At 42.0% G+C, this 128469-nt stretch overlaps 5 protein-coding genes across 5 annotated transcripts; 2 read left to right on the plus strand and 3 right to left on the minus strand.

Moving 5' to 3' along the window:
• Window positions 1-25459: 25459 nt before the first annotated feature.
• On the minus strand, window positions 25460-42431 carry LOC138599786 (cAMP-regulated D2 protein). The gene is made up of 8 exons (XM_069671542.1): window positions 41946-42431; window positions 40610-40811; window positions 40112-40245; window positions 39236-39363; window positions 38917-39035; window positions 38236-38376; window positions 35828-36000; window positions 25460-25912 (listed from the first exon to the last, which is right to left on the minus strand). The coding sequence occupies exons 1-8, from the start codon at window positions 42429-42431 to the stop codon at window positions 25460-25462; spliced, it is 1836 nt and encodes a 611-aa protein (XP_069527643.1).
• Window positions 42432-60827: 18396 nt separating this feature from the next.
• krr1 (KRR1 small subunit processome component homolog) lies at window positions 60828-68574 on the plus strand. The gene is made up of 10 exons (XM_069671197.1): window positions 60828-60921; window positions 61526-61701; window positions 62352-62486; window positions 62689-62814; window positions 64645-64728; window positions 65052-65108; window positions 65814-65984; window positions 66168-66245; window positions 67892-67988; window positions 68081-68574. The coding sequence occupies exons 1-10, from the start codon at window positions 60846-60848 to the stop codon at window positions 68215-68217; spliced, it is 1137 nt and encodes a 378-aa protein (XP_069527298.1). The 5' UTR covers window positions 60828-60845; the 3' UTR covers window positions 68218-68574.
• Window positions 68575-70410: 1836 nt separating this feature from the next.
• glipr1a (GLI pathogenesis-related 1a) lies at window positions 70411-77371 on the minus strand. Its single transcript, XM_069671144.1, has 6 exons — window positions 77142-77371; window positions 75886-76119; window positions 75688-75806; window positions 75187-75272; window positions 73363-73389; window positions 70411-71734 (listed from the first exon to the last, which is right to left on the minus strand). Exons 1-6 carry the CDS (start codon window positions 77310-77312, stop codon window positions 71607-71609), a joined length of 765 nt encoding a protein of 254 aa, XP_069527245.1. The 5' UTR covers window positions 77313-77371; the 3' UTR covers window positions 70411-71606.
• A 924-nt stretch (window positions 77372-78295) lies between these two features.
• cmah (cytidine monophospho-N-acetylneuraminic acid hydroxylase) lies at window positions 78296-101597 on the minus strand. Its single transcript, XM_069671308.1, has 15 exons — window positions 101584-101597; window positions 96403-96613; window positions 94796-94887; window positions 92751-92860; window positions 92393-92583; window positions 90549-90629; window positions 90062-90128; window positions 88709-88790; window positions 88258-88395; window positions 87366-87501; window positions 87017-87160; window positions 85246-85420; window positions 83326-83442; window positions 81588-81703; window positions 78296-79195 (listed from the first exon to the last, which is right to left on the minus strand). The coding sequence occupies exons 2-15, from the start codon at window positions 96606-96608 to the stop codon at window positions 79063-79065; spliced, it is 1788 nt and encodes a 595-aa protein (XP_069527409.1). The 5' UTR covers window positions 96609-96613; window positions 101584-101597; the 3' UTR covers window positions 78296-79062.
• Window positions 101598-108075: 6478 nt separating this feature from the next.
• Window positions 108076-117668, plus strand: LOC138599860 (protein RIC-3). Its single transcript, XM_069671614.1, has 6 exons — window positions 108076-108366; window positions 113317-113543; window positions 113632-113701; window positions 113826-113916; window positions 115149-115258; window positions 116713-117668. Exons 1-6 carry the CDS (start codon window positions 108225-108227, stop codon window positions 117099-117101), a joined length of 1029 nt encoding a protein of 342 aa, XP_069527715.1. The 5' UTR covers window positions 108076-108224; the 3' UTR covers window positions 117102-117668.
• The last annotated feature ends 10801 nt before the right edge of the window (window positions 117669-128469 follow it).

Here is a 128469-nt window from a genome sequence, read left to right on the forward strand (position 1 = left end):
TATTCAAATCATGCTTAAAAGGGTAATTTTTAAAGAACATTTGAGATCCACTTATCAATCTTTCATTTTCGCTGTCACTTTAAATGACGCGTCTCTCAGCTCTCTGGGGATCTGCTCTGCTAACGTTGTATGACAAACCTCTATGAAACTTGCATGAAAACTCTGTCAAATCTCCATCAAACCTCCATCAAACTTACATCAGACCTTTTTCCAATCTCCATTAGACCTCTTTCAAGCCTCCATCAAACCTCCATCTAAACCACATCGAAACCTTCTTCGAACCTCATCTTAACCTTCATCAAACCTCCGTCAAAGCTCCACCAAACGTCCATCTAACCCCATCGAACCTCCACTGACTCTCTTTACCTCCATCAAACCTATGTCAAACCTCCACCAAACCTCAATCAAACCTCCACCAAACCTCCATCAAAACTACGTCAACCTTCCACCAAACCTACGTCAAACCTCCACCAAACCTCCATCAAATTTACATCAGACCTTTTTCCAATCTCAATCAATTAAACCTTTCAAACCTTCATCAAACCTCCATCTAAACCACATCGAAACCTTCATCGAACCTCATCTTAACCTTCATCAAACCTCCAACCATCCTCTGTCAAAGCTCCACCACACGTCCATCTAACCCCATCGAACCTCGAATGAATCTCTTTAATACCTCCATCAAACCTCCACCAAACCTCGTCAAACCTCCATCAAACCTTCGTCAAACTTCCACCAAACCTCCATCAAACCTCAATCAAACCTCATCTTAACCTTCACCAAACGTCCATCTAACCCCATCGAACCTCAACTGACTCTCTTTACCTCCATCAAACCTCCACCAAACCTCCATCAAACCTACGTCAACCTTCCACCAAACCTAAGTCAAACCTCCACCAAACCTCCGTCAAACCTCAATCAAACCTTAATCAAACCTTAATCAAACCTCCATCAAACCTCCACTAAACCTCAATCAAACCTCCACTAAACCTCCATCAAACCTCAATCAAACCTCCACCAGACCTCAATCAAACCTCCACCAAATCGCCATCGAACCTCCATCAAATTTCCACCAAAACCTTCATCCAATATCAAGCCTCCATCAAACCTCCAACAAATCTCCACCAAACCTCTGTCAAACCTCAATCAAACCTCAATTAAACCTCCAACAAACCTCCAACAAACCTTCATCGAACCTCCCAAAAACTTTCATGTAAGCTCCAAGAAACCTCCAAGAAACCTCCAAGAAACCTCCATCAAAACTCCATTGAACCCTCATGAAACCTCCTTCAAACCTCCATCAAACCAACACCCAACCTTCATCTAATCTCCTTTAAACAAATATCAAACCTCAATCAAACCTTTATCCATCTCATTAAAGTCAGCCGGCATCGGACAGTCACTCCACGGGGTAACGTCTCCTCTGAGCCTCGGCGTCCCCACACCTGCTAACCTCTGCTTAGACGTTGCTATGGAAACTGTTTGATAGGCGGGGGCATTGGAGGCTGCCCTTCTAACACACACTCACACACACACACACACACACACACATGCGGCACGTCACTCAATCCCAGGAGAGGTGCGAGGGGATTACATGCAGGAGGAAACTTTCCGAGCTGAATCCAATATCTGCAGGCAGAGCGGAGGGAGGAGGAAGAGGAGGAGAAGGAAGAAGAGGCAGGCAGCGGGTGTGTTTCTATCTTGCCTCCTCCTCCCAATTTCACACAATCTGAGGTGTGAACGCACTTGGAAACGGACTGAGCCGAGGCAGCTGCCAAAGGCTCCCGCCATTTTATTTCTCCACCCCCCTCTCTCTCTGTCCCTCTTTCTCTCTCCACCTCTCTCTCTCCACCTCTCTTTTTCTCTCTCTGTGTGAAAGTGGAAACCAGCCAAGGTGAGAGAGAAAAGTGGATAATGAGGAGGTGGGAAGTGGAAATAGCCTGTTAACGTCCATTTGGGAAACTGAGAAAGAGTGATAGTAAGGAGAGGAGACTTGCGGAGAGAAAGCCAGAGTGAGAAAAGCCCATTTACGTCTGACATTAGATTGGACTGCAAAGATTTGTTGTATTTATCATGTTAGCATCGAATTACACTTACACGTCTGTCACACTGCTGTCTGCTTTCTTTTATTCACAATAAACACCCTCCTTCCTTTTCTCTTAATCACCAGAATCCTGACAGTCCATCTTTGCCAAGTATGTCACTATCTGAGCTGTCTGTTCCTTGTTTACTCTGTTTACACCTCGTTCTTAAAGCTTCAATATTCAACACTGTGCCCAGATTGGAAAGCTGTCAGATGACTGTGCACCTGCTGAACCATTCCACTCCTGCAATATTCACGTACTCAAGTGTAACAGTGTTGAGTAGTAGTAAATCCTCAGATTTTGTCTTCATGCATTCCTCTTCCTAGTCAAATCCCGCTGTCTCCCTATCGGCTCATTATTTCATGTTTTTCCCAAAACAATCCTCTCATTACTGTGTGGACACTGAACAACACAAGGGCAGGAGTAAAAAGCTGGGGTTATTGGTTGGGTGAAGAGCAGTGTTGGGTAACATTACTTTTTAAAGTAACTCGTTACGTTACTGCGTTACTTCTAAACCCCCTTTGCGACTCATTACACGTGTGTTATATCGTCAGGACGGCGTGTAGCCTACTGTATGCCTACCTTTTAACTCTACCGTCATTGCATAGCCTCGTTTACGGCCCATAATCTGTAACTCTGCAGCCTGATAACAGGAATGACAGACACAGTATAACCTTAACAGCTCTTAATTATGCTAATAATCTGACAGTGAATGGCAACAATACAACACAGGCTCTTAGTCCCACCAGTGTTGTGGAGCTGCAGATGCTTCTTCACATTTGAAGTCGAGCACTTATCCTCCAGACACAGCTTACATTTCACCGTCATGTTGTTCTCGTCCCTTTCACCCAAACATTTAAAATTATGCGAATATTTCCATGAAGTAAACTCTGTCCTCTCTGACGTCTAGTTAGTTGAATTAGCTAGCTACACATGCGCACTGACACAGCTGTAGCTCTGCTGGTATGCAGCTACCTGCCAAGAAGGAGGAGAGAAACAGAAACAGAGCTTCAGGGATTTTCTGTTTTTGTGATGACAAAAGGAAAAGAGAAATACGGCAATGTTATTCCAGTAACAAACAACGCTTTATAAAAAATCAATAAATAAATGAATAAATAACGGATTACTTGAATTGCAGAACTAACGTGTTCCCCCACACAGTTTGTTATGTGGTACTTGGACCAAATCAGAGGCCCGGCAGGTCAAAGGTGTGGCTGATTGACCTATCTTGTCAAATTTGTAGGAAAATTAAAGTGCAAATCTCAAAGATCTTCGATCTCTTTGGCGCCACCTGTGGCGATAAACGGTAATTGTGGGAGCACACTTCCCAGATATCCAGACAGTGCTGCATGTGTGACGTCCACGGTTGGCTCCGGTTGTAACTCTTGATTTTCCTGGCTGACGGTCACTTTCCTCTTTAGACTGTTTGCTTCATCTGAGCGTCAAATTTGTTTCTTCTTCTTTGGATTTTCACTTATTTTTGAAGTTGTATCTGTAGTCATCCATCTTTTCTTTGTTTGTTCAGCCATAGTAGATTTCCAGTAGAGACCGGAAAAGCAGCCGCTTAGCTCCGCCTACCCTCTCTGGCAGACCAACCACTGCTGGCCGATGGAAAATGCGTCACTAACTGGGCGCCGCTTGTGATTTTGTTCCGCCAATGTCGCCACAGACGCCCAGTCTGTAATACTGCAAATGCAAAGGCTTTCATCAGTGGGCCATAGGCTCAATCACCATTGTGTTACCTCATTCAGCGATAGATAGCGACTTAACAGACATTTATTTACATGAAAATCTTCGAGATGATGTCTTTTAAAATCATTTTTGTACCTAATACTTCAAGGCTGAGTCGAAAAACAAAGTTTCATCATCCTATTTGACATTTTTGGTGTGTAACTTGTGTAAAGAATTTACCAAAGGCTTGTACTGTGTGTAGGTTCCTCTCTTGTCTTACTGGTTTTCCCACCAGTATAATGTTCCCAGCAACATGTGTGGGGGTGGAGGTATTGAGTAACAAGGTAATTGAGTGGGTGGAGAGTAAAGAAGTGCAGGTGACTTTACCTGAAATCATTATCCTCTGCGTTTGTGCAGTAGTACAGTAGGCCTTATAACTGAGAAGATTAAGGTCAACTAACATTAGATTTCCATCAGAGACGCAGCTGTTTGTGTCTGAGTCTGAAACTTTATGAAAATATAATGTGAAAGACACCTCGGGTACATTTTACAGACAGGAAATGACACATAAAAGTGAGTAAAAGCTGCAGTGAATGTCATCAGTTTAGCATATCGTGTGGGTGTCCATTCATGTGAGGAAAGAAAGGGTCTGAATCACAGTAATGGGCGCTTTCTAAAGTGCTGTAAATGACGGGCCGATCAGGTAGCGGGGATGTAAGCAGGATGTAAAGACGGTGGCGTGCAGCTGTCGGCTTCCTGTTTCCCCCGGGGGACGCTCCTCTGTGAGTCAGGAGGTGGAGGCTGGAGATATGGGACACTGAGAGGGGAGACACTTTTGTTGACATGAAAGGAAACGTAATACTTTCTCTAGTGCAGTTTTTCACCAGTATTGAACTTGACAGAGTTTGGGCCTGCAGCAACACAGTGCAGAGGACTATTTCTTGGTACATTTGTATGTCAAATAAGCATTAGTTGTTGATATATTTTTGATGTTTAAGATTGAAGAAGTTTTGAAATAAGGTGATAATGCTGCCGATTATTTTGGCAAGCTCCAGCAAAAACACTTGTTTTGACATTTTGTTTCCCAGAACTGAATATGACAGTTCAACTCAACAGCAGCATAAAGTGTCGGGCGCCGGTTTGGCTCAGCAGTTAAATCGCGCGTCCTATATATGGAGGCTAAAGTCCTCGATGCGGCGGCCCTGGGTTCGATTCCCACCCTCGGCCCTTTGCCGCGTGTCATCCCCTCTCTCTCTCTGAATAAAGGTATAAAAGTCCGGAATAAAAATAAAATTTAAACAGCAGCTGAAAGTCTTTCCTTTTTACTTATTTTTAATTCTCTTTCTGTGTTTATTGTTCTGCACCTAAACACCAAGGCAAATTCTTTGTATGTGCAAACCTACTTGGCAATAAACTTGATTGAAAGACGACTGATTCTTCCACTGAGCCACAGCCGCTCCTTTAAACCAGAAACAGCTGGTACAACACGCTCTTGAAAAGCAAAAGCCACCAAATTCCATTGACAGAAACAGCCTTTTTCTCTTGCAAAATATGTGAGTTGCTGGTGGATTGCTGCCTAGATCGATATGTTTCTTTGTCCTATTGTGTGACTTTGTTTTGAATGGTAAGTTCGGATTGAACACAATATTTGTCACACACAATTTGACAAAAAAAAACAGCCAGTAGAACATGAATAGACGACCAACTTGTGTTCTGCTGAGTAAAATGTTTTTTATAAAGGAGTCTGGTGCCTTTGGAGAGAGTGATGTAACGGTTTCAAAACAGCATCTTACTCTTAAACAAAACATCTATCTCTGTAGGGGACTTTTGTTCGACCTACTTGACTGGGCGTTTATCCCAGTGACTGTATATGTAGATGGACAACGCGTCTCCATCTGCTCCCAAGTGATGCCAAAACAGTCCCCGTGATAGGCGCTGCCATCTTGCGATGGTGACGTCATTTGGAGCCAGAGTCTGCGCAGTAGAGATCGGCGGGTGGAGCCGCTGTAGCCACTTTCGCTAACCAAAACACACACTTAACTTACCGAAAAAACATCTCGCTCGCTGGCATGTTTAACAGCAAAACAGCTTCTCTGTGTTGGTCTGAGGTTAACGTTCACAGGTATGGAAACTTCACTGACTGTAGTAATTGTTTTAGTTACATTTCCTCTTGCGGTTCGTCCTCCAGTCTGCTAATCCGGAACAGATCGTCTGCAGAAGCCGTATTGGTCAACAGAGCTGTCAATCATCATTTTGAAAGCATCAAATAACCAATTAAAAATAAACCTGTCAGAAAAATGAACACTTGAACATAAATCAGCATGATAAGAACTAACTATAATGACAGAAACCATGTCCGAGAAACATTTATGCGGCGGGTATTTTGATTTTATAGTTTGACTCATGTCCCATCTGTTAACATGGAGGAGGCGGGCTTTATGACCTATACTGCAGCCAGTCAGCAGGGGGCGATAGAGAGGGTTTGGCTTCACTTTTAAGGAGCTGTCATGTCGTCGATCTTTTTATACAGTCTGTGGTTTATCCCTGCAGGTCTTACTTTAAAGCCATCACAGCCTGTTGTGTGGCTGCTGGCTGAAGCAATCTACTGGTTCAATTCTAAAACGATTGTAGCTATTATTCATCTAGATGCCAAAAATATGTAAAGTATCGTCAGGGTTACAGTACACCAGAATTCCCTCTTTAAGTTGCTGGTAAATTAGAGGCATATAGAAAATAACCACCCAAGAGAAACAGTTTTTTCTTCCATGCGACATGTCGATGGAGAGCTTTGCATGAATTTCATCAGGCTTGCTCATCAAGAAGACAAATGACATTCTCACTGACTATAAAGGAAATCCCCTTAATGATCATTCCTCCATTATAATTAAAAACCTCTGATCAAAGCAATTATTTAAAAATGTGAGTCCCTTTTAATAACATTAAAATTAACGAGGTCATGATTTATTGATGATACGGTGCAGCATGTAACTGCTGGAAGGGAGACTCTGAGACTCATTAGAAGTGGAGGAAATCTAGTAACAGATATTTATCAGTGAGTTCAAGTAAGGTTTAAAAACTGAAACAGAATCTGGGAGGATGTTAAAAAGGTTCGCTGGTGAATTCCCCTGTCAGCCTGCAGCTTTACAGCTCAGATATATTACACACCTGAAGTGTAAAAACGCTACATAATACACTGTGTGACCTTGAAAATGGAAGCCCTCACATGCACTAAATTAGTGCGTGCATCTAGAGGAAACTGTCAGCTAACATGTAAATCATGTCAGCTCTGTCATGTTTGTTTGGTGGCTCTGTGGAAGATTAAGGAACAGGGGAGAGATAGTGACGGCCTGTCTTCTTTAAATGTGTGTGTCTGTTTGAGAGTGTCACAAACAAGTCGACTTTAAAAGCTTCTGAAAGTGAACAAGGTGAGCCCTTCATCCCTTATTTTCTCTTTTTGTCCTCCTGGAAACACAAATTAAAATTGAAGGGAGAAATGCATGACAACAAAAACATTTTTGAACAGAGCAAGAACGCTTTTTTGTTTCATATATCAATCAAAAGGTTCTGCACGGTGGTGCAGTGGTTAGCGCAGTCGCCTCACAGCAAGAAGGTTCCAGGTTCTGACATTGGGGCCTTTCTGTGTGGAGTTTGCATGTTCTCCCTCCAGGTACACCAGCTTCCTCCCACAGTCCGAAGGCATTCTGGTTAGGTTTATAGGTGACTCTTAAATTGCCCGTAGGTGTGAATGTGAGCGTGAAAGGTTGTCTGTCTCTATAGCTGCTTTCCCACTGGTCGAAAAACCCGCCAACACCCGCTAACACCTGGCTTTTTTGCTCAACGGGAAAGGTTCCAATCGGCCTTCAGACCCGGCTCTGCAGTAGACCCTGTAATTATCACCTCTGCTCCAATCGACATTGATGAGAACACCAAACCTGTGTCGACACGTTAATCTCTGCCCCCTTCCGGCGCGGCGCAATGCTATGCTCCGTCGGTAACTTCTGCGACTCCTCGTCATCTCAGCTACAAATTCCGTCCGTCTCCGTCCGAGCAGCGCTCGAACGTCGTTCCAAATTTGTCGGCGGCGAGTTTGATAAACAGACTGACTGAGTGATTGATACAATAAAGACCTAACCACTGTAACACCTTCACTGTTTACTAACCCTGTCTGTCTCCGGCGTTTGTGACATCAAACGACACAGCAGAAAAGAGACCGAAAGGAGTATACTTCACTGGCAATGGGAAAAGAGACAATCGCCATCTAGCGGGTCTTCCCGGGTCTGCAAAAAAAATCGGCATTAACGCGTTAAATTCGGTGGGAAATATGTGTCAGCCCGGTGATTGACTGGCGACCAGTCCAGGTGTAACCCCGCCTCTCGCCCAATGACAGCAGGGATAGGCTCCGGCCCCCGCGACCCTTACCAGGAGCTTTAGGTTGACCCCATCTTCTCCTCAGTGCTTCTTTAACATACCGAACATGTTGCGCTGCTCTTTCTTGCATTTGCTGTAAAATCTTTGAAAGCAAATGCGCAATTTGTGGCACCTCTTTAGGCAGCCTGGCAGGGAACTGTTGCTGAACAAGGAAGTACGTGAACACAGGTTCACATAGGTTCACACAGGTGAACAAACGTGCCAGCCCGTCCTCGAAATTGAATAAATTATCAGGGCCTTATACTAACAAAAACAATGAAACAGTCATTATAATCCTCCTCTCCATCTTCCAAAATCCGAATGCAGTCAATTTTTGAGTCCAAGACCGAGTCATCAAGCCGAGTAACAAGTCCGAAAAATCAGGACGGGAGTCGGACTTGAGTCTCAGTCCTGGACGTGAAATATTTTCAGGTTTTGTTTATTCTTGAAATGATTTGAGTGATATATGTATGTGCACAAATACCATTTATAGGACCAAACATCAACTGAATTCTAAAACTCAGAAGGGGTACTGAATGAAATGCCGTTGCAGAATCGAGCTAAATTGTCTGACTCACAGAAAAGTGCCACACTTCCCATCACCAGTGTGTGTCCAGTACAGAGAGAGTGTGTGTGGTGTCAGGTCAACAGCCCTAAAGGTCTGCTGGTTGCAGCCATCGCTCACAGAGTCTTTCAGAGTCTGAACAAACTTAGACCCACCCTGAGGGGACACACACACACTTGTACACACACAGTGTACACAGACGCACATGATGCCCAGAGTAAGGGCACCACAACAGACAGACTGTGGAGGGCAGACGCAGGCAGGCTGTGGCAGCACTGACACAGGAGAAAGTGATGTGTTCTGAAAGACGCTGAGGGCTGAACAGGAAAGAAAGGCGAGCTGTGGGTGGGAAACGCTGAGTCTGTTGGCTGGTTTCAGGAGAACAGCTGTCGATTTGGCCTTTCGTCAATTTCAGCGAGCTCGCACGCACCCCAGCGGTCTGATTTCAGGAGTTACACAGCTGAAAGCACCGTGAGGTATTTACTGACCTGCAACTCAGAATGGCAATAATATATCTTGCAGGAGGGTGACAGGATTAATAATCAATACTTCACCACCGGGAGGCAAATAATTTATGTGTGCTGGTGAGAAACGGCACAAACCAATGCTCAGGAGTGAGCACCAAACAGGGACCTTTAAAGACAGGAGGAAATTAATATTCTTTAATAGCATCTATGCTTGATTTTCCAATCATCTCATTAATTCAAAGCCAGATCTTAAATCTCAGATGTCTGAGCAGCATCTGAACACATCATAGAAGCACTCATTTGAATCGGTCCATATTTTCAACCTAACAAAGACTCGAAGATGTTCACTTCAAGATGTCTGTTTTCAGCGAGTTGCTTCAAGTGGATTCTTGCTGTAATGAAGTGAATGTGGAGCAGTGGCTGCCTGGACAGTATAGAGGAATCAAATATTAAAACAGAACATCCGCGCGTCGAACAGAAACATCAAACTGACTCACATGAAGCATTTTTTAGAGACACGCAGTCGGGAGAGAAAAAAGCTCAGAAGTTGCTGCAGGAAAGGTTTTTGAGTTTGTGTGTTCAGTACCTTTAAAGGCAACTTGAACCTTAAATAATGAGATAGTTAAACACTAATAAAATTTTAGTTTTAAAGCAGGGGTTCCCAACCTTTTTGACTACACAGACCAGACAGTAGCAATAATATTTTTCATGGACGTGGGGGTGATACGCGACGAGCCGTCGAGAGGGACGGCGTGGGTCAGAGACAGATCATCCATAATGTGATCCTAGCAGTTTATCTGAATTTATAATGTGATCCAGCAGTGAGCAGTTTGTAATCATGCAGCGCAGTGAGGACACCGATCTGTGTGCGTTTCTCTGGCTCTACCCCTGACTTCATAGCATTGCGATCGCTTATAAAATACGTCTTCACACGTTGTGATTGAGATGAGCCAGAGGTGATCCACGTGTGGTTTATCAGTTGTCATTGCCGAGCGGGGAGGAGGCCGACGTGAGGAGAGGAGCAGAGATGAGACAGAGCTGTGTGTGTTTTGATGCTCATACCTGAATCAATAACGTTGTGATCCGTCCGTATTTCTGCACACAGTTAAAGTATAAACTTCGTCTCCACAGGCTGTCATACACCCATATGCTGTGTGGTTCATATATTTCACTGACAAACACAGAGCTTTAGAGGGGCATCAGGCTTCATGATCAAAGTTTCATGGGATGCAAAGCCAGGGTTGCCAGGTCTGCGCTTTTTCCAGCTTAATTGGGCGACTTTTTTGTCTTTAGCGGAGCGAGGTCCTGTGCACAATTTACAGTCCAACAGTTCTGACACCCCGAATGTTTGGAATGTCACAGACATCTGTTAGGTTTTGCGGCCCGGTAATAAAACGACCTACGGCCCGGTACCGGTCCGTGGAACCCCTGTTCTAAAGGATACACACTCGTCATCCGAAGTGACCATATTTGGAAAATAAGGTGGAGCAAGGAAGTGCTAAGCTATCTGCTCATGCTAGCACTAGCTTGGTTGAAGAGATGCTTCTGTAATTGATGTACCTATGATATTAATCAGGAAGCTGATTTTGACAACACAGAACAGCTTGTTTTACGTAGTCTGGCGGAGGTCTTCCAGGGCCCATTGGAGAAGCAGATAGCATCCTCCAAAGGCACAGAGAGAAACTGATTTCTTCCCACCATAATGGCATTAGCTCCGCATAATAGCATGAAAGGACTGAGGGTGAAAATCGGTGTACTGGCCCTTTAAGTTTTTAAAACTGATCCCCTGAAAGTACCATTGTTGTATGTCTTCATTTGAATTGAACAGAAGCACTGATAACAAAGCAGGAGAAGCCTCAGTGGTAAATACAGTGCATTTCCTAATATTGCTCGACAGTAAAAGGCTCCTGTTAGACCTAAATGTGCTTTAGGGGGCGATCAGAACACACTTAGATGAAACTGAGAAAGTGGAGCAAAACTCTAAACCAGACATTAATAGGAAGCTACAAACAGCTGACAGCTGAACATGGAGAAAAATAGTGCAATGTCGCTGCAACCAGGCACTGACAACATCTCTGCTCACTCCCAGTTTGACTTTGTTCCCTGAAACACCAGGATTGTGGGATGAGCCCAGAAGAGCTCTCCCTTTCCCTCTTTGCCTCTCTCTCACACACACACACGCTTCCTCCTGGGAGTGACGACAGTCTCATCTCCGGCACACAGCAGCGCCCCTCCTGCTGTGATGCAAGTAATTAGACGACCTTCCCCAAGGCCGGAGCTGTTAAAGTGAAACATGAAAACAACTGCCAGTGTGAAAGCAGCGTGAGTGGATCTTACAGTGAAGAATTGTTACTGTTGCTTCAGCATATAGAGTCAGACAATCTCACTTTCTTATCATCAGACAAAGTTAAGACCCTACCTCAGCTGAATCAACAGCTTCCGCTTATTGCACACTTGTTTGAGCTCGACTGAGATCGTTTGTGTTTTTAAAGGATCAGTCAAAATGAAACTGTTGGATTTACTCACACCAACTAGACGACACTACAGTCTCGGCACGTATCTCGTCTTGCCTTGCCGATATCTCTAAATGGATGAAAGAACGCCACCTTCAGCTCAACCTATCCAAGACTGAGCTCCTTGTCATCCCAGCCAGTCCCTCTATGCAACCACAGATCAATATCCAGCTTGGACAAACTGAACTCATGCCCACTAAGTCTGCCAGGAACCTGGGCGTCGCAACTGACGACCAGCTAACCTTTAAAGTTCATGTCATGTCGATTTGCCCTGTGCAACATCAGGAAGATCAGACTCTACCTTTCAGAGCATTCAACACAACTGCTGGTTCAGGGTCTCGTGATATCACGCGTTGATTACTGCAGCTCCCTACTGGCAGGCCTTCCTGCATGCACATTCAAACCTCTGCAGATGATCCGGAACGCAGCAGCGCGACTGGTCGCCAGTCAACTGGTCGCCAGTCAACCCAAAACGGCATGTCACTCCACTGCTCTTATCCCTCCACTGGCTCTCAGTCGCCACTCGCATCAAATTCAAACCCTGTCGCTCACTTACAAAACAGCAACAAAAACGGCTCCTGCCTACCTGAACGCCCTCATCCAGGTCTACACTCCCTCCTGCCCACTACGCTCTGCCAATAAGGTGCCTGGTGCTCCTATCACAACAGGGCCCTAAGTCTCTAACTAGACTCTTCTCCTCAGTAGTCCCCCGGTGGTGGAACAAGCTACCAAACTCCATTCGGTACACAGATTCTAAATTCCTTACTTTGATAGTGACCGGCCTTTGTAAGTAGTTTCAGACATAGCCTGAATATAAATGTGTAAAACCATGTACACTTCGCAGCTCTGCCGACTTCAGCTCACTTGATGAGTCACTCCTCTTCTCCGGGAGGAAGGCTCGGTGTGGCCTACAGGATGATGAGCTAACGCTCTCTGACAGATCGGAACGTTCGCAGGTCAATTCCATTCAACCTCAAGGAGCAGGCTGCAGCTGTCAGGAACCATGTATTAAAATTCTGTGCTGCTGCGAGTGCTTACTGACACGATTATTCCACATAAAGAGGAAACGGCCTCATAAACTAACTTTATTTCAGGCTCCATAAAGGCGCTGGCCTGTGGGACTGTGCCTGATGAGCAGAGCAGTTAACTCACGGAGCAGCCAGGTGCACCTTGAACTGTCTCGGTCATCATCGGAGCCGCTCGCAGCTCACGGACGGGGCGATAAATTTAACCAACACAGCCGACTCAGTGGCTGTGGACGTCACCTGGAGGGTGAGACTGTGTCCTGTTAGTCCTGCACTGTAGTTTAATTAGCCGCTAATGACGGCAATTGAAACAAAGCTAACCTCTGAGCCACGTTAAAGACCTGAACACCTTGTCCTTACATCTTTGTCTGACGGCAACACATTATTCTCACAGCTTCTGTTCTTGTACTGCATTTAGCCATATCCCTCTGACCGTACTCACAAAGCTACAGGTAGCAGGTTTATCTGCATGAATCAGAGCGGCCTAATTGCTTAGTACAGTGACGTCTCTCCTGGCTCCTCATCTTGTCAAGGTTGATTAAGGGGTTGGAAGATCCTCCTTGATGGTAGAGAGGGAATTATTTCCGGGAGGAGAGAGGAGGAAGCATTAGCATCATCTGTATCTTTTTCATCTTTTTCTTTGCAAGCGATGTATTGATCCCTGTAGCAAATGATGTCACACACCTCTCCGGTCAAGGCATTTAAGGACTTTTTGACTGATGAAAGAGTTTTTGGATTTCTCTGTAGATTGATTCAGCCAGCAGCCAAAAGACTGTAAAGGCTGCAATGTCATCCTTTGAGGCAAATAAGGCCAAAGAAAGTAGTCCACTAAAAGTGCTTCTTATTAACACTAACATGCTCCGATTGTTACTCCAAGTGTCTGAACCACCTCAGACAGTTTTGTTCAGGAGTATCCGTGTCCGACGCGTTCCGTCTGTGCCGCGATTCTTGTCAGCGCAGCGGAGCGCTGGCCCAAGCAGCTGGATTCGCGAGATCACAAGATCGCGGGAGAACTACATTACTGCGCGAGAATAGCGAAATCACGCGATAACATCAACATTAAAACTGAGCAACACACAAACAACAGTTCAGTTTGCACCTCCGAGGTTGATTATCTGCTCATTTGGAGATCATTCTGTGATTTTTGTGCTCCTACCATGGCTGAGGACACTACTTAATTAAAAGTGTTCTTTTTTTCAAGAATTCAGTCTGTTGTTGTGAAAATGGAAAAAAAACGTTCACTCTTGCCGCTTTCATCAGCCTAGTTTCGTGCAGCAGCCTGATCTCAATCTACAGCTTTCTCATCTTTTTTTAAAATCTCCTCTTACTGTCCATATTTCTTCAAACACAGCTGCTCCCATCGGTTCAAACAGGGTCAAGAATGCTTTAAGGCTGTGATACACCGGGGAACTTTCCAGTCGTATCCTGAGCACTGTGTTGATGCTGGAGGTGTTTGGCTCAGTTCAGTTAAAATGCCCTCTCAAGTATTATTGTTACAGTAAACTGAAGCAAACTGCAGCCTGAACGCTCGCCTAGTTCTCCGCTCCCACCCACACATTCCCCCAACATAAGCCTCGGCTCAGAATTACAGCGCTTTTTGTGATTTATGAGCAAACTGCGCCGTGGTCTACCTTCTGAGTTTACGCTGATAGCTCATGGGACCAATTCCATTCAGGTCTGGGAGGGGAACAAAAAGCCCCGCTGCTGCTTTCCCATTACATGGTAAATCTCCGGAGAATGAGACAGAGGCGTGCGAGTCAGCAGAAGCAGAGTTCCTCTGAAAGCAGCAATTTATATGCACATGGTTTCTGTATCATGGAGTCATAAAACAGCTGATTAAGGGACTTTTTCACTTTTAATTGCCACTTGAATGGGTCTGCGTGCCTGCAGGCCTGCTGTGCATGTGCCACTGTTGTTCAGACCGCATGGAGGGGCACGACTTTGATGATATGGACGTATATTGAATCTGATTGTCCCTATGGGGTGAAAGCGTAATGGGGAAACTGAGGCTAAAAGCAGAATAACTGTGTCATAAGAAATGATGTGATGAAAAGATTCCAAAGTTTATGTCGGCTCCTCCTTTGTCTCGGTATTTGTTTCACTGATTAGCAGCGATTAGCTTTGATTAACTTTGTGATTCTTAATAATAACAAAACAGCACAGTCACTCTCTCCCATCAAGCTGAATGTTAAACGTCATGTCACTCATCAAAATGTTTCTTTGAAATCATCATTTCTGCAGGATACAATCCATACACCAAAGTGTTTGTTAAAATCTGCTACCTACATTTTCCATGGTGAGCTTAGCTTCCTAAAGCGTTTGCTGTTTACAGACCTTAAAGATTCAATCACGAATATTTCAGTTCAGAGCTCTTGAGCACCACCCACTGGCAATAATCGGTAATTATGGGAGCACACTTCCCAATGTAACCAGACATCCACGGTCGGCTCCAGTTGTAACTTGATTTTCCTGGCTGACGGTCGCTTTCCTCTTTAGACTGTTTGCTTCACCTGAGCATCGAGTTTGTTTCTTTTTCTTTGGATTTTCACTTATTGTTGAAGTTGTATCTGTAGTCATCCATCTTTTCTTTGTTTGTTCAGCCATAGTAGATTACTGTTTACTCGCAACACTTGCAGAGAGCGGAAAAGCAGCCGCTTAGCTCGGCCTACCCTCTCTAGCCGACCAACCACTGCTGGCTGATGGAGAACGCGTCACTAACTGGGCGCCGCTTGTGACTTTTTCCTTGAAAGTCGCCACAGACAGCCTGTCTGTAATAATACTATATACTGCAAATGCAAAGGCTTTCATCAGTGGGCCATAGGCTCAATCACCATTGTGTTACCTCATTCAGTGATACAGACATTTATTTAAATGAAAAAGTTTGAGATTATTACTTTAAACAATAAGGGAGTATCTGTGAAATGACTGTATTTATGCTGCTTTAGCCAACTCATAAGTTTCCAATTGCATGCTGATGATCGTTGGCGGCAACTCTCTGCAGGGGAAGAGAAACCAAATACATCTTCAAGTTGCACAGATATGAATGAAAGCCCAGTTCTCAGAGAAGATTATATCTGTAATCAGTGAGGGAGACACATGCTATTCAGACACAAGAAATTGTGTAGCACATTGTGACGTCATTTGGAGCCAGATTTGCGCAGTAGAGGTCGGCGGGTGGAGCCGTCATAGCCACTCCCGCTAACCAAAACACACACACTTGAATTACCGGGAAAAAAACAGCAAGGATCCCGCACGTCAGTGTGTTTAAAAGCAGAACAGCTTTATTGTGTTGGTCTGTAGTTAACATTAACAGATATGGAAAGTTCAATGACTGTAGTGATTGTTTTAGTTACGTCTCCTCTCGCCGTTCCTCCTCTACTCTGCTAATCCAGAACAGATCAGTTGCAGGAGCCGTATATGTCAACGGAGCTGTCAATCATCCTTTTGACAGCATCTCATTAAAAATGTATTTTTCAGAAAAATGAACACTGAAAATGTATTTGGCGTGTATTTAGATTTTATACTTTGACTCATGTCCCATCTGTTAACATGGAGGAGGCGGGCTTTATGACCTATACTGCAGCCTGTCAGCAGGGGGCGATAGAGAGGGTTTGGCTTCACTTTTAGGGAGCTGTCATGTCGTCCATCTTTTTATACAGTCTATGGCTGCAACAATGAAAAATAAAAATTTTAATTCCATCTATCGTGTTTGTACCTGCTTTGCGTTGAACCTGGGTGAGCAAGTTTGGAGAAAGGTAAGGTAGACGAAAAAGTCTTATGTTGGAGATATTCTTGCATTTTAACTTCACGTACACAACCGTCTGCGTCATGGCCGTTAATGTTCACATACTTGTCTATGCACTATGCATGTTACTGGAGGATACCTCTAGAAGGCACACCAGAGAGCTCAGGCCATATGCAACTACCATATGTGCAGGATGTGAACAGCAGACATGGCGACACTCGAGGAGGTTAATGTTATGTTCATTCTGATATCACAGCAGAAAAAGAGATGGAGTTTGGTGGACAGAACATACCATCAGCACCGTCCCCACTCGTCTCTCCAACCTGTTAGTCGGTGCGTCATGGTCCCGGATTTGTTCCCATTTAGTTTTGCAGGTTTCCACATCGACTTCTAAAACAGAACTTATCTGTCTGCAATTGTTTGACAGCATGTTTGTCTCTGTGCAGTGACAATGACACATCGTACAGATGTGGATATTGTAGACTTGGTCTATCAGCTTGTCTTCAGAGCTTTGTTGTCCCTGCTGCTGTGTTGACCCTGTCACATCCCCTCTGCCTCTACACTGCCCATACTGTTCATGTGCATACTGCATCTCGCTTTCACGTTGCGTGAATGTTTGAGGACATGCACAGCCGACACTCCAAACAGACCTTGGCACATGGGGCAGCCATCATGTGCACGCTAACATGCAGTTAAAAGCAAGTATATCTCCAGCCTAAGACTTAAAACATCCATAATAAACCCCACCTTCCCGAACGTACCAACATGCACAGCCTCACTACTGGTGCAGGACGAATTCACAAGATATCTTAGGTGAGAGGGGCACAGAGGATCGTTGCCATTGCTGACCATGGAAACAACCTTTCTCTGGTTTTACTGTGCTACTAGCTTGTTAGCATTAGCTTGTGAAAGACTGCGCTAATGCTCAACAATGAGTGCACAGAGGGATTGCATCTCAGGTACGTAGACAGGCACAAAAGCCGTCTAATCATTACGTTCCGTGCCAAATAAATGATTTGATAAGCCTCTCTACCTTAGCTTACAGTCCTTACCAAGCTAGGCTAACAACTTCTAACTCTATGACATTGATATTGATCCCATAAGAGAGCAAATGATGATTCCTTTCTATCATTAGATCAGTTCAATCAGTTGTTTACATCATCACTGTATTACAGAATGAAAAGTTTGCACTTGTTAACTTGTTTCCTTCTGTTTGCTAAATCTGCATTCCCACAGAAAGACGGATCAAACTGTGCAGCTAAAGATCAAGCAGCTGTGTTCAGAGCACAGTAAATGGCATGTCTTTAAGCAGGAGTCTGTCCTCAATGGTATCTGCCTGCAGCACTGAAATGTAATATGAGAGAGAATCCTGCGTTAGGCACATTTACAGATTTACAAAACTGTAACTGAAGACATAATGTGATGTTTCTGCCAACGGCCCTTCAGCTCCGTTTTTAAGCTCGGAAATAAACAACAGCAACCCTAATCTCATCTCAGCTCTCATATCTGCCCCTGAGCCCTCACCGTGTTGAGACAAATCTCAGCATATGTGCTGGTGCTGCTTTGCATTCATGCAGCCAAGAGCAAAGGCAGGGAGGAGAACAGGCCGGGAACACAGAGCGCTTCATTAGAAGCAAAAACAGCTTCGCTTCTTTTAACGCTGATCAGGCTGACTCCTTTCCCTTTAAAACCTACCGTTGAAACGACGTTCAAACATTTTTTTCACCGACTATTTGAAGAAGTGATTAAACGTTTATGTTTAGAGCAGATTTCACCTGCTTCTGTCACAAGATTCATCACACATTCACACACAGATTAACAGCAATTTTCAAACCTCACAGCAGCTAAAATGATTGAATAAGTGAGCAGTGCATCAGTGTCGCCAACGACATCTTTTGTGCAAAATGGGTTGAGCTGGATTCGAGCCTACGACAGCTGCAGGCAAGCGAAGCACTCAACGCGGTCGGCCACTGAATTCTCTTGTGAAACTCATGTCCATCAGGTGGTAATGTACGACGGAGTATGAGGGCCTAGTATGAAAAAAAAAAAGATTACGAGAAGAAAGTCGTAATTTTAGACTATTGTTAGCCTAAATATTATAAATATGAGAAGAGCAGCCGCCTTCACTAAAATGAGGAACGTGTGAACTTCACAGTGAACATCTAGTGATGTTATGCTCGCAAATGATGCACAGGAGGCTTCGCACAGCTTGAGCCGGAGCTGTATTTATTGAACACACTCGGTAGCATTGAAGCATAGCATACACGTACCTCGCGAGGACATGCGAGATCTCCTGCATAGTAATGCGCAAGCACACTAAACAGTTATGTATCAATACATTAGTATAGGTTTCACAAATACGAAATAATTAATCTTTCGGAACATCAGCACCACTTTGTCAGAACTGTCAGGAGTCTGAAAAGTGATTTTATCTGAAAATGACTCGTGATCTTTGAGTCTCTGCACATGCTCAGTCTGCTTTTTTCTTCTTCTGTGGTAAATGTTTCAGATGACAATACAGTGGTTAGTGCCGTCACCTCACAGTTCCTGGTTTGAATCCCGTTTTGGACGTAGTGGGCCTTTCTGTGCAGAGTTTGGGTTCCCTCCGGGTACTCCAGCTTCCTCCCACAGTCCAAAGACATGCTCGTTAGGTGACTTGGTGACTCTAAAATTGCCCGTAGGTGTGAATGTGAAAGGTCGTCTGTCTCTATGATTGACTGGTGATCCGACTCTTGATTGGCCCCGACCCCGAACAGGATAAGCAGTATAGACAATTCGAAGAGTCTGGCTCGAATCCTCAAACTCTGCCGCTTTTTTGTTGAAATGCATGCAGAGACACTCCACACTCCGCATGCTACTTCAACTCCACACAAGTAAGACTTTGAATTGGACCAGTACTTTGAATTGAACACAAGATCAGACAAGAATGCAGATTGAGAAAGACCCTATTCCTCGCCCAGAAGCAGGAACATCCTTGAGTTCCAAGTTCTTGCTTCTGAAATAGTCCCCTCCTTCCGTTTGTTTGAATTGTTTGAAGTTGTATAAGGTACTTATCAATGTCCCACCTAAAAATCAATAGTGATATCGATTGTACGCTACATTTGAATAATTCACCGCATTTCAGTTTTCAGTAATAACGCCTCTTTATTTGGCACTACTTTGTGTGGACCGCAACACATACGTGTTACAACGCCTGCAGCGTACGGTGTTGGATCAGCAGTTTGTAGAAGAGACAACAAACTAAAGAAAATAGAATATTATGGAAACGACAAAGTGCCGTTCACGGTGGGGACCAGAGGACATTGTTCTCCTTCGTGCCGTGAAGTGTTTATGCCGTATGTCGGCTGTTTGTGTCAGAAAGTGCTGCGGCTACACAGATTGAAAACAAGCCTCACTTTTCTGAAGATTTCACAGGTGGTGCTTGCTTGTCTTTTTTCCCAGACTGTTCATACAAAGAGCATCCTGATTACGTTATAGAATACACCGAGTTCTGCTGACTGATAATGGTGTTAGATAGCGGTGGCTAGCTGCGCTAAATGTGGACAACCACACTCAAGGCACAAGGCTGACCCTCAAATTCCACAGGATCCATCTCCGGTGCGTTCCATGTGCGCGGCGACCCCCGGAGTCGATCGCGCCCATTCAAGTCAATGCTCGTGATGCCACAGACGCTTCTGGGACGTGCCGCGTTCTGTCTCCTGCGTCTCTCCGCTCTGCTCCGCTAAAGATACACGCCGGGTCTTTTTTTGACAGCGGCCACTTCAGTCCAGCTGCTTGGGCCAGCGCTCCACTGCGCTGTGAATCAGACACCAACGCCGAATGATCCAGCTGGCCAGTTTCTAAACACCGGTGCCGTGCTGACCGGCATCCACTGTATGTCGTACACTTACTATTGACAAGTATCTCACACAACCCTACTTTAAACAAACCGAAATATTCCTTTAAAACCATAGCTTGTCCTTACACTTTGGTTTATGTGTGGATAAAATGCGGGATAATGTGTTGTGTGGCTTTAAAAGTGCTGGTAGGGGGGCTGAGCCAGACTAGCTATTTAATGCTAAGCTAGGCTAAGGAATAAGGGTATTTATAAATTGTCAAACTCTATCTGTGAGTAGAAAGAGGCCTATTTAGAAGAGAAAGATGTTGTGCTGTCCAAAACTGCAGTCCCCCCCGCAGTATTCATGCTGGCCTGAGCAGCGTGCCGGCAACAGAGAGCTGTCATCTGATTTTTAATTGCAGCCGCAGTGTCTATAATCAGATTTTATTGGAATGCACCCATGCAAAGCCAGCAGCCGTGATTCAGAGCCCGAGAGTGACGGCCAGACATTGATTCCATAACCTTTCCTAAATTATCCAGGCAGCAGCAGTGAGGATTGTGTCTCTCTTGTCTCGCTCTCACTCAGTCTCCCTCTTATCAGTTGTCACTATAACGAGCAGCAGGATTTCGGGTGGGGGGAGGGGGGACCTCCCTGTGAGAGTCCAGCAGCGGGTTGGAGTTGGGATGAGCAGAAATTGATTAGCTGTGCGGCCCTCTCAGACAGCTCGGTCACAGCGCGGGCCAGGCTTTGATACCAGATGACAGCAAAGTAAATGTCTGCAGAGATAATGATGTGGCCTCATCACGCCCTACATGTCAGACTCCACCAATCAATGCGTGTGTGTAAACAGCCAATAAAGCTGGACTTGTGTGCGTGCATGCATGTGGCATATTTTAACCTGCCAACAGAAACAGGGCAGATCACAGTGGCCTTTGTTTCAGTGGGTAGTGAGGCTTCTGCAGATGGCCCGGGAGGCTGCTGGGCGCCTGGAGGTTACAGAAACAGGCTCGTGACTGGAGCCATGCCAGTGTAGCTCCCAGTTCAACTAGAAAACTCCAGATAACTGAGGAAACTAGCCCCACAGCTTCTGTTGAGTCATCCGTAAAATAAACAGTGCTACTTTTTTATGGAAAATACTGTCTGCTTTGCTCCTAATGATATAACACAACTCAGCTTTTATTTTTCATTCAACGGCAGGAAATCTCCCACACAGGAAATTATGCCATTTCCTTGTGATAGGAACTTGACCAACACTTAAGCCAGATTTTTACAAAGTCTACTCTGTTGTGAGCATTTATACTTGTGTGCCGGTGTGTCTGCTTCCATCACGATTACATCGCCTGTTTTTGTACTTCAAAGTTGCTCATATGTTTGGAGTTGGAGCTAACAGCTGTTGAACAACTGTTTTTTTTTTACTGAAATTACTTTCACTCTGACAACATGGAAGAACAAAATGCTTTGACTTTGAGTGACAATTTAATTTTTAAAGGTTTATGTGTCAAGCACAGTGTCTACCGTCTACTGCATAGATTCAACCCCAAAGCACAGATCTGCCTTATACGACACCATATTAGGGCCATTGTAAAAAAGAAAAAAAGACAAAACCGCGCCGGAGGAGAAGAGTAATATTCGGAGAAAAAACCTTGAAGTTGTAAATTTGCCAGATAAAAATGGCCAATTTGGGAGAAAATAACATGCAAATTTACGAGATTATAAAGTCAGAAATTTGCGAAAAACAAAAACTAGTAAAAAAAAAAAAAAGGATGGGTTCACAGCCCCCTTTCTCTTCGGCTCTCTGCCCTGTTGGCACTGCTGCTCACACAGGCGTGCATGGCACGGAGCGCGGTGCGTATTTCGCCTATTTTCTCTGCGCACAATAAGCAGACTTCATCGAGGAGAGACTGAGCGACCATCTGCTGCAAAAACACTCTCTATGCTCCCCATTTGCCCCAGGGGTTACCATCGCACATGAAAGTTACCCTGCCCACTCATGACGGCTGCTACAAGTAAACGAACCTGCATTTCGGACAACAAATAAACAAAACTACCTGAAAGCAGTGGTTTCAGTCGTTCTTGTTGTTTGGATGGAGGCTTATACAACAAACAACCACCTAATGGTTGTGGCTGACAATCCTGTTAAGCAAAATTGCCGCTTTTTTTCTGGCAAATTTACGACTTTAATCTCTGAATTTTTGAGTATTTTCCCTCTGAAAATGACTCCTCTCCTCCAGCTCTGTTTTTCCTTTTTGTTCTTCCTTTTATTTTTAAATGGCCCTAACACACCGTCATAGCATTAAGAGTCTAGAGCCATACCAAGAGTTCTCTGTGGTCCCAATCAGACAGAGTGCGTTTTGCAGGCTGTAAAACGCGAGGTGCACCGCACTGCCTTTTCTGTTGAAGCCTACAGTTGTTTTTTTGCTGTTGTCAAGGCAACCACCGAATTATTAGCAGTCATTAACAAAACCGTTATGTTGTAAACTGACAGAAGGCTCGCCTTTACATTCGTCCGATTGGACAATGAGAAAAATGCCGATGACGTTGGGCGCTTTTCGATGCACTCAGAGCGGGAAGACGCGAGGCGCTCTGCAACGCAAAAGCAGCGCGTGAAAAGCGTCCCTCTCATTGAAAACGACCTCCCCCAGCTGCTGAAACGCGTTCTGTCTGATCGGGCCCATATTTGGACTAAACGCTTATGTCACAATGCTTACGTGCCTGCTTTTAGATAAAGCTTGATGCAAAGTACCGCTGATGCAGTAAACTTTGAGCTGAGGATGATGTGACATGAACCAAATCTACTAAAAAATGATCGCCATAGTAGCATGACTGTCTTTCCCAGTGTTATTAAGACATTTATTTTCTTAAATATGAACAAGAGGAGAAGTCAGGGGGTTAAAGTCAGTAAGCTTCCTCCTCTGGGGACCATCAACATCTGTAATACATTTCACAACAATCCTTCCAATGACTGTTTGTTTAGATATTTCAGTCTGGGCCAGAGTGGTTGACCGCGACACCAACATTAGCATCCACAGATGTCAGTAGCATCTGTTTAGCTCTCAGATGGTAAAACAAACTCTGTCTGTTTTGTGTTTATTTCTGCATTCGGTTGGAAAAAGCTTCTCCAGCACAGGAAATGATGTGGTTTATGTGTGTATAAGAAAATAAAGGAACAGTTGGCATGAACAGCATGGCAAACTTCATCAACAGAAAACAGACCCAGCTCAGTGACTCAGAGGGAGACGTCTTCAAGCTAAACACGACGATCTGCCGGGTGAAACTAAAGCTGAAAACTATTTATTCAACATCACAAACAGGAGACGAGATGAGACTTAAGAGCAGTGCATTCTCCTGCATTGAAACGTCTTATATTTATTATCCTTGTGGACGATTCTTTAGCTTGAGTGCTCCAGAAGGGCCAGCTATACAAAACAACACATATCCACATTATTCCTCCTTATATAACACAACTATTACCACAGTCTCTCTATTCAATGCCATGGAGATAATTTAAAGGCTAAATGTTCTGCATTAATTACAGCAGCTGCAGAGACGGTAAGATATTACATTTTGATTATAAAAGACCAAGAACATTAGCCCTCTCCTTTTTCAGGGTTAATATTCCTTGAGGGGGGGAAATATTTCATAGTTACATCATTTTGTTTATTTTTCCTTTCTTCCCTTAATATAGCTGCAAGGTAACAAAATGAAAAGGCCTTTGAAGACTGAAGTGTTTTGTACCATTTTAACCTGGACCTTCAAACACAGTATTAGTTAAAGGACACGTTAAATAAGGTCCTTTATAGTTGTATGATGTAAGCTGCCTGAAGGGAGGACTGCAGATTGTATTCATATGAAACCGAGCCTCCAACTGACGGATCAATACAGTGTGGCTTTTGTAAATGATGGTTAATCAGTCTCTCCCGCCTTAAATGCCTGATTTCGCAAGTTGCGATGCATGTTGCGATGTTTTGAGGCTTTTTGTGTGTGTGTGTGTGCAACATGTTACAAATCCTCTGTCAGTGACTGTTGGCTAAGCCAGGGGTTCCCAACCCCAGGTCCGCGGACTGGACCGCGACACCCAATAGGTGCCTGACATTCCAAACATAAACAGAGTCAGAATTGTCGCATGGGCTGTGTACAGTGTGCAAACACACAGGGCCTCGCGCCTGCAGCAACACTTCTAAAGTAGCCCAACTCAGTTGAAAAGAACGCGGACCTGGCAACCCGGGCTTCGCATCCCATGACGTGATATGAAACTATGTTTGATCATGAAGCCTGATGCCTCCATAGCTCTGTGCTATCAGTGAAATCTATGAACTACACAGCATGGACATATGACAGCGTGACAGACGATTGTCGTTCTGCCTTCGTAGTACCTGCACGTGTGTTCACGTTTATTCGATAGGACAGATGAAGTGAGACAGGAAATCTGGGGAGTAGAGAGTGGGGGTTGATATGCACCAAGTGGATCAGCAGGCCGGGAGTCAAGCCTGCGATCAGTGCGTTGAGGACCGTAGCCTCTGCATATGGGGCGCCTGCTCTACCTACTGAGCTGAACCAGCGCCCCCTGCTTTGCTTTTTTGAGCGAGCGTTGATTATGATGTGGTTTTGCACTTTTTTTGTTCATCAAAACGCTAGCAGCTAGCTAGCCGACAACAAACACAGACAGCTTGTGTTATCTGACAGGTCACAAAGATAAATCACTAACAATATATCAGACTTTTTCCTCTCTTTTTGTCGATGGATACGTCCATGATGTAGTGTTTTTATTGCCTCAGGATAAGAGTGAATCTTGGCTTCATATAAAATGTTTTGTTACTTTTATGAACTCATGAGCACACTTGGTTTTTCAAGCTTATGTACCTTTTAGAATTTAATCAATCCAAGAGAAACTGTAAGCTCTTGGCCTGAAAGGGTTACCTTTGACGTCCACAGTTGCTGGAGAAGGTCATTAAAATAAAAGAAAACTCATCGTTCTGAACAGCTTCACATTTATTAAAATATTTGCCGCAATTAATGAAAGGTCAAGTTTTATACTTATATTTTTGAGATGAACAGCGCAACTTTATGATGCAAGATTGACATACTCAAGGAAGAAAAGAACAGCATGTATGATGCTACTTCAAGCAAAGCAACCCATCACCTCCCTGCTCAGCCTGTCCCTTCACTAGTAGATGCCCAGCTGGTCCCAGAAGTCACACACATGGTTCCTGGTTCCCACTTGCGCGTGCGAACGAACTGTCAGGTTCATGACCAGCCAGCCGCTGGTGTCCGAATAGCGCGGCCAAACAGGAAGACGCTGCTCCCGGCAGAAAGTCGTCTGCTGGGCCCGAGAGGAAGGGTCACCAGTGTGGGCGAAGGCACCCCAGTAACACAGCATCCGATTGGACAGCAGCTTCTCTGGCGGTGACAGAGTGAAGTTGGTCACCGAGGCAGAGTCAAAGAGAAAGGGCAGCTCTGCACCGTGGCAGACATGATGGAAGCAGAAAGTCAGACCCGACCACACACGATGGTCTGACACCACGTGGTCAAACACGTACATCCACACCTCGCTGCCCGCTGCTGTGCCTGCACGCGCCGACCTCCTGGATGGACACAGGAAGACGTAGTCTGTGACGATCTGGGAAGAAAGAGAAAGTTAGGCAACAGCTGGTTCAGCTACGCTAACACGTTTTTCAGAAGTTCAATCAGTCCACCTATAATGGTCCAAACCATCGACTAGAAATTCTTAAACCTGCATTGTTTCTAATGGCCAGCAGGGGGCCACCTCACTTTATGCAGGGAGAATGAGCACCATTCACCTAGTGTCACCTAGCGTCATCTGTGCTTTTGAGTGAATATCTCAACTAGGGATACATGATATTGGATTTTTTGCTGATATTCGATATGCCGTTCATTTTCCACCTAATTGCAGAGAACATCAAGTCCCTCCTGTAGTGGAATTGGTATCATGCCTACTCTTATTGTAGTGGCCAAAAACTGCCAAACCGCAGACATCTCACACCCTTCTTCACGCTTGACGGAAGAGGCGTTGTGCAAAAGGTCACTATCTGATCACTCGCGTTTCTGAGCGCACCTGAATGCAGCATCCCCCCGAAACATGGCAGTAAGCGAGACATGCCCGTACTTGTTAACTGCACCTACTACGGAGACATCAGTGATCGCCGACAGACTTTTTATTGTGTGTGCGTCCATGAATATGTAAGTTAGTTTTGTACTGATGTTTATGTTGCTCTCTGTTAGCGTCGGCTTTGGCTGTGGGTGTATTTTCGACATGTTTGATACTGATTGTGCGCCGATAAATATCATGCATCCCTAATCTCAGCTACTGAATTGTTTTGTATGAAATTTGGTACAATTAGGGATATTTTGGTTCCTCTCACTTTTATTGTAACATTTATTTACTTACCTCAGTAATCTAACACCATCATCAGGTCTTTTATTTTGGGTTATGACAAAATATCTTCAAAACTAATGGTAGCCTTAGCGCTACTTACTATACTTTAGCATGCTCCCATGCATAACTAAACTTGTGACTATGTTTAACATTATCAGCTAATTATCAGCAGGTCAAAATTGCCACCGTAAGCCATAAGTAAAAGTAAATGTATATAGTGCTTTTCAGAGACATAAATCACAAAGTGCTTTACGGTGACATCTCATCCAGAAATGTAAAGCACATTTAACATATTGGTGTGCTTACATAATGCTCCAAACAGCCAACAGGCTTCATACGCCTGTGTTGTTATGTTTTTATCCGTGCCCTTCATAAACAGATGTGACTCACAGCACGCAAGCAGCAGTCGTGGCCTCACAAAGGATGTTCTTTTCTGCGCGCTGTTCTTCTTACAGATACATTTCCTCATCTCCTGACATCATTCACACGTTCCCTTTTCCAAATTAGGAAGAAAAGCACACAAAACCTCCTACGCTGCGTCGTTATTTTTGTGTCTGTCATGTGTTTCAGTCTTTTTTTTTTTAGAGTTCAAATAATGTAATTTGTTAGAGTCTTTGATTCTCTTAATAAAAATTCCCTTGGTTGCAAATCATCTTACTAAGACGTCACACTTCATATTAAATTACTCAAAAAAACAAACATGTTCTTTATTATTAAATAAACACAATTATACCCTAATAAGACGACATACCATGCTTCAATTAGAAACTGCATATAATGTATATAATGTATAATGTATAATTCAAAATATACAACACTTAGACAAGAACAAATGTACATATTAAGAACAGTATATTTAGAGTCAAATACAGCATTAAAGGAGCAGTTCTCCCCTGGAAAAAGCAGCTGTCAGTCAAAGCTGGTGTTCTCTGTAATCGATAGAAGCAATAATATCTGAAATTGGCGCCATAGCTGTGGAGAAAGTTGTACAAACAGCTCGTGGTTTCGCCCATTCTACATTCCTACAACACCCAGCGTGCATTGCGCCCTCCCTCTGAAAGGAACAGCACAGCGAGAGATGCTGGAGTGAAATACTACAGTTTCACTGCAGGCAACGGCGGTACAGAATCTGAAATACAACGTGAATATACCGGTGGATTGTCTAAAAAATCTTCAGGTCTGCAGTCTACATTTCAAACCTGACGATTTTAAATGAGACATGACAACGGAGGTGCAGTCCTAGATTTAGGAAGTGTACAGAGCGTTTTTTTCCTACCATAATGGCATTAGCTTCCCATAATAGCATGACAGGACTGAGGTTGAGAATCGGGGAACTGGCCCTTTAAATGCTGTTAGACATGCCTGTTATAATGGGGGCACTAAGTGTAAACAGCACTGGATTCAGATATTTTGTGGACGATGAAACCTGGAAAATAAACTATTAAAAAGTTGAAAATTGTTGGAGGTGCATGCTTCCCCCTGCATCCTCTATAGTCTGTGTTTTTGTGTGTTTAGTGTCTCTGAACAAAAGGAGAATGAATAAACCTAATTAGCGTGACATCTCCAAAGAGCCGGGCTGGGGCCGAGCAGTTACAAACTATTGTTCCCGCTCAGCTAAAGAGGAAGCAAAAAGAAAATGAAGCTGGAACGTCTTCTTCTGCCTGTTACCTGGAAACCAGCGTGTCTTTTTCAGCAGCACACAACCTGCGCCCACACAGCCGCACATCTGACACCTGAATACAAACAGGCTGACTGTAGGAAGCTGATGGACACACACACTCGCACACACTCACTTCCTCTTACCTTCACACACATATTTGTCTGTTTCATGCAGGAAATGTTTTAATCAACAGGCACATGCTGTCACCAAACACTGATAGTCCTGGCTCGTGCACACAAACACAAGTGGGTTGAAATGTAGTTATGTAATAAGCAGCATGTTTTTAGTGTTCTGAAATTAAACTTTTCCTCTGCTTCCTCCCTCATCACTGCATATTTTCAGCCTGTTTCCCCTTCACTATATTTACCCCCACTGACGCCTACTCTCTGTCTCCTCTCTTCTACATTACTTACAGTGGTAAAGTCAAGACTCTGAACGATGTAAGCTGCTAAGATAACAGTTCGACAATTATCTCCACTGAATGAAAGATGCAGTATATGTGTCACGTAAGTTTTTCGACCTAAAGTAACAGGAACCTTTAGTTCCAGGAACTAAATGGTTCCTGTGGCCCATTGTTGTCTGCGTTTCCACAGCCCAGGAAGATTATGCAAATCAGGCCATGGAGCAGCAATTAAAGTAACTGCACTACACCGCCAGTCCAGTAGGTGGCCGTAAGAAGAAGATGAAGGCCATACAACAAAGATGACGCCATAAAACGCAACGACCTGCCCGGTATTATCAGTTTTGCAACACTACAGTTAGCCTGTTAGCATGGAGGAGCTTTAACTTGTGCTGTTTGTGATCGAGCTCTTTCTTCTCTGACTCCATCTCAAAGCACGGTGATAAACAATCTCGAAAGCACGGTGATAACAGTGAGCTTGCAGCTGCAGTCTTTTAAACACGGCGGGTGAAATAAAACTCTGCGAGTACTCGACCAATCAGAAACGATCAGCAGTGCAGGCCCCGCCCTGAAAGCTCCTGAACCTTTGAAAAGTACGACCCCCCCCCCATAATTCATTCAACCTATCTAAAAAAAGCTGAGAGCTAAATAAGAGCCATTATGTCATTATTAGATTAGTCGACTAATCGTTTCAATAATCAAAGACTAGTCGACTATCAGAACTATCGTTAGTTGCAGCCCTACTCATAGACTTCTATACAATCTTCTTTTTGTAGCCAGTGGAGTCGCCCTCTTCTGGCCATTAGAGAGAATGACACCTTTTCTGCCTTTAGATTTCAATAAAGCAGATCCATATAATTGCAAGTAGTTTATCTCTGTGCTACGTAATAATGAAAGACATATTGGGTTTGTGTCATGTAAAGAACATACACACACACACACACACCACAGACCTATAAATGTTCCAAAAGGCTGGACACAGAGCTCTCCACATCAGCCTCCTCTCTGACGGACTGGTTGACCCCCCCAGTCCTCAAGAGAAATGCCCTTTATGAAGAGATTCAGGAGGTGTGTGTGTGTGCGTGTGTGTGTGTGTGTGTGTATGTGGGAGGTTGGGCTATGGTTGTGGCTCCACTGTCTCCCTTCTGCTCCATGAACTGTGTCTGAATACTAAATATGTCCAGCAGTGTCACCTCCTGACCCCCTGCAGCTCCCTGAGGCCTCCACCTCGCACTCTGCATCAACAATCCTGAGTAAAAAGCTGCCGGCGGGTTTCTTCTCCTTTTGTGTCATCATGAACTTTTCCACCTCTGTTTCCCGAGCTCCAAAATAAGATATAAACAGTTATTGGTTGGTGCTGTTGCTGTGTCAGTTAAGTTTGATTCGTCCATTAAAGGGCCAGTACGCTGATTTTCAACCTCAGTCCTATCATGCTATTATGGGGAGCTAATGCCATAATGGTAGGAAAAAAGTACAATTTGGCTCTGTACCTTTGGAGGACGCTATCCACTTCTCCATTGGGCCCTGGAAAACCTCTGCCAGACTACGTTAAATGCGTCATCTGGTCGCTAAACTACGCTTCCTCAATCTAGGATGCCCGCCCCCGATGTCGTGTCTCATTTAAAATCGTCATGTTTGAAATGTAGACTGCAGACCTGAAGATACCACCGGTATGTTCTCGTCGTATTTCGGATTCTGTCCCGCTCTGAGACATTGCCTGCAGCGAAACAATGGCCGTTTCTTTCAGAGGGAGAGGCGCAATGCACGCTGGGTGTTGTAGGAATGTAGAATGGCCAAAATCACAAGCTGTTTGTACAACTTTCTCCACAGCTGTGGCGCCAATTTCAGATATTATTGCTTCTATCGATTACAGAGAACACCAGCTTTGACTGACGGGGGGAACTGCTCCTTTAACATGGAGGAGGCGGGCTTTATCACCTATACTGCAGCCAGTCAGCAGGGGGCGATAGAGAGGGTTTGGCTTCACATTTAGGGAGCTGTCATGTCGTCAATCTTTTAATACAGTCTAAAGAGGAGACTTGGTAATCATCATTAATCAACACAAACAGCCCATGTATACTCAACATAAACTGCATGAGTAACTTCTGTCACCATGCCGACACTAATACAAGACACACAGCATCCTCGCTGTTGCTGCTGTATTATTTTGCCATGCAGTTCTAAAATAAGAACATAATCCAGACAATTTTCCTGATTGAGATGCTCATCTCACTCTGTCTCGCTCTTAACCGTCTAGACGGTGAAGAGCTTCATGATTTTGTGTCGACGTTAAATCAGTTTAAATCGAAGCAAAGGGAACGGGGCGGATACATCTATGAGCAGAAGCGAATGTGTCACATCACATTTCAAATAGTTTTGAATGCAATGAAAGTATTCAGAAATCACATCAGAAAAGTTAGTCTGTTAGCGTGATGGATATGACAAAGCAGGGAGTTTAACTTTTTACAAATCTCCATCGCGATGAAATTAATTTGATATGACTTTACACTTTGTTGCTGTTAAATCACATTCAATTCTGTTTATTCGGGTTCAAGTAGGCCGTGTTTCTACTGATGCTGACTTCTACTGGTATCATGAACAAAGACACGTTGTTTGCTTTTCCGACATACCTGAAAGGGTGAATATTTGTGGCTTATGTTAAACTAACGTCAATCAAGGAACCCAGTGGCTATCATCTGACGACGATTTAGCCTCGGGGATTGACGACAAACATCTTGGGCATTTCAGTTTATCCAGCAATTAGCGATAAGGACTTCCAGCAAAGACTTCCTTCTCCGTGCGCTGCATTGTTTACAGTCCAGTTAGCAGCTTGAGAAGCGACCGTGTGTTCAGATCAAACTGAAGTGAAATTCTCCCCTCACTGTCATCTCTCGGTTCGTTCCATCCCCCGGAGGAGCGCCCGTTCTTCTGTTTGTCTCAGTTTCACTGTAAACAGTAAGTTACACAGAGGCTGCACTCTGGCTTACTGCAGCGGGATGAAGCCCAAACAGAAACAGATTTTCTTGTGATCGACTTTAATTATCGGCTCTTCAGTTTGCTGAAATAACAACATCATGATGCAGATTAGGAACAAGTCAGCATGAAGCTTTGTCAGGTCTGTCCTCAAGAGGAGAAGAAAACTACTTTAACATGAGACGTTTGTTGAATGGAGGTCGGACCCATAATTTATGATGCATTTGAGGAAGTCGGGAAATCTAAATGCTGAACAGCTTTCGTGACAGCGCATCAGGGAATTTATTTCAAGTTGAATTTTAGATGTAGAACAGATTGTTAGCTGTTAGCATCTGTTTATAGAGATTAATAAGAAGGTAAATTGTTGTCAGATGACGCTGATGAGATGTCAATACGTTGTCATTGTTTTTCCTGCATACGCCGCAGCCTGCTGATACGTGATTGGTACAAACAGTAACCAGAACACTTCCTTTACAATAATCCAGTTGCAAGCCTACAGATTCTACATTTGTGTGCAGAATCTGTAAATAGAGATTCAACTAACATCAATGAACACAAATGATTTGCTTATAAGACTTGCATGTGTGCACAATTAGCTTCCTTTCTGGTTTGAACGAGGCCTCACACAGCCTCAGATATAACATTCATCCTCTGTAGACCTGAGAGAAACTGCAGAATCGAAGGACGAGTAATACGAGTAACATAATTTTAATTACAAATAGTCATTAAATCTAACTGTTAAAATGTTAATAATGTTTTATATTATATTTGGTTGCCAGTTCATTAGGTGTACTAAGCTAAAATTCGACCTTCATGGAGGCAGCCTGCGCTCTCTCTCTCTCTCTCTCTCTGTCTCTTCCTCCTGCAAAGGCTGCATCCCAATCAGACAAGCTCTCTGACTCCTGTTGGTCCACATACTACACAAATATAAATGATGGAGGAGAAATGAAAAACTGTGGATTGTGTTGAAGTCTTTGTAGAATAACTGGAGTTGGAGCTCCCTCTGTAGGCGTATGGAAGGAGATGAGATTGAGGAGCAAAGGAGCGACTTTAAAGCCTGCTGACTGACGGTAATAAAAAGTCTGTCCTTAAATGCTCTGATCATCAGGAAGTGGGATTTATTTTTTATTCTTTTGCAGCAGAGAACAATCATTGGGCTGGTTGGATGTGTGGAGGCAGGAGGGAGCACAGGAGACAGCAGGGTCCTGGTTTCACGCTGAGCTCCGGCTGGGTGGGACATCGATCCGTGCACGCCTGCCCGCCTCGCTAAGCTAAGCGAATGGGCGGTTATTGATGCATGTGTGTGTGTGTTTGAGTGTGGGAGGCTGCGTGTGTCCCCTTTCATTCAGAGCGTGAGAATAATATAGAACATAATTTATTTTTTTAATTTTCAGACTTTGTTATTTAAACACAGACGGTTTCTCACGAGTTAGACGTCATTGTCTAGATTTAAGCCGTCTGCAGACTGTCTGACAGTTTCCTGACAGCCGACAGAGAGCGTATGATGAAGAGACAAAGCCACGTCGAATGAATGAATATTAATTATATACAATTTGCTGATCAAAATAGCTCACTTCACTTCCTTTTCCTCATATAGGCTGAATATTTCTCCATGAATTTAAGCGTCTCTAAGCTCTAATTAAAGTTTCCTGTTGCAGAGGAAATACAGGCTCTCGGGTGACTTCTGATAATTAGCACTGAGTCTGTTGAAAACAGTTTTTAGAATCATGTTTTAAGTCATAACTTTTCACTGTTTTAATCTGTTTTAACCGTGCAATGAATGCATCAGCTGTTCACAGCACAAGACTAAGAATTGACAACAAGGGAGGTCGACATTTGTGCTGACCTCACAGTCCTGTGGAGCAATGCCCTTTATGACGAGATGCACAAAGTGTGTGTGGAAGGTTAGCTTATTGCTGTGGCTCCACCGTCTCCCTTGTGCTCAGTAAACTCTGACTGAATACTAAATATGTCCGGCAGTGTCACCTCCTGACCCCCTGCAGCTCCCTGAGGCCTCCACATGCTCTTTGCATTTCTGCACTGTAACGCTAACATGCCCACAGTGACAATGATAACATGCTGATGCTTAAGAACAGTGAAAGCAATATTATGTTGCATGGGAATGATGTGAAAGTCTTGCAGTTTTTTGGGGCAGAAACTTAAAGAAGCCCTAAGCGGATGTGCATCCATTTATTTACTTATTTTTTCCCTTGATCAGAGCTGTCACGGCGGGGTGCGAGGCCCCGTGCGAACTTGGCGAGCATGTCCACTAGCTTCGCACACCTGCTCAGCCCCCACATCTCTGGAAATGTTTACAAATTTATCCAGCGATTCTTCTTTTTTTTTTTTATTTTCCTTTTCTCGGCAACCGACTCGTGTTAAAGAAATCTGTCACGCTCTCTTGTGGCTGACATCGTTTCTCCTTCTCCTTCGACCTTGCAGCGAGCAGCGAGATGGAACAGGAGCTACATAATGACGCAATATTGAAAATGAAAAAAAACCAGAATCATTTGTTAGGTTAGATTTTTGAGTAAGCATAATGGAATTGACAAACAGGAATTTAATTTCCGAATCATGGTGGGTCAACAACAGTCTTGAAAATGTCATATATAGTAAAGAACAGATGAAGGATGCAAAGCCTGCGTTGCCAGATCTGCGGTTTTCCCACGGAATTGGGCTACTTTTGAAGTGTTGCTGCGAACCCTGTGCGAGGCTCTGTGGGGTTGCACATTTCGCACAGCCTGTTCTGAATTATAGAAAAAAGAACATTTTGAACTTTGAAGTTAAGTTTTGTTTTTATACTGCCCCCTCCTGGTCGTTTTTAAGCACTAACTTTGAGGAGAGGATTTCACTCGGTATCAGTTCAGTGCGGTACAGGACGGGCTGCTTCTGCTTCTCCTGCTGCAGTTTGAGTTCTCCATTGTTGCCTTGGACACTATTTGTCCATAAGTAGTATGATTTTGATTTCTTTGATGTAAATAAGATTCGCTGAGTTGGTTATTGTGAACGTGGTCATTTAGTAGCAGGCAGAGCTGTAAGCTAGCAGTGTGACTCAGCATTTTTAGTTGTGAAGATCTGCGGCCTTACATTGTGCCTTATTGTTTGTAATCTTTACGTTTATTAATTAAGTATGCAATTTGTGTTTTGCTGCAGTTTTACAAAAGTGTGAATTCTTCATTAAAATATCAAGAAAAGTTACGCCTTGTGCTTTTTGGAGGACTCACAGCTGTTCAAACGCAAGGACAGAATACAGCCCATGCGACGGTTCTGTCCGTGATAGCAAGTAACCAACAGGCCGGTCACTTTAATATTACAGACCAAGACATGCCATGCTGCCATTGCCCACACTAATCAGGTCAGTTAAGCCTGTTTCTTTGTTTGTTTTGTGCTTTTGCAACTCTGGAGATACGAGTTGTGATCTAAAGTTACGGTGGTCTTAAGATAACGAGATTAATACGTTGGTATCTTGAAAAAAAACTACAGACATGATTCACTTTCACGGGAAAACGAAGTAAATAAAAAGCATGGATGCACGTCTGCTTAGGGCTTCCTTAGAAACCATAGACTGTGTATTCGTGAATGTAGCCACCTTGACGTCATCCATTGGTTGGTGGACTACCGTTTTGAAGCCTCAAGTTTGACGTCAATCTTGTTTTTGTGCAGCCACTTGTGACCGTACTTCAACAAGATGATGGATATGCATCGCTCCACCTCCTGGCTGATACGTTACTGTGGTAGCATCTTATGACTAAAGAAGGATCTAGGCCTGAAAGCACACCTTGCTTTAGCGTCTATTTTACTTTAAATGGGACAATGATTTACAACATGAACATCATGCTGTATTGAAGAAGACTTGAAACAAGTGATTGACGCTATAAACTCATTAGAAAAATAATTGCTGATGTAATAAATCAAGGGAGAAATACATTTCCAGTATACGTTATTTTGCAACACAAGGAGTCGCCCCCTGCTGGCCTTTAGAAAGAATGCAGGTTTAAGTAACTACGTCTTGCTAATGAATGGTAGACAAAGATTATTCTCTGCCCAAAGAAAGCTCTCTCTACAACGCTGAAACTGAAAAGACGGTGAATATAGCCCCTCTTACCTGAGCGAGCATGTCCCTGCGGTCAGCGTCCCTGTACAGAGGCAGGTACTTGTGCAGGATCCTCAGAGCGTGTTGTTTAAAGATGGCGGTGATGTACACTGTGCTCTCCACAGCAGACACCGGCTTGTTAAAGACTCCATACACGAAGATGACCCCTTCCTCTGAGGTCGTACCTGAGGGACAGAAAACAGTCAGCCTGAAGACGCAGGTAGACTCTAATGTTGCCTGCAGCCTTTTGTTCCACATTTACACAAAATCTCTGTTGTCTCATTGTCTTTAATTCCTCTTCAACATGTTTGCTTCTTGTTATGACTGCAGGCACTTTTACACCAACAACTAATTAGACTCCTGCTTTCACCTGGACTCATTAGGCTGCTTCGATTCCTAGAAAGATAGTTTTACTGAGAGTTTGTACCTTTGCCTTCAGCTTTATTCTGATGAATGTCTCCTGGTACAACTCAGTTTTAGAACATCCAATGAATATTAAAGTCTTTTTATTGACGCATTTAATGTATGAATGTAGTCTACATTTGTGGGATTTAATTGAATTCGTAGAGTTCAAACTATGCTGGCCGACAAGGGCAATGGCTCTGCAACAGCCCAAAAGATTTTCCATTACAAGAAACAGGCTGCAAATTCAGAAACGCATGCAAAAGCCCAAAACAAATTCAACAATGGAAACGTGCTGCGAAAAGGCAGAACAAATGCATTTACATCAAACACGCTGCAAATACAGAAACGATGCAAAGTCAGAAAGAGAAAACACATGCAAAAGAAAAACGCTGCAAATAAAGTTAACGCAACGGAAGTGCTCCAGGCCTGTAGGGGGCGCTTAGGGGTGACACATAGTTTTAAATGTATTTAATTTACATTTTTTATAGCAAGATTTGAAATATGATTATTCATTCTAGTTTCTAGTCTAGTCTCTAGTCTAGTCTCCACTCCCACTTGTGTAGAGGGTGTCGGGAAGGATGCGGCTGTTACCAGGAAAACAAAACAAACGAATGAATTTGAGTTATCGGTTACGTTTAGAGATTTTCCTGCTAATCACAGTAAAGGTGTGGACAAGTGAATCAGTGGTGGTCTCGACCGGTCTTGATTAAAAATCCGGAGTCCGCTTTGACCGAGACAATGCCGAATAAAAATGCGTTCAATTCCGAGACGAGACCAAGACCTTCAAAAAGTGGTCTCGAGACCAAGACCGATGTTGAGTACTACAACACAACTGCACTGCTAACTGAGATGCGTAGCTAACAGAAGCTACACTCTGTTCATCTGGAGCCATTTCTCAACTAAAGTTGTGTGATTTCTTTGCTCATTTTACACAGTTACATTATAAAAGTACACAGACAAGAGAGACAGTCTGTAACATCAGACGCCGCTGGAGCAAAGTCTGATTATTTATAACCTCACTGTCTCGTCTCCCTCTCTCTCTCCTGTTAATTATAAACCTGTTGCACCGAGCATGTTTCCATTGTTGCATTTCTTTTGGACTTTTGCATGTTTCTGAATTTGCAGCCTGTTTCTACTAACGGACACTATTTGTTTGTTGGTCACCGTATCAATCCCCAGGCCAAGCAGTGACTATTTTTTAATTTGTGATCTCAAATTGAAAATCTGATAAAAAATAAAAGATATTTATTGAGCAGTGATGGAAGAATTATTCAGATATTTTCAAAACAAAAACTATAAATCCATCAATGTAAAAGTACTGAATTCAAAATGTGAGTAAAGTACAGCTATAGCAAAGATCTATGTGTGTGCCTGCTCCTGGGCCCAATGCTAGTATAACTTTGGCTAATTTGCAATGCCCGTCCCTAGGTGTGCCTTTACAATGCATAAAATGAACAACAAATACACAGGAAACATTTTAAAACAGACTGAACAGATACAACAATACAGCAAACAATAAAAACAACTGTAAAACCAGGAACATGCATGACTACATGACTGAGCCGTGCAGAGCCTGATGCTCTAAGTGGAACCACAAGGCACCTGAGGAGCCTGATAATTCAAGCATCAAGAGGTTAAGATGAGCAAATTCAGTAAAAGGCTCAACATTAATCTATTTTTAGAACATCACAGTGATGTGATCTTATCGGCTTCCTGTGTAAAATCTTTATTGCTCTGTTGTATATCATCATCGTGGCTTTATGTTGGGAGGTTACACACAAACATATAGGCCTGAAAAACCAGTTTCTAATAAGCCTAAATGTACGTAAGTTTGCGATCCTGCTCACCATTTTCTCATGATGAGCTGACTGATAAAAGTCATGACATAAAAAGCATTTACTCTGCAATAAGGGAAGTACAAAGGGTATGTACTTTACCTACTGTCTGTCCTTATATACAGACATAAAGCATATGAGCTTTATAATGATACAGCAACAGTTTTCCGTGTTTCATACCCAGCAGCACTTTCTTCTCTTTCTGCCAGTGGCCCTTCAGGAAGGCGGTGACAGCTTGCTCTTTTATGAACTCCCCGTCGATATGCGGACCCCACGTCTCAAAAACCTCCAGGAAGCGGAACGGGTTCACGATCTTTGAACCTGAGATCAAATAACACATCGGATTGGATCGAAAATACAGTCTGATTTCAACAACAGGGAACTTTATCATTTAGACCAAAGCAGTAAAGAAAAAAGAAAAAGAAAAGTTGAACATGAAAATAATGCATGTTAAGTTCTGCTTCTGATCGAATTTATCTTTTTCTAAGCTGTTAGAAGTGAAATGTTTCGTCTCCAGCGTCTTCCAGATTTTGTGGCTGAGTTCAGGCAGGCAGAGAAGTGCAGCTGATGACGTAGTCATGAGTCAGTGATGCTGATCAACAACACTGTCAGCCCTGCAGATATATTACAGTCATTTTGAGCTGCGATGCAATAAAACCCTCTAATTACCCCCTCAGGACCACTGTTCCTCAGCTTCAGGATTTTGTGTTCCAATATGTCACAGCTCAGGATAAAAATACTGTTTTTCATCATCTCTTTCAGATAATCGTACTATATCCCGCTGTCTTATGTAAGTGTGTGGGCAGCCTTGAGCGCTGCTCTAAATTTGGGCAGTGTAGGCTGGTGTTTGCGGCGCCCCACTTGTTTTCATCTGGGCGGCCAGGACGGCCTGTGGAGTGAGAGACAGCAGGCAGATGATGTCGCTCACGGAGCAGTTGGTCTGTTTGGCGAAGTCTTTTCCCAGCTTCAGGGCGTCGTGTCTGGGACAGAGGCGGATAAAAAGAGAATTACAGTTCACACTGAGGTTGTCTGTAACTGTAAGCATGCCGGAGACACTCCCACGAGGTTTGAATACAGCAAGAGCTCAAGAAAACACATCTCGCTGCTTCTGTGTCTATCTTCTGTTCTTCAAGTTCAGCGAGGCCAAAATCAGCCACAGATCAGTTACCAGGTTGCTCACCTGGTCTTCAGAGGGATGGAGAAGGGCAGACTCTGCAGGACGGCCTGCTTAAACAGAGGCTTGCTGCTCTGGATCATCAGGTGAAGACTCACTGACTGAGCACCTGCACTCTCTCCAAATATTGTCACCTGAATAAGACGAATACAAGGGAGAGGCTTTGTATTAACACCACAAGCTTTATGTGTTAGCAATTAAAAGGTGATTCTCACTGTTAAAAGAAAAAGTGTGTGTGAAGGGCCGCCTAGGAAACACTTTAGTTTCATTCAGCTGCTGTTTTATGCATTAAAATTTAAAGACTTTATTGCGAGCGCTGACGTCTTCTGTGCATGTTATTATAATAACCCTGCCTTCATTCTCTGACATCTTTTCCTAAACAGCACTGTGGCACAACATTTGCCACCTGTTCCAAACTCTTTAAAGATCCTTTAAATAAGTGCATCCTAAAGTGTGGCCCGCAGCTCACTCATTGGCTGTGACGGTCCTGCAGGTGTGCAGGTGTGTAAAATACAGTTTTTATTTTTCAATTTGACAAATAACTATTCAATTCAATTCAATTTAACTTTATTAATCCCACTAGGGGCGATTGGTTTTGAGCAGCTGGTACATAAAAGACTGATTGGTACTTATTTCGTTGCTTTCCAAATTGTTGCATGTATGTGGAACTTTATGGCCATAGACCCACTTTACATAACTGTTTCTGAAATAAAAATACAATAGGAAATACTTCATCTTAATCTCAAGTGTTGATAAGAGCTGTGTAATAGAGGTTTAAGTGGGTTAGAGAGTCCTTTCAGATTCAATATAGGACGCTGCATTCTTACGTAGGGCGAATGGCTGCTCGAGATAAATAGCCTTATTATGCGTGTGCTTGCATACCTTGCTGGGATCACCTCCAAACACTGCAATGTTCTGTTGGACCCAGAGAAGAGCCGCCTGCTGGTCCAAGATCCCATAATTTCCAACAGCTGAGGTATGAGCGTCTTTCCCCGACACAAGGAATCCAAAGGCACCTTAAATCATGCACGAATTCACATGATCAGCAGAACGTAATTGACTCCGGCAAGACATTAATTTCCTCTGAGTTCCACGTATCTCCGCTCCCGTTTTCAGTGTTGCAGTCGAGCAGAGTAATTACCAACAGGCTCGGCCATTTAAAATGATGGCACGCACACATTATTCAGGCTCATGCACAGGTACAAATGCACAACAAGCACACCATTATTTTAACCAAGTGATTAATGTTCCACAAGTTGCCTGCTTGTTATCTTTACCAACTGCAATGCTTAAGTTCATCCTTCATTTCTCCCAGCAAACAGTACGGTTAGTGAAAGTTTTTACACTGGAATAAGTCCAGTAACTTACAAACTTTCTTACCCAGTCGGTACTCCAGGCTAACAACAACAGTGTGTGTGAAGTTACTGATGAAGCGCCCGTCATACAGCGGCTTGGAGGCAGAGCCGGCAATGAAATCCCCGCCATGGATCCACACCATGACAGGCAGTGTGCTCCGCAGAGGAGAGGTGAAGTCCACATCCAGAGGGACAAAGATGTTGAGATAGAGACAGTCCTCACTGACCTATCAGGGGACATAGTTACTCAATTTTTGTTCAAAATCAATATTTAATTTGGTTCAAGCTTTAAATTGCTATTTTATTAGGCCAACATCCCTAAATTATTACTTTATTTTTAGTTTCAGCACTTCTTTTTTAGGCTAGTAACGCTCAAGCTTGTTAGCAGTAGCCTGCATCTGGTAAGTTTGGTACTATGAGGTACTTAGCTAGCTTGCTATGCTAACATGATTAAATTAAAGGTTGTATACACATAGATTAGGATGTTGAGGCTTTTTGTGAATTTAGATAAAGTATTAATTTAATTTTTATTCATAAAAAATCGATATATTATTTGGAAGGTAAAAATAGCATATAAATGACTCGTTAGCTACTTTAGGCTACTTAGCTAGCTACTCGCTAACCAGTCATAATAAAGTATTAGTTTGGAAAAGAGCTGCTAGCCCCACTGCTAGCCTTATTGTCACACCATTTTAATAGCCCAAATTAGCTTCATATATTATAAGTGAAGGCGGGAGATATCTCAACAACAATAATCCAATTTTTTTTTTCACCCATGAACCTAACAATGTCTTTGGACTGTGGGAGGAAGCTGGAGTAGCCGGAGGGAACCCACGCAAGCACGGGGAGGACATGCAAACTCCACAGAGAAAGGCCCACTACATACGAACAGGGGTTTGAACTAGGAACCTTCTTACTGTGCTGTGACAGCGCTAACCACTGCACCACCATGCAGCCCTTTCTACTACAACATTTTTGTTATATTTTTATGGAGCCACAGATGACAGCACTGTCATGTCCCCTATATATTTCTCTTAAGATTTGAACATTTTCAGCAATGAGGAGAAAGTCCCATTATCTAAATAAAAAAACTTTTTTAACATTTAGTTTTAAACGTGACAATGTATAGTTTTGCATATTGGTGGCTATAGCTCCGTGTAATAATACTTCGATTTATGCATTCACAATATCTGCTATTGATAAAAGTTTCCATTACAAAATCTCTGAATTTTTTAAGTCACTAGTGCCCTTTTCTGTCATTATAAATGTGTGTGTGTTCTAGTAGGAAATGTTTTTTTGTTTAATACACAAACATGCGACATTCTTTAGTGGCAAATAAGTGAGAGTGTGTTGTTCCTTACTATCCGAGGACACTCTTCAGTGATGGGTCCACTGCAGGCCTGCATGCATGCTGCCCTGGGGAAGGAGGCATCATAAACCCCGGGCCAAGGACTCACAGGTCTGGGGGGCTTCCAGCGGTAAGCCCCAACAGGAGGGTCTGCATACCGTATCCCGTAGAATATATGGGCCTTATCCACTGTAAGCCCCTGAATCTGACCATCTTTGGTTAACACCACAGGTCCAGGAGCCACATTTGTATCCCGACTGACTGGTTTATCCTTGGTTTGCTCTGTGATGGAGGGGTCTGCAGGGCGTCCCAGCTCCTTGAGGGAGTTTATCTCAAAGCCTCTGTTGATGATGAACGGTTCGTCTCTCACCAGCAGCCCAGAGTAGATACTTCTCAGAAAGCTGACAAGGTCAGTGTCATCATCATTTTTCGTCACCTCTCCTGAGGCCGGCACTAAAGTTAGTGTGCACAGCAGCAGCAAACAGAGCCAGCTCTCCATATTGTGCTAGAACACTCCTAGACGTCCCCAGACTGCGGCTCAGATCATGATTCGACTGGAGGTAGAAAAGTTGCAGCCTGAAACTGTCCACAGACTGTGCATACTTGTGACTCCAATTGAGCTAGTTGGTTGTTAACATTTATCAGACAAAAGCTGCTCTGTGTGGTTGCTGAGAGCCGTCCAGTAGACCCTGAGATGCAGGACCACTAATAGAGGACAAGTCGTCCTTCCTTTCCGTAATGTAATCAGTCACACAGCCATGCAGCCAAATACAGCCATACAGCAAGCTTCATGAAGGAAGCTTCATTTCTTATACCATTTATTTTTTTATAAATTACCTATGTCTATTTAAAAGTAATACTACCGGGATTAAGTCACCAATAGGCTTTGAGAAAACACTCTTTAGTGGAAAGACTTGATTCATACTCAGTCTGTTCAGATAACCTGGGATACACCTGGGCCACACTGCACACCCGAGTAATGGCTCTGGGCCTAAAACTTCAAAGGTTAGAGCAGCCACACAGTCCATATTGCAGTTTTGTTGGGATTAGGAACAAAAAAGAAAATACTAGGTTAGGTTTTTTGGTTCAAATACAGTAATACTTTTAAACTTTTGTCCTCATAATTTCTGCAGTATACATATACAGTTTATATGGTGATGTAATAATGTGGTGTAAACATGCTTCAATTAAAACTTTTTTCTCTGGCTCGACATGGGGACCGATGGCGGACATGAGGTGCTGCATAGATATAACCAGATCATACAATATACTGTATTATAATTCTATGTTAAATGTTTTACATAATTATTACAACAATTGTAGCCTATTATTATGTAAGAATTTATGAAATTTAATTTTCCATGAAGCAAAATTTAATCTCCCTTATCCAGAGACGCCTGATCCAGAGAAGCCTGATCCAGAGAACAACTACTTTCAACAGTGACAAGAGTGAGAATCACAGGTTCTTTACTTCACTATTTTAACACCATCCTCTTGGTCACATTGCACTCCTGACAGAGAAGATGGCTGTTGTTTCAAAATGTTTGATAGATGTAGCTGTCAGAAATAAAAATATCTTGTATTCTGCATGTTCTCTCCTGCAGTACATCAAGCCGTTTCACTGACAACAAAAGTTCTTCCTCCAGGCGAGATGAGAAGGATGGCTGACTACAAGACGAGCTGGAGGACGATGGGGCAGCTTAGTTTTAGTCAACAAGTAAGTAAACCATCACTTAGACTACAGAAGTAGCACATAAAGTGTTTTAATGGCAAATGTTGACAGTTTTTATAGATATAAATATTTTTCTATTCATTTTGTTCAAAAATATTCAAAAATTGTTTTTTATTTTTCAGGGCCGCCGTCCAGGGTTTTTTTTTTTTTTTTTTTTTTTTACCCTTTTGTGATTGTGAAACATAGAACCTTAAAATAATACCCCACCACAAAACAAAACAGCATACCAAACTAAAGTACCATAGATATTATAAGAACTAGAAAACCCTCAAGTAATTACAGTTAAAACAAAACTTATTCGTACAACTAACAACAAACAGAAGTTGGGGAGTGCAGATGGTTAAACAAATAAAAGAGAAGAGAATGAAAATAATGAAATAAGATAAATAAATATGAATTTAATTTAAAAAATTGAATTATACAATTAAAATACCAATACAATATATTACAATAAAATAATTGAAAAATAGATTCTAAATAACTTAAAATAGATTAATAAAAAAAATCTTAATAAATAGATTTCATCCAAATAATACTAGAATTTAAATGAAATCAGAAAAAAATATTAAGATAACAAAATAATTAAATTAAATCAAATAAAGTCACTAAAATATGTAAATCTCTATTGTAGCAGCTTCGGCACCATTCTTGTCTTCAGAGTGGTTGCTGTGTGCTCCCAGGAAAAACATAGAATATAAGTAATGAGAAATAATTATTTTCAGTAAGTAAATTAAACATAAATTGTAAAGGACAGGAGAAAGAGAAAAAATATATATTTAGACAAGTCAGTATTCATTTTAATACAAATAGTATGTCAAATAATAGTCATGTAATCAGACTCCTAGCAAACTATATTAATAGTAAATAATAATACAAGACATAATAATAATACAAATAATAATAATAATAATAATAATGAATTTGATTTAGATAAATGAGTTAGTACACATATTAGTTTTAGTACAAAGTACCAGAAGATGACAGACTCCTGAATCATCTCTGGGACTGATATCCAGAACTGGTTTAATGTTAATATCAATAAATGAAGTTATTTTGTGTTATGTGATTTCTTTGACTTTCAGTGGTATAAGGTTACCATGAATATAAGTATATGGCATGTATATGGCATGGTAAACTGAAGTGTGCTAACATTAGCCCGCAGCAGTACAGTGCTGGCTGCGGCCTATTGCAGCTCGAGCAGTAAAATGCATTCTGCCTAGATGAGCCTGTGCAGGCCTACCAACCAATTTCCATTGTTTGCTCTGTTATAGTTACGTTCAATTGCTGCAAAGTAGAACATAACACTAATGTCTCTGAAACGGTACAGCAGAACAGGCCGGGCGTCAAAAGTAGCAGGTTGTAGGTTGGAGGAGGTGGCTGCTGTGTGGCGGAGGTGTGGCCATGCTGGTGCTCAAGTGCGACATCTACTGGGCATAAAAGTCGCTGATAAAGTCTATAAGAAAGGTATTGCATGATGGAATTTAATTCCCTTCTTTAGTCTCAGCTCAAGGATCGAATCCATTACTATGACTGTATTACCCAGACTTTTATATCTAGGGGTCAACCAAAACCAATTTAATGAATCAGATAAAATCTTATCAAGCTATATATGGGGGTAAAAGACAGAGTGTCCGTCTAAAAATTATGCAGTCAGCTTAAAAAGGGGGGTTGGGGTCTACCTTCCCTCAGAGATTATTATTTTGCAAAGTTCCATAAAAAACTATTGATAACCCACGGGTGAAACAGACTCTTAAAGTATGGAGAACTATCATAAGATGATATAAACTAGAGGGAGATCCTGTAATGCTGAATAAGATTCAGACTTAACACTGAATCAACTCGATATTAGATTTAAAGAGTTAACAACTAAAGGAACAACAGCTCTATGCAGCATGATGAAAGAAGGAACACTGGTCAGTTTCTAAAAACATGTATTATAGAACCAAGACTATTATTGTTAATGTGAAGGTGAGAAATGCATCCCAGACTAGAGTCTCATTATGATGATAACCTCCCTGTTCGCTGGAGAAACTGTGGAAACCACCACCGTATTTTCTGGGATTGTTCTGTTATTAAAGACTAGTGGACAGGGATACATGGAGCCTGTAATGTAAGATGACGTCAGAGTCAGGGGATAGCACATCTGTACATCTGTACATTAACAAACAAATTCTAATTTAAATAAAGCATTTTTTTCATACTATAGTATTCAGTGTTTTATATTTTATGTTCTTCACATGGCAGTAGCAACAGTACAGATGAAAATGTTGCTAGATACAAGAGACATGCTTTCGTCATCTGGAAGGTTGGTCGCTGACAATTCTGTTCTGTTGATTTGAGGTACGATGAAGCATTTTGGTCACAGCAAGGGTCATTTCGAAGACGGAAAGGTCATCTTGGGCTCAAATTGAAGTTTATAAACTTGGGCAGTTTTTTACAAACACGTGAGACAGTGAATTTTAACAAAATGTGCTGAGAAATCATCATTTTTGATGAGAAAATGTCAATTTGTCTTTTTTTTGTCTTTTGAAATGTGTTATTTTTTAAAAATATAATGGTAGCAAGCCCCATAATCTTATTTGACTTTCCCATAACTTTCAGGACACTCCATGCCAAATTTCATACTGCTATTTACAACACTATTTATAGGCTAACAGAAAATAATAGTGAAAAAAGGTAGCAAAAAACATCCTGAGGGCTGGGCCTGGCTCCTGGCCGACTTCAATATATTCTTCAAGAACTGCAGAAAAAAGATAAATACTTAATGAATGCATGGATGGAAATTACAGTGGACATTTACAAAATGGGGAGGATAACAGCATTAACATCAAAAATAGATAGAATAGAAAATAGATAGATAAACTACATCACTACATCACATGTATGTTTGATATGTAAAGTGACCAAGATGCACTTTATTAAGATGTCTGCCGAACGTCAGTAAAAAATAACAAAAAGAATGATTTAAAAAAAAGACCTTACCACCTGTCCAATATGTTTTTGCACAATTTATTAGGATCCCAATTAGCTATCCCCGCAGTAACAACTATTCTTCCTGGGGTCCATACAAAACAAGACAGGACAAAACATTGAAGATTACACAATAGCCAACCTGCAACACCAGAAAAATAAAATAAAGCACAAGTAATACAGCTACATTCATTGTGTCACCACAAGAGTAGGCGGTTATTTCAGCTTGACTTTATCCATCTTTAACCTAAACTGATTTCTTTTTTAATAATTGCGTTTCTTAATCTATTTTTAAAACTGATCTTATCTGTAATCTTGGTGTAATGTAGTGGTATTTTATTCCACTTCATCATAGCCCTGTACATGACAGTCCTCTTTAAGGCATTAGATATAGGCACCATAAAAGCATGTCTGGTGACATAATAATGTCTATTATTTGTGTGTGTCAGCCGTGAGTAGAGGTATGCAGGTTTTCTTTTGTTACAAACGGTTCTTATGAACTGGACCAGGATACATGCAAGTCTCTCTTCCACCCTGATCCATCACAGCCTTGCATGCATCCCGTCCACACTGTCCCTCATTGAGCATTGAAGAGCCAGGCGGGCCGCTCTGTTTTGGGTGAGCTGGATCTCATTAAGCTCTTGTTTTGAAGCACTGGCCCAGATTGCTGGACAGTAATCGAGATGTGATGACACTAATGATTAAGGATGTTTGCCAGGCCATTGGGGAATTTAACAACCCAAGAGCTAGTTAACGTTCTAAACTCACCCATAAATCACACTTGGTGGGTTTAAAGGTTCATTATTATATCAAAATGTTCTTTGTCTTCTTTTTAAGCACAAGTCTGGTATTTTTAAATGTAAAAGTTATCTAGTGGTTCGTCATCTCTCTCACATCATTAAATTGATGGTTACTTAAAGAGATTAACATTACATGAATGAAAAGTGTCTGGAGGCTACTGGTATTACGGACTAGAAAAGAAGACCTGGAACTTCCTGACTCTGAGCAGGTGCGTGAACGCAGCACACACCTGTCACTCATTAGGAGTTTGTCGCTTCCAGGCAAGCCTTCACTTGAATAAACACATGATTTCCTTTGCCGGAATTACAAAGAAAATGTAAGAAATCTTGATTTACAGTTGGTTTTAAATCACTTATTTGACGCGAATATAGCGGACTAATCAGCTTTATATTTTCAGGAACTCCTTAAAGTTTTCGTTCATCTTTTTTATACTGTTGCCTCATTTTATTTCGTTTGGTGAGTAGCACAAAGCATCCGACATTTTAGTCTACTGAAGATATATTTCACATCAAGAGATATTCACATGTATGTTCCTCCAGGACGTAGCGACGATATTTCCCACTCAATATGCTGGATGGCTAAGGCCAACCTTCTGGAAAGGTAAGCACGTAAAGGTACGATTTCAACACTGAAGTCTACAGTGTCACAAACAATTCTAAATTATGCCTGATAAAGTGCGTTATCTGTTCTGTGAAGAGAACCTCGCGCCAAACTCCATTAACAAATATACTTTTTATTGTTTATCTACTAATTGGAAAATCGTAACATGCGGTCAACATTGCTTACATAGAATTAATGACTCATTGAATATTCCTGCTAAATTCGGCATGCATAATTTCAATGTAATTTCAGTCTTTGCCAGTTCTTAACTCTACAACTCAGGCTAATATGCACTTGTTTATAATATTTAAGTATTAGATTTGACTGATCTTAGCTCACCCTTTTCTTATGTGTAGCATTAATATTTGCTCCATTCAAAATAAGGGACTCAGCTTAAACAGTCCCGGATCAAAAGCACAAATAGTGAATGGGGTGTCCATATACTTTAGGTCATGTAATGCACCTTGGACAAGCTGCCTTAGTGTATTAAGTGGGTATCAAATTGAAGAGAGGCAGGTGTTGATGTCTAGTTTACTAGGCTTGTGCAAATGCTGATAACCAGGGTATGATTTAACAGACAGGTTTATAGATATTATCTGGAATCACTTTCTCTTTAAGGGTGAAAATGGGGTAAACCAAGGCCTCCTTGTTTGATCTTTTCAGGCAAAATGTAAACATATGGCTCAACGATACAGCCGTGAAATCCCTCAACAAGGTGGGTAAATTGACTTCCCTGACGGTGTCCCCAGGTGTAGAAACTAAGCTAACACTGCAGTATGGAGGCTCTGTTAAGGCATGGACTTTCAGAATCACCCCAAGTAAGTCCTTAACTTCTGTGTATTTCTATCCGATAAGAACCAGTATGTTAGATAAACTGTGTTTATATTAATCTAAGGTACAAGGTTCACTAAAATCAGAGGCCTGCAGGAACCAGAGAGGGAACCATCAAGTTTCACTAAGGTACTTCTAATACGCATTTATTTCAAATGCAATTTAATACAGGTGGATGGTAATGCTAAGTTTTTCACGATGGTCTGCTTTTGACAATCCTTCATTCCCTCTCCAGGGCATCCTGAATTTGATGAGTTCAGTGGAGGCGTTTGCCTGTGAAAATGGAACAGTGTTCTTCCATCAGGATGAAGACTTAATGCTTGTCATTGGTAAGATTTAGTGTTGACCTGCCCTGATGTTTTTTAGGGAGGGAAACAACAGTAGCTCTCACAGCTCAACTTCTTGCATTGCAAGAAAACATGCAAATGCAAAAAACATAAGCAAAATGTTCATCAATTTGACATCACGTGGGCAGAAGTGGGGCGAATAGAGACAAAGCAACGTAATGCGGTCAACACAACCTAATACACAAACGCACTGCAGGTGGCTCAGATGACAACAAAAGGGCTCCTATTGTCAAACTATTCATTTAAAAGCCGTTTATGAACATGCAACCTGTAACATTATAAAAGGTGGCATTTGGTGCATCTAAAACTTTCCTTCAGAAGATATATCACCAGTTTCGTACCAGGCTGATGTTAAACTTCTCCTTTCTTTCTGGGGTTTTAATGTTTTTGAAACGGACACTCGGCAAAGGGCCAAGGGTGGGAGTCGAACCCAGGGCTACAGAGGACTATAGCGTCTGTACATGGGCTGCTGATTTAACCGCTGAGCTAAACCGGTGCCCCACAAGTAAATTGTTAAACTTTTAATTATTAAGGGCCTAAAATGCTTTGAACTGCTATTTTGGGCTGGTAACTGGAGAGGTGCCAGTTCCTTTCCTGGGCACTGTCAAGGTGTGCTTGAGCAAGGCACCGCATCACCAACTGCTCGGGGAGCATGTCCATGTGCAGCCCCCTCACTCTGACATCTCTCCATTAGTGCATGTCCACAGGGTCCTGTTTGTGCATGCCTGTATTTCTGCCCTGTGCGTGTGTGTAGCATTATTTCTTCTTCTTTTCTTCTTATGTCTTCTTCTTTCTTTGTTCTTCACGGACAATTTTAATGACCAAAACTACAACTTCCTAGGTCACACTAGGCGTCTCCCTGTCAAGCTTGAATCCAGGACCACCTCCATGTTGCTGGTCAACTGGGTGGAGAACCCTCGAGCTGTTAGCAACAGCTACACTGTGACCCTGTACCACGCTGACCGGGGCTCCTTTAAGGCTCTCAGCATGGACACAACAACCTACAACAACTACCACTTCACAGCTCTGGACTCCTGCAGCCCCTACATGGCCTGTGTGGAGAGAGCAGGCACTCTCTCCTTCACTTGCCTCTCTGCTATTACAGGTATGCATTAGAGCACGGACGATTTAGCAGACATCCTTAAAGGGCCAGTTCGGCAATTTTCTAACCTCAGTCCTATAATGCTATTATGGGGAGCTAATGCCATTATGGTAGAAAAAACTTGTATTTTCACTCTGTGTGCTATAAATGCGTCATCTGGCGGAGGCCAGGGGGCTCGCTAAACTACCACTTCCTCAATCAAGGACGCCCGCCTCCGATGTCATGTCTCATTCTGAATCGTCAGGTTTGAAATGTAGACTGCAGACCTGAAGATTTTTTAGACGATCCACCGGTATATTCTCGTCATATTTCGGATTCTGCACCGCTCTGAGCCGTTGCCTGCAGCGAAACTGTAGTATTTCACTGCCTCTCAAGCTGGGCCGTTCCTGTCAGAGGGAGGGTGCAATGCATGCTGGGTGTTGTAGGAATGTAGAATAAGGCGGAACCACGAGCTGTTTGTACAACTTTCTCCACAGCTATGGCGCCAATTTCAAATATTATTGCTTCTATTGATTACAGAGAACACCAGCTTTGACTGACAGCGGGAGAACTGCTCCTTTAAGTAAAAGACAGATTAGCTATCGTAAACAGCCAGCTGCAGAGATTCAGAAAAACATACCTCAAGTGGTTACTGCTCATGGAAGTCCTTTCAGTTTTATTTGTCTAAGTTTTGCTATTTCTATCTGTGACCTTCATCGCCACCTAAATATAATGAAGGGGAATTTGAATTTTGAGGAAGGGAAATTAAACTTTTAAAAAATTGCAGCAATGTGTCTCATGTAGCGCTTCTGCTTCTGATTAAGATAGTATTAAGAGAAAGGTTCCCAGAGCCAACGATTCTTTAAAATTCTTGTTGATGCAAAAAGCAATTCTTCAAAGTCAAAGATTTCCAGTTGATTATTATATGAGAAAGAGGATAGGAGATCTACACATAACTTTGCATTTCACGAAGATTTACTCTTTTGATTACTCACTGTTTTGGTTCGATGGCTTGCAGCCAGAGACACAACTCTAAATAACAGTTTGTGTTGCTTCACATTTTCTGTATGTGTGAATAAGCAAACGGTTTACCCACCAGATCCAGATATTCCCAAAGACTTTCAGATGACATCGTGGAACAGCAACAGCATAGCGTTGGCCTGGGACTACCCCGAGAACCGCAAGTTCTCCCTCTTCCTCCTCACCGCCTTCTTCCTCAACGGTACAGACAACATCATAGAGAAGGTGCCTCTGTGGCACAAAGAGCGAAAGTTTGTGTACATCTGGTCGGACCTGGAGCCCTGCAGCAGGGTTAAGTTTGGCCTGCAGACGGTTTGCCAGGCAGGGATGGAGTCCCGCTACAGCAAGATGGTTCTGAACGATGGAAACTCTGGTAAGTCCTGCTCGAATGATAAACCATCTCTCTGTTTGTCTATGTAAAGTCTTTATGGACCAGTAAGACTGAACTCAAATATTTTGTGCTAATTTGTTGATTTTACTTTGCTTTTAGTTACCCTTTTCCCCCTATTTTTTAGACGCAGAGCTTACATCCTGTTCATGATAGTTTCAGAGTTAGCTTGATCATTTGGTAAAAGAATAAAAGAATAACCTTAATTCTATGACCTGAGTTTGCTGATCTCTGACACGAAAGATTTCCGTGTTTGTAAATGTAAATGTTCCTTGAGAAAAGACTGAGGGCTTTAACGCGACCCCCCTCTTTGCTCCTCAGCTCACTCCAGCATCGAGGCCTTGCGTCAGACATCGTTTGGCCCCGACAACTACACCCTGAGCTGGCAGGTGAGAAACACCTCGTCCATCTCCATGTTCAGAGTTTACCACGAGGGGGCGCCGCAGGGCACCACGCTCCTCACCAGCTACACTGTGGGGAGGCTGTTTCCATGCCAACAGTACCAGGCCAAGGTGGATGCGCTGTGTGGAGACGGCGTCATCATGAGTACCAGAACTGTCACAACACACACAGGTAATGTGGACAACACGTGCTGATGTTTATATAACATCACTCTGATAGGAACAGTGGGCGACAATGACCTAATGACCTCCCCCTTGTTAAGCTGCCCTCTCCCCTCTCCATCCATTTGTTAGTGCAGTCTAAGCTATAAATATATATCTTTGTTGACATGTAGCCTGACATATCTGTTGCATATCCAGGACCTCAGGGCGTGTCTGAGCTCAGGTATCGCTCTAACAACTCCACGGCAGCGTGGGTATCCAGCATCCAGAACCAGCGAGCTGTGGCCTTCTTGTACGAACTGTCTCTGGAGAACGGCCCCACCATCCAGAGCAGCCGTGTGAGCGACACAGAGCTCCGTCTCTTGGGGCTGGAGGAAGGGAAGACCTACGTCCTGGACGTGTGGGAGGAATGTGACGGACAGTGGGAGTCTGAGCGCTCTCATGTGTGTTTTGAGGGCGGGAATTCATCCTCGGGGCTTCATGTGAGAGCTGCTGAATCTGCTCTGAACCCAGGTCAGTCTGAGGAACCATTACACTTCTGGTTTGACTGTCACTCGTTCTTTATACCTAGCCTACTGTGTTTCCATTTTGTGGCTTCTGTAGACCTGCAGATAGATATTTCTGGGATGGGTCTCACCATGGTCCTGCCCTGGTCCCTGCCTGAGTATCTTCAGGACGACGTGTCAGAACCGAGAGCTAAGATGGGAGAGATTTTCAAAGATAAGGTCGGTTATCACGGACTGAAGAGCTTAGTTTTATGCAGTGCTGAATATTATCTGAGATCTCGGCAATGATGCGTTTAATTTTGTTGACAAATAGAGGGGAAGTCCCAAATAATTTCCCTTATGTACATGTTTTCATCATTCACTGGTGTACGTTCATTAGAGTGAAACTGCCCTGACTTTCTGAATGACGACTTAAGTCAGTTTTGAAGCATCACATCTCTGTGTGTGTATAACCTCAGCTGCAGACGCTCTTGAAGGACTTCGATCAGCCAGCGCGCGTTGAGCTGGCCACCTTTGAACCTGCCGACGAGCCGGACAAAACGGAGATTCTGTTCATGTCTTTTGACGACTCAAAGGCAGAGGAAGAAGTGCCTCTGTCTGTCGATGATCAGCTGGATTACATTCGCTCTCTGAATACAACAGACATCACTGTCAAAGACGGGGTTATCTACTGGGATGGTAGGTGACGGTGAAAAACAATTCTAACTTACAAACTTGTTTTTCTTGATTTATCTTATTTGCTTTGATTGTTTTTCAGGTCCAGATCTGTGCGCCTCCTCCAAGCAAACTTTGTGTCCCCATAATTCTCTGTGTATCAACACTCTGGGCTCCCACACCTGTGTGTGCCAACATGGCTACTACGATGTGAGCTCTGTCGTGGAGCCTCGTGCAGCTTCACATCTACGCTGCAACGGTGAACTTCTTTAGTTACATATCTCATAAAAGACGTGGAACATTCTGTTTTAAAGACAACTGACAACTCCTTCCCTCACCCTCACCTTCCAAAGGTGTTGGAGAACCCGAAACTAAAATGGCTCTTAGTCCGAAAAGGTTCACCTTGTCTTCACTGAACTTATTAATACTGTTCTTATCAATAGATTGAAGGTATTTTTTACCTTGACGTGTTTCTTCCTCAGAAGAGTCGCGTGATGTCGCTGTGACGCGTCTTATTAGCTGTTGTTTATGCAGGTTTGTTCAACCACGCCCCCTGCTGTCCGACAGCTTCATGAGAACAGCATCCCAGGTGTGGGACAACAAGGCTGCTTCTCATGTCTCTTATTTGATATCTCCTCACTCCTCGCTCTAACCGGAAGTAGTTCCGGAGCAGCCATATTGAGGACCGTCTCAAAGCTCTTATCGCTGCTACATCACCAGAGTTTCATACCGCAGAGAGGAAGAAGCAGACCTTAAATCAGACTTTACAGGGCGCCTTGAAACCCACTATAAACAACGTTGGTATAATGAGTTCGTATTTGACTACCTGAGATCGTTAGAACTTGTCGTAAAATATATAAAATGCAGTGAATAACTGCAGTAAAAATAAGTAAAAAAAGATTAATTTCTATTTAATTTAAACCAAAAAAATACCTCTTGTCATGATCAGTTATTTCCCGTCTAACTTTTATTACAGATGAATGAATGAATTCAGAGGGAGCAGGAGAGTCTCTCTGTCAGCAGGTAACACTTTTTACGTGTGAGCGTGATCATCAGTGAGGTCGGGTTTGATCAGCGTGACGTGATTTCTATTTATCCTGAAACTTTGAGCCTAATCAATAATGTTCATAGTTCATGAACAGACAGTATTTGGGCTTATTAAATAATGAATTCAGATCAGATGATCAGTGATCGAAAATGTAAATAATGAACAAATAATATAAAGACACAGTCCTGGTAAGAAATGTCCGTATGGCTCTGCAGCAGGAACACAGACTGCAGCCTGTTCTTCATGTGCAGGTGTTTGTTACACAGGTAACAGGTTACAGAGAGGAAACACTGTTACTGTGTGTTTTATTAGAATGAATACAGAGCACATGTGTGCAGACACAAACAGCTGTTAAAGCAGACTGACAGCTGATCCAGCGGTGATCAGCTGACGCGATGATCACAGACGGACGTCGCAGCACGTGACCCTTCATCGGAAACGTCTCATGTCTCTCAAAAAACATTCCCTCGTCTCCTCTCTCCTCTCCTGGTTTCCTCGCGTCTCTCCATGCATCTCTGGTGGGAGGGACTAAGAGGCAAGTGAAAGATGCAAGTGAAGGAAGCATGGATGCAATTTAAGAGACATGAGAAGCAGCCCATGTGTGCCCCCTCCCTGTTCACTGTCCTTTGAGCCCGTTTCCGGATGTCACTGGCCTCCCTGATCGAACGGTGGTGCTTGTTGCGCTCTGACCGAATGGCCTTTTCCTAGTTCACGACATGATTTTCGTTCTGCTTTGTCTTTGTAAAAAAAACACCTTTAATCATTTGTCTATTGATAAGAAAAGTATTAACAAATTGACTCTTTGTTTGTGCTTGTTGGGTACTCTCTCTGTGTGACTGTGATTGGTTAAGACTAAGCATATATATATATAAACATTGTCATTGTAAAAGCCTTTATATCAAACCATGAAATATTTAAAAAATGACCACTAAGCAAGTGTGCTGCAGAATGTGATGAAAACAGCGCTCCTCATTTTCATCATTTTGATGGTGGCAGTCGAGATGGCATGAAATGTGAGGAGAGTGTTTCCCAGTCCAGTCGGACAGAGCAGCATCTAGTGGAGACTCGAGGAAGTGCATGTAGAGGTCTTTCTGCTGAGGCTTTACATATTTGGTTTGCAGGTTATCACAGTCAGAGTCACTCTTCTCTCTGCTTTGATTCTGACCCTTGTTTGGAAACAGAGAGGGGCCTTTTCAGCCAGTGTCTGGATAAAAAACTGACCGGTGGAATAGCAAAGCCCTACCTGACGTCTCACATGGGCGGAAAGGTTGATGTGAAGCTGAACGACGGGCGGTGCACTGTGGAGGAGAGCGAGATGTTCTACTACTTCCACACCTCGAGGAAATCCTCTGAATGTGGAACAGAGAGGCGGGTGAGTGACTGACTCAACACGGCATTATCAGAACCATTTAGTCTTTAGTCTAGACTACATATTGTGTTGATAAAAGTCTTCTTTTCCGACTGGCCATACTGACGTATATTGATCTCAGTCTATATGTGATGTATGAGTAAGCATATGTGTGTGTCCAGATGAACACAACCCACATCGAGTACCAAAACACTCTGGCTGTGTCCTTGAATAAAGAGCAAACCATAAGCCGGCGGGATCTAAAGGTCGTCTGGAAGTGTGTCTACCCTCGACATTATGTCCGCAACGCTCAAGTCGGCGTGGACATGGAGTGGTGAGACAAACATCTTCAAGTCATTTTCACATTTTGTCTTTTTGCTTGAATTAAAACAGAGAGCATTGCTAACAAATGAAAGACATTATTTCTTTCTTTGTAGGCTCTCGTCCCTCTCCCTGGTGGAGTTTAACTCATCGCTGCAGCTGGGCCTGACCATGAGCCTGTACACTGATCTGTCGTACACGCACAGCTACAGAGACGCCATCAGCCTGGAGCCTGAGGACACGCTGTTCTTCCAGGTGTCCCTGCAGACCAACAACTCTTTTGCTTCAGACGTGCTGCTGCAGGTGGACTCATGCTGGGCCACAGAGAGCACCGACCCGCAGGACGCAGTGCAGGGTCGTCTTCTTCAGGATGGGTAGGTGAAAGGGTTAAAAAAGTAAACATGGTGTTGGTGGGATGATGAGTGGTATCCTCTCTTGTCCCCAGCTGTCCCGTGGACCACACGCTCCACTGGCTCTCTGTTAACGGTCTGTTACAGCAGAGCAGATTCTCTGTTCAGATGTTCACCATGCCCCAACGGCTGCCTGTCTACATTCACTGCCTGGCCAACATATGTGGACATGATGAAGACTGCACAAAGGTAACCTGAAGGGTTGTTACAACATTTTAAAGGACCTAATCTTGGACCAATTACCTGTTGAAATATTTAAATTCAACTAACTATTATCTTCATTACCGATTAATCTGCTTATTATTTTTATGATTAATCTTTACGTCGATAAAATGCCAAAGAAAATGTGAATAAAAGCTTCACAATGTTGTTTTTTTGTCCAACCAACAGCTCAAAACCCAAAGACTCTTCACTGACTGCCGTAAATAACAAAGAAAAGCAGCAGATTGTCATATTTAAAAAGCTGGAACAAGCAAATGTTTGACATTTCTGCTGCAGAAACCAAAAATAGTTGCTATAATATATTGATTGATTGGTTAATCATTGCAGCTCGGGGCGCTGGTTTGGCTCGGTTGGTAGAGCAGGCGCCCCGTGTATAGAGGCTACAGTTCTCGTCGCACTGATCGCAGGTTCGACTCCCGGTCTGCCGATCCCTTTGGTGAATGTCATCCCCCACTCTCTGCTCCCCACATTTCCTGTCTCTCTTCGGCTGTCCTATGAATAAAGGCAAAAGAAAAGCCAAAAAAAACTCTGGGTTATGGCTACCTTGTGATTGTAAAGTCACAAACATTTTTATTTACCGTGAAATCCGGAATATAAGTCGCAGTCGCGAGATCCATCGCTGGCATCCCAGGAGGGATCTTTTATAGATATTTATTAATAAAAACATGCATACAAGTTATTTCAACACTATTTCAATTTATTTTCATTCAAAGCACGCACAAATTACAGCCTACCCTCTGTTTTCGCCATGTCGAGTTTGCAATCCTGCGAGCTACCGCTACTGTTGCTAGCGGCAGCTGGCAGTCTACGGTAACGTTGATTGTTGTGAGGGTGGCGGCTGCAGTGGCGATCATGACAGTGCGTGTCCGTGATGAAGCGTTTGCAGCGAGATCCTTTAAGTCCTGTAAGTTGCGAGGTGGGGCCTCCATGGTGCTCACATGCCCATTGTAGACGCTGCAGACCGGGAACACCCCACAAGAGCTGCGGTTTTAGAGTCGTCTAGCCATCACAAATTGGCCCTTGTCAAAGTCGCTCACATCCTTACACTTGCCCACTTTTCCTGCTTCTAACATGTCAACTTCGAAGACAAAATGTTACCTTGCTGCCCAACATATCCCACCCACACTGACAGGGGCCATTGTAACGAGATAATCAGTGTTATTCACTTAGCCTGTCAGTGGTCATAATGTTATGGCTGTTCAGTGTATACAGGAAGCTCATTATTTGTTTTGTAAAATCTAAAATAAAAGTACAGTTTTTAAATTTATGCAGATGATTTAAAATCACCATCTAAATAATCAATTAACCCTAATTATCTCTTAGAACTGCAGCAGGCAGCAGCGCACCAAGAGGTCAGCCAGCCTGATGGACGGAACGGGGCGACGAGCTGCTGTCGTGTCTGCTGGACCTCTGCTTATCAACAGGAGACTGAAGTCAGGTGTCACACTGTCTAACTGTGAGTTTATGTCAAGGAGAGTAAGCTGGAAACATACCTACTGTTGCATCTAAAGTGTATTTGGCATCTCCACGGGTCAGGTTTAAAATGGACTGAATCCCTCGCCATTACTGCATCTTAGCTACATTGGTTACGAGATGTATGCTTTAAAAAAAATACTATTTTTGTCACTTAAAGTTAGTAAAAGCATTTTTGTTGTGTCCATCTCTTCACAGGGGCAGAGCACATGACGATGATCTTCATTGTGGCTGGATCAATAGGCTTTTTGGGAGTAACCGTGCTCTCAGTGAGTGCAACCAAAGCAATAATGACTTACTATGAACAACTAAGACTGCAGTAAAATGTTTGGAACACTATCCGTCTCTGTGCTTTGTTTATTATGAATAGAACTGTAAAGATACAGAAAGGTATGTTTAAAAAGTGACTGAAATTAAAGGGGCCGGGTTTCACATTTTCGGGTGTTTATTGTTCAGTGAAAAAGTAAAAACTGTCTAACATCCGTATTTTTCCAGAATCACATTTTTAAAAAGGTCTCCTCTGAATCGGGCCGCTCAGAACAGCTGCAGGTTTCTACGTAGAACCTTGCTTTCGCTATAATCGACCAATCGTCATTCAGCGTCATTCACCTCAGGCTGCCTTCTAGCACTAGCTTGTAGTCAGGTTGTCGTCAAGATTTCAAATTACCATCCGGAAACCTCCTGCCGATTCTGGCTCGTACATATAAGGCCGAATAACTGATCCTAGAACAGCCATGTTTTCTACAACTTTGGAGTGACGGTGCAGTGCAGCCATGTGGGGGAGGGGCTACGTGGTCACTCCAAATACTGTAAGCCAATCGTGGCTAAGGTCTAACCTTTGACTGGCAGACAGCTTGTTCGTTTCAGGAGGAAGGAGAGGCTCTGAAAAATAATTAAATTTAAATATGTATACAATTTCTAAAACGTTGCTAAAATATGTCCCCCTTTAAAGCTTACCTCTGACACTTTTTACACATATAGCACAATACTTCATTTCAAATCGCTTTTTAAATGGATGCAGCGGGAGGAAAACCCCTGCAACAGAGAAGGAGAAAAGGTTTGAAAAAAGGAAATATTTCGTTAGAGAAAGAAGAACTTGAAAAGGTATTGAAGCTGGTATTATTTGCTGATGATATAACATTTTCTGTTCTGGGGAGAAATTAAAATAAATACTGGAGGAAGTCACTGAAGAAATTAGTAAACTGAAAATATGGTTTGACAGAAACAAATTATCATTAAACTAAAATAAAACAAAAATGTTATTTGGGAATTGCAGAATTAGTACAAATACAGATAGATGGAGTGCAGAGGGTTCATGAAAATAAAGTCCTTCAGGTAATAATAGATGACAAAATTAGTTGGAAACCACACATCAAACATGTTCAAAGTAAACTATCAAGAAGCATTTCAGTTCTAAATGAAGCAAAACAGTACTGTTCCATCGTCTTCCCATATTTCAATTACTGTGTAGAGATCTGGGGCAATTATTACATGAGTTCAATCAATTCACTAACTATTCTACAAAAAAGGGCAATACGGGTCATTCATAATGTCGGCCATCAGGATCATACTCACTCACTCTTCATTCAGTCAAAATTATTAAAATTTACAGACATACTGAAATTCCAAACAGCACAAATCATGTACAAAGCTAATAATAACTTTCTGCGACAAAATATACAAAAACTGTTTAAGAATCGAGAGGGGGGATATCAATTAAGAGGAAAATACAACTTCAAAATGAACAAAATCTGTACCAATAGAATAAGATTTTGCATTTTATTCTGTGGAGTGAGACTGTGGAACAGTATAGGTGAGGAGATCAAGCAATGTCCAAACATGCAACAGTAAAATATAAAGAAAATGTTTTCATGGGATACAGGGATGAAGTGGGGGTGTGACAGTCACTAGGCGTGCACAGGATACTGTTACTGATTATTTAGTTCTTTAATTATTGTTTTTTATACTTATTTATGTTCATTATTAGTTGGTTTGTTTCTTTTATGTTGTGTTTTGTTATTGATAGGTCCTTTTGTCTTAGTCTTTTCTTTAAATGTAGATGGATATACTGGTGTATATTTAGTGTAAATCATGTTCATTATTATTATTATTATTATTATTGTTGCTGTTGTTGTTGTTATTATGATTGTTATTAATGGTAGTATTTCTAAGGAAGGATAGATTTATAGATTTATAAATCATTGTGCAGGGAGAATGGGTGGGATTAGATAAGTTTCGACTTCTTCCCACTCCTTTTTGAACAAACTTTTCATTGTCTGTTGTTGTTTTGTTTTCTTTTTTTTTGTTGTTCAAAAGAAACTTTCAAATTCAATTAAAAGAAAAGTACAAAACAGGAGTGTAAAGATATAAAGACTTGTTAATTTGTCTAAGACTGTTTAATGCTCTTTTTTTAATGCAATTATTATTGCAATTAAAAATTATAATTATTATAATCCTTGCTTATATTTATTGTTTCATTGCTAGTACTCCCTATGTAAACCGTAATAATAATAAAGAATAAAAAAAAATAAAAAAAAATACATGAACCGGAAACTCGTGTGAAATCTAGACTTCCGTCACTTCCGCTTAGGTTCAGCGATGGCGTCCTCCGCGACGGGAGACGGCATGAGTGAAGCACAAACAGGAAAAAAATCGAAAAAGACTAAAAACCAAGGTGAGTTTTGGATGCTGTCGAGTTGATGGCTAATTATTGACACCCTTCAACCCGATTACTGTGAGGAATATTTAAATTTTGTTGGTTTATTGGCATGTTTACACGTCAGTAGCAAGGCACGCTTGAATTAGCTTTAAGCTAGCCAGTGAGCATTCATGTGTTGTGAGCATTTGTTGACTGTTTAGTTAGACATACTTTCCCCAGGTTTAATCTGTTCATATTGACAATAGGAAAACGCTTTAGTTTGTTTGTTTGCTCTTCGGTTGATATTAAAAAGTCATTAGTGTAATTTAAGAAGTTTATTTTTTAAGAAAAACATGCTCCTTAAATAGAACATTCGTACTGTAACCACCATCCGCTGCTGTTCCTGAAGCCCTTCATTTAACCTCAGCCGTATTTGGGTCCAACAAACTACTACTACTACTACTCAAACTACCAGAATACAAAACATGCTTATAAAGACCTTTACATTGGTTTATTGATCACGTGTAAAAACGGGTTCCTTCATATTAATACACCTGACATTTGTTACAGAGGAAAAAGTTTGCGAGTTGTAAGGTATGTCAAACATAGCATGATTCTTGTGTGTGTGTTTGTCATGCAGTGGATGAATCTGAACTTCTGACTGTTCCTGATGGATGGAAAGAGCCCTCGTTTACCAGAGATGACAACCCCCGCGGGCTGCTGGACGAGAGCAGCTTCGCCACCCTCTTCCCAAAATACAGAGAAGCCTACCTGAAAGAGTGCTGGCCGCTTGTGGAGAAGGCATTGGGAGAGGCAGTGAGTTCACTTATATGACAACTGTATTTTCCTTTTTAATGATTGTTAAACACACATTTATCTGGAGGCAACAGAAGCTTGCTGGAAACAAGCTGTGTGACAATTTACAAGACATGTGAAAAAAGTACAAAATAGTAACAGAGATTTACTTTTTCACTACAGTAAATGCTCATGCTGCTTAAACTAGGGATGCACGATATTGGATTTTTTTCCATCCCAATATATTTGGCACATAATTTCTTTCCACTTAACTGTAGAGAACATCAAGTCTCCCCTGTAGTGGAATTGATAGAAGAGCCGTGGTGCAGGCAGTTCGCGTCCAGACTCGCGCAGAGTTATGTATAATTAACAGAGAACAGGATTCATTTTGGAAACTAATTTTCACCCAGATGTTCATTAGTTTTAGTCACGATTTAGTTGTTTCATCATAGTTTAACCCATACATCATTAACAAATAAATGAAAAGAAAATAAACAAATTCATACCATGAATCGATCTGTGCGTATATATTTCAGATTTTTAAGTTAATTACTTTCCTACCTTCAGGTCTGGTCAGGCTGAATTGCTCCCCTGTACAGTGCAGTTTAATGTGTGATTACATCTTTGGTGAAGTTCCTGTCCTGTTGAACATGGATTTTTGGTCTTTTTAGCACGTCAAAGCCTCTCTGGACCTGATCGAGGGAAGCATCACTGTTTGCACCACTAAGAAAACTTTCGACCCGTACGCTATTGTCAGAGCCCGAGATCTCATCAAGCTGCTGGCCAGGAGTGTCCCATTCGAACAGGTACTCATCTCTTACAGGACACTTCTGTATAAAGGGTTGTGGTCTTTTGATCTGTCTTGTTTTTTTCTTTTTGCAAATCTGGATTTTATTTCTTGGAGGTAGCTTTGTTTTTTATCTTTGTAGATACGAGCGCAAATGTGATGCTCATTTTTGATTACTTGGTTGTTTGCTTCCCTGTTCATGCCGTTTCTTTTGGCTCCAGGCTGTGCGGATATTACAGGACGACATAGCGTGTGACATCATCAAAATTGGGACCCTGGTGAGGAACAGAGAGCGGTTTGTGAAGCGAAGGCAGCGACTAATTGGTCCCAAAGGCTCCACCCTAAAAGTGAGCAAAAATCACACACATCTCATACCTGCTGGGAAGTAGCACTTGCATCTCTTTCTTTTCAGCGTTGTAAATTGTTTAAACTTTTGACTGCGTCTATAACAAGGCTGATTTGGTTCCTAAATAACAAGTTCAGTGCAGGACACAACTTTGGGATGTAGCTTTTTGGCAAGGGTCTATCAAGATTATAACAGATAGAATAAGTACGACTTCCTGGAGTTTTCAACCGTTAACACTGGTTTGCTCGGACATTGCAAGAAGAAGAAGATTTAGTTTTTGGAGAAAGAAACAGCACAGCGTCTTTATTTTTATTCAATTATTTAAGGAACAAACAGCCAAGAGTGTCAAACAAAGCATGTTTGGAATTGCTGATTCTGAACATGCCAAACAAGATTGCTGTGCTTTATTTTTTATTCTTAATTTTTTTAAAATATATTTTTCATGTTAGTTTATTTCTACTGTTAAAATGTTTCTGTAAATGTGCCAGTTTAGCCATCGTGGTTTGTTTTTGAAAGGCAGTCCTTAAGGCAGGTTGATGGCAGCTCTAAATACAAATAAAATGCATGAAAACCCCAACGTCAATACTTTCATGTAGCAGATCACACTTCATAGGAACACAACAGGGACAACAACATATAAAACACAGGACAATACACACTTTTGTTTATTTGAATTATCTGTATACTTTGGTCAAAAACAAATATAATTTAAACTAAAAGATAATGATCGTAGTCTTACTGCTGCAAATGTGATGCAAACCAGACAACAGAAACATTCTGCTGACGTTTAAAGTTGTAATCTTGTAGATCTCAGTTTCGTTCTCTTTGGCGGCACCTATGGTGACAAACGGTAATTGTGGGAGCACACTTCCCAGATATCCAGACAGTGCTGCATGTGTGACGTCCACGGTCGGCTCCGGTTGTAACTCTTGATTTTCCTGGCTGACGGTCGCTTTCCTTTTCAGACTGTTTGCTTCATCTGAGCGTCGAGTTTGTTTCTTCTTCTTTGGATTTTCACTTATTTTTGAAGTTGTATCTGTAGTCATCCCATCGTTTGTTTGTTTATTCATTTATTTAATGTTTATTTGTATAAGGACAAGTATGTAGCAAATAAACTGATGCCACACACTGCAGCATTTATAGCCATGGCTAATTTGCCCGTCCCTAGATGGGCCTTTAAAATACATAAAATCAACGACAAATGCACAAGAGACAGTACAAAACGGACCATAAAACAGATACAACAGATGTTCAGCCATAGTAGATTATTGTTTACTCTGGCAGACCAACCTGGCTGATGGAAAACGCGTCATTAACTGGGCGCCACTTGTGTCACCCAGTCTGTAATACTGCAAATGCAAAGGCTTTCATCAATGTGCCATAGGCTCAATCACCTCATTCATGTTACCTCATTCTTTGATAGATAGTGACTTAACAGACATTTATTTAATTGACAATCTTCGAGATTATATCTTAAAGTTGAGCATCTTGACAGTACAAAATGGTAAAAATGTATATTTGGCGTCTGGCAGGGAAAAATCAGACATTCTGAGAATATTGCAATTTTCTTTCCAAACATTTTCCACTGTAAATTACACACAGATGACACACAGTATGTGGGGGTAAAGGTTTGAAGTGATGAGTTTCACTGAGCTACAGTGGGAACACAGCCTGTCTGTGGGGTCCTTTGGGATAAATGTCACTAGGTGGCAGCGTTGGCTCTAAACACCCACAATATGAGTGTCTGAGTCATTAGAACAACAAAGCAAAATACTGTTAACAGATCGGTTCTGTAGATGTCATAAGGTATTTTTTCTGTCTCTTTCTACAGGCGTTAGAGTTGTTGACCAGCTGCTATGTGATGGTTCAAGGCAACACCGTGTCTGCCCTTGGGCCCTACAACGGCCTCAAAGAGGTAAGGTGTACCTACCAGCATTCATGTGTGCCCTGCTGTCTGGGCTGCAATCAAAACAAACTCCAGTTGTGTGATTTGGTTCAGATGAAGTCCGGCGCATATCACTTTCATGATCTCTGATGGGAAGTCTGAGTGTGTGTGCAGCAGCAACGAAGCGCAGAATTGTGGGTGGAACAAACCAACATTGAGCCTTCACAGAGAAAGCTATCTGATTAACTTTTAAAAAACTGTTTGTTTAAACTCATTTCCCTATCATACATTTTTGTTTCATCATTATTTTCATTGGCTAGTTGTGACAGAGGCTTTCCCTTCCCTGTCGTCAGGTACGCAAAGTGGTGATGGACACGATGAAGAACATCCACCCCATCTACAACATCAAGGTACGCTCGAACTGCAGACAGAAACCTGTCTTCACTCTGCCCGTCCTCAGCTCTCATGTAAAAGTAATGAATAGTTTAAAATGTTAAAACATCATGGTGTCATGCCCAGTGACGATATTTTCCATCCTTGTTCTCGATCTTGTGACTGAAACAAATCTCTCTTGGTTTGAAGCCAAGGTTGGCTGAGCCTGGAGCTGAGGGCATGACAGGTGACGATGATTCATTTTAGCTTCATCAAACAACATTGTTCAGCAGCACTTTTTTATATTAGGTAGACATAATGTTGCGACAGATACTGATCTTGTATTTATACTGATACTGATCTAAGATTTTCACAATTTCCTTTCAAAGTAAAGGCTTAAGACATCGCTTTTCTGAGCAGGAACAGATGTGTTAGAACAAGTCGTAGCGTTGGCGTTAGCGGTGGAGACCTGGGGACTTGCTGGGAAAGTGTCTGCATCGGTTAACCGGTCGAAAAAGATTTCTAAATGCACAATCCTAGTGTAAACCGAGTCAGCTTCAATTGTTGTTGAAGACAAGGAGTTGGAAAGTGCTCTTACCAGACATCTATAAACCACTCCTTGCCTCTACTATTGCTGGTAGTTATCAACGTGAATCATTACTTCTAGACAACATCACCAAAGCATTAAACTTTTACTCCACCCAACCCCACCTTCCCATTTCAAATTCTCCGTCGGCCGTCAGACACTGATGATCAAACGGGAGCTGTCTAAAGACCCCGACCTGCGGGTGCAGAGCTGGGAACGTTTCCTGCCCAAGTTCCGCCACAAGAACCTGGCCAAGCGGCGGGAGCCCAAGAAGAAGAGCGTGAAGAAGGAGTACACACCGTTCCCTCCGACACAGCCTGAGAGCAAGGTCAGCTTGAAACCCAAACATTGAACTGTATCTAGTAGCATATCACATGTTTAAAGGTCATCTGATACAAAAAAGGTTGACCTCAAAGTGAACTAACAACAATACACATTTTTGTACCCTGCTATTGGCATTAATTTCTTCATTTTAACACAGATTTTAACTCTTGTTGATCATCTTTTAAAGGTTGACCAGGAGCTGGCCACGGGAGAATTCTTCCTGCGTGAAAGTGTGAAAAAGAGGAAGAAGATGGAAGAGATCAAGGTGAGCACGCCCACCCTGCCGAGCTAACATTCTCCCCTCATTGCTTACCCGGTGGTGTGTGGCACAGAAAGCAACAAGCATGATCGCCTTTTAAATCAGTCACAGGCCTACATGACACAGGGAGCTTACTGGGATAAAGTGTAGAAAAATGATAGGACTACAAAACGATTATCAATTTGATTGATTTTGTAACCGATTGATTGATTGATTTAGTGAGTACTTGTTTTCCCGAGTACTCGTTTGCACCCCGAGTTCGAACTATTAGAATATCTATTTTTGCACTCTATGTCCACATGAGGACATACCAACACACCGACAGACAAACTTACCTGCAAAGATATTTTCATTTTAACATAAACGAGGCTTTTAAAACAAAGGCTTTCTACAGCTTGTAAAATAAACAAAGTAATTCGGTCACGATAGAACGGACATTCAGCGTGCCAAGCCTGTGCAGGTGGTTTATTTAAACAAACATGTTTTTAAAAACATCACCACACCTACACTTGTTAGGCTGTCAGGCTTGGGTGAGAATCTCTCTCCCTCTCCCTCTCCGGCCGGGCTTGTTGTATTAGCTCGTTTCAGCTGGACTGAAGATAATTCTTAACATATAGAGTGACGAGAGAAGAGAGTGCACGCAAGGACAAGCTGCAGTGGTGCTGATTTTTTTCACATTGAATATTAATTCTAAGAATCCAATATCCGGTTTTTAATACAATTCTGTTCTATATTTGAATTTAGAAAATTAAATGACAGCTCTAATCCACACCTAGGCTGCGTTCGAAATGTCATTCTTTACTCGCAGTACGTACGGATGTGTTTAAAATGTGGTATGCAAATAAAAACAAAATGTGCAAATCTCCAGTCTGCCATGCATGCAATGCAAAGCGCTGGAACGTCACAACAGCAGTTGAAATGGCTGGTTACTTCTACTTTCCAAATCCAGAAACTGGCGCCTGCCGTTGCATGCTGCAAAATAAAGTTGAACAGCTCCGTACTAAATACTACAGTAGCACAGTATGTGGTCTACCAGTGGTTCTCAACTGGTGGGTCGGGACCCAAAAGTGGGTCGTGGAGCTGTTTTCAGTGGGTCAAGGATGTGTGCTTGGAAAAGAAAAAGTCTATGCTGCGATTATATTTTGAAGGCCACGGGTTTCCTGTGACGTGTGCTGAAGAAGTGTAGTTTTCTCACCCTCCAAGTGTCCACTGATCCCAGCTACAGTTACATTTACATTCTTGAAACTTGTTGAGCCCCGCAGTAGTTGCCTTGGGGCTGTTGGGGAAAAAGAGCCGTTAATTGAATGAATTGTAGAGGGAATATGTTCTTCTCATGCAAACTGCACAGATTTTAATTATATAAATTTGACTGGTTAAAAAAATGTGGGTCGCCATCGGTCACTGAGGAGGTGGTGGTGGGTCCTGAGGCGAGACCAGTAGAGACACACTGTAGTATATGGTATCTGATTTTGAACACGGCACTCGTATCCACACTACTGACTGTCACTTACAGGTGTCCTTCTGTTAATTAGTTAAAGGTTGATTGAAGAGCAGCTTTATTACTTATGATCTTATCCCAGATAGCATTACACAATTGGGAGAAGAAGAGGAGAAGTTGCAATCTACTCTGACAACTGGTTCCTCTTTTGTAGGTGAAACAAACAGAAGCTCTGACCAAGAAGCAGGAAGAGCGGAACAAAGCTTTCATTCCTCCGAAAGAGAAGCCGTTAATGAAGAAATCTATCAAAGGTGAGGATAAAGGAACAAGCCTGTTACGGTGCACGGTACACCACAGCTCATCCCTAGCCTAATGACTAATGTTCACCTTGTTTCTGTCACAGCTCCTTCAGAAGGCAAGCTGGACATCGAGGCCATTAAGGAGAAAGTGAAAAAAGCTAAAACCAGGAAATTGGGAGCTCCGCCGGTGAACGCAGCTCCTCCCAGCAGCGGCAACAAAAAGAAGAAGAACAAAGGCTAACAGACTCACACCGACTACGTGATATGGTGTTTATTGGACTGAGTGAGGACACAAGAAGATGGGACTTGTTTGATGCAAAAACTGTCATCGACTTTTTATTGAACAACTTGTGTTGTAAAGATTTCCCGTTCATGTTTAACCTTCACCTATCTGGAGACCAGTTTTCAGTGAAATGAGATGAACTCACTGACCGACATCGTACATTTTCCACTTTTACTAACTGTGGTGCAGATTTTGGATGGTCAGTATTTATATGCGTCAGAATATATTTTTCTCCCTCCTGAGAACAGATGCTTGTTCAGGAGCAGGCAAACTCGATCAGCTGAAAATGTGACATTAAAGGAAGATTTTTAACAACTTGGACCTTTTTATATTTGTAGGTTTCTCTTCATTCATTCAGGAAAACATTTTCCAAGCAGCTCAATTGTAGAGGATGAGGAACTGGGATTTTCACTTTCACTATGAGACAGGTTTATAGCTGCAGGTTAAACCAGTTTATGTGAAATTCTTTATCAAAGGTCGTGATCAAAATCAATGTTTATTATCTTATCTTCAGCGGTAGCTGTGCCTTGAAAATCCTACACGTGTTTGGTTCCGGTTTGTTCACCTGCTCAACAAGCTGTTGCGTATTTACTCATCCTGGCAGGATCCGCATTCATTTATAGCATAACTGTCCTTTTAAATTACAGTCTACAAAGAGGGAACAAATATTACACTTGGATAATGTTTTACTAATGCATGACTCGTGATGATTTGGTGCACGACTTGTAGCAGGAAGGAGATCAAGTCACTAAGACTGTGTTTCCTACTTGAAGGAGAAGTTTGGTATTTTTAAACCTGGGCCCTATTTTTACAAAAGTGTGTCGAAATGACTCAAAAACGGTCCAGGAGATGGCCTCCGCCGTAGCTGCGATACGGCTGCAGTGGCCGTATCATAATCCAGGGCAACTACGTCTGATCAAAGGACGTCCATCTAAAGAAATTAGATGCATGTAAATATGTTGGGTCTACTTATTCGATCGATAGTTGCCTGCTTGGTTCCTGTGGTCTCCTCTAGTTTATTTTGGGCACATGAAAGAATATCTGCAGCACAGCCTGTTGAACAGAGGGGAGTCCTCCGACGTGGTTACACAGCGTTCCACATCCCTGGACACGCCTGGCCATCAAATACAAATGCCTCATCTTCATCGTCGTGATCGGGTAAATATTCAGCCGGGGCTTTTGAAATATATTCCTGCTGGCAGACCTCTACGTAAACAAATCCTCTCTCCAACTCTAACTCGAGCTTCCACCGTCCTGTTCAGGTAACTTCTCACAACCTGAGGGATTTCAGAGCGAGACTAACTGAAATTACTCTGACTCTTATAGAATATTAGGACGAGGAAAACAGATGGGTGTTCAGGAGGAGACGGACTCGATCAGCTTAAAATACTGTCACAGTTTTATAGCTGCAGGTCATGCAGTTCAAACCTGCCTGACAAGGCAAACAATACCATCAGTGTCAGCATCAATTATCTCTTAATCCGTAACCGCAGCCAGGCGTCTGTGTCACACAGGGTGATTAACTTTCCTGTATTTATCACAGCGAGTGATGCTTTTGATCGCTATAAGAAAACAGGAGATTTTTTGTTAAAAACTCTTCATACACATGGACAGGATCAGCAAAGAGAGAAGATGCAGCACTTAGTCCACAGGGGTCGCCAAGATCAACACAAACTGAAAGTTCCTCATCAGAGCTTTAAAGGAGAAGTTTTTTTAAACCTGGGTCCTATTTGTACAAATGTACGTGTTGAAATTATACCGGCTATCTGATGGACCGTTTTTGTTCCTGTGAGTCATTTCGACACCTAAATTTGTACAAATAGGGCCCAGGTTTAAAAATACCGAACTTCTCCTTTAAAATATAACCTGAAAGCAGAACAGCACCTCACACTTCTCGTAGATTGTTTGAATGTAACTTGTCAGATACAAACATTTACAGCTCCAGAAAAATCAAGAGACCATTGCAAAAGCATGTTTTTATCTGGTTCTACTATCTATAGGTTTGTGTAGAAGAAACTTTTGTTTTATTGTAAACATTTCTCCTACTTGCAGATAAAATATCCTCATTGAGGTCTTTTATTTACAGAAAATGACTGGTTAATAAAAAGATGTTTTTCAGAGCTCGAATAATGCAAAGAAAACAAATTCATGTTCATTTTAAAGAAGAAGACATACTTTATTAATCCCCAGGGGGAGATTGAATGTTTTCACTGTTATTAGAAACATGCTACACACACACAAAGGCCTGAATACAGACATGCACAAACAGGACCCTGTGGACATACACTAATGGAGAGATGTTAGAGTGAGGGGGCGCTCCAGGCAGTTGGGGATTCGGTAGGTTGCTCAAGGGCACCTTGACAGTGCCCGGGAAATTACATGGCATCTCTACAGCTACAAGCACCAATACCATTCTGTACCGGGGCTTGACCTGGCCACCCTCTGGTTCCCAAGCCAAGTCTCTACAAACTGAGCTACCGTCTACCCCAAACAACAGAATACTAATGTTTTCACTTAGGAAGAGTTCACAAATCAACATCTGGTGGAATAACCTGGTTTTTAATTCCAGCTGTCATGCATCCCTGCACGCTCTCCACCAGTCTGTCACAGTGCTGCTGGGTGACGTTAGGCCGCTCTTGGAGCAGCTCGGCTTTGTTCAGCGGCTTGTGACCGTCCATCTTTCTCTTGATGGTAAATGGACTGCGCTTTTCTAGTCTTTTACGCATCATGTCACATTCACACATGAATGGCAAAGGCCTCGGTGCCAATCTCCAATCAGTATCTACGCACATTCATACCCGATGGCTATGCCTTTCAGGGTCTTGCCCAAGGACACCGATCAGATCTGGTTATTGGGCTGTTCATGGCACGTAGAGAGAGACGCTGATACGAGAACAATTTGAGAGGTCTCTTATTTTTTCTCCCCGAGCTCTTCATTTTAAATTGATCATGTTTGAAGTGTGAACTAATTATACACTCATAGTATCTTCACCATTTAATTGCCAAAGGAATTCATGTCCACCCTGCATTAACTCATTGAATCCCCATAGGTCATGCATGATGTAGGTATAAAATTTGCATCCTTCCTTGCTTAAAATATGTCTCCTCCAGCACCTAGCTATGAGCAGTAATCACAGCAGACATTTTTGGGAGAGTTCAGTCTAGTTTTCTGAAACCTGTGGTTTAGTTAGTTGCTTGTTTCAGGTCTGACCTCCGACGTTTTTTGGAATCAAGAAAAAGACGATGTGATTTTAAAGGAGTGTATAGACAGAAAAGAAAAGGTATCATAAAAACATTTCTTCATCATAGCAGTGGCTGAACAAGTCCTTCACATCACTGCGACTGGTCTATTCATAGCAGAAGATATCAGGGTAAAAGTGGTGGACTGCATACGCTGCGGCGAAGGTAAGGATGAGGGCGATGGGTCGGACAACCACAATAGCCACATAGTTTGATCCACGGGTCCAATAGTAGCCTGGAAAAACAAAGTCAGAGTGGGTTCTGTGCTGGTACCATGTGCAGCTTTAACTGTGATTTCTCCGGTGGACTGTGTTACCCACTTCTATATTAAAGGTGCAGGGCAGTGTTGTAGTCAAGTCAACAAACCTCGAGGTTTTAGTTTAAATGCTACTACGCTGAGCTTTAACTCTATCATCTGTGAGACCTCATGTTTATACTGTACGCAGGTCTTCGAGGCTGTGATATTATTAAAACACGGAGCCAAATGATCAATTGATGCTTATAAATGATGTTGAGCAGCTTTCAGGTGATTTCTTTATTGTGTCGTATTGATGTATGAATGTCTTCAACTATTTACTTTAAAAGACCAGAGAAGCTGTTTAATTAACATCACACATCCTCCCGATATTCTTTTTGTGCACTTGCACTCAAAAACTATCCAGGTAGCTTTCCGACATTTGCTGTAAAATCTTTGAAAACAAAACGCCTGATACGTGGCGCCTCTTTAGGCATCCTGGCAGGAACAAGACGGTGGGTGAATGAGCATGCAGGTGAACACACGTGCCAGTTCTCGTATGAAACTGAGTAAATTAATATTAAAAACAATAAAAAGGTCCAAGTCCTCTCCCTCTTCGGAGTCCGAATGCAGTCCATCTAAGAGTCTAAGTCGATTCACGAGTCCTTAAAATCAGGAGTCGAGTTGGACTCGAGTAATACAACACTGGTGCAGGGTGCTATTCTAACCCTATACCAATGACTGTATATATAGATGGACGACACCTCTCCATCTGCTTTCATTGTACGGAATTGAAGCCAAAATAGCCCCTGTGATCGGCGCTGCCATCTTGCAATGGTGACGTCATTTGGAGCCAGAGCCTGCGCAGTAGGGATCGGCGGGTGGCGCCGCCGTAGCCACTTCCGCTAACCAAAACACACACTTAACTTACAGAAATAACAGCAAGGATCAGAACAGCTTCTCTGTGTTGGTCTGAGGTTAACGTTCACAGGTATGTAAACTTCAATGACTGTTGTGATTGTTTTAGTTACGTCTCCTCTCGCCGTTCCTCCTCTATTCTGCTACTCAGGAACAGATCAGCTGTATTGGTCAACAGAGCTGTCGATCATCCTTTTTGTAGCATCAAATAACTCATTAAAAATAAACTTGTCCGGAAAATGAGCACTTGGACGTAAATCAGCATGATGAGAACTAACTATAAGGACAGAAACCATGTTTGAGAAAAATGTATCTGGCGTGTATTTTGATTTTACAGTTTGACCCATGTCCCATCTGTTAACATGTTTTTATGCAGTCTGTGCCCTATACATCTTTTTTTGTCACATTCAGACTGTATATTCTCACAGGAAGCTCTGTTTTCTGATCAACACCTGTGAGCATGTGTTGGCTGCCACACAGATCTAACTTACCCTCAGGCAAGTTCTCTGTGTTCCACCAAATGACTTTCATTTGTCAGAACTCTGTACTGTTTGTTCTTGTTAAGGTGTGAATAAATACAGGTGTTAAGTGTTGAATATAAAACATTCTCTATAATGCCCCACCTTAGTCACACTGATTCACCCTCTGTGTGTGTGCATGTGTGTGCGTGTTTATAATGGTAATTATACAGTGTATGTGCTGTCACTTACTTTCATCTGAATCTCGATCCGGGCTACCTGCAAAAGGGTTTAGAAACATTAGAAATGCCAGCTCTACCAGGTAATAAAGGTTATTTTCTTTCTTGTAGTGATGGCAATAACGGCTCCTTGAAGGGAGCTGTAGGTATGGCTCGCTTTCTTCTTTTTAGGAAGCGGTTAAAGGGGGCGCTGGTTTAGTGTACAGAGGCACGTCACACTGATCGCAGGCTCGACTCCCGGTCTGCCGATCATTTGGTGCATGTCATCCCCCCACTCTCTGTTCCCAACATTTCCTGTCTATCTTCAGCTGTCCTGTCAAATAAAGGCAAAAGCCAAAAAAATAATCTTAAGGAAGCGGTTAAAGATATATTTTCTCCATATAAGTCTCCGTCTATCCCCAAATGAGGTAACACAATGGTGATTGAGCCTATGGCCCTCTGATGAAAGCCTTTGCATTTGCAGAATTACGGATTGAGTGTCTGTGGCGACATTCGTGGAAAAAATCACAAGCGGCGCCCAGTTAGTGACGCGTTTTCCATCAGCCAGCAGTGGTTGGTCTGCCAGAGAGGGTAGGCGGAGCTAAGCGGCTGCTTTTCCACTCTCTGCAAGTGTTGCGAGTAAACAGTAATCTACTATGGCTGAACAAACAAAGAAAAGATGGATGACTACAGATACAACTTCAACAAGAAGTGAAAATCCGAAGAAAAAGAAACAAACTCGACGCTCAGAAAGGTAAATCAAGAGTTGCAACCGTAACAGAGGGAGCCGACCGTGGACGTCTGGTTATCTGCGACGTATGCGCCCATGTTGACGTTTATCACCATAGATGCCGCGAATAGAACGAAACTGAGAACTTAGAGATTATAACTTTAACATTGTGAAGCCTGAACATTAAGCAGGGCAATGTGATGCAAAGTTTGGTTAGTTTTTCTAGTATTATGTCAGTCTTTCTCACTGTAAACTCGAAGGACAAAGGAATTCTTCTTCTTGTAGAGGACTGGAGAGGAAAAATGTGACGATTAAGGACAGGGAGGAAATTTGGACACAATGTTTCTTTAAACGGCTCTTGACTACAAATTGGACCGTTTACAGCTATACATGTTTTTCTGTTAAAGAAGTGTCCGCGAAGGCTCTCAGTCATCCAGGTCATGGTAATTTGAAGCTTACAGCAAAAGGCAACTGGACTTGGTTGAAGTTCTTGAGGACATTTCACCTCTCATCCGAAATGCTTCTTCAGTTCTAATCTGACTGCAAGAAATCTAAGCCCCTGTAGGTCATTATTATGCTATTATTGATTTAACATACAATATAGAAGACAAGGACATACTTTATTGATCCACGAGGGGGAATTCAATTGTTTCAGTCTGCTTTAACAGAGCAGGACAACAGGAGCTTATGGACAAACACTAATGGAGCACCTCTCCAGCTCCCAGCCCCAATTCCATGCTTGTTCCGTACCGGGAACAAGCCAAGGCCCTACAGACTGAGCTACCGTCTACCCTCTATATATTGTATATTGAGTATTGATTACACATCTCTTAGCGTACTTATGACCTACAGAGGCTTAGATTTCCAGCTCTGTCCACCAGTCAGACGAGATCTGAAGAAGCCTTTCAGATGAGAGGTGAAACGTCTTCAACAAAGTCAAGTTGCCTTTTGGATTTCGAGATGAACAAGTGGCTTGTTTAACTGGAAAGCCTGCGAGGCACATTCTGTTCACTTGGCAAAGCCCCACGACTTCGTTTTATTTGTGGTTTGGAACCTGTTTTGGAATAACACATCAAAAGCAAATAACACACGATTTGTGCATCACCACAGAGAGGACAGAGTACTCACGACAGAGTTGGTCCACACAGGTGCCTTCACAGCCAGAGCAGGCGGCCCCTTTGGATTCATATGGTTTCCTTCCGTTCACATTACCCCTGCACAAAGAACCATCAGCCAAGTTATATCATTGTCCTCTCATGTTCAATGTCCACCACCCTTTTGTGTCCTCCCTATTCATTTTCTCTCTATATATTATTTAGGAGTCGTTTAAGACATACCTAGAATAAATATAGAGAATACTGCCAGTCTCTCTGAACTTGTACAGCGGTTGCGGTGAGTGTTGCTACTTGTTTTTTGTCACATGAAACCAGGACTTGCCTAACCTATAACCCAACCTTAGTCCTGAGGCAAGAAAAGAACATGTTAACATGCCTTTATCCAAAATATGATCCAACATTTATGGAGCCCTTCTGACCTTTCCAGTAATGACCCTAAATGTAAAGTCTTTTCTCAAATCATACTCAGATTTGTATATTTTATTAGTTATATTTGTAGACGTTTTAAACTTACGCTGGAGCATAGTTGCATACAAAGAGGACCCCTGCTGTAGGACCAAAGCCAGTTTTTTGGACACCATTTGGGCACAGATGAGCGGCACAACCAACCTTGTAGCTGTTTGCCCACACAACCTGGAAACAATGAAAGGGTTACTTAGTACAACAGAAAAAAAACACAAGCACATTGTCATAATATTTCCAGCGTGCCCACCTGTGTGTAGTGGCCGCAGACGCTTCTGCAGACTTGGCTGTCGTAGTCATACACTTGTTTTTCATCCACCCAACTCTTTATGGCTCCCGTCACATCAAAAGTTGAGGGTGGGTAGCCGGTCCATATGTTTTCTCCTACAGAGGAGAAGGTAGGGTGCCTGCGCTGGGGGTTGTGTTCAAACACACAGTGTCTTGCCCACGCTCTTGAAGTGATGGCCAAGTCCTCATCCCATGTCTGAACAAGCAGAGACAAGGAACCTGAGCTGTTCTGTTTTATAACAACCACCTCTTTAAAGTCAATTTTAACGGTGTCAAAAAAGTCTGATCACTTCCTTTTTGTGGTATTTCTGAGCTGTGAAAAATATAAAGAGTTGAACATTCATCTATCCATCCATAATCTATACCACTTGTCCCAGGGGTCTCCAACCCTGCTCCTGGAGAGCTACCTGAGCTTCGAATGTATTGCTCATTATCAATCCCAGTTGGTTGATAACAAGCACGTCATTCAAATCAGGTGTGTACGGAGAAACCTAAAACATGCAGGAAAGTAGCTCTCCAGGAGCAGGGTTGAAGACTCCGCGGGGGGGCTGGAGCCTATCCCAGCTGTCATTGGGTGAGAGGCGGGGTTACACCCTGGACTGATCACCAGTCCATCACAGGGCTGACACACAGAGACAGACAACCTTTCACGCTCACACTTACGGGCAATTTAGAGTCACCAGTAAGTACCTGGAGGGAACCCACGCATGCACGGGGAGAACATGCAAACTCCACACAGAAAGGAGCCATACGTCCTAACTAGGTACCTTCTAACTGTGAGGCAACAGTGCTAACCACTTCACCACCATGCAGCCCAAGACTTGAACAGAAGTGTATATTTTGTGTGCCTTTTGTTCCAGATCAGTCTCAGGGCAGATTGTGAAAAAGTTTGGCGTTAAAGCAGAAATCACTGAGATGGTTATTTCAAAACCAGGTGAGTGAGACTTGGTTAGAAACCATCAACCCTTCAGTCTCAATATGCTTCTACGTTACTCTAACCTAACAGAGGGCTGACAAAATAATCACTGACTGAGAAAGGAATTGTTTTCGCTCTGATCATTACTGACTAAAGCAGCATTTTCATAATGTGTCCACAGGGTTTCATATCCTTCATAGTTAGACGTAGTGTTGGCGAGGTCACGTAACCACTGCATATTTGTCATTTGTTACAATAGACAGAAATGTGACTTGACAAAGAGAAGTGCCGATAATTCCTACCATGTACAGCATGTTACTTGCAGGCGGACTGACAGATGACCGCGCCCTGTTGTGTTCCTTCACACATTCAGTGATGAACTTCCAATCTGTTATTTCCGGAAGTGAAACCGAGCACAACCCCGAGTCCAGGATCATCCAGGCCCACAGTAACCTCTCCATTGTGCACCCCATTCTTCAGAGGATAGAATGCCAGTAGCAATGGCGCAAACGCTGTGGTTTTTGAAATACAGTTGCATCTGACACCGTGTAACAGGAAATGGCACGCAAGAGGAACAGGATGTATGTGCTGTTTTAAAGCCGTTGCACCAATTGTAAATCATGTAACATTTCCCACATTAAAGAGAAATGCCTTAAAATATGTGCAACTCCTAAAGTGGGGGGAGTGTGATGTAATGGAGTAGAAAAACAGACTTTTTTTTGTCAAATAAAGGTGCAAATCATTTAGTTATAGTTTGTCCTTTAATTGTTTTTATGCGATATGCTTTATTTTTGTCCGGTTTTAATCATTTCAGTTTCCTGTATTTGCTTTTGCAAAACAGTGAACCCCAAAGGCTCACCATTGGTGTATGAAGTTAGATGCCATCAGTGCATAAATGTGTGTGTGTAAAAGCTTTATATCTTTTATCCCTTGCTTCTTGTAATACGTCAAAACGTCTGCTGTAAAGAAACTTATTGTTGGGTTCTAGGTCCAATAGCTTTATTGTTATTTTCAAAAAACTTAATTCAACGAGCACTTAGAAACTTTTTATTTGGCATTCATCAACATTTTCCTCAGATAATTCACTTTCAGCATCAAGTATCACATGTCTTTACGCTGCCATGCCCTGCAAGGCGCTTCCTACCATTATAATGTTCAAGCACAAAATGATCATAATTAATCGGCAGTGCTGTTTTGATCAAAAACTCTCCCGAAATATTCACCAAATATACCCTGTGCTGCAACCTGTATTATGTTGTAAACTGTACCGTTGTTAACGGAATCTACATTACTACCACTTAACTACATTGCACTTTAGTTACGTCACCTCTGACAATTTCTTTACCCCTTCTTTGCACAGAAATGGTTGAAGCAAACACCAGATAGCTAGACACAGCAGACTGTGCTCTATGCATTAAAAGTGAGCTACAATGGTGAGCTACAAATGAGCTCCAGTTGTATAGACCCTCATGTAAAATACAGTGTATGAACTAGGTTCGCATTATAATTCTGGTGTAGCATTGTGCGAAAGGTCGTTCTAACTGGATTCGTAGTTTGCACAAACTGCATGTGAGAAGTGGAAAACAAACGATCATTCGGGAGTCGATGAAACTTACTCACTCTGACCTGTTTTGATTTTTGCTGCGACATGTCAATGCTACGTTTGCTTCCCTTATAAGCGTGATGATACATAATTGAGGCTTCTGTAATCGACACAGAGCCACACAGTTTTAGATTATCTTCCTAGTTATAATTTAATATAATTTAATGACTCATTATCCCACCCATCGCTATTAGTAGTTACACACTTATTAGTAGTGATTAATAATATGATGACACACTAGTGCTTCTGCTAACAAGGATACACATTGTTCCGTTTTCCCTCTACAGTATGCACTTATAACTTATCCTTATACATAATCCACACCAATAAATTATTATACAGGTAAACAGGTAACTGTCCAGGTAAACTAGAAGTAGCTTTAGCACACTATTGACACCTTAGATGGGCTCATTGAACTTAAAATGCTCTTAGTCGTAAACATAATAAAACCCACATGATCAGTGATGGACTCGATGGAGCCACGATGATTGTTATATCCCACCTTCTTATCTCTTCATATAAACTTGTTTTATCACGCAACATTGTTATCAGATGATCAGTGACAAGCTCTGGCTGGCACGAGGGTTGTCGTAAATTAAACACCTCTGAATAATCCATATTCATGACAGTGTACAGTTGCTCCCTGAGCTTGGCTCCTCTTGTGGCGTGTCCTCCACGAGAGGAACCTGCTGCAGGAACTGGTCCCAGTCTGGTCTGCTGAGTGGTAGCTCTGTCTGGAAGTGGTTCCAGAACCTAGAAACAGACAGGACAGAGACATTTGTCATACACGGCAATCTTATTGACTTTTAAGCTACCGTATACGCCGATGAGCCATAACATTATGACCACTGACAGGTGGAGTGAATAACATCTTCACAGCAATCTTATTACAGTGGCTCCTGTCAGTGGGTGGGATTTGTTAGGCAGCAAGTGAAAATTTTGTCCTCAAAGTTGATGTGTGGGAAGCAGGAAAAATGGGCAAGTTTAAGGATGTGAGCGACTTTGACACGGGCCAAACTGTGATGGCTAGACGACTGGGTCAGAGCATCTCCAAAACTGCAGCTCTTGTGGGGTGTTCCCGGTCTGCAGCGGTCAGGACCGACCAAAAGTGGTCCAAGGAAGGAAAACTAGTGAACCTGCGACAGGGTCATGGGCGGCCAAGGCTCAGTGTCGGGAGTGAATTCTGGCCCGTGTGGTCTGATCCAACAGAAGAGCTTCTATAGCTCATATTGCTGAAAAAGTTAACGCTGGTTCTGATAGAAAGGTGTCACAACACACAGAGCATCACAGTTTGTTGCGTAAGCGGCCACGTAGCCGCAGACCAGTCAGGGTGCTCACGCTGACCCCTGTCCACTGCCGAAAGAGCCAACAGTAGGCACGTGAGCATCAGAACTGGACCACTTGACCACGGAGTCTGATGAATCGCTTTTTGTTTTACATCACATGCACGGCCGGGTGCGTATGTGCCGCTTACCTGGGGATGACATGGCACCAGGATGCACTGTGGGAAGAAGGCAAGCCCTCGGAGGCAGTGTGATGCTTTGGGCAATGTTCTGCCGGGAAACCTTGGGTCATGCCATTCATGTGGATGTTACTTTGACACGTACCACCTACCTAAACATTGTTGCAGACTAAGTACACCCCTTCATGGAAACAGTATTCTCTAATGGCAGTGGCCTCTGTCAGCAGGATAACGCACCCTGCCACACTGCAGACATGGTTCTGGAATGGTTTGAGGAACACGACGACGAGTTCAAGTTGTTGTTTCGGCCTCCAAATTCCCCAGGGGTCCATTTCAAAAAGCGGGTATTGTGGGTATTAAATAAATAGACCAGTTGAAACTTAGGTGTTCACTCGAGCAGCAGTTTCTTCCCACGCCGCTTCTCTCTCTTTTGCAGCTGCAGCTGTGTTACTTTATTTTTCTACAAACATGCTCGTATTCGCTGAACGTCCGCATGAGGATTTCGAGCTCCGCTGGTGTGATGTAGTAGGACCTCTTTTTGTGTACCGTTGCCATGGTGAATCGTGGTATCGGGGCTCCATTAATGCTGGCTTTTTATAGTCAGCGTGCACGCACTTAACTCCGGCTGAACCTACTCAGAGTTGATTGAAGTAACTCTGATCAGCTGTTCTGAAACCAAAAAGCCAGCGACTTTCAGCTCAGAGTAAGTCAAACCACAGTCCGGGTTAGACTGAGGGTTTATGGTACCTCCTTTCTGAAATGGACCCCAGATCTCAATCCAATGGAGCATCTGTGGGATGTGCTGGACAAACAAGTCTGATCCATGGAGGCCCCACCTCGCAACTTACAGGACTTAAAGGATCTGCTGCTCACGTCTTGGTGCCAGATACCTCAGCACACCTTCAGAGGTCTGGTGGAGTCCATGCCTCGACGGGTCAGGGCTGTTTTAGCAGCAAAAGGGGGACCTACGCAATATCCGGCAGGTGTTTATAATGTTAAAACTGATCATACATTGTGCTGATTGTGCTCCATATTAGCTAGGAGAGCAATTTGGCAAAGTTTGATTAGACAAAAAACCTATTGTATCACAAGGTTCCAAAGTTTACATAATGTATTATAGAATATTAAGACGAGCATTAAACCTAAGTGTGCTTGCATTTGAAACATCGGAAGAATCGATGCACGATATTTGATTTTTGCCAATATCCAAAATGCCAATAGTTTGAAACTTACTATCTTCTTCTAAAATACGCCGATCATTAGTGGGATTCAGGATCGTGTTAGTGCCAGAATTTGAAATGGAAGTCTTCGATTTAAATGTTAGAAATTAATTTAGTGTAAATGTGAGTCTCCACGCATGACAAAGATCGTCTTTGTCACCCCTTTTACAACCCATATTTATGCTTATAGTTAAGTGGCGACCAATTGAGGCTTAGGCAGGTACTATCAGAGAAAAGCTGATCAGGTGAAGTAGTATAGAGTATGAGTTAGGGGGAAATGGATGGGTCAAACAAACACAGGACCTTTACCCCAAGAGACCAGGTTTCAGGTCCGTTGTGAAACCAAAAGACGGTGTAACCAATGAACGTAATTCAGCGGTTCTGACGCACATATATCAACCCAAACCACAATCTTTTTACTTGCATTGGATATTTTTTTTAATGAATGACATAGTGTGCCTACTTGTGGTGGTAGATATCAGGGTCTCGGCTTATGCGGTTCTGGAAGCCGATATACAGATCATCCCAGAGACGGCCATGCAGCACTACAGACCTCATCACCCCGATTCGGTTTTTAACCTGTGAGGAGGAAACACAGAAACATCAGGGTTACTGCTCTGTCAAAGAGAGCGACAAAACATCAAGTCAGTTATTCTTTTATCCATTGTTTGTAAATCCTGTCAAACATTAACCAGTTTTGGTCGAGATGCCAGAACGGTTAAAATATTCTAATCTCTCTTTATATCTTTTAGACATAAGTGCAGCTTTTGACACGGTGGATCATTCCATTTTTAATTGAGTGTCCTAAAACTTGGGACGGCATCAAGGAAACCGCACTTAGTTGGTTTCATTCTTACCTTCTAGAAAGTTGGTCACCATAGGTAACTACTCTTCCTCCACCACTAACATTACCTGTGGTGTACCACAAGGTTCAGTTTTAGGTCCAATTTTATTCTCTATTTATTGATATGCAGACGGCACACGTATATACCTTCCACTGAGACCTGGGATCCCTAGAAGCCTAGCAGCTGTAATAGACTGTCTTAGCGACATCAACTGTTGGATGACACAACATTTTCTACAACTTAAATTTCAAATCTCGAAGATCTCAGTTTCGTTCTCTTTGGTGGCACCTATGACGATAAGCGCTAATTACGGGAGCACACTTCCCAGATATCCAGACAGTGCTGCATGTGTGACGTCCACGGTTGGCTCCGGTTGTAACTTTTGATTTTCCTGGCTGACGGTCGCTTTCCTTTTCAGACTGTTTGCTTCATCTGAGCGTCGAGTTTGTTTCTTTTTCTTTGGATTTTCACTTCTTGTTGAAGTTGTATCTGTAGTCATCCATCTTTTCTTTGTTTGTTCAGCCATAGTAGATTACTGTTTACTCGCAACACTTGCAGAGAGCGGAAAAGCAGCCGCTTAGCTCCGCCTACCCTCTCTGGCAGACCAACCACTGCTGGCTGATGGAAAACGTGTCATGATTTGTCGTGATTTTTTCCACAAAAGTCACTACAGACACAGTCCGTAATACTGCAAAGTCTTTCAGCAGTGTGCCATAGGCTCAATCGCCTCATTCAGCGATAGATAGTGACTTAACAGACATTTATTTAAATGAAAATCTTCGAGATTATTACTTACATTTTTTAAAGTCATTCTGTCATTTTAGAGTCATTCTGTGCAATCCATATAACACCACTAATCTCATTGAGAGCAGCCTTTGTGCCCTTGTTTGTCATCTTACTTTTAAAACACGCCAAAAGAGTCGTACATGCTTCTGCCAGTTTTTTCATTCACTCATTCATTCATTCAACATTTATTTATATCTCGAGGAATCATTGAGGGCAGGCCCTCATTTTCGATGAGGTCGAGGTTTCAACAAAACAGAATAAATGCAAAGAATGGCAACCACAGAATTAAAAACAGTTACATACAGAGGCAGAGTAGTTTGCGATCATAGTTTTAAATTGATCCAGAGGTACAAATTCAGTTTAGTTTTGGGAAGTGGAGCTGATAGACAACTTTAAACTGTAGAGTTAATACAGTTTATAGTTAATAATGACCTTTTAACTGCAGGTTAATACATTCTTAGCCATAAAAAACAGACAGCAAATCTTCGTTTTTGTGTGTAACGTTTAAATACTTCAGCAGGTATGTTTTGCAGCTGAGTGCTGTTCACATGGTTCTCTACAATGTCTCACCTCCAGGTAGGCGTGCTCTCTGTCAGGTCTCTTGTTGGGGAACGATAGATCCTCAAAGTCCACCAGGTAGTCGCAGCCGTCCGTCAGAGGCTCAAAGTTATCATCCGTCTCAATCACCTTGAATTTACATACACATTTCCGTATCAAACAGAGATTGAACAAGTTGGAAACAGAACAAGTTGAACAAGTTGGAAACAGAAAGAAGAGTAAGATCGTTCAGTTCGACGACAGGAGCTTTTCAAAGAGAGCAGCCGGGAAGAACCACTGAGAGCTGGGAGGAAAGAGGAAAGAGGAAAAGGAGCAGAGATTACGGTAGCCTTGCCTTCTGGCTCTCATTTCGATTGTCTTTGGTCCAACATGACGCTACTCTTGTGAAAAAGAAGCTCATTTACTCTTTAGTCAGTGTTAAAATTGCTTGTGAGATGTGGAAAAATGATCTCTGCTATTTAGTTTGAGGAGCTGAAATTTGATTATTCAGAAAATAGCGTCACATGCTGTCATGACAAGTCATTAGAAACCAGATCAAAGCTATTATCCCGGCCTGCTGTTGGCACACAAACTGCTCCTGACTAATTAATAGTCATTATGTCATCAGAGAGATATCTGTGCTGCTCAGGGTGTCTCTTTAACTTTGTCTGTGCCTTTGAAAGACAACAGAATGAAGCTTCAAAAACGCTGGAAAACAAATATCAAACCAGGAGGTCAGAGGTGCAGCCTCCTGTGAGAACAGCAAAGCCTAGAAGTAAAATGTTTTAATGTATTTTAAAACATTTGCCCCGATACTTTTCAGGGAAATTGAAGCTGCCATGAGCTCCCTGAGGACACTTGCTTTGTGGAGGGTTTGTGTCAAAGCCCTGTGAATTATCCACAGAAGTCTCTCAATGCTTCAAATCTCTTCCGTTATATTGTGTGGGTGCAGCACGGGAGATATCAAAAGCTCTAAGCCGCATGACGAAAAGAGTTAGAGAGTTGCCTTTTTATAATCCTTTTTTTAAAGTAGAAAACAGTAGAAAGGTGACAGGAAATGAGTGGAGATGACATGCAGCAAAGGTCACTGGCATGAACTGAGCCGGGGACGAGGTCAGGACTCTGACGAGCCTAAGTAGAACAAAGCAGGAAAGAAGTACCCAGGCCGTGCACAAACAGTCCTTAAAGGATAACTTCGGGATTTTTCAACCTATTTTCCCATGTGTTTGTGTGTATGTGACTAGTGGAGACAACAATTATTGAAATCGATCCAGTATTCAGGGAGGGAGCAGCGGCCGGCAGCCGCCAAATGTAACTAAACGGGCACCACGCATACGCCAATATACAGCCACTAAAAGCGCTTGTTTTTGCTGCTGACAGGCTCAGATCGTTATAATACGTGTCTGACAACACTGTGGCAGCCATGCTACTTCACCTTATGCCCTCTGCTGTTGTCTGTAACCAAGTCTTGCGCAAGGCCGTAGTTGTTGCAGGAAGAATGAGAGAGGAGTGAGAGAAGACGAGAAGACGCTTTCTGTACTCCAACACAACAAACGGCACTTCTCTCTCTTCCTGAATACTGGATCGATTTCAATAATGGTTCTCTCCACTCGTCACTTACACACAAACACATGGGAAAATGAGTTATCCCTTAAAGGGGGCTTTTGATCGAAACGTGCCCTCTTAGCTGTATTTTTCTAACATGTTGACTGAAAGAAACAACATGGGCGTTCTCTAAGTCTGACTCCTTCTCTACTTTGCAATTCACCATATTCACACATTGGCCATTTTTCTTTGCCAGAGACTGTAGGTGGGGTGAGTGCCCCCCACCACAGTCTCTTTATCCCCTCCCAAAATGTCTGTGCACTTCCCAGGTTCCACCAAAGATAACTACCAAGAAAAAGTACCCGTCGCAGATGAACAGAGAGAATCTTGCTTGTCAAGTTTATTTACCCGCACGACAAGGTTGTAGTTTTGAAAGCCTGCCCAGGTGTAATAAAACTGGATCCAGCTGGGATGTTTAAATATCTCACAGCTGATGGCACTGTTCAGTTCATCCACATACAAGTCGAAATCCCAGCTGTCCTTGTAGATTTTTGCACTGGCTGGGGGATTGTTGATGCACTCACTTTGTGTGGTAGTATGGTAAGGGAAATATATGCATGAAAATAAGGTTAGAGTCAGAAAGTCTTCATATGTTCAAAAGGATTCAAAGGATAATTTCAGATTATTGCTATTTTGATTTTTTTGTAGTTTGGCCACCTTTTTTATTCTTATTTTTTCATTGTACTAACCGCATAAACTTAGTTGTTTTTAAGCCCAGATTGCCTTTAGCATGATTTGAAAGGGACTAGGATTACCTGGGATCTTTTGTAGTTATTGCAGGTTGTCTGTGATTTCAAACGAATCTGATCTGCGAGCAGCAACCTCCTAAGAAATTAGCTTGATGTGCACAAACTGCAGTACCCTAAGTGGCCACTCAAGTCTGGCTCCAAAAGTGAGTAAATCCTCATTAAGCCCCATGTTAATGTGGTGATTTAGAAGATCTCAGTCTAGATCTCTTTGGCGGGACCTGTGGTGATAAACGGTAATTGCAGGAGCACACTTCCCAGATATCCAGTCAGTGCTGCATGTGTGACGTCCACGGTTGGCTCCGGTTGTAACTCTTGATTTTCTTCGCTGACGGTCGCTTTCCTTTTCAGACTGTTTGCTTCATCTGAGCGTCGAGTTTGTTTCTTTTTCTTTAGATTTTCAGTTGTATCTGTCTCTGTAGTCATCCATCTTTTCTTCGTTTGTTCAGCCAGAGTAGATTTCCAGTAGAGACCGGAAAAGCAGTCGCCTAACTCCGCCTACCCTCTCTGGCAGACCAGCCACTGCTGGCTGATGGAAAACGCGTCACTAACTGGGCGCCGCTTGAGATTTTTTTCTGTGAAAGTCGCCACAGACACCCAGTCTGTAATACTGCAGATACAGAGGCTTTCATCAGTGGGCCATAGGCTCGATCACCATTGTGTTACGATGTCACTCGGCGATTGCTGGTGACTAAACAGACATTGATTTCGGGCTAAAGCTCATTTCCGCATGCTCTCTTCGCTTCTTCAGTCTGATAAATTTGTATTAGAAATATAAGAAATATTCCACCGCACATTACCAGCCATGCCTCCTTAAACATCTTGGTGATTTGGGGTTGTGTTATTTTTTCTGTTTTTTTTCCTCTGTGCCTTTTTCGTGCATCTTTCCTAGTTCAGAATCACAGAGGCTGCATAAGTTGGCGATTATAAATGAACGTTTTGACTGGAATTCGGGAGGCTGATCTCTTGCAGATGCACCATTACTCTATCCTTAAACATACTCTACACTTTTTATATGGGCGTCTTTTAATAAAGTCGTTAGGAAGCAGATGTTGCGTGAAGCCTTGATTCATCATAGATTATATCAGGTCAGGCTTCACTCCGAGGTGATATCAGGCCATGCTAAGAGAGTGTAACTCACTGATAACTGCCAAGTTTGCCTTTGCAATCATGTGATTTCAGCAGTGGAATGTTTGCCAACCAGTCTGATCAGCAGGCGGCTTTTTGTCAATGCAGTATTTTCTCACTGTAGAGAGTTAAATGGTGGCCAAACTGAAACAGGTTGGACACTTCATTGTTTTGTTGTAGTTGTTTGTACCACAGTCAGCTTTGGGATATAACACACAGAGACGGAGAGATTTGCAGTCATCAACCTGTTAGTGGGGTCTCTCAGAGCGAGGCCAAGGTCCAGCACAGCACCAGGCTTGGGCGTCCATGTCTTGATGTCTGATGTGAGCTTATTGATAAGCGCATTTAAGTCCTCTGCGCTGTTTTTATCATTTGTGTCTTTGATGTATCTGTAAACACACATACATTCATAGTACAGACAGAGGCACAGTTACTATTATAACTCGTTATTAACAGAACAGAACATATCAGCGGCTCAACTGCGATGTCAGAGGAATATCAAGTCCATTCTTACACATTTCTTCTTGGCTGTAAATTGTTAATCATCCACTGAAATAGTACAGATCCCTGCCAGCCCATCTATACAAACTCTACCTGTCTGATGGATGAGCCTCCACAAAGTAGCCAGCGAAGGGGCAGTAGATCCGGGGCTCCAGCGACCTCACCAGCTGAGCTTTGTAATTCAGCAGCTTCTTCCTTTCATTCTTGATGAACCCCGCCTTCCAGGAGTCTGAGAACAGGCACGCAGCACCAGCTTATTGTCCGCAGTGTCGTACACACAAAATATACTGTACATCACCCTGAGCGCACTGCACCCTTTGTGTTTTATTTCAGGTCAATTTAAAGCTCATATAAGATCAGTAACACTTAATAGAGGACGTCCATCTATCAACCTGTGATTTGGGAAAGAGTTTAAACATGTCATACATACATATGTGTTTATGTTTACATATATGTATGAAGTAATAAACTTGCCACAAAGGTCTGCTTGTTAACCTTGTAAGCTTAACATTGGTGCAAACTTTAAATTTGAACGGTGTAAAATGATCACGACCTCTCAACTAGTGTGTTAAAATAGAATTATTACAAATAATACCGATGGATAGTTGATGAGGATCCTTTTTCATGGTGAAAACACAAATTCTCTAGAAAGTCACGAGACAAAAATAGAGAGCCCTTCAGGTTTGCATGGGGTAGCCATCGGGGGCAGCGAGTGGGTCACACCAACACAGGACTTTCACCCATTAATTAAGAGTTCGAGGTCCATCAGGGACTGTAAGTCAAAGCTGACTTATTAACTTTGTCACAAAGGCAACCTAACATTACTTTTGTGATGTAAACAATGCAACTAGACTGAACTTCAATCAAGCTGTCTTATTCTGGCTTTCAGTGGATGAAGAATCGACTAATCTGTCAAATTTAGAAGTTATATCATGATACGTTCAACAGATTCAAACTTTACTGTGCAGTGAAACAGGGAACCCACCACTGTATTTCCCTCCAGCGAAGGTCATCGGGAATCCAGATGCCCCGCCGGCAAAGTCACTCATCATTAAGTCCACTTTCTGTGGTAGCCTGCCCCCGTTTGGCCTGGTGCAGTCCACCGTGTTCAGGATCATGTGACCTGCAACCAAAACGCAGTTGAGTTAGGGCTGTGTGTTTACTGCAAACTAGGCGATACTGCACCCTTTATAACTCCAGCGATATGAGCTTACACCTTCCTGTCTCCATTTACAATGTTTTGTTGCAGTGGAAGTCTCAAATAGCTGATGATAAATTACAGCACCCCCTAGTGGCCGGGGGTTTAAACACAACACGATATGAAACACTACCACAAGTCCTTGCATTTTAACTATAAATTGAGAAGTGATGAAATGTGTGTTTTTAACCTGCAGCTTTAATAATTTATATTAAATAATAATAAAATAGGCATGCACCTTTATATTCAACAATGATGCAGGTGTCCATTTCGGGATGCACGCCATCCATCAGGATCATGAATCTCAGGTGCTCCTCAATCTGATTGAAATAAGGGTAGAGATCAATTACAGCATTTCTAAACCTTCATTTTGAACATACACTCACCGGCCACTTTATTAGGTACACCTGTTCAACTGCTTGTTAACGAAAATATCTGAATCAGCCAATCACATGGCAGCAGCTCAATGCATTTAGGCATGTAGACATGGTCAAGATGATCTGCTGCAGTTCAAAGCGAGCATCAGAACGGGGAAGAAAGGTGTTTTTATGTGACTTTGAACGTGCCATGGTCGCTGGTGCCAGACGGGCTGGGCTGAATCAGAAGCTGCTGATCTACTGGGATTTTCATGCACAACCATCTGTACGGTTTACAGAGAATGGTCTGAAGAAGAGGAAATATCCAGTGAGCGGCAGTTCTCTGGGTCACAATGCCTTGTTGATGGCAGAGGTCCGAGGATAATAGTCAGACTGGTTCGAGCTGATAGAAAGGCAACAGTAACTCAAATAACCTTGTTGTCACCGAAGAGCATCTCTGAGCGCACAACACGTCGAACCTTGAAGCAAATGGGCGACAGCAGCAGAGGACCACACCGGGTGACACTCCTGTCAGCTGAGAACAGGAAGCTGAGGCTGCACCAATAGAAGATTGGAAAAAATGTTGTCTGGTCTGATGAGTCTCTATTTCTGCTATGACATTCGGATGGTAGGGTCAGAATTTGGCGTAAACTACATGAGAGCATGGATCCATCCTGCCTTGTATAAACGGTTCAGGCTGCTGGTGGTTGGTGTTATGGTGTGGGGGATATTTTCTTGGCACACTTTGGTCCCCTTAGGACCAAGTGAGCATCGTTAAAACGCCACAGGCTACCTGAGTGTTGTTGCTGACTGTGTCCATCCCTTCATGACCACAGTGCTCTGATGGCATCCTCTGATGGCTACTTCCAGCAGGATAACAGGCCATGTCACAAAGCTCATATCATCTGAAACTGGTTTCTTGAACATGACAATGAGTTCACTGAACTCAAAGATCTCAATCCAATTGACCTTTGGACCTTGCACCTGTGGAATGTGGTGGAACGGGAGATTCGCATCATGGATGTGCAGCCGACAAATCTGCGGCAACTGCGCGATGTCGATATAGACCCACATCTCTGAGGAATGTTTCCAGCACCTTGTTGAATGTATGCCAGGAAGAATTAAGGCAGTTCTGACGGCAAAGGTACAAGCAAGGTGTTCCTAATGAAGCGGCTGCTGAGTGTATATTTTTTGCACTATGTATGTTTCTAACAACAGCAGTAGTAGTGACTCACATTTTGCCAGACACCAAAAGGAACGACGTTGATGTTGGTCAGCTTGACTTGGCTTTGCTCCAAATACCTTTTGCATGGAGAGAAAGAGGCTCATGTGATTAATGGACTACCGGTTACTTTAAATACATTTAAAGATGTTAAAGGATAGCTTCGGCATTTCACAGCCTAGACCCTATTTTCCCATGTGTTTGTGTGTAAGCAACAATTATTGAAATCGATCCAGTATTCAGGGAGGAAGCACCGGCCGGCAGCCGCCAAATGAGATACACTATAACTAAACGGGGCACCGCGCACACGCCGAAAGTACAGCCACTAAAAGCCTGTTTTTGCTTCTGACAGGCTCAGATCGTTATAATACGTGTTGTCTCCACTAGTCACTTACACACAAACACATGGGAAAATAGGGTCTAGGCTGTGAAATGCCGAAGTTATCCTTTAAAATGATAGACGTGTAAATGATAAAAGTGAGCTCCATCACTTTACTCACCAAAACACGGGTCTTGACGTGTCCCCAACATAAATGGGGACATCTGGCCTCCTCTCTGATAACACCTTCAGTGTGGGGTAGCTAGAAAAGAAAAAGGTCAGACCTTCTTGTTAATTTCTACAGGTTAATGTAATTGAATTTTGACTCTCATTGGGAGAAAACAACCTTGTAAGATGTCCTTTAGAATGCAGTGCACTTCTGTATTTGACAGTCAAAACTAACAAGATCCTAACATTTGCATGTCCTGTTGCCATTGCAATGAACAAATATGGGAAGGACAATTAATGCAAGAATTAATTGATCGACTTGCGGAACTCAAATAGAGAGTGAAGTAATGAGGAACAATAAACACTGCTTCCCTCCTATCTGACACTAAGTGTGCAGCCGCCCATGTTTACGGATGTAGAAGAAGATTATATGTTTCATGTGGGCTTGAAGAGATATGTAAGATATATAAGTGACAAAGGAAGTGTTATTAGTTCTCTGAAAGCCTGCGTCACTTGTGCTGTTTAACAGAAACCAGAAAGACCATGAGTGCGAGAGAATCTGTGCTCAGAGCCCAGGAAGGATTTCCACTGCGAGGGGAAACTCCTGACAGAAAAAGAAAACATATAAACTCAGAATTGACTCATTAACTGTTTGTGGTTTTTAAATTAATTTGCTGGGTGCAAAGAAGATGATTATAGCGTGACTGAGTTATACACTAGGTGTTAATCCCCCTCATAATCTTATAAATAACCAGTCTCAGAACCCACGGGCTATTGCCTGCGAGCGATAGAGCCGCTAGGAGCGACGGCCAACTACTCAGGGCCGAGACTTCCTTTTCTCTGCGCGGGTCGTTGTTTACAGTCTGACCAGCAACACGAGATGTGAGGAGGGAGTTGGACTTGAGGGAAACGTCAGACAGCAGATTGTTAGCTGCACTGGTATGTAGATAACTGTATGTAGAGATAAAGTAAAGGGTTACCGTAAGGGCATCAGGTGAGTGTCGATGGGATCCATGACGCCATTACAGCAGATTGTGTTCTGCCTCTTTTGCTCTCAACACAGACTGTTCTCTTGCATGCAGCCAAAGTCTGCAGATTTGCTAGTGAACAATACTACTTGGATTAGAAACACAACACCAAAAAGTGTGTAATCTGCTTTCAGAGTATATATTCATATACATAGAGGTTAAAGGAGCAATTTGCCCCCGGAAAAAGCCACTGTCAGTCAAAGCTTGTGTTCTCTCTCAGTGTTTTCACTGCAGGCAGCGGCTCAGGGCGGTACAGAATCCAAAATACAACGAGAATATACAGGTGGATCGTCTAAAAAATCTTCCGGTCTGCAGTCTACATTTCAAACCTGACGATTTTGAACGAGACATGAGATCGGAGGCGGCCTCCTTGATTCCGCCAGATGGCGCGTGTTACGTAGTCTGGCGGAGGTTTTCTAGGGCCCATTGGAGAAGCGGATAGCGTCCTCCAACGGCACAGTGCCAAACATTTTCTACCATAATGGCATTAGCTCCCCATAATAGCATGATAGGACTGAGGTTGAAAATCAGCGAACTGGCCCTTTAACATGATGTGTACTTGCTGAACTGGCATTAGATTTGTAAGTGCATGTGGAAGGGTGCATATTTTCTGTGTGAACAATTAGAAGCTCATGCTTTATTTGAGTTCAATATTGGCTGTTTGTTGTCTTTGTATTTTCAATGCACCAGGCTGTGCTAAGAAGTGTCACTGACCTGCCTGACCTGCGAAACCTGCACGCAAGGATTTTAGTCAAGTATTAGCTTTGCAGGAAGCGTTTCTGACTGTTTTGGGGAATGACAGGGAAGAGAGTATCTATACACTGATTACCTGAGGTGGTCAGAGTGCATATGGCTGATGTAGATGAGATCCGCTGCACACATTCTGTCCAGCGAGTCTGCTGGAGGCTCATGAAGAAGCCACCAGCCTCGGGCGAATGCAGGGCCCCTCAGCCAGGGATCAAACAGGAACGTCTTCTTCCCCAGCTGCAGCTCCATGCAGGCGTGGGTCAAGTACGTCACCTGGATGTCAATAAAAATGCATGTAGTACTTTTGCCCAAGGCTAATTTTTCCTCACATACAATATAGATGTATAGAAAGTTTATCTGTTCCTATCTTATTGTTCGTTACACTGCATTCATGTACGACGTGTTTTAAGGGCAGACTATGTCAACGGCAGGATACATACTTTCACTTCTCCTTCCTGGAGCTCCAGCGGCTCTCGAGGGTCAGCCAGCCAGGGGTCGATGGGGCTCAACTCAAGCAGCTGAAGCCCCCCATCATCCAAAATGTTCACTTCTGTGTGTGACATAACAAACACGTTCAGACCAACGTAACCAATGTTGTTTATAAGAGATAAAATATTCACTTGATTAAACAACAATGATACAAAACATTGTAGGTTGTGAACCATCAATCCAAAACATTTCGGTTTACGATGCTAAAACTCTCTGCTAAGCTGAGTCCTTTCACATGCAAGACTTCATGAGGCAACGTATCCTCATACAAACGCATGATATACAGTTATACGCAATATTTTGTCTTATCCAACAAGTGACTTTTCATCCCCAGGACATCAAATGCTGACGCTTTATCACGGCCCCCTTTTGTATGTCATACGAACACACTCATCCTTTCTAACACATGTTTAATGTTTAACTATCTGCTATGTTTGGTTGATGCAAACAACGCTCCCTGTTTGTCAGATGCAGTTGCTTTATATGGCCCCCTTTTTGCATTGCGTACAAATGTGCAAGGTAGCATCTGTTTACTGTCTGTTTCAATGCACCCTTAAGCACCACAGGCAATAACACGTTAACTAGGTGTTACTAGGTAACGCGTAATCGCCTGTTTGGTTAGCTTACGGCAAAAAAAACCCCAACTTGCAGTCCTATAAATGTCCAACTCCGATACTTTGTCAAGTCACCCCTGTAGCATATCAAACAGATGCACAAATTAGCATCTGTTAGCATGTGTTTCAAGGTACCCGTCTGTTTTATTCATTTCTAAAACGTGGTTAACCTGAAACAATTTTTTTGGTTAAGCCAAAAAACTACTTGCCTAAGTTGAGCGAACACGTCACAATGTCCTGACCCATCCATCGCCCCCAGCCGCCGCCTCGAGGGGGGGACCATATCAGATATTTCTATTATGTCAAGCCCCTCCACCTCAGGTGAGACCTCCTAACTGGCTCACGATTGCATGGGTTATTTATGAATCATTGTGCATGACTTTCCCCTCTGGGATTAATAAAGCCCACCTTCTAGATTTATGTGTCTCATCAAACCTGTTCCAACCACACGTTATGAGGACAGGCATGGTTTTATCGCCAGGTTTTTTTGTAATCAAACTTGAACATTCCTGACTAAGTAATGCATCAGGTTATGAGGAAAGGTGTGGTCAGTCTAAACCAAAAACAAAAATAGAAAACATACAAACAGTAGGAGAAAAATAGGCAAGGCCCAGAGAGGAGCGCTTTAAGTGGAACTAAAAAACTAAACTATCTTGGGGCAAAGCCCCAGAGTAAATCACGTCCTTGGGAAATTGGGAAATCTTGTGATGGGGACGCAATTTGGAGCCAGAGACTGCGCAGTAGAGATCGGTGGGTGAGGCAGTCGTAGCCACTAATCAAAACACGCACTCCCGCTCGCCGGCGTGTTTAACAGCAGAACAGCTTCTTGTGTTGGTCTGAGGTTAACGTTCACAGCTATGGAAACTTCAATGACTGTTCTTCCCCTACAATTCAAGCAGTTATCCTTTGTATTCCCCTCGGGCCATGCCCCTGAATATTTACTGAATATTAACCACCTAAATGCTGTGCAAACTTTTTTGATGATTGAACTGCTGTCTTTGTTCTGCACTGACTTTGACTGTGCTGTAATTGTTGGTGATGTTAACACCAATGTTGACTGCTCACAGGACAGAGGGACTAAAGAACTGTGCTGCACTCTTGACAACTTTGGGCTGACTCAGCATGTGACAGAGCCCAAAGCAAAACGTATCACTGAAAACACCAGCAACATTTTTAACCAGGTTTTCTCTTCCACACCTGCCCCGTCCTGGGTCTCGGTCAATGAGTTGGTAGATAACTTCAATTTTAATATTGCAAATGTGATGGATACCATCGCTCCCACTAAGACGAAGGTTGTCTCTGGTAGGAAAAGATCTCCTTGGAGAAATGCCACACTGGTAAGAACTTCTTAAGGCAAATACTGATATAATGGAAGAACTCACCGAGCTCATCCTGCAAGAAGCTGTCTGGTGGATTCACATATTTCATCGATGACACATTCAGCTTCCAGTTGTGTTTGGTGCATTTAACCGTCCTGTGAGGGCAAGAAACAAAAAATGAATTATTCTGGAAAAACCAGCGAGAACCTGAGCATTTAATTCAGTATAACATCATCTTCCCACTTTCTGTCCTCCAAGCAGGGAGACTGCTGGTTTCTGTAGGCTCATTCAGATAGCTTCCAGAGAATCTCTTATCATTGCTATGCTGATGACATGTAGTTCCTCTTTTAAGCCTGATGATGACAATATAAGTAATTCGCACAACTGTCTGACTGCCATTAAGGACTAGATGAATGACAACTTCGTCCAGTTGAATACAGGTAAAACAGAGGTCCTCATGTTGCCTCTGACAGCATTTCCCGTAAGATTACTAAGAGTCTTGGTTCCCTTTCATACGACGAAGTATTAGGGCCACATAAAAGAAAAAAAAAAGTTAGATTTCGACGAGAATTAAGTCGTAATTTTACGAGAAAAAAAGTCATAAATCTCTTTTTTTTAATTTTATTCTCGAAATCTTACTTTTTTTTTATGTGGCCCTAATACGCCGTCGTACTTTCATCCAACATGAAAGCAAATATCAGAAATCTTGGACTCAGTTTTGATCAGGAAATGCTTTTTGAGCAACATATTAAGTCAAGCTTCTTTCATTTAGCTAAATTGAAATCTGTTGTCTCATATGCTGAGCTAGAGATGCTCATTCATGCTTTTATTTCGTCCCGGCTTGATAACTGCAATTGCCTTTTCACCTGCCTTAATAAGTCCTCCCTAGCCCGTCTACAACTGATCCAAAAGAATGTCGCTAGGCTACTGACTCGGACTAGCCGGACAACTCGCATCACACCCATCCTATTCTCTCTACACTGGCTCCCAATACCAGGGTTGTTCCTCGTGTGAGGACAAAAGGTGGCTGCGCCCTCGAATCTCTGGAACACTCTTCCAACTCATATACGGTTTGTGGTTTCAACTGATGCTTTTAAGTTGAAGACATATTTTTTAAAGTTCGCTTTTGACCACGTAACATAATTTTGTACAATTGCATTTTTCTATTCTGTGTTTTTTGTTCATTTTTTGATCGTTATTGTTGTAGTTATTATTGTACTGTGTTTTTCTGTGAAGCACTTTGTGACATCACTCTGTGAAAGGTGCTATAACAAATAAACTTTACTTCCTTACTTTAGCCTGACTCGTAGCTGCTAACAAGCTAACTAGCGTTCTCTCTGATGTTGTGAGAACGAGACAGTTGACTTACAGATAATAATAGTGACAAGGAATGGGTGGTTTGAGATAAATGGGCGAGCAGAGATCAGAAAGAAAGAGAAGGAAAGAGAGGGAGAGAGAATAAGTAAACGTGTGTGGTTGAGTAATGCATGCGAGGAGAAGAACTAATAAATAAATAAAAAGTGTTAACATTAAGACACACCTACACGCACAGAAAGAGACACTTGCAGGCATGTACACTAACTAACTTCTTAAAATAGAAGCTCATCTTGTTATTCTGCAGAAAGGCCGAACAACACTTCCTGATCTACAGCAGCACTTTGGGATCTCACCGTCCGTCCAGGTCTTCGATGTCTTTGATGAATATCCCCCCTTGGTGTTTGCATTGGTTCTTGCATGCTTTAATGCCATCGTTGGTCTTGTATATGATGTAACATTTACCGTCCTCTGGGTTTTTCTTGAAATTGATTCCTTCTTTGAGTGAGCCGACCGCTTCAGCGTCCAGCGACAGAGACACTACGGCTCTTTGAGAAGTCATTTTACCTACAGAAACAAGCAGATCCTTTTGAACTGTTGAGTCATCACGCTGTTCGGAAACAAGCCCATGCAAAAACAAAAAAAACAGCCAGTTGACGATGACCTTTCAGGTTGCTGAGTCAAATTGAAACTAATGTAACCACAAGATAGTTGCTTTGAAAAGGTGTACATTAATGCAGGAACTCAGGAGAGATGTGTGAAACACCATTCTGAAGTTTGAGAGGCACATGCATTAACGGATTTTTGATATTTAGATTTTTTATATGAATATTTTATTTTACTCTCATTTTATATATCAGGGAGCTAAGATCATTTTGTGTTATGAGGCAGGTGTAGTCTTCTCATTGTGGTGAGATCCCATTTTTTAAATGAGTGAGAATAAAAGGCAATTAGTTAAGTTAAAGAAAGAGTGAAAATCCTTCACATGGCTTTTATTATCAAATACATTTTTAAGGAAGATTTAATAACAATAACTTTATTCATCCCCAAAGTGAAATTCACTCATAAGTCATTTTGAATAACAGTGTTACAATTTCATTTAGCAGACGCTTTAGTCCAAAGCGACGTACATCTGAGAATTAAAGGTCTATACATTCATATGCGATAGCTCTGCCTACCGGGAGCAATTTGGGGTTCAGTGCGATGCCCAAGGACACTTCGACATGTGACTGTAGCTGTCAGGGATTGAACTCCCAACCTTCCAATTAAGAGACAATTAAGAGACTACCACTGAGCCGCAGCCGCCCACAGCTCAAATAATTGAAGATAAAATCTCCATATAAATATAGAATATACATATATATAATTTATACATTAGACGATATAAGCTGTAGAAAATTGTGCTCTCTTTTTGATATTGAAATATAATTTACCCAACATGGGCGGGAAACATACAGCCCACCTTGTGTTCTGGTCTGCTCCAGTTCAGTGTACCGTGTACTGGCATACCGGTCATGTTCCCGGCGCGACCCGATATAACTTTATTTAACCCTTATGCCCTCCTCAAATTTACTACCCTCTGGACACCTTCGTGGCAAAAATGTACACGCACAGAAAAACCTCATATATCAATATTTTTTTCTGATTTTTTTTACATAAATTACTTAAACAACTTCAGACCTTCTCAAAACTACCAAACATGCAATCATTTTCAGAATTTTAACCCTTTAAATGCCAGTTTAATTATTTGAATTATTTCATTATTTATTACAAAAAAACACAAAAAGTGAATTATTTTCCACATCATAAATAGTAGGGAGATGTGGCTTTGGCGGTGATTAGAGTCTTGGATATGTCAAAGATTAGCAACAAAATTGATTTGATTGCATTAGTATTTTTCATGTAGTATCAGATACTCCCTCTGGACACCTTCGTGGCCAAAAGTACCTCTTTGACTTCCATTAAAACCACATTTTTGAATCTCGCTGCCATTACAGTATAAAACCATGCATTCTGTAATGTCAGCATTTCATTTAGAAGATAAGTAGTGATATTTGACATTTTTACTGTATTCCACCATATTCGACCCTTTTCCCATTGTAGGCCGATGCATGAAATTCTTGTATTTTTGCCAGTTATATTATGGAGCCATGTGACTATCAGGGGGCCCCGAGAATGATTTGTGTGTGTGTGTGTGTGTGTGTGTGTGTGTGTGTGTGTGTGTGAGAAATATTTTTTAAATCAACATCTGATTCATCAATAGGAACATTTATTGTGCAGACTGCAACAACTTTGAAAACTTCAACAACAAAAGAGAACACAACAGAACAAATGAAATTTGAAATATCCAGGCTTTGAATATGTGATGTATGTGTGTGTGTTTGAGAGAAACAGATAAATGAATTGAGAGCGAGAGACAGAGAGAGGGAGAGAGAGAGAGAGTGAGAGTGTGTGGGTGTGGGTGTGTGTGTGTGTGTGAATCTGTAAGCACGCACTGATCATTTCAGGGGTTTAGTTTAGTTTAGTTTAGTTTAGTCTAGTTTAGTTTAGTTCACTTCCAGCAGCAGACCAGCAGGTCCTGCATCATGTGACCTGGTGCTCTCTGCAGCAGTGACTCCCCCATGAAGCTTGTGTCTTCTTCAGATGAATCCTGCAGCTCGCTGGCAGATTAAGGCTGCATGACCATTTCTAAAGCCTCTTCTGCACTGAAATGCCTCTTCATTTTCGCTCCTTCTCTTTGTTCCAGGTCTTTCTCCTTCTCTGCTCACTAATGAAATGACCCCTCAGCCAAGCTGCATGTTTATCTTTGGCTGCCAGGTGCATAAACACACTAACAATTGTTTTTGTTTTTGAGTACAGCAAAGAGGCCATGTTTTTACTCAAGCACCTCTTCAAAGACACATGAAACACATCCCTCAAAAGATGCCCTTTTTTGACCCCTGAAATGATCAGTGCGTGCTTACAGATTCACACACTCTCTCACACACACACACACACGCACACGCGCACACGCACACGCACACGCACACACACACACACACACACACACACACACACACACAAATCATTCTCGTGGGCCCTCTGATAGTCACATGGCTCCATAATATAACTGGCAAAAATACAAGAATTTCATGCATCGGCCTACAATGGGAAAAGGGTCGAATATGGTGGAATACAGTAAAAATGTCAAATATCACTACTTATCTTCTAAATGAAATGCTGACATTACAGAATGCATGGTTTTATACTGTAATGGCAGCGAGATTCAAAAATGTGGTTTTAATGGAAGTCAATGAGGCTCTTTTGGCCACGAAGGTGTCCAGAGGGAGTATCTGATACTACATGAAAAATACTAATGCAATCAAATCAATTTTGTTGCTAATCTTTGACATATCCAAGACTCTAATTACCACCAAAGCCACATTTCCCTACTATTTATTATATGAAAAAAAAAAAATTCACTTTTTGTGTTTTTTTAAAATAAATAATGAATAATTCAAATAATTAAACTGGCATTTAAAGGGTTAAAATCCTGAAGATGATTGCATGTTTGGTAGTTTTGAGAAGGTCTGAAGTTGTTTAAGTGATTTATGAAAAAAAAAATCTGAAAAAAATATTGCTGTATGATGATTTTATAGAAGTTTTTTGTACGTGTACATTTTTGCCACGAAGGTGTCCAGAGGGTGCAAAATGCATCACGAGAGTATAAAAGACATGTAAGAGTAAAAGACATTGGATTTCAAAAATTTAAAAGAAAAGTTCCTGCAAAAATTCATGCCAAAAGCTGTAACACAGCCAAAAGATCGCCAAATCAAAAAAAAAAAGTAGAGAAAAATGTACAAAAATGCCCGAGGAGGGCATAAGGGTTAAATCTATATTTATTGCTAAAAGAATAAAACGACTGCGGTCCATTTTTTTTTATTTTTTTTTTACAATTACAGCTGATGTCCCAATCAGGTCTCTTCCAGAGAGACTAAATAGGTCTACACACTGTTGGGTGTCAATGGTCAGTGTGGTGGAATATACTGCAGTCAGGCCAGCCTCCACTTCGAAAAACACGGTCAAACTAGCCCCCCACGTTGTTTTGCGGTGCGCGTAGCCTATACTAAGCATTACGGTAAGAGAGCCGAAGAATTGATTTAAAAATAAAATCACCGGTCCCATGAACGTGGCTAAACATACATTTAATTAATCAGTCAGTAGTCAATAATAAATAAATAAATACATAAATTAAATGATATTAAATTTCAACATTAAAGCCCTTGATTTTTTCATTCTAAGACGTAAAACGTCTAATAACAGATCAGAATAAAAATGTAATTTCATGTTCCCACAGACTCATTTCATATCAGAGTGACAACAGACCACCTCAGACTGTTACTCATAGACTATCAGGACATTCTCCCTCAAAAGTGTCATAAATAAGCTATATTACCTCCAATTTAGAAGGAAACACTGTGTTGCCAAAGACCGCGTCTGCACTCGCTCTCTCTCTCTCTTGCCGGGGGCGAGGGAGAGCATAGCGTTTTCATAGTTTGGTGTCAAATTACTTGTATTTACTTGGTAAACACGTCAGCGAGAGCGCGTGGACAGCTCTGACTTAACGCGAGACGCATAACAGAGCGTATAATAGACTAATACATAATTAATAAATGAAGAATAAAAAACAAGATAAAACCTCCTAAGTGCTCTAATACCAGTCACTGAGTCAGAGAGAAGATGGGTTCATATAAGTTCATATAGTCAGGATTCCAATGATATTTTTTTACACTGCTTGAGATTGAAAAAAGCGCTTTAGGTCTGTGGAGCGTATTATAAGGCGTACAGTACATGCAAGTAGTCAATCAGATTTAAAAAGGGAATTTTTAAATAGGCCAACAATTAAAAACAAATGAATTGCGGTGAAATCTCCGACATAATGTGTTTGTCTGTTCGGTTTTTGCCTTAACTCTACGGAAAGAGTGTAACCTATTTTTTTGTGTAATATTTAAAGACATTTTTTGCTCATCAACTGAGGAGACGCTGCAGACGGAGCTTTTTCATCCTGCAAAACAGGATTTTATGCCACGGTAGGACTGCGTGTTTTTTCTTCTTGTGTTAATATTAAGGTTGCATTAATGAGTATGTTGCTTTTTAAACAACTTTATACAGTTATCTGGTTTAATCTGCAGCTATAAAGATCGTACTTTTTTGTGTTGCGATCCTGTAAAAATCTCTAAACACGTCCTCGTTTCATGAATTTTTGAAGAACAGATTAAAAGCTTATCCTAAAAAGTACAATATTTACCTGTGAGATGTGGTGGAGTAGAAAAATAAAGTACATATTCAGATAAAGTATTTTAATTTGTACGTTAATACAGCTTTTAAGTACGTTTACTTACTTTCATTGCACAGTGAATTTAAAATCGTATATTTTTAAACTGAAACGTGTAAAAATAAAGAAAAAAAAAATTAATGATAAATTCAAATAGAGATTTTTTTTTGACAATTACTCACTTCTTAATTAGGATACTTGAGTAAGGATATTGTGTACTCACCTTCTGATCACCACGGAGTCCGTCGAGAGAGTGAAGACACTGGTTTCTGCGTCAATGCCACGTACTCCTCAGCTTTGCTCACTTACATCGTGAATGAGCCCACCCTCAAATGATGGAGTGAAACTTTGACAGGAAAGGGCTCTTTTTCAACGTACTGTTATTGTCCTCGTCAGACCTGTCGAGGTGCCTTCACATTTGCATAAAGACCAGTGATCTTCGCAATCCTGCAAAACTAGATTGCAAACCAGAGTATGATGTCTTGGTGTTTTTTCTTCCTATAGCCTATTAGAAGCAGATAACCGCAGCAAAGCTGAAGAATAGAGAATAAGTACAGAGGACTATACTTAAGCCTTAGACAGTATTGATTTATCACAAAATATTTGATGATTTGACCAGCAGTGAGATGATTTCCTGCCCAAAATGAGACGGATCAGAAGCAAGAACAAAGCACAAGCACATAATGTACATCGAGAGGTGATGTAGAGTTAATTTGGTCTATAAGTGCATTAATATTTGCATGTTTATTTGAGCCACTTCCCAGTGATGACCGTTAACAGTGTTGGAGCAAGCTAATGTAGCAGGCACTCTACATTAAATAAAGCTACAGCAGCCTGTAGCCTGCTACTTTAAAGCTATTTTCTTTAACAGTGGACCAACTTTATTCAGAGTCAGTCAAAGTCGGGGGGGGGTGTCAGTTTCAGGGCAGGTGTCCGGTGCTAAATTGGCTCCCGGCTAGGAAACAGGTTCCAAAGCGGGTATACATGATTCCAGAGCAAATTTGCTGTGGGGAAATGTAGCTTCTGAGGACGCTAAAGAGTTAAGCTACTGAAAAGCAATTTGATTCAAACCCAACACTGGATCAATAATTTGTCTCTAGCATCGACAAAGGGGTGTGATCCATAATACCACTCCTCCACAATCTCCAACATTCGGGTACGGACTACGGAAAACACTCGAGGGTCCAAATTAATCCAGTTTGTTTTGTGTTTTCTAGAAAGCAAAACAGGAGAATGTATTTGAAACCAGGTCGAGAAGAAGTGCTCTTAACTGCATTAAAATATTCTCTGTATTCACAAAGTCTATTATGGCACATCATTTGTTCTCCTGATGTGTACCTGCAAATGAAAAAGATAAAAACATTTAGTCTTGTACGCAAAAGAAATTGTCTTTGATATACCAATTGAGCATTTTAAGAGCCAAATTACAGCTTCTACGCGCTTTGGTGTCCTCAGCCAATAGAACCGACTAATAAAAACATCTGTTTTAAAGTCCTCCAGTTTGCGTCCACATTTTCAGTCAGTCTCAGCGGACCTTTCGGTGTCAGTGCATCCAGTCTGTGTCGCTCCCTTCTCTTGACGAAACTTCACCCGGTCCTGGTACCATGTTACCTGCTCCCTTACTTACTTACTGTGTCTACATGTTGTTATTAGTGCTGTCAGGCACACAAACACACACAGACATAGACACACACACACAGACACAGACACAGACACAGACACACAGGCATAGACACAAACACACACAGACATAGACACACACACACACAGACACAGACACAGACACACAGGCACACACAAGAAAGAGAGAGACACAAAGTGGACTGGCTATAGGGGGTTCGGGCGGGGTGTCAAAACACACGCAAACAGAGAGAGAGAGCATGGTGAAAACATGAAAACAGCTCCAACTGTGAGTAAACGACAGCTGAGGAGCAGAGGCGCTTGTCGAAAGAAAATGTTCTTTCACAAACTCCTTTAATCTGACCACCTTGCTTCCCTTCAGTCCCCGCGCTCCTCTTTCCTCTGCAAACAGCCGCTTTCTCCGCCCTCCTCTGTCTGTCTGTCTTCTGATGATGTCTTCATTAGCAGTCTGTTTCATTAACCCTCCTCTTTCTGACTTGACTAAACTACTCCAAATTCAATGAAAACGGTGATCGGCAATTGTTTTTATGTTCAAATGCCTCGTGTGGAGGAGATCATAAGATCTTAAGGCATCAAATGACAAACACAATATTTATGATTGATGAAAGTTGTAAATCGGTCAGATTTGACCCGAACACCACAGGAGGGTTAAGACACATATTTTCAATTCAAATCATTTCAGTTCAGCTTTCAGTTCAAAAGAGCATTATTGGCACGGGAAACACAGGTTTACGTTGCCAAAGCAAGTGTCAAAATAAAAATACGAATTAAGTACAATAAAAGAAGATAAATACAAAATGTGTAAACGCAGCTGTGTAAAACAGCAGCATCATATCACTTAGAGAATATGTGGTGTTTACCTGAAAATACTCTTAAAAGTATAAAAAGATAAGTAAAGATAATTTAAGATAAAACAGAAAAGTCTCGACAGCAGTTAAGTGCAAATTATGTAGCCCACATTATTTAGTCTTCTCTCTCTTTCTCTCTCTCTCGCTCTGTGTGCGCTCGCGCGCGACAGGTAGACCACGGGAGAGCAGGTTGTTCACCTTCTCATCGATCTCGGATTGATGAATTAATAAAAATAAATAAATTAAAAGCCAGTAAACGTTGTGTCACGTGCGCACAGTCATGTTTTCAAAGCTGCCGTATACGGTTGTATGATCAGTGACCTGTGGGGTCAGGGGATATGATAGACTGCGATTAATCTGCAACGCGTTTTACTGCCACCAACAGGTCACTCCTATGTAAGGTAAACACATAGGCCTCCACTTATTATTACACTACATTTATATGATAGATTCCGATAGTTACGTTCCTTCACTTAACGATAGGCCTACCAAATGTAAAGAATACATTCTCGATAAAGCTTAACTGGTCACCATGGGGAATTTCACAAGCCATCCTGAAGTATTTAAAGTAACATAATATAAACGTATTTGAAAAGACCGTCACTAGCTGTAATATGAAAGTGATAAACGCTGTTGGAGCCAAAATGTGCTTTTTACTTTGTTTTATGCTGGAGATAGTTTGTCACAGAGATGGGGTGTAATTCAGGCATCGCACACTGGGTGACGCCTTGGTCCGTTGTGCATAAAGCCAAGGCTCCAGGTCATTGAGGCCAGGTGTGTGAATGGAAGCCGACAGTGTTTGAGCGTCAGCTAATCGCCCTGTCGGCGTGTGGAAGCGTTTGACTGTGTTAAAGCCGTTTTATGTTTATATAAGCTAATGGACTGCTTCATGGAAACCTTGTTTTGTTTAGTACAAAGACATGTTAAATAAATGGATCGCAGCATCCTAAATTATTATTATTTTTTTTGTTATTTATCTTTCTTGGTTTACCATCTATTTTATTTTGTTTCATTTTTGTAAATAACTGCACACATTTCGGGGTATGTGTCTTTTGTTATGTGGGTGTAAATATGTATACATTTATATATATGATCATATTTTGTATATTACATAGAATAATATATATATATATATAATTATATAAAGTACATCAGATTGTTTATGTATTTTGTATATAAGTATTAATTTAGATTTGTTTTTTGATCAAATTGAATATATCATAAATGGCTTTATAAATGTGATATATACATTCATCAGTAATGAGTTTATAGTTTGATAACAATAAATAATTATGTAAATAATGACATGATATATTTGATATGAACGTATTAGTAATACAAGTTTAAGTAAATAATTACTGTGAGGTTTAAAGGAAGCTGGATAATGAGTTATGGAGAAGGGGTGGGATTAAGTACTGTAAGTGTGTACTTCTTCCCACTCCGTTTCGGATATGTAAACTGAATCAAGTGTTTGACAATCTGATACTGCATTATGCTTTCTATCTGAGTAATATTATTATTTTCTGTATGACCCTCTTGCGTCTTTTTTTAAAATGTTCGAAATAAATGCAATCCAATCCAATCCCATGTCAGTAGCTAGTAAGAGAGAGACACAAAGTGGACTGGCTATAGGGGGTGCGGGCGGGGTGTCAAAACACACACGCAAACAGAGAGAGAGAGCATGATGAAAACACGAAAACAGCTCCAAATGTGAGTAAACGACAGTTGAGGGGCAGAGGCGCTTGTCGACCAGCGCCGATAAATGCGCGTTTGGTGTGAACAGAAGTGCTCCTTCTCGTGCGATTTCCGTTGCGCGGCGCTTTGCAGCGCTTCGGCATCCGGTGTGGTCCTGGTGTTAGAGTGATACGTGCAGAAAGTGTTCTTTCACAAACTCCTTTAATCTGACCACCTTGCTTCCCTTCAGTCCCCGCGCTCCTCTTTCCTCTGCAAACAGCCGCTTTCTCCGCCCTCCTCTGTCTGTCTGTCTTCTGATGATGTCTTCATTAGCAGTCTGTTTCATTAACCCTCCTCTTTCTGACTTGACTAAACTACTCCAAATTCAATGAAAACGGTGATCAGCAATTGTTTTTATGTTCAAATGCCTCGTGTGGAGGAGATCATAAGATCTTAAGGCATCAAATGACAAACACAATATTTATGATTGATGAAAGTTGTAAATCGGTCAGATCTGACCCGAACACCACAGGAGGGTTAAGTCACATATTTTCAATTCAAATCATTTCAGTTCAGCTTTCAGTTCAAAAGAGCATTATTGGCACGGGAAACACAGGTTTACGTTGCCAAAGCAAGTGTCAAAATAAAAATACGAATTAAGTACAATAAAAGAAGATAAATACAAAATGTGTAAACGCAGCTGTGTAAAACAGCAGCATCATATCACTTAGAGAATATGTGGTGTTTACCTGAAAATACTCTTAAAAGTATAAAAAGATAAGTAAAGATAATTTAAGATAAAACAGAAAAGTCTCGACAGCAGTTAAGTGCAAATTATGTAGCCCACATTATTTAGTCTTCTCTCTCTTTCTCTCTCTCTCGCTCTGTGTGCGCTCGCGCGCGACAGGTAGACCACGGGAGAGCAGGTTGTTCACCTTCTCATCGATCTCGGATTGATGAATTAATAAAAATAAATAAATTAAATGCCAGTAAACGTTGTGTCACGTGCGCACAGTCATGTTTTCAAAGCTGCCGTATACGGTTGTATGATCAGTGACCTGTGGGGTCAGGGGATATGATAGACTGCGATTAATCTGCAACGCGTTTTACTGCCACCAACAGGTCACTCCTATGTAAGGTAAACACATGGCCTCCACTTATTATTACACTACATTTATATGATAGATTCCGATAGTTACGTTCCTTCACTTAACGATAGGCCTACCAAATGTAAAGAATACATTCTCGATAAAGCTTAACTGGTCACCATGGGGAATTTCACAAGCCATCCTGAAGTATTTAAAGTAACATAATATAAACGTATTTAAAAAGACCGTCACTAGCTGTAATATGAAAGTGATAAACGCTGTTGGAGCCAAAATGTGCTTTTTACTTTGTTTTATGCTGGAGATAGTTTGTCACAGAGATGGGGTGTAATTCAGGCATCGCACACTGGGTGACGCCTTGGTCCGTTGTGCATAAAGCCAAGGCTCCAGGTCATTGAGGCCAGGTGTGTGAATGGAAGCCGACAGTGTTTGAGCGTCAGCTAATCGCCGTGTCGGCGTGTGGAAGCGTTTGACTGTGTTAAAGCCGTTTTATGTTTATATAAGCTAATGGACTGCTTCATGGAAACCTTGTTTTGTTTAGTACAAAGACATGTTAAATAAATGGATCGCAGCATCCTAAATTATTATTATTTTTTTTGTTATTTATCTTTCTTGGTTTACCATCTATTTTATTTTGTTTTATTTTTGTAAATAACTGCACACATTTCGGGATATGTGCCTTTTCTTATGTGGGTGTAAATATGTATACATTTATATATATGATCATATTTTGTATATTACATAGAATAATATATATATATATAATTATATAAAGTACATCAGATTGTTTATGTATTTTGTATATAAGTATTAATTTAGATTTGTTTTTTGATCAAATTGAATATATCATAAATGGCTTTATAAATGTGATATATACATTCATCAGTAATGAGTTTATAGTTTGATAACAATAAATAATTATGTAAATAATGACATGATATATTTGATATGAACGTATTAGTAATACAAGTTTAAGTAAATAATTACTGTGAGGTTTAAAGGAAGCTGGATAATGAGTTATGGAGAAGGGGTGGGATTAAGTACTGTAAGTGTGTACTTCTTCCCACTCCCTTTCGGATATGTAAACTGAATCAAGTGTTTGACAATCTGATACTGCATTATGCTTTCTATCTGATTAATTATTATTTATTATTATTATTATTTATTATTTTCTGTATGACCTTCTTGCGTCTTTTTTTAAAATGTTCGAAATAAATGCAATCCAATCCAATCCCATGTCAGTAGCTAGCATGATAAAGAGTTATCTTCGAACCATTGGTGAGAGCGTAATTGCAACATTTCGTTTCTAAACGACTCTAAAACCAACGAAGAAGAAGCTTGAGGCTTTTATTCTGAAAAGGTCCATCCCGGAAGTCCGGTTTATGTTGTTTCAGCGCAGCACTGCACAGCTGTTTGGAGCAGGAGAGACTGATTTAAGGTCTCGGATATCACGCTGGTTTCATTCTATGTTAGTCTAACAGCGTAACGTCTACTCCCTGTTTCCGTCTCTTTAGTTATATCGTTTAGCGTGTCTTATTTACTAGCGTTGGTCTCTTCCGACTGGTGCCTCGCGCAGTTTGCGTGCTCTCAAGAGGATGGTTCTGTCAACATCACAACAAGTCGCCCTGGCTTTCACGGCCGTGCTCTTCACGTTTGTGGTCCTGCCTAGGATGTTTGGCGTCGGCGGTGGGTCCGGGACGAAGGAAACCAGATTTGATCCTCGCTACAGCAGAAAAGGTGAGAAAACTCACTCAAGTTGCGGGACGTGTCACACAGCAATATGCAGGGCTGCTGGACTGGGACAAAAAAAATCGGCCCTGGCATTTTTTTGCCCAGAGCGGCCCCCTACAGTCAGTTAAACATGATCCACAAGTTCAATGTCCTTGCGACCCCCTCAAATAAGAGTATGGTATAGACTACTATTCCATACATTTACTGCTAAGCAAAGTAGTAGGTCCTGTAACCAGAGCGCAAGCGTCCACTCATGACTGACTCCCTGGTGTTTAGCGGGGACTGTTGAGTACACTATCCTAATCCATATACACAATACAGAACAAGGTACTTACAGGCCTACTTTACTTAATTATTTACATGCAACGGTACTAAATATGTCTACTCCACTACATCTGAGAGGTAAATACTGTAGTTTTTACTCCACTACATCTGTCTGACAGTACAGATGTAGTGGAGCCTCCTTAGAGGCTTAGTACTCCTCCTCCGTGAGCAAATATTAAATCCCAAGGTTTTTAAACAGAAGAAAGGACTTGTTTTTGTGAGCTCATGAGAAGTGGACCTTTCAGAGATACAGTACTCACAGGTCAGCAACTCTACTCTGCAGTTTACTGCAACGTTCTCATCAATTCAGCAATAATGTTTTTCAAAAACATCAGATATATAGTAAAACACTGACAGGGACCATTTAAGTGTTAATACTATCACTACTGTCAATAAGTACTTTAACTCCATTTGAAAATATTTACACACTTATACTTAAAGGAATGCAGGACTTGCCTTGGAGTATTTTTACTTCCCTGCTTCTTTTACCACTTGCATGAATGTAATTATAGATGAGCTACAGTTGTGCTGTATTTTACAGTGTTTTCATTCTTTAAGAATAAGATCCCATGGCCCAAATGATCCCTAGGCCTAACATGTTAAAGATACAATCGTGAAGATTTTAGTGTTCATGCTCTTGAGCGCCTCCCACTGGCGATAATCGGTAATTATGAGAGCACTCTTCCCAATTTAACCAGACGACTTTGTCTGGCTCCCGTTGTCATGTTTCTAACTCTTGATTTTCCTGGCTGACGGTCGCTTTCCTTTTCAGACTGTTTGCTTCATCTGAGCGTCGAGTTTGTTTCTTTTTCTTTGGATTTTCACTTCTTGTTGAAGTTGTATCTGTAGTCATCCATCTTTTCTTTGTTTGCTCAGCCATAGTAGATTACTGTTTACTCGCAACACTTGCAGAGAGCGGAAAAGCAGCCGCTTAGCTCCGCCTACCCTCTCTGGCAGACCAACCACTGCTGGCTGATGGAAAACGCGTCACTAACTGGGCGCCGCTTGGGATTTTTTACGCAACACCCAGTCCATAAAAATAAGACATAGCGCAAATGCAAAGGCTTTCATCAGTGGGCCATAGGCTCAATCACCATTGTGTTACCTCATTCGGTGATAGACAGACATTAATTTACATGAAAATATCTCTGCCTCCCTGACACACACACCAATCCTCTCCTTTGCAGCACCACACCTCTCCTCTCTTCACCTGTTGCTGCATGATAGTGTGCTGGGTTCTACTGAAGACGGTTCAACAGTTATTGCAGCAAACAAATCAGTAATGTTTGCGCATTTTGCGCTATCCACATTTAGATTCTTGTTACTTTCACCCGCGCTTCTCTTCACTCCCCTCCGACGTCCGCAGTCAAGGAGAGATGAGCGGACCAAGGGGGGAGGAGAGGAGCCGGCTGTGTAGGTATAAGATAAAAAAGGAAGAGTGGAGCTCAACTGGAATTGAAGGCCATCGAGGAGAGATGGGTCTTTAGCAGCGACTTAAAAAAGTTGTTTTTGTCAGCGGATAATAGGAAATACTTGTTTCCTTACAGATAAGCTTGATTTGTATCCCCTCTTTGTTATCAGTGTGTTTATTTAAAGTTAGAGCAAAACAAAATCTTCTGCTCGTTGATCTGCTACCAGTCCCCTCGTTTCTTCCAAATTAAAACCTGCATTGACTAAATATGGAGGAAGTGGTACAAGCTGTAACCACAGCATTTTAGAACCCATTAGGCTGTAATGGAAAACTTGTTGGTTAGCAGACAGGAAGCAGCGTTAGCAGTGATGTGGAGTTGTTTTTTTGCATCTGCTGGATCACTTTTAGTACAGTATACATTTGTCATATCTGCCTGGGACATATAAACTGCCTGTGAGTGTTGGTGACAGGCGTGTGTAGAATAAAAACCAAATATATTTTATTTATTTATTTAGACCTCCTACAGTAAGCAGACTTTCCTGAAGGTAACACTAATTGAAGTAGGGCTGTGACCGAATCAGGATTCCTTGAGTTGAATCGGATCTGGCCGCTCAATATGAAGATTCGACTATACGCTGATATGTAGCAGTGTTTGAGGGGTACTCTGATGAAATATATTAGAACCTTAGGCCCTGTGAATATACAAGGAGCCTCATTCACCTTCATTAGACCTTAAAAAACATCATGTAAAATAACTGTGACGCAAACTTGCAGCGCTGAGAGGGGGCAAGCACGAGCGCAAAGAGAGGGAGGGAGGAAGTGATGACGCGATATATCATCATGATATCATGATGAACTGAGCGCAGGTTACAGCTCCTGCTCGTGTCATTCACAGCATGGTGAGACGTACTTTATACTTTATAGTAACGGAAACACGGACAGATCGCGACGTGATTGAGCCGGGTACAGAGCATGAGAAACACACACAGATCTGTGATCTCCCTTCAGTTAACCAACAGCGCATGTCAGGGAGAAAAAACGAAACAAAACGAAGGCTCAACTTGACGAATTTCAAGTCGACTGAGGGGTCACAGACAGACATTGGACTGGGCGACTTTCAGGGGGCAGCCCTAATTTGTTATTATTGAAGTAGGCCTGAGCTGCAGTTGAAAAGTCCTTATCCTTTTCTGTGACCTCGATGGAAGTTGGAAAACGTCATGAGGTCAAGGAAAGCTGTGAGGAGGATTCAGAAGGAGTAAGGAAAACACGACTGTGGTGCTCAGAGAATCCGACTGTGCTGGGCGGATGTTGATGATGTCACGTGGTTCTGTCGTGTAAAAAAACTACAATCTACCGATGATGGACTACAAAAGGCGCATCTATTGCCCGGTGCTTTCTCACTGGTGAAGGATCTGACTTCATTTAGATGTTTACAGTGTTTGAAGCAGTACGACCGTCAGGACGAGGCAGCTTTGAGCAGCGACAGTCTGAGGACCTGAGAAGTGTTCCTCAAACTTCTGCAGCCTGTTTAAGATTTAATAAATACATTATTTTATGAATGGTTTTTTTTAAATCCCTTATTTTACTGTATTTCTGATGCTGAATCGTATTCAGTTTGGTTGTTTCTGTTTTGTAAAACGATCTTATTCTATCTCATATCTTTTATCATATTGGTATTATATTACTATAGTCTACGCCTGTTCTGTCTCACTATGAGCTCGTAATATGTTAAGCACACACACCTGCAAACTAACACACTCCACCGTCGGGTATGAATATTAATTTATTTATCATATTTATGACGGGCAAAACAACGATCGCGTTTTAGATGGGAACCTCACCGACGCCATCAAAACAGACGAAATATCAACTTATAGAGGCACGTGGGTTTGAGCTTCAAACGGCACTAATCTATATTAACTTAAAGTAGAGACACAAATAGCCTACAGTTCACAGTTTACAGTACAATTTATTAATTAGTCCATTAATTAGAGGTGGGAATTACATTTAAAATAAAGCTACCAAAGTTGCAATCTCGGATCCCATTGGCTACAGTCTGAGACGATACAGCCTCTGGGGACACCGGTGAACGTGCCGGGCGGTAAGTGATTAACGACCTCCCGTCAAGACTTCCTGTTCCGCGTGCTGCATTGTTACAGAAACAGAAACTATTTTCTTGTGATGTACTTGTTATGAACGGGTCTTACCTTTGCCGAAATCCCAACATCATGATGCAGATTTGTAAGAAGTAAAAATTCAAGCTTTGTCAGGTCTGTCCTCAAGAGGAGAAGAAAACGTTTAAAATGTTGTTCAACGGAGGCCGGATCGATCTGATGCATTCGAGGAAGTCGGGAAATCTGGACGCTGAACGGCTTTCGTGACACAGCCTCAAGTTAATTCATCTCAAGTTAAATTTTAGATCTGGAACAGATAGTTAGCTGTTAGCGTGCAGATGTCTGTTTATAGAGATTAATAAGAAGCCTAATTGTTGTCAGATGACGCTGATGGGAGCTGGGATGGCATTACGGAGGATTACGTTGCGCCTGCTGTTGCTCTCCTCAAGGACTGTTTTTCTTGCATACGCCGCAGCCTGCTGATACGTGATTGGTCAATATTACTCGGACTACAAACGTACTACAAACGGAAACCAGAACACTTGCCATCCTGGAGATCCACGTCCCTGCCTACAGGTTTTACTATGTAGACTCTGTAAATAGAGATTACCAAAGGTGAAGTGAAATGTTGTCATATTTAGTTTATTTCTTACCCTCCTTTTGTATTTATCCACATGAATCATACGTTTTATAGTTTAAAAAAAAGCTATTTAATGCAGTCAAGTTGGAATTTAAATAAATCTGCTATCTTCTGTCATGTTAAAGCGTGTTTTAATGACCACCGAGAGGTGCGTCACGCGAGGAGTTGTGGGTCATTATTTTCTCCTCTCCTTTGGTACAGGATGCGATGAGATAATAAAGGAAGCAGTGAGGCTCCTTTCCTTATCATTTACAGAATTCAAACTGCTCTTATCATGGCTGACACTTACACACTTCCGGGTCGTTTCACTCAGTGAGGAACCCTCCCAACAAAAAAGCTCTGTTCGACCGCAGCCCTGGTTTAACGGTCTCGCCCGTTTCATGATACATTCTCAGAACACCTCATAGTCAGGTTTAATTTTCACGGCCTCCTCCCTCTCTCTCTCCCCCATGGTTTTGTGTTTGCAGCAGCAGCAGGTCCGGGCCCGGGTGCAGTCAGAGGCCAGCCCATCAACATGAACGCCCCCGGGTCACCTCAGACCCCCGAGAACATGCAGCAGATGAAGAAGCTGATGGAGCAGGAGCTGAAGAACGACAAGTACAAATCCAACAACAACAGCAAGGGCTACGTGTTCACTCTAATGCCTCTCTACGCCATCGGAGTGGGAGTGTTTGCAGCCTACAAGTTTTTGAAGGTAATAAAAGATGCATAAAACACCAAATTAAAGATTTTCACCTGCAAAGATCAGAAAGTGCTTAATCTTTATTGCTTCTTTTACACAGATCAAGTCTTCAGATGATCAGGCACAAAAAGACACATTTGCAAAAGGAGCCAAAAAGTCAGTGGAGGCAGGTGTGTCTCGCATGCAAACGGATTTCTATTTGCATATGTGGTTTTTGTTTTCTAACATGTATTTGGTTACCGTGAGTAGTTCACATGTGTTGTTGTTATCATCTTGTGTGTTTGTCTTGTGCAGAGAACCAGTTGAACGAGCTTGAACAAAGGCTAGCGCAGACGGAGAGGATGCTGAACTCCATCCTCACACAGCTCGACCCGCTCACTAACTGGTGAGATCACAGTTGATTTTTACACGCACGCTTTGGCCTGCGTGTGTGTGTGCACAACGCTTACTTGCTCTGCTTTACTTTGTGTAAACAAACATGATCACTTTTCTTTTGTGAGGCATGCTGTATAAAAAAGATCACTGGCAGATGACTTCAGATTACTTTCAATTTTTAAAAAGTACTTTACAGCCTTTAAAATGATAATCTGGAAGATTGTCATTTAAATAAATGTCCATTAAGTCACTATCTATCGCCGAATGGTGAGCCTATGGCCCACTGATGAAAGCCTTTGCATTTGCAGCATATAGTATTATTACAGACTGCGTGTCTGTGGAAAAAATCACGACAAATCATGACACGTTTTCCATCAGCCAGCAGTGGTTGGTCTGCCAGAGAGGGTAGGCGGATCTAAGCGGCTGCTTTTACGCTCTCTGCAAGTGTTGCGAGTAAACAGTAATCTACTATGGCTGAACAAACAAAGAAAAGATGGATGACTACAGATACAACTTCAACAAGAAGTGAAAATCCAAAGAAGAAGAAACAAACTCGACGCTCAGATGAAGCAAACAGTCTGAAAAGGAAAGCGACCGTCAGCCAGGAAAATCAAGAGTTACAACCGGAGCCAACTGGGACTTCTGGTTATCTGGGGCAAATGCGTCCGCCATTGCCTTTTATCACGATAAGGTGCTGCCAAATAGAACAAAACTGAGATCTTCGAGATTATAACTTTAAGACCCGTTAATTAAAGTAAATCACTTCTTTTTCTGTGAACAATGAAGCATGCGGAGAGGACCGCTGGCTAAACAGAGCAGCTGTGTTTTTTTATCATGTACATTTATCTGTTTGTTTTAATTGGTCATCAACCAGAGAAATCAGAGTCTGCTGTGTGATTCACAGGTACCAGCTTGATCAGTGTAGACATGCACAGTCTGCTGTAACGTTAACAGTATTCAGGAGACTGAGTGATACACAGTGAAACGTCCCAGTGATGTTGTGCTCCATGTCAGCACTCATTGAATGCCTCTGGTCCAATCAGATTACTTGGTCGGAACTAACTGTTGTATAAAGACCCATCAAATAAACCTCACATAGTCATAAGCTAACTAGCCAGCTAAGCTAAATAACTAGCCGCCCTACAAAGGGCAGTGTTCACTCACTACATGCTCAGAGCGTTTCCTCTTAGATAAACCCTGTGTTCTATCCTCATGCTGTTTCCTCTCTTCTTCTCCTCACAGTGTGAAGTCGGTGGCTCAGGACCAGAAGAACGAGATCATGTCTCAGCTTCAGACGATACGCTACCTGATGAAGAAGAGAGGAATGGAATGCCCGCCTCTAAACATCAACGGTGGGCTGATTGACCGTCTCATTCTGTGCTTACACAACAGGCTTTAACAGCTTTTCTTCATTTGATTTAAGCAATAACTTTTTTCCCCGACTGTTACTTACAAGTGATTCAGATGGACACAAATGAGATCAGGCTTCACAAACCTGAAAAATTCTATGATGGGTGCGTGCTAACTGATCGTGCAAATTGCCAGTAAGAAGCCCCCCAAACAGCAGGCTGAACAATCCCATTCAAACGCTGCGGCCGTGCTTCATGCTGCAGTCACAGCTTGCAGAATGTGTCTGCGTGTCTTGTTGTGATAACGCAAAATTTGAATCTCAACCTGTGCAGCCACATTGGGATGCATCTATGGAAAAGTGTTTTGCATCTAATTTTAACCTTATGAATGTGGGTGAAGTCTAATTTGCAACCTTGCAGCACTGTCTGGCTATTGTAAAATCAGCTACAGTATATCTGCATAACATATTTTGACATGCATCCTTTAACTGTGACGAAAATGTGTTCTTTGCTGGACACTATGCACTTTGTATAAGAACATGTTAGTGATCTCTGGTGGAGTCTGTTTCTAAATGACTGTCTACACATCTTTCTGTATATCAGTGACGTCAATTTACTGATATATGACATTTCATATGATAGGTGTAGACTCAATGTGCCCCAAAATTAAACGTTAATAAGAAACTAAGTGAAAATAGGCAAAGACAGTACATGATAAAAGCCAGAGACATCGGAAAGAATAGGGCAGAAATATATGAAGGCATATAAAGACCCCTACCCCCCTAAAAGTTTGCATGAAAAGATATCTTAGTCTTCTTTTAAAGGAAGCTCCTGTTGAAAAAGAGAAGCCTCTTAAACAGGGATGTATTAGATGATCTCTTTTCTTCTGTGTCTTATGTTAGTTTGCTGTTGAATGTGTTTTATGCACACTCCACACCCTCTCCTTGTTTAATGGTTGTTTTGGTAAATGGAGTATTATGCACACAGGGTTGCACAGCACTCTGGTCATCCGCTCAACATGAGTGATGTCATCCTCCCGCTCTGCCGCTCTGAGTCTCTCCCATCTCACTTTCATTCACCGCCTGTTTCCTGCCGCTTCCATTTGCTGTTTTAGAGCGCTTTAAGCTACATTCAATTAAACGCAACACTTCCTGCCCGATGTTTAAAAGCCGCCTCAATGGATAGAATTTCTTCCACCTCTCATATTCGCAGGAAATGTTTTGTTTCATTGACGGTAACTTAACTGCCCTAAAAGAACGGCACAGTAGAAGCGACTGAACCGTAAATAAAGACAGTGGAACTCAGCAGCAGAGTAAAATGACTTGTTGTTGGGCTGTTGGAATTATTTATGTGGATTGTACACAGAAGATTATGCTGAATTTTAATTTCCACACTTTTTATCGTCTGATCTAAAGTTGTTCGGTCACTATTTAATTCCCTTGTTTTGTGGCTTTCAGAGGCATCCTGCGGGCGTAATCTGGACGAGCTCATCGAGTCACTCGGAGTTAAAGACACCTCGGCAGTGGAAGCTTCTCTGGCAGACAAGCAGACCTCTGCAGGAACAGAAGAGGCTTCCGAAAAAGTCTACGAAAAGCGTTTGGAAGCTGAGGGTGAAGCTGCAACAGAAGGCGAAGAGATGAAGGAGCTCACACCAGAGGAATCTGACGGGGAGGCAGAGGATGGAGGGAATGTAGAGGAAGAGGGGGATATAAAAGAGGAGGAGCAAGAAGGATCGGAGGACTCTGAGCTCCTCCCGTCCCTAGAGAGCTCCTATGAGACAAACATTGAGGAGGTGGGAGCAGAACAGCTGGCGTCAGGCCTCAGGCGACGCAACAGGCCTGAATGAACTCACTGCAGTACTCCCACACTGTACAGACACGTGACAGATTATTCTGATTATTTATTATCTGAAAGGCTTTCATTCCAAAACGCTGTCTACTAATTCATCCAAACATATTGCATTCATAGAAAACAATAACCTCACAAAAAGCTTTCTAACAGTGAACACATAGGCCTCTATTTTCCTGTTTGCTGTTGCAGAGACAAGCTCATGTGCATGAGGTCACGGAGGGCATAATCAGGGTTGTCCTCGATGATTTCCCGTAAAGATGAGCTGAGGGATTAGTAATCATCCTGTCACTTTTCTCTTCTTACACATTTCAGCTGCGCTACTCACAGAGGAGCATGACAGACCAGAGGCCTGTACTATGAAGCACGATCTGGTTTAAGCAAGCTAACTTCAGGTTAAATCTTGGTCCTCATGGGGAATCTACACAGACACTGTAGCGTCAGACGAACGTGCACGACACGTAAGCGTCACGGCAGCATCTGTTTTGCAATCTACACCGGCTGCGACTACAGCAAAGATGCGTCTCAAAGTCAGCCGATGGTAGTTCGTTTCCTGGCCATAAACTGCGACTTGTAGAGTTATTTCTTAATTGTGCATAAATTCTGTTTTTCTGTAGGATGTAGAAGTCAAATGAGAATTAATTAATAGGATTGGTTTCCCCACATGTTGAGGAAATGTAAGTATTCACTGCTCTTTCAAGTTAAGCTTGCCTGCTCATCAAGCCGATCAATAACTTGAAGAGGAAACTGAAATGGAAGTTGGCCAAAATGAAGTGATCACATCGTCTGACATGGATTCCTTGGTTGTGGGCATGTATTTACAGAGCAGTCAATGGCTTTCTACACTTCACTGACGTACAGTAGGAGAAAATAGACTTGTGTATTGCGCCCGCCTCCCGCGCAGCATACGAGGCTGGAGGAGATTGAAGCATTAAATAACATTGGAGCCGTTTCTCTCCCAGCACACGTGTCAAAAATACGCTTCAAATACGCCGCCTGTGTAGATTCCCCTTCAGGGTTGAAGTGGTGCTTCACATCACATACACCAATCAGCCATAACATTATGGCCACTGACGGGTCGAGTGAATAACATCTAATTACAATGGCTCCTGTCAGTAGGTGGGATATGTTCGGCAGCAAGCGAACATTTTGTCCTCAAAGTTGATGTGTTGTAAGCAAGAAAAATGGGCGAGCGTCAGGATGTGAGGGACTTTGACACGGGTAAAATATGATGGCTAGACGACTGGGTCAGAGCATCTCCAAACCTGCAGCTCTTGTGGGGTGTTCCCGGTCTGCAGCGGTCAGGACCGACCAAAAGTGGTCCAAGGAAGGGAAACCAGCGAACCGTTGACAGAGTCACGAGCGGACAAGGCTCATTGATGCACGTGGGGAGCGAAGGCTGGCCTGTGTGGTCAGATCCAACAGAAGAGCTACTGAAGCTCAAACTGCTGAAAAAGTTAAGTTCTGATAGAAAGGTGTGAGAACACAGAGCATCACAGTTTGTTGCGTATGGGGCTGTGTAGCTGCAGACCAGTCTGGGTGCCCATCCTGACCCCTGTCCGCTAAAGAAAGCGCTTACAATGGGCACGTGAGCATCAGAACTGGATCACGGAGCGATGGGGAAGGCGGCCTGGTCTGATGAATCATGTTTTCTTTTACATGTGGATGGTCAGGTGCGTGTGCGTCGCTTACCTAGTGAAGACATGGCACCAGGATGCACTATGAGAAGAAGGTGAGCCGGAGGAAGCAGGGTGATGCTATAACCAATGTCCTGCTGGGAAAGCTTGGGTCCTGCCATTCATGTGGATGTTACTTTGACACGTACCACCTACCTAAACATTGTTGCAGACCACACCCCTTCATGGAAACAGTATTCCCTGATGGCAGTGGCCTCTCTCAGCAGGATAATGCGCCCTGTCACACTGCAGACATGATTCAGGAATGGTTTGAGGAACACAAGTTCAAGGTGTTGACTCAGCCTCCAAATTCCCCAGATCTCAATCCAGTCGAGCATCTGTGGGATGTGCTGGACAAACAAGTCTGATCCATGGAGGCCCCACCTCCCAACTTGTAGGACTTAAAGGATCTGCTGCTCCCGTCTTGGTGCCAGATACCTCAGCACACCTTCAGAGGTCTAGTGGAGTCCATGCCTCGACGGGTCAGGGCTGTTTTTTGGGCAAAAGGGGATCTACGCAATATTCGGCAGGTGGTCATAATGTTATGGCTGTTGGTAACTCCTGCTGCTCCTGGGCAGGTTTAGTGTGTTCAAACTGATAGATAAACTTGCGACGCCTACTGACCAATCAGTTCTCCTTATTCTGGAGCTCGATGCGTGACTTCTGAGAGGGGAGGAGGGCTGGAATGATCAGATATGCATTTTGGTTTTTCTCCATAATAATGAAAGAGTTTAGAGCAATTGCTTTTGTAAGGTTTAACTAAGCCAGATCATGAAAAGATATCCTGGGTATGTTGAACTTGCTTCGTAGTAAAGGCTTCTGGGGCCGAAAGCATACATCTTATTAAGTGTAACATTCTTAACAAAATTCTGTCTTTCATCTAGTTTTGCTGCTCGTCCTCAGCTTATCAAACACTGATCGATATACAGAAACACTTGCATATGGTCTGAATGCATGTTGTTCATACATCGAACCCAGGTCTTCAGATTTCCATTGGTAATGTGTCAGAAACAGCTAAACACATATCAAAGAGCTTCCTGCTTTCCTCTTTGTGCTGACATGAAAATAGAGCCCACAATGTCCTTTACTTTTTGTCAGCCATTTTTCCTAACACTAACACTAACACTCACCTTTTTAACCTGATTTCGGAATGATATTTATAGACATCTTTTGTTTTGCTAGCTTTGTCCTCAGTTCAGTTTTGCAACCGTTTTAATGCTGAAGCCAAAAGTGTGTTAAAAGTGTGTATGCTATGTTAAAGGCAGAATGAATAGGGATGCACAATACTATAAACACATCATCTATACCGCCTGTCAAAGGCTTTCAAATCATATATTACGGGGCGCTGGTTTAGTTCAGTGGGTAGAGCAGGCGCCCCATATACAGAGGCTACAGTCTTCCATCTGGTCGGCCCTTTGCTGCACGTCATCCTCTCTCCCTTCATCTGTCCTATCAGTAAAGGCATTAAAAAAAAATCTAAAATCATACATTTAAAACGCCCAAAAATAACACTTATTGATAATTCAATAAGATGACGTGTAGATTATGCTCATGCGACGCAAGCTGTTGCAGATTCTGCTGACCTAATTGCCCTTCACCACACGCTCCAATGCAGCAGGTGGTGGTATGCATCTTTTAAAGAGCAGCTGATGTTTTAAGACATATAAAATGCTTGAAATAATACATTCTGTCTGATATGTTTGTTCTGCGAAATACGTTGAATTACCTTGTAAAAATCCTCCCAAGGTATCTCCTCCTTCTCCCTCATTAAAATTTCCTGAATCTGCAAAGTCCCCGCCCACTATTGGGCTATTTGGCTCCTTCGGTTTGTGACGTCTCAAACCTGCCAATCTGAAAACGTGTTGTTCAGCCTGTCCTTGGTACACTGCAGTTTAAAAGCAGACAGGCCCAGCCATGGAGACGACTGCTGATGTTGTCCCTGATATGTCTTGTAGCACATGAAGAACACCACATGGAGATGTTTACAAAGTTAAACACTGGATTTTCACTGGACGGGGGCTTTAAAGTTTCTACATAAAAATTAATATGGGATGTTTTTTAAAATAAGGTTTTATTATTCTGATGTTTTGCTCTTGCTTGCGCTGCTTCCTCCCTTCATTGACTCTCTAAACTGCTGGACCACCGCTGCTCTCCCTCGCCTGACTCTGAATGGTGCATTTACACATATTAAGGCACAAATCCTACTCATTCTGTCTTTAAAGTTTGCTGCAGTCAAGTTTACCAGCTTGTTGCCTTTATCTTTCCTTTCTCCTGGTGGACATCTTGTCAAAAACAGACGCAATTAATAACAACATGACTGTTTTATATTCAGGTATTCCAGTGCAGCACGTGATTTACATTATTTGACTTAAAGTGGTAATCTCGAAGATTTCTGTTTCGTTCTCTTTGGCGGCACCTATGGCGAGTGTCGCATGTGTGACGTCCACGGTTGGATCAGTTTTGTAACTCTTGATTTTCCTCGCTGACGGTCGCTTTCCTTTTCAGACTGTTTGCTTCATCTGAGCGTCGAATTTGTTTCTTTTTCTTTGGATTTTCACTTATTTACAATGTTACAATTCTTTTTTACAATTTTATTTTTGAAGTAAAAGTGGAAAAGCAGCCGCTTAGCTCCGCCTACCCTCTCTGGCAGACCAACCACTGCTGGCTGATGGAAAACGCGTCACTAACTGGGCGCCACTTGTGATTTTTTTCAGCGAAAGTCGCCACAGACACCCAGTCTGTAATAATACTATATACTACAAATGCAAAGGCTTTCATCAGTGGGCCATAGGCTCAGTCACCATTGTGTTACCTCATTCAGCGATAGACAGTGACTTAACAGACATTTAATTCAATGAAAATCTTTGAGATTATTACTTTAATTTACTTGGACACTTAAAATGGAACAAAACCATCAGATCCACCATGGCTTTACTTGCTATGATGAGTAAATATGTGCAATTAAAGGGGCATTTTCATGTAATTATTCCACTATGATTATTCCCACAGAACATGAGCATGGGAGGCACCACCCTGCAACCCTGCATCACCCTGTACTGCTGCCCTTTTCTCCTGTTGGGTTTGACAAAGTTCCAGAGAAGGATAAAAAATTACTTTATTTTATTAATATATAATAATTATTTATTGAAAAGGGATGATGCTTTTTTTTAGCCTGCAGAATATTATAGTATACATTGTAGAGTGAGAACTTCTGGCATGTTTATGCATCAAACATAACTATGCATGTATGATTTAGTTTTACTTTGCCTCCATGTTGTGACTGCATGATGTTTTTTATTCAAGAGGGAATTGACAATCATTTGATCAACCAGAAACACATATTTTCTCATATTCAATTGTTCACTTGTTTTACTGTTACATTACTTTTAAAAAAAATCACTGTTTTGTTTGCATTTTTTTGTGTTGTGTGTTTTGTTGGATGCAAATATCATAGAAAGCAATCAGTTATTAGTCATGCCTTAGATTTCAAAAACTTTTTGAAATTGTGATTTGAAATCCTTTTGAAAGGTCACTGCGAGGAGGCTTTGTCTTGTGTTGTGTCACATACATACTACCAGGGCGCCATAACTCTAAATTATTAAACAAAGAACCACATTTCAAGCACTGAAATATTAACATTAATATTTCTTTAGGTCAATTCCGACTTCAATGACTGCTATAACAGCACTCCAGTTTTTCCTGTCATTGACCTCGTTATGTATGATCATCTTTAATCATATGTCCATATATAATCACATTACACAGTTGAGGTCACAGTCATTTCATTCAACTCTTCAGTGTATAATAGAAGCCCAAATGGTGATGTTTTAATATGTGGTTAAAATTAAACGAAAGTAACAGTTTTTTCTCTAAATTGAGATGCCCCTGTATTATAGCATTTACTGTGTCATACAAGATCAACACACAATCTTATGCCTTATTAGTGATGAAATGTTGGCCTGGAGATGTTTCCGTTGTCTTCATATATTTGTTTTACAGTTCTTACATTAAGTTGCCACATATTGAAAACCACAACTCTTTGCCTTAATGTAATTTGTTAATGTTTTTGTATAAGTTCTTACCCTTCATGTGTTGAGTATTGTGTGTTTAATGTGGGGGTTGTGTGAGGAAACTCAGCCTGCCTTAGTAGAAAATAAAACAACAAAAAAATAGTGATGCTTTTTCTCCGCCTGATATTTGAGCATGTGATGGTTATTTAAGCTTAAATCCAAAAGGGCTCATGCTAAAGATGTTGAGCGTCTTCATCCTGTTTCCTGCCAAATTGAAGTGTAGAGAGTCTACAGATCACCTGAATGGGGAAAAATGTCATGTTACTCTAAATAAAAGTATGATTTACATTTTCATAAATATTATGGCGGGAATAAGCAACCAATATTTGGCCTTTGAGTTCCTTCAGAGGCAACCACTTAGGTAGGAAAAAACGGGACAACTATTTTTAGGGTTATGTGAATAAATGTGGGTGAACTAGCACCCATTGACTTGCTAGCTTAATTTTTATTGGATAAATTATCAAATGAATACAAACTACAAAGAATTTTGCTTTAATTCAGTGAGTTTTCAAACATTCTTTTTTTGAAATATTTTTAAACTGATGTATATCTGCATAGTACCAAAATGACTCAGCAAAAGCTGTGTCGTTTTGATTGTCGACACCATTGTTCAGGTTAAAGGTAATGCTGCGTTCACGTCACATGGGAATGTACATAATTAGCGGTTTCCCACACTTAAGGGTTGTGTGTTTGGCGCCATGGTATACGTAAGTGTCTGAAAACCAAACAACAACATACCACACGACAGGAAAAGCTTGTCTTTAAAGGCAGTTAAAAACATGTGGGTTTGATCCATTAGACGTGGGCCACATCATTATCGTCTTGCATTGTCAGTGAACAGTGTTTCTAAACCTTTCAAGGGCAACTGCAATCACTGAACTGCTGTAGGCTACAACTGAGTGGTGAGTGAAGTTGTAAACATGAGTAACTTTCCTATCTTCTATCAATCCTGTAAGGCGTGAATGCAGCATTAAGTCATGTGAGATCATTAAACATACCATACCAATTAACAGTCGTAGAAGAAGAAACGTTGAGGGGGCAACGGAAACAAGCTAAAATTAAAAGTAATGACATTATCACCTTTTCGCTTGATTTGGCTAAGGTGTACTGAGCAAAAACTGAAACATATTCGGAGTCGTGTTTTGGTCAACCTGACAAATGTAAGTCAAATTAAATTTCCTTCACGCTGTCTTTTGCTCTTTACCAACTAATAAGGGAAATTTCCAGCTTTATATCAGCTAACTGTTCAATGTGTTCACAAGCTAGCGGCTAAAGCTAAAGCTACCTTTTGCGGCCGAAATGAGAGAAGAAGTTAGACTGAATAAAAACTGAAAATGGAAGATGATTAACATTTTATAAACGTACATAGTTTCTGTACGACTAATAAGGTGAGTCGCCCATTTACATAAGGCATTTTTCACAGTAGACGTTTTGACATGTCATAGCAGGTGTATTTAATTATATATTTAGGGTGTGTGTGTGCCAATAAGAGGAGGGCCAGGTATTGTACCGCCTGGCCCAGTGGAACTTTGACATTTAGGGGAAGTGAGCCATATTCAATGTTATTAATAACACCTGTGCTATTCCTGATATGAATCATGATTTCCTTAAAAAATCTTTGGAACCAATCAGCCAGCCAGATTAACTTGTGCTTGAAGTAACTGGTGACGGTCACAGATGTGTGTGGGCGTGACTTATGAGTCCGTTGTACACAAACAAGCAAATAAATGACGCTACTTCTTCGATTCTGTATTTCATTAATGAATCGGTGTCTTTTGAGACATTGTAAGACACACAGTTTGCTGGAACATTCATTTTTCTGTGGACAACACTACATGACAATAGTGGACTGTACACTCGCCACCGCTGATCGCTACAAACGTGTCGTCTCTGCTTCTGTTTTAACTTAAGATAACGTAATGCCACGGACACATCGAGTAAACTCAAACTCAATACATTTAAAGCATGAGTCATCTGTGGTGTAAAAGAACACATTAACTGGTCAGCTGAAGTTTGAATGAACTTGTGATGTTCCGCTGTGTGCGGCTGTGGTTGCAAAGGCCATCTCAGAGCTCGTTTTTATGATGCCAGAGCACTGACGTGCACAGATGACAAAAAGTTATCCACAAGTAACTGTCAAAAACTCTTGGATTTAGTTTCTACGTTATCTTGCTGCACAGTCTCAGGGAATTCCAACCTGCAAATCCGTTTAAAACGATGTCTAATGTAAGTATTAGACAGTATACCTTCTTCTTTGTATTGCAACCACATTTTTAGTTTAAATTGCCTTTCTGTCTGTAAAAGTGACCAGTTCCACCTATTCTTTTATATTAATTTAATTAATAGTTAGTTAACAAACTTCCCAGTTTTAGTTAACAAACTTCCTAGAAAAGATCAGTCAGTACGGTCGTCCCTTTCTGCTTCTTGAAGTTGAGATTCTAACCTCATCATTTTTCCTTGTTTTCTTTGTACTAGAGTTAGGTACTACGTGACCCCTTATATAAGCCTTCTGAGGCCGGCCAAGCTTTGCCCAATTTCTTTATTGAAACCAACATCTTAAAGAAGCACTACAGAAAAGATTTAAGTGTGCTTGCATTCATAGGGACTCAACAGAGACGACAGGGGATATGCAAATCAAGCACAGTCCTGAGAAGACAGCTTAAAATATGGTGAGTTGTGGCTTTAACATAAGATTAAATAATTGTCATGCATCTTTATTGGAAGTGTCTTGCCTGTTAAATGTTCTCTGATTCTGCTATTAATATTCTCATAAAACCCTGTCACCATATTCCAAATGGATTCTGTCACACTGTCTCTTTGCATCCGCAGATCCACCGTAAGCTACAGTATTCGATCCCTGCTCTGGAATCTAGCTGAAGGAAGTGTTGATAATCCCTCTGTATCCTACAGATGGCGCCACAGGAGCACAGATACAGCAAAGGCAAAAAGGTAAAGGAGGTCTACAATTTTGCACAGATGCTAAGATGTATATTGATATGCCAACATCAACAAACGCTCAGTTTTCATTTATTTTAGATAGAAAAAGTTAAAGATAGATTCATAAATGTGAGTTAAATGCCGTGCAACACATTCAGTACAGGCTCATGTCCTTGTGAGTTCCAACGAAATGTAAGTACTTTTGAGAACTTCTCCAGAGTATCCTGGTTAAATAAACCACCGCCTCTTGTCATAACTTATAATTAGACACACAGTTTATTAATGACTTCCTCTCATGCAGCAGCAGGAAAAGATCTGGGACTCATCATAAATTAGCTTGGCTCTCTCAATTAGGAAAGCAACATTTAATCAGCTCAATTTGCTTCCACTGGGATTTCTGCCTAATTCCATCCAAGGGCCTCTGGTTAGCAGGATAATGTGTTTTTGATTGTGCTCCATGGCAGGGGATGGAGCTAAAAGTGTTTGTGGAAGAGCCTGCATAGGCTTTTTAAAAAAAAACCCAACTAAATCCCTCTGCAGCTCCCTGCAGAGATTCACTGGACCTCTAATGCCACACTGAAATAAACATTCTCAAGGGTGTTTATAAAGGGTTTTATGTGTAAGGGCTGAATGCTTAAAGGGCGCTCTGCCGTGCTGTATTGACACACTTTACATGCTTTGATCAATCTCACGTCTTGGCTGTAATTGTTAACTAAAGTAACTGCTTCTGTGATGGACTTCTGAACATATTTTCATCCCAAAACGCTCATGGTTGTCTTCCCTTTGCCAGGGCATTTTGATTATAAATGTTGAGGAATACAGAATGATGAATAAGAGAAGAGCTGTGCAACTTGATTCATAATATTTTTAAAATAAGAAATCTATGATGGGATTAAGTATGTAGACATAAGCACAGTGTTTTTTTATGGTACTCTCATCTCATGTAAGCGGGCCCATGTTTTCTTTGTATCGTGAGTATAAGTTATCCTGTCATTTTTACAATATTCCACATTACTCTTAAACAATAAAAACATTCAACAAATGTATATTACATAAGCTGATATATATATATATGTATATATATATATATACATATATATATGTTTAAAGTGTAGTACTAGCAAAAGGCAGGGAAGAAGGCTGCCAATTGTAATACTACAGTAATCACCTCTGTATTTGGTTGGTTCTATCTAATTTAACCTCATTAATATCCACCTTACTGTTTACAGTTCAGTCTCCTACAGCCTTATTATATCTGTATAAAGGTACTGCTAGTGCAAACCAAACATCTGCTGCTGCTTCAAATTAAAAGTATTATACTGTTAAACCAGGTAATAATGCAAGTTTAAAGGGCCAGTTGCTTTGGAGGACGCTATCCGCTTCTCCAATGAGCCCTGGAAAACCGCCAGACTACATAAAACACGTAAATCTGGCGGAGGCCAGGGAGCCCGCTAAACGACACTTCCTCAATCTAGGACGCCGCCTCTGATGTCATGTCTCGTTCAATATCATCAGGTTTGAAATGTCGACTGCAGACCTGAAGATTTTGTAGATGATCCACCGGTATATTCTCGTCGTGTTCTGTACCGCTCTGAGCCGTTGCCCGCAGCGAAACGGTAGTATTTCACTCCAGCGTCTCTCGCTGGGCCGGTGCAATGCACGCTGGGTGTTGTAGGAATGTAGAATGGGCGAAACCACAAGCTGTTTGTACAACTTTCTCCACAGCTATGGCGCCAGTTTCAAATATTATTGCTTCTATCGATTACAGAGAACTCAGTACTCCTTTACACAGATTTGTAATTATGTGATGAGAGAGAGCTCATAAGTGGAAGCGATCAGTCTATTTTCTTTCCTTGTTTGGCAGAAAAATGTCCGTCAACCTTTGTATGGTACTGTGTTGCAGTCATTCTGTGATAGAAATCTGAAATAAAGCATGCAAGCTTTTATTTTTTATCATTATTCAAAGTGGCATTTGAAAAAGGCATCGTTTTTGTTTTAGGTTTCAAAGAGCTGTCCTTTTGGATCTCTGGGTGTCTTCAAAGTCAGCAGGATTGTGTTGTCAAAGCTCTGGGACGGGAGCAGAGGTATTGTGCTTCATCAGATATAAACCCAGCAGACAGTCAGAGCAGGACGATGCGGAAAGTTCAGCTTGAAAGGGCAGAAGACTCTCTGTGCCTCTGTCTGACAAGGTCGCTGCTCTGTTGTTCAGTCAAAGGAACAGTAGTAATAATCATCATTTCATTAATTCCTGTGAAAAGTCAAACTATGATCTAATCATTTTCTCTTTGATTTTATTCTATTGACCAAAATGTCTTATCTGCTTTTGCCGTTTTACGATATCATTCAAGCTTTTTGTAGTGAATAAAAAGGAACCTGACCACTACTGTGGCCTAGATAAGGGTTTTCTTTTATATGCAACATTTTCCTATTGAATATAGGTTGAAAATGGTATTTGAAATGCTTTTCTTCTCTACTTAGAAAACATAGAACATGATCATATCACAACATATTCTTTCATTGAGTGAACCTGAATTGAAACCTGCCAAGGCGGCCTGTCTCGCCTGCAGCCCCTCTGGGACTGATCCTGTGATTCTACGTGGGGAAAATTGGACTGGCCAAGGACCTTGGCTTTCCCATAGACTTTTCCTTTTTTTTCCCCCTTTACTCTCCAGTTCCCGATAAA

The sequence above is a fragment of the Semicossyphus pulcher genome, unplaced genomic scaffold (genome assembly GCF_022749685.1).
Source record: "Semicossyphus pulcher isolate SPU_LCO1_2020_fin unplaced genomic scaffold, fSemPul1.0.p SCAF_20, whole genome shotgun sequence".
In the NCBI taxonomy this organism is placed as follows: Eukaryota; Metazoa; Chordata; class Actinopteri; order Labriformes; family Labridae; genus Semicossyphus; species Semicossyphus pulcher.

Excerpts from the sequence above, each read along its gene's own strand:
- cmah (XM_069671308.1), bottom strand. The coding sequence starts at position 96,608 with ATGACTTCTCAAAGAGCCGTAGTGTCTCTGTCGCTGGACGCTGAAGCG. Across the intron at positions 90,129-90,548 it reads ACGTCAAGACCCGTGTTTTG|GTATTTGGAGCAAAGCCAAG; the intron begins GTGAGTAAAGTG and ends TCCATGCAAAAG. Across the intron at positions 87,502-88,257 it reads CGCTGGAGGGAAATACAGTG|ACTCCTGGAAGGCGGGGTTC; the intron begins GTGGGTTCCCTG and ends GCCTGTTCTCAG.
- glipr1a (XM_069671144.1), bottom strand. The coding sequence starts at position 77,312 with ATGGGGTGCACAATGGAGAGGTTACTGTGGGCCTGGATGATCCTGGAC. Across the intron at positions 76,120-77,141 it reads CAAGTAACATGCTGTACATG|ACATGGGATGAGGACTTGGC; the intron begins GTAGGAATTATC and ends CTGCTTGTTCAG. Across the intron at positions 75,807-75,885 it reads TCTGCGGCCACTACACACAG|GTTGTGTGGGCAAACAGCTA; the intron begins GTGGGCACGCTG and ends CATTGTTTCCAG.
- LOC138599786 (XM_069671542.1), bottom strand. The coding sequence starts at position 42,431 with ATGGAGAGCTGGCTCTGTTTGCTGCTGCTGTGCACACTAACTTTAGTG. Across the intron at positions 40,246-40,609 it reads TAGCCTGGAGTACCGACTGG|GTGCCTTTGGATTCCTTGTG; the intron begins GTAAGAAAGTTT and ends GCATGATTTAAG. Across the intron at positions 39,364-40,111 it reads TTGGAGGTGATCCCAGCAAG|GTGACAATATTTGGAGAGAG; the intron begins GTATGCAAGCAC and ends CGTCTTATTCAG.
- krr1 (XM_069671197.1), top strand. The coding sequence starts at position 60,846 with ATGGCGTCCTCCGCGACGGGAGACGGCATGAGTGAAGCACAAACAGGA. Across the intron at positions 62,815-64,644 it reads CCAAAGGCTCCACCCTAAAA|GCGTTAGAGTTGTTGACCAG; the intron begins GTGAGCAAAAAT and ends CTCTTTCTACAG. Across the intron at positions 67,989-68,080 it reads AATGAAGAAATCTATCAAAG|CTCCTTCAGAAGGCAAGCTG; the intron begins GTGAGGATAAAG and ends TTTCTGTCACAG.
- LOC138599860 (XM_069671614.1), top strand. The coding sequence starts at position 108,225 with ATGGTTCTGTCAACATCACAACAAGTCGCCCTGGCTTTCACGGCCGTG. Across the intron at positions 108,367-113,316 it reads TCCTCGCTACAGCAGAAAAG|CAGCAGCAGGTCCGGGCCCG; the intron begins GTGAGAAAACTC and ends TTGTGTTTGCAG. Across the intron at positions 113,917-115,148 it reads CTCGACCCGCTCACTAACTG|TGTGAAGTCGGTGGCTCAGG; the intron begins GTGAGATCACAG and ends TTCTCCTCACAG.